Source organism: Eschrichtius robustus, chromosome 13 (assembly GCF_028021215.1).
Source record: "Eschrichtius robustus isolate mEscRob2 chromosome 13, mEscRob2.pri, whole genome shotgun sequence".
NCBI classification, from domain to species: domain Eukaryota; kingdom Metazoa; phylum Chordata; class Mammalia; order Artiodactyla; family Eschrichtiidae; genus Eschrichtius; species Eschrichtius robustus.
The window spans coordinates 99,476,232-99,590,272 of record NC_090836.1 but is presented as its reverse complement, the minus strand read 5'-3'; the positions used below and the strand labels follow the sequence as shown (position 1 = coordinate 99,590,272).

The following is a 114,041-nucleotide window of genomic DNA, read 5'->3' as shown; positions in this document are numbered from 1 at the left end:
GGGTAGAAGCAAAACTGGACGCCAGTACTGGGGCCAGGAGGAGTATGGAGATCGTTCACTTAACGTTCCTCCCAAGCCCCTTACAAAGGCGGCTACCGAGGCTCGCGAACTGCCCAAGTACGGAGCGTATTTTACAAACTCTGCGCCCTTGCACCTGTCGCGACCACGCGCTTACTCCAGCTGTCTCACCCCGGGTACCTCAATCTCCTGCAGTCCTTTAAAATAATGCCAGTGCCCGGAACCACCACAAGTATTCTGAGGTGGGTTCCGAGCACGACATCTTGACAAAGTTCCGCAGGGATTCTGAGGCGCAACCCACCCACGGCTTCCCACTCCTTCAGCCACCGCACTTCCAGTGTTGCAGCTGGTCACGATGTAAACAACTGTGCAGGTTTCTAGGAATTTATACTAAGGAATAAACGGTTATGAGTGCTCAGAGAAGTGCGCCCTCAAAGGAGCTCATCAGAGTCCGCTGTAACAGGGAAAAATTGGGAAGTCCAATCAGGACCTGATGAGTATACCTGTTGACAAAGACTTCCACGATGTATTGTTAAAAGGGAACACTATGTTTCCTGCTAGTCTGTGAGAGGTAGCAGTTGCTTTGTGGTCAAGACTTAAGAGTTCAAAGACTGGGTGGAAGCAGCCATGTGGATTCACTTACAAACCGTGTGACTTTGGGCTGGTTAAATAACTGTTCTTTTTTTTTCTCAGTTTTTTCATCTCTAAAACGGGAACAGTGCACCCTTGTAGTGGTGAAGATTAAGTGAGATCATCTGCACACTCATTTGACAATATTTATTGAACATTTCTGTGGCAGGCAAAGAGACAGTTCCTGCCCTCTGAGAGCTTCCAGTCTGGTGAAGAAAACAGACATTGATATTTAAGACAAAACCTAAAATTATGAGGAGAGAACTGCATCTGGCATAGCTAGGGGAACACACAACATGGACAAAGGCCCCGAGGCAGAAGGAGCTGATGCAAGCCAGCACTTGGAATAAGTCCTGACACACAGTGCCCATACAAGGTAGCTACTGTAACTTAAAAGTTACATGTGATCTGTGTGTCACATGAAGGACAGAAAGGATGGAAGGCCCGAGAGCTGAGTGTCAGTGATGGTTATGGGAATGGTGGGATTTAGGGTGAATTTTACTTTCTTCTTGGTATTTCAGTATTACTTAAATTACTTTTTATAATTAACATGTATAACATAATAAATAAAGTACCTTATTTGGGGGGAAAAAAGACAAGAAAGTTCTTTTGTTTACATGCAGGAGTGTTGGTATAGATTATACTAGTCTCACCCTGAAACAGAAAACCAAACCCTGCTGCCTTGCTCTGGACGAGGCACTGAGCTGGACAGTGCCACCTGCAACTCCACCATTCAGTGGCTCTCACAGGGCTCCCCACAGTGGGGGGTGACTGTCTGCTGGCATATCATATGACTCACTTTCACTTTGGTCCAATGCCTTCCCGTCCCAGAGCCTCAGTAACCCTCTGCAGAGGGCTACCTGAGTGCTAGGAGGTCAGGTAAATGGGCACAGTGCCTCCCACCCTGCAGCTGTTCCCATAGCTCCCAGCTGGAGCTGCCCAGGGAGGAGAGCAGAGTGGTTCTGTTTGTACCTTTGAAGGTGTCAGATGGGAAAACTTGGGCCCACTGGAGGGTGGAGAGGAAGGGATCAACCAAGATGGTGAGAAGTGAAGATGTAGAAGGAAGAACCCAGGAGGATAAAGATGCTAAATGGGACAGAGGTGAACACAAGTTAAGACTGGGCTCCTCTCTTTGGCTGTGCACACAGCGGGTGCTCAGCAAATCCACGGGACGACCGAAGAACCATCAGAGAAGGGCTCTTGTCACTGAGAAGCCAGGCCCAAACCTCAGAGAAGCAGTTTAGGGCTGGGCAGAGGGTTCAGACATCATCAAATTCATTACACCAATGAAGCCACAGCACAGGGAAGGGGTGGGCCAGGGTCACTCAGCAAGTCTGATGGGCTAAGACTCTGGGTCTCCCTTGGGCACTGTTAGTGGTAGAGGGTTGGGGATAGTTGTGTGTCTCTCCCCTGGCTTGGCAAAGTCAAAGAGACAGAGCTAGAATTCCCCCCAGAGCCCCTCCCTTCTCTACCTGGAAGGGATATGACAAGGGCGGCTGCCCACTCAGGGCCTAACTCCCTCTGCAGCTTCCCTGCTCCATGGCCCTGGGCTTTTCTTACACACCTCCTGACACAGGGAGCTTGCTGTCCGATCAATCCAGCTCGGAGCAGCCCTACCATTACAAAGCACTGCCTCCTGCAGAGCTGCAGCCTGTCCCCCAAGGGCCCCCACCCGCAGGCTACGGTCTCCCTGAGCTGCCAGGGAGGACAAGTTGATTCTTCCCCGAGCCTGCTCGATGACTGTCCCTGGATATCTGAGGACAGAGATCATGCTGCTCCAAGGCTGTCTTGGGCTAAACACCCTCCCAGGATACTTCTGGTCCCTTCTCAACACGGATCCCTTGTCCATGACAGTGCTGAGAAGGGAACTGGAGGTCAAAGCCAAGCCCCTGCTTTGCTGCCCCGCCAGGGCTTGAGGCTCCTCTGAGGAGGAGGAATATCCTCTAAGGTGGTCTCTACATCTGAGGGCCCCCTATCTCCCGACCCAGGCCCCTCTCACCTGCCCCATGGAGAGGCTCACAGCTCCCTGGGGCCCAAACCAACCTGTTAGCCCAGAGCATTTGCTGGCTTTTATTGTCTCTGCAGGGGATAACTGTTCCAGGCAACACAGTGACACAGTGGGGCCAGCAGCAGGCATGACACCTCCACACACGGCTCAGAGCCCAGTTCTGCTGCCTCCCCAGGAAGGGCAGCAGCCAGCTGGCCAGCGGTCCTAACCCAGCGGGAGAGTCCAGCCCAGGATCCCTCCTGCTCCCCACAGCGTCTCTACAGGGTTAGGTCTGCAGCATAGCACCCTCTGAAGGCTCCCTTGGCACCCCTCCAGGGAGGTCCCTGGGAAGAAATGCAGCCCTCTGCGGCCCAGTCCCTGCAGCTGGGGCTCAGAGCTGGCTCCAGGGGGCTGAGCAAACTCGGCCTCCCCTCTCACAGGGGCCAGCTCTCACCACCAGTCATACCGCTGCATTCTCCTCTTCCTCCCGACTGGCCTCCTCCTGGCCCCTTGAGCCCTGGGCTGCTCCAGGGCTATAACTCGGACTGGGATCTGGAGATCCGAGGGCCTTTTCGGATCTCTTTCCGCTTCTCCTCTTTCTTCCGGCGTTTCTCCTCTCCTCTCAGGGCCTTCTGGAAAGGGTCAGTGCTGGTGATGAACTGAGGGGAAGAGCAGAGTGGTCTGATTAAGTCTGCTGGCAGCAAAGAGTTGCCTCTGAGCTAGGCCGCTGTGGGGACAGGAAGGTCACTTAGACACAGGCCCTGCCCTCGGGAAGCCTGCAGACATGGAGATAGTTAAATGGGCTTGGGGAAACTGCTGAGCGGGTCTTGGAAGATAAGCAGGAGCTTGCCAAGCAAACAGGACGAGGGAAGAGGACATTCCAGGCAGAGGGACGGGTGCTGATCCTGCATGGTGCATCTGAGAAACAACAGAAAGACTCCACTCAGGGTGAAGGGGCTGAGTGCAGAAGACCACCGCAGACCCCCAGAACCCTGAGGAGGAGATGGCAGCCAGCAAGAGTAAGACAACAGGGGTCCTGCCGCTTGTGAACGAGTTGCAACATCTAGGCAAGGGAGTGTACGGGAAGCAGGTGGGCCAGGTTAAACTGGCAGACCCTGAAAGAGGTGGAAAGAAGATGACAGTGGTGCCCAGGCTCGTGGCTTCCACAGTGGATACACGGTGGTATCCAGGGAGGAGATGGAAACACAGGGCGAGCTGGGTAGGAGGAGGATGAGGACTTCAGCCGGGGTCATCCCCAGGCCCTCTGCTCATCTTCCCCCACTCTCCAGACCGGCTCATCTGAACCCAGGGCTTCCGTTCCACCTCTATGGTCAGCTACCACTCAAATGTGCATCTCCCTATCTAAATGCCTGTCTGACACCTCCACTAATGTGCAAACGTGCCCCAAGCCCAGCATGGCTCCATCTCCCCAAAACCCAGTCCCCTTCCAGAGTCTCTGTCCTCATTAACAGCAGTGCCCCACAACCCGGTTGAGGCAAGTAGGGCAGAGACCAAGCATTCCCCCCACCCCCACCCCTACCCCTCACAGTCCATTGCCAAGGCCTGGCCCATTTTACCCCCTAAGTCTCAAACCCGTCTACTTCTCTCTGTCTCGCCTATCCTACTGCTACCCCCATCACCTCCCCCACCACCCTCCTGATAAATCTGGGCATCTCCCAGGGTCTCTCCACACCCAATTTGGTTCCTCTTAAGCCATTCTCCTCACTGCAGTTAGCTATTTTCAAAATGTAAGTCTGACTCCTGCTTAAACCCTTCCACGACTCTCCATTACTCTCAGGACAAGGTTCCACACAGCTGCATCTGCAGGTCCACCCTGCCCCCCTCTCCTCCTCCCTCACTTCTGGTCCCTGGGTTCCTTGGCTCCCCCACTTCCAGGCCTCTGCACGTGCTGTGGCTCTTCCCAGCCCCCACCCCCTCTGCCACATTAGCTCCAGCTCAGCTGTCACCGTCCTTGGGGACCTGCCCTGGCTCCCGGCTGGGGCTGCCTCCTCTGCTTCCTTCTCAGTGCTTCTCCCCTGCCACCACCTGCCTCTGTGACCACCTGCTTCGTGCCTGTTGCCCCCACTGGACCACACTCTCCACGAGGGTAGGCGGATCGTGTCGGATGCTGCTCACTGAGCCACAAGCCCCCAGTGCAGGGCCTGCCGGGCTTATAGATGGTACTTAGCATGTATTTTTTAAATGAATGAATGAATCACGTTAGAATATGAGATACAATAGTACCCAAGACTCAGGTAACTTTGTTGTGAAATACACCCATTTTATTTGTTCATACGATAAATCTGATAAATGTTTGATCAAGGTAGACGTTAAAAACAAATTAGGGGCTCCACCTTGTGGAGTAATCCACCTACCATGTTAGACTGAACCACAAGTCTGGAAGATGGGGTGAAGTCAGAGAAGTGCAGCCGAGAGGGTAAGTGATCTGCTCAAGTCACACAGCTAGTCCCAACTGGGGCTAGCCCCCAGGCCTCCCACTTCCCTGACCAGTGCTTTCCCTATCACACTCTGCCTCCTATCCCTACAAGTTAATTCTGATCCTCTTGGGAGGAAGGAGGAGCTGGGAGACTCCTCAAGCCACAGAGGACTCCACACTCTTGGCTCTGGCTTGGGGAAGGACAAGTCAAGAGATCCTGGCCCCACCAGCTAGGTGGGTCAGAAGAGAAACAATGCCTATCCCTTTCCTGGATCTCCTCCCCGCTAGGCCTGGCTAATGCCTACTTTAAATTCTGATGCTAACCTCGAGTGGACCCTTCGTGCTGCCTGACAATCCAGAATGTTTCCCTGCTCTACTCACTCTCCTGCTCTCCTAGACACACCTTGTCCTCGAACCTCCATCACTCCTCCCCTCCTCACTCGCAGCCCATGACCTTGCTTCCTGTTCCAAAGAGGATGGAAACACTCAGAAGACAACTTCCGCAAGCTCCCACCACCATACCCACCAACCCACTTGCTGCTGTGCCCACACCGCTCTTCCAGGCTAGGCCACGCCTCCCCCCGGGCACCAGCTCTCCTCTCCCACCTCCCTTCCTCAGGGATGAGGCTCCAGCAACTCTCCTACCATCGGTTCTTCCTCCCTAATAGGTGGGGGGGGGGGGTGTCCCATCAACATGCAGACGTGCTGTAGTCTCTCCCATCCCACTAAAATTTCCCCTGGAAACCACACCCTCCTCCAGCTAGTCTCCCGTTGATCTGCTCCCCTTGAAAACAAAACCTTTATGATAAGCTACAAGGATATACTGTACAACATCGGGAATTATAGCCATCATCTTGTAATAACTTTTAATGGAGTATAGTCTGTAAAAATACTGAATCACAGGCTTCCCTGGTGGCACAGTGGTTAAGAATCCACCTGACAATGCAGGGGACGCAGGTTCGAGCCCTGGTCCGGGAAGATCCCACATGCCGTGGAACAACTAGGCCCGTGCGCCACAACTACTGAGCCTGTGCTCTAGAGCCCGCGTGCCACAACTACTGAAGCCTGCATGCCTAGAGCGCATGCTCTGCAACAAGAGAAGCTACCGTCGTGAGACGTCTGCGCACCGCAACCAAGCGTAGCCCCTGCTCGCCGCAACTACAGAAAGCCCGCATGCAGCAACAAAGACCCAGCACAGCCAAAAATAAAAGTAAATAAAATAAATTTTAAAAAAAAGTGAATCACTATGCTGTACACCTGAAACATTAAAAAAAAAGAAAAACTCTTCAAAAGCGTCACCTGTACTTGATAGGATGCATCCACTTCCTTTCCTCTCATTTTCTCCAAACTCAGTCTTTTGTCCCCACCACTCAACCAAAACAGCTTTTACTGAGATCTCTGATGGCACGTCTCCAGGCTGCTAAATCCAGTGGCTGATTCTCAGCCGCATCTTCCTTGACCCTCCAGCGGCATCTGACAGGAAGATCACTTCCTCCTTCCTCTCACTTTCCTCACATGGCCTCTGGGAAATGATTCCCTCTTGGGTTTGCTACATTAGCACTGACTGATCCGTCTTGGGGTGCTTTGCTAGTTCCTCCTCATTCTCCCATCTCTAAATGCAGGCACATCTCAGGCCTCAGGCCTCAGACCACTGCTCTATCTGCCCTGCCCTTCTGCTACTCTCACATCTGTAGCTCTAGCTTTAAGCTCTCCCCTGAAATCCAGTCATACACCCAGTCGCCTCCTTGACATCTTCATTCAGCTGCCCATCAGGTCCAGAAACGAGGTCTTGATCCCCGATCCAGCCCTCGGCCTTGTCCCACCAGTTTGCCCATTTTAGAAATGGCAGCCCCATTCTTCCACACACTCAGGTAAAAAATCGTCGAGTCATCCTTAATGCAGCTCTTTCACTCCAGATCTGCTTCCTTAGTGAATTTTATTGGCTCTGCCTTCAAAACAGAACCAAAATCTCACCATTCCTCGCCAGCGCCACTGCTGTCACCCTGGGTCAAGCCACCGTTAACTCCCAAATAGACAAGCGCAGCACCCTCCTTACCAGTATCCATCTCCTCCCTGGTCCCCCTCACTATTCTCCACACAGCAGCCAGGCTGATCCTTTTTAAAAGGTTAAGTCAGAGACCCTCACCCTGCTCCTATGTGTCTTGGAGCCAAAGCCCTTGAGAAGACATGCAAGGGTCCTGTGCTCTGGCCTACAACTCTGACCTCACCCCCTCTCACACTCCCCACCCTTCCAAATATGCTTCCAATTCAGGGCCTTTGCACTTGCTGCACCTTCAGCCTGGAATGTTCTTCCCCCAGAGACAGAGCTGGCTCCCTTGCTGTTTCACGTCTTTGCAGTAAGAATCTTCTGTGTCCAAGTCATGTGAAATAGCAACTGTATTCCCACGTTATCCCTGGAATTCCTTAACCATGTTCCTCTGCTTTTTTTCTCCGTAGCCCTTATCACCACCTATCATATATTTTTTATTGACTGTCTATCTCCTCCAACTAGAATGCCATTCCCAGGAGGGCAGAGCTAGAATGCTTCTCTAGTGGCTGGGATTCAGTAGATGCTCACTAAATGTTGAACAAATGCATGTGCTATGCCTCTGAGCCTTTATGCAAGCTGGTCCCTCTGCCTGGGAAGGTCTTCCCTGAGCTGGTCAACCCGGCACTTCTTACTTATCCCAGCGCCTCCGCCCCCTACTTCCATAGGCTCCCTCGCATGGGTCCTTCCCTCTTGCACTGGTACAGAGATCATGCTAGATTGGGACTGTGTTTCTCTGCTACCTTCCCCAACAGACGGTGAGCATCTTCAGAGCAGGGAGAGGGCCAGCTCCCTCTGGACTGGGACAGTAGCCAGCACGAAGCCTGATACAAGTTGGCTCTAGTGATGGGTATGTAGTAGGAGGGGACTCCCAGAACACCCACTGGTATGGAGAGAGTGCCCAAGGTGAGCGGAGCAAACCTGGGCTGTTGCTGGTGGACAGGTCCACACGGGATACCAAAAAGTGAGTAAAACCTTGGGACCGTCCCCAGCCAATAAAAGGAAAGTATGTTGCTTCTGCGGTATGCCCAAGCAGAGCACATTATGATGAAGCTAAATTACATCTATCCTGGAGCCCATTCTCTCTGTGCCCCATGCTCTCACCCTCCTCATGTATGAGAGGCATTCACGATCTGCAGGGCAAGGAGAGCCAGTGACACAGCAAAAAAAGCATCTCCATGGGAGCCCCCTCATTGGGAAAGGCAATCTGCCATGGCCTTGAGCATCCCTGCATGTTCTTGCCGCGTACACCAAGAACCCAGCCCTGACTGTTCTTACCCAGGCCATTTATCAGGGTTGTGACTGCAGCAAGCAACCTTGAAGGATGTGTCATCTTGGTTTTACATGAAGGGGAGGCAGCTACACTAGTGTGGAAAACCATATCCCCCACTCTGTCACCTGAAGCAAAGCCACTAGTTCAACAGGGCCCTCGAGTCAGAGGTTCCTCTGAAAACTCAGGCCTGTCCTCTGATTGTTCGCCTAAATTAAGAGCTAATGGTGCTGTGCAGAAGAGTTAACATAGCTGGCCTCACTGCTATCTTTTAGAAGGCCTGCTTCCAAGGCTGGTCCTTGGCTGGTGTCTGGGAACTTGGTTTCTGGGAGGGATTCCCATCACCCGAACTGATAAGAGTGGCTCACTGCACCTAAACTGTGCGAAAATGTGGTTTATGCTAAACACCCACTTTCCTTCTGGAGTCTGGAATTTTGGTACGTGCTCGGCAGAGGGTGCCTACGTGACCAGTTCCCAGTAAAAACTCTGGGCGCTGAGTCTTTAACAGGCTCTCCTGATAGACAACTTTTCACACATATTTTTATAACCTGTTGCTGGGGGAATAAATTGTGTCCTGTGTGACTTCACTGGGAGAGACTCTTGGAAGCTTGTGTCTGGTTTCCCTTAGACTTCACCCAAGGAGCATTCTCCCTTTGCTGATTTTACTGTGGATCCTTTCACTGTAATAAATCATAGCCTCGAGTACAAGTACTCACTGAGTCCTGTGAGTCCTCCTAGCGAATCATCAACCTTGGGGCGGCTTTGGGAACCCTCGGCACAGGTGACCATGGGCAGCAGCAGCCATCTAGCCCCAGGGATGACAATGGAAGACCAACTGCCATAAAGGCTAGTAAGACAACAACCTGAATTAAAAGCCGTCACTCTTGCCTAGACAATATTCCTAATGACCAGGCATGTTGTATTCTTACTGACTGTTGTCAGTGTCCGAGCCATCTGGTCTGCCAGATGAGCAGGCTACAAACTGGCAGATCAAAGGTGGCCATCCCTCTTGGGGGCCATGAACTGTGGAAACAAACTGTGGTTGGCAACGGGACAGCCTGGGTCACTCGCTTAGATGCTCATAGCCAATTCTCTGATGAGACCAACCAGAATCAAAAGGCTGATCAAGCCTACACAGCCCAGTTGACTGGTACTGCCACCTGCATGCATCATTGTACTAAATGTGGCAACACACTCACCACCATGGACTGACAAAAAGCAGAGGACTCTGTATTTCTGGTTCAGCTACTTAGAGTCCCTGGTTGGAATAGTATGGCCCAAGATCATTAGAATAATGACCACTTGGGGGACTTTCCCTGGCGGTCCAGTGGTTAAGACTCCACGCTTCCACTGCAGGGGGCACGGGTTCGATCTCTGGTTGGGGAACTAAGATCCTGCATGCTGCGTGGCACAGCCAAAAAAAAAAAAAAAAAAAGAAAGAATAATGACCACTTGGTTGAGTACGCTCCTTGCCAAGTCCCCCTGTGGGCCAAGATGGGAGATATGTGTCTGTGGAAATCTTGCAAAAATGCCCTTGTCCCACTCACATCTGACCCTTCTGAACAAAAAGTCTAGGTGAAAGTAGGGAATAATTAGAGAAAAGTGAAATTATAGGTCCTGGGATGTGACATGTTGATTTTGTACCAATAATCTGGGGAGGGAGTGCCTTAGATCCCAGGAGGTGTGTGGAACAATTAACCCTCTTTGTCCTTTAGATCCAGCACTGCCGCCTGGCAAAACAATCCTAGGGTCCACCCCAGCCAAGCGGCAGCTGCAGTTGAGAGTCAGACCAGCTGTCCAGTGTGTCATTCTCAACCATGTGACAGGAATATTCCCATCAACGCAGTCAGTCCTGAACTATTCTGCTGTGCCTGATACCATCAAAGGCAGCTCCCAAAGTAACCCCGTGCAGACACACAGACCAGTACAACCTTGCTTCAACCTGACACACACATCCACCTGCTTCTCCTGACCCCTGAGCGAGCCCGGTTGTGCCATGTAGGGCAACTGAGGCTGCAACTCAGCAGCAACACTGCCTCCAGGGCTCAGCCAAACAATGCAATGGTGACCCAAATCAAGTGGTCACATGTAGGAGACAGTGGGCCACAGAATGCCTCTCCACTGGGGATGAGCGTTGCTTCGGGTCTATCTATTGGCCCCTGTAATCACTGGCAATGACATCAAAGATGAGCAGCTCAGTCTAAACCCTTGTATGGGTGGTAACAGATGATAGATTGGTCTTAGACCGCACGCTGAGTTTCTAATGTAAGACCTACTGCCCCCGCCCCCCCAGGACTTACCAGAGCTGGCTAAGCCCAGGACCCTGGAGCACATGGCTGAGACCAACACTGCGCGTGGCCACATCCTGCTGCTGAGTCCTACTGACAGCAGTCTGAGACAAGCTGAACAAATGTGGTCCTAGTCTCCACTGATCAGATCAATCATGGAATAGGACATTCACGTAGAAATGTGAGTTAAGCCAAGACACGCAGGGCTGATGGATGGACTGTGGGGCGGCAATCTCCATCGCCCTGCACATTCTTGCTGGTACACCGGACCACTCTGTACCTGGGCCATTTCTCAGGTTGTGTTTGCAGAAAGCAACTATGAAGGATGAGGTGATACCTGCCTGCAAACAAAGACTTGGTTTGCTTCTGTTCATTATAAAGGTGGTGAATTTCCCAAGCTTGGTGCTCCTAGACTTGATGTAAACCCACTGCATGCGTGGCATTTGCCTGGGCCCCTCTGTGTCACCCTCCTGGGACTTGGGGAATAAGGGAAACCCACATGACCAGGCCAACAGCAACTGCTTTTGCTGCAATAAACTCTGATGTCTCTAACCTGTCAGCATCCATGAAACAGCAGCAAAATCCTAAACCTTCAGAGGTCCCTCCCTACACCTGAGGGGAGCTTGTGATTTGAGGAGTACAGTGCTCCGGCCCTTCCTCCCTGCTGCTCTGGCCCTGCCCTGCCACCTCTGATCTCTTCCTCCCCTCTACCGTGTGTCAGTATCTGTCGTGCTTCCCCTGCAGCCTCCAGCTCTCAGAGCCCACCTCAACCCCTAGGAGGAGAACATGTGCAGGAATGTGGGACAGAAGCCTGGCTGGGTGCTCAGAGGCTCAAGGGCAGAGAAGCATGGCCTGACCTCCCATGGCTTCCCTGACATTCGCCTGATGGGAACAGGGCCTACCGTGCACTGGGATGGATGTGTTCATAGCCTCTGACTGGCCCTCACAGCTGAGGTCCACACCGCACGGACAGACAGGGAGCTGAGGCTAAGACAGGGCCAGCAGCTTGCCCGAAGGTACCAGTGAGCGAGTGATACTCAGACCCAGACCCAGGCACTTCTGGCTCCAAGTCCAAAGCCTTCACACTCCACTCTAGGTGCCCCAGCCCCTGCAGGCCCTGGCCTCCCAGGGCTCAGCAGAGGCCAAGCAGACATGGCCGCAGGTCCCAGCAGCTCACCTGTGTGTGGTCTACTTTAAATGGGTTCTGGAAGTCAGAGTCTTTCTCGCTGATTCCCAGCTCCTGGGCCATCTGTGGATGAGGAAAAGCTAGTCATCCTCTGCCTTCTCCTGCCTCCTGCTCACCCGAGGGCCACTCCCTCCAAGGCCTGAACAGATGTGGGCCAGGTGGTGACCCCTAGGGACCCAGGTCAGCATAGAACCCCATGAAAGGGCACCTCAAGGTGGCCCAAGGCTTATCACAGAAAACACAACCAAGGGCTGACATTCAGGCCTCACTAAAGGCAGATGTGTGGCTCACAGCGTACCACCAGACAGAGGGCTCCCGGACCTCCTCCACCCCAGTCCTTACCAGGCTGAGGATGGGCGAGTGGGGGCCCTGGTCAAAGACGCCCGACTGGTTGCAGAAGCTGATGCCCCAGCGGATGAGGAGGTTCCAGTTGGAGTTGTGGTCAAAGCAGTGGTGCACGATTCTTGGGAAGCGCAGCACCACATCACCGAAGAAGGCCGTGTTCTCCACCACTTGGGAGAAAGCTGGTGAAAGGACCCTGATGAGCGGCCAGGGGAGATGCCCTTCTACAGCCCTCCTGGCCAGCCCTACGCACCCTCCAGAGAACAGAGGCAAGCCCACTAATCAGAGAAGGGGAATGGTGCCTGAGGCCCACAGGCTGCTGACCACATGTACAGTGCATGCTAAGGGCTTTATGTCTACCAGGTCACTGAATCATCAAAACCACCTTTAGAGGGAGATGTGTCTGCTATTCCCATTTCTCACATGGGAAACTGAAGCTGACGGCTCGTGAGTAGCAAACCTGGGCTGCAAACCCAGGGCTGTCTGACTCCAAAGGACATGCTCTTTCCCCTGTATCTCACAGCTCAGAAGACTCGTTTGCCATGGGGACCAGAGAGGTGGGTGTCATTTTGCAAAAGGAGGCATATGCATCCCATGAGGCTTCGCTGGGCCTAACCTCCCCAACTTGGTATCCTAATGTCCAGAGCTGGGCCCTGGTGTTAACACAACTACAGTGTCTGTGAGGGGTCAGTTCTGTTAGGATGGCCAGGGAACACATCAGGGTTTGTTTTCTTTTTAGTATATGCCTAATTTTATTTTATTTTAAATGCTTAAGTTCTTATTTTGAAATAATTTTAGACTTACATAATACACCACAAAATTCCTTCACTGGGCTTCCTCTAATGTTATCATCTTATATAACCATTGCACAACTATCTAAACCGGGAAATTAACATTGATACAATACTATTAATCAATCCATAGACCTAATTTGAATTTGGTCAGTTTTCCCACCAACATCTTTCCTCTAGTCAACAAATCAGTTTAGGCTGAGTTTAGTGTCCATTATGGTGTCAGGTCCCCTGACCCAGGCTAGCATGAAGAATAGTAACTATACACCCAGCCCTGGTGGTAGCCCCTGTTTGAGTGACCCCTATAGATATGGCCCAGGCAGCCCTCACCAGCACTGGCCAGGCCACACAGAGATAAGCGGACTCCTACAAAGATATGCCAGGTTGGGTCTGAGACAAGTGGGGCAGGGACCCCCGGACTTCAGAACACTCTTGAACCGCAAAGAACTCAGGAGTTCGCTTGGTTTACAGGTAAGAGCCAGGCAAACCACCTGTCCTCTTTCATGTGGAAACTGGAGGTAATAGTGCCTTCCTCAGTTATAGTGGAGATCAGAGATGATATTTGTAATGTGCCCAACATTCAATATGTAAAAGCTCCTTCTTCCTGTCTCAGACAGTGTGACCTAACAAACTCTGTTAGAATGTAACCGGTTAATGGGGAGAAATTACCACTGGAGAGAAATTCTTGGAAGAGGAGATGAAGGGATTCAAAATATTCTTTTATTTATCTATGTTGGTCTCACCTTGTCTCAAAAAGGATTTAAGGGGGTTGAGGCTTTTAGAACAGTAGTAAAGAGTGATGGTAACTGCTCCCATGGGCCAGTCACTTCAACAGGCCTCAGTTTTTTCTCCTATAAATGGGAACAACCCTTGCCATCTCTACCAGGAGGGTCAGGGTGGTGAAGGCAAGGATTTCTGGAGTGGAAGTGGGCAAAGGCTCCTCCCTAATTCCCCCGGCTCAAACACCTAACCACACGACAGAATATATCTGTGTCAGGGACACGGAAACTGGCTCTGAAACGAGCCGAGAAACACTCGGAGAATCATATACTAAGTGCCCAACCACCCAAAGAGACTCCTTGGAAGGTGCCACAAGAGGGTACTTCCAGAGAGAGAAAAAAGAGTGACAAGAACAAGAGGGAAGGAGCAGCTAGAGAAGATCAAGGATGTAGGGGGGAAGAGGAGAGGGCGAGATTGGGAAGACCATACCATCCTTCAGTTTCTCGTCCTGGGGGAAGGGCCCATCTGGGAGCACATCTGCAGCAGTGAGCACTGTCCGGGAGTCCTCCAGCACCTGAGGGAACCCCACCTGGGCTGAGTGGTTTTGAAAAGGTCTTCCCAGACGGGCCCCAGCTCCATTTACTTCAACCCTACTTCAAATCTTCTGAGGGGCTTCCCTGATGGCGCAGTGGTTAAGAATCCGCCTGCCAATGCAGGGGACATGGGTTCGAGCTCTGGTCCGGGAAGATCCCACATGCCACGGAGCAACTAAGCCCGTGCACCATAACTACTGAGCCTGCGCTCTAGAGCCCGCGAGCCACAGCTACTGAGCCCTCATGCCACAACTACTGAAGCCCACGCGCCTAGAGCCCGTGCTCCACAACAAGAGAAGCCACCGCAATGAGAAGCCCGCGCACCGCAATGAAGAGTAGCCCCCGCTCGCTGCAACTAGAGAAAGCCCGCGCATAGCAACGAAGACCCAACATACCCAAAAATAAATAAATAAATAATAAAAATAAATTAATTACAAAAAAAAATGTTTCTGTGCATGCGCTTCCGCCTCATTGAACACCATCCCCTTGGGGAACTCCTACGCATCCATCAGTGCCCAGATCAAAGACCAGGCCTGCCATGAGCTGCCCGCTGCCCGCATGCACCTTAAAGAGCCCCTTGAGCATGACATCAAGGATCTTGTACTGCTGGTGGACATCGTTCAGCTGTGCTAGGTTTTTCAGCGCCAACAGCTGCTCCCGCCGCTTCACCTCAAACATCTTCTTGTCTGAGCAGCATCAAGTTAAGGAACTGGCACCAGTTCTCCTGCCTGGATAATCCAGTGGTCCCGATCGAGAGGGTCCACCCTGGCCAGCAAGGCTCTGCCAGGGGCATAGATGTGCATGCCTGGGACTCCCCAGGGAACGAATAAACTCTCTGAGAAGCATATGAATCCTGCAACGTATCACTCATCCACTTCAGAGGATTCCACACCCGACAACCTGAATACAATCCTCAGGACCTCGCTCCTGCCCTCCCCTCCCCATGGTCTTTCCCCAATCTCCCACAGCCACTCACTGCTCCCAGAACCTCTGCCCCTCTGCTCACACTGTACACTCTGCCTGGGGTGCCCCCCACCCTTCTCTATGAGTTTCTATTCTTTCAAGACCCAGCCCTTGGGTAGGCAGCCCAGTATGCCAGGGCTTGGTCTCCGGCCAGGGTCTCACCCAAAAAGAACGAGGCACATGTACAATCCTCAGAGTCCTCATGGCTCTGAGATATATGCCTTGCCTTCTCAATTTAACATATGGGGAAACTGCGGTTCAGAACAGAACTGACTTGATCAAGGTCTGGTTAGAGCACCTTACTTTTTCTCTCCTGTTCCTATTAGGGGGGTCTGCTCCATCCCTGGAATCTCCCAAGGGGTTGTGGGTATAGAGAAACCTCATTTATAGACCCCTCAAAAACACCTCCAACCCCAAAGGATACAGATCTCCAGGCTCGGGTCCAGGGAGGTCCTCAGGGTGTCTGTGACTCCTGTCCCAGACAGTAGCAGGACAGAGAGGAAGGCCAGGAACTGAAGAAGGTCCATATCCAAGACTCTGGAGCTAGGGGAGTAACCCAGAGAAAGAAGGTGAGACCCAGAGCTTGGTGTTATATGAAACATAAAGTGAGTTGAACAGCAACTTCCCCTGACATGACACAGCCTCCAAATACCAAGAACCCAGCTTTGGGAAGCCCTGGAGCCCCAGTTCCCAGCCCAGGGCCAGTGACCAACAGACACAAAATAAAGACATGGGATGATAGGAGGGAGGGAGAAAGATAAAGTCAGCAAGGCAGGGATGCTTAGAGAACAGGGATCAACGCCTGGAACCCTGCACTGGAGCTCTGGCTCTGCCTGACTTCGGCACCTCGGGCAAATTGCTCAGCCTCTCTGAGCTTCATCTTCCTCACTGCAAAATGCGGATAAGGAAGTCATCTCCCGGTTGCAGAGACAGAAGGCTGGGTGAGGCACTGTGCCTGAGGAAGGGGGGCCTGGTCAATATTATTGCCTCTCAATTCCCCCATCCTGGCCTCTCAGGAGGCCCAGGCAGTTAGAGATGTGAAACTTCTGGGGTTTCCCACCTTTCCTGACTTCTGTCATCAGAAAGGAAGAAGGGGTGCAGGGTGGGAAGGGAGGCAAGACAGTCTTGGGATAAGACGGCTGTTATTCTCTTAGGAACCACAGGCACCACAAGCAACACCTGTTCCTATCTAGGCAACATTCTCCAATTGCCTACTGAGTACCTGTCAGGTTCTAAGCACTGTTCTAGAGCCGGGAATACGGCAGTGAAAAACAAAATTCCCTGCACACTGGTACTTTCATCTCTAGTAGGGTTAAGAGACAACCAATAAAGTTGTAAAACAAGCACAGAAAGATGAGAGGGAGTCAGCGAAGTGCAATATTAAATACAGTAGTCAGAAGCAGCCTCTACTCAGATGATAGCTGCCCAATTGTACCCACGTGGAGACCAAAGCACAGAAAAATGAGGTGACTGCCCAAAGTCACTCATGGATTCTCAGGCTAAACCAAGAGTCTTAATGAGCACAGGCTATCTCAGAGCTGGCCACTGTTCTACTAGGGCACCTAGGTATGTCCTAGAGATGCTCAGTTATTGACAGTGAGACCCCACACAGATCAACCAGAGAACCGCCCCCACCCCACGCTGATGAGACAACTGAATGGGAAGAAATAGTTCAAGCTCACCCAGAACCCTTACCTTCCACCGTCACGCTCCAGACTCAAGGGAACCAAACACTGGTTAAGGCAGAACTTGGGGTCAGGGGAAATCAGACAGCCGGTAATGACTGAAGCAGGAAGAAGTGGGAAAAGAAAGCCGAAAAAGCGGACTGCGTGGGGGCAGATCCTGCTGTCTCTACTGTTACTCCCACTTATCCGCCTCTCAATCCCGCTCCCTGCCCCATGAGTCCCCAGAGCTCTTCCCGGCTGGGCTTGCGACTGACTCCGAGGCCATTCTGCAGAGGTGGCTTGGTGGTGAATCCTGAGCCGGCAAACCGGGCTCGGAGACCAGGGTCGCTGCCCCTAGCGTTTAGAGCTCCGGGAAGAGAAAGTCTTTCTAACGAGGAGAGCCGTCCGGGTCCGCGAATCCCAACCCCCACCCTGTGCAGCCAGTTCTGGGCCCTCGGTCCCACCCCCGCCCCCCAACGGGAGCCTGCCTGCCCGGCACCCCCACCCCCACCTACCAGGCCGGGCGGGCGGGCGGACAGGAGTCAGCGTGCACCTCGCCTCGAGGGTCCGCAGACGACCGGCAGAGGCGCGGAACCTGAGTGTCCCAGAGAAGCCACGCAGGAACTGCCGAGCGCCGCCCCGCCCACCGCGCCGCCCCCGCCCAAAGATCGTGGGCCGCGACGCCAGCTCTTTGACCTAACTTCCGGCCCCGCCCAGTAGGGTCCGGCGCTAGCCCTGCCCGAGGTCCTTGGGAGTTCGGTCCCGCCCACCCTGCGTGGCGGCTTGCGCACTTGCCGCCTTAAGGTCGGGTTGGAGGAAATAGTCAGCCTGCGGTGTGTGTCTAAAGTGAAGGACGCGTCAGCAATAATGAGGCCCTAACCCCTGCCGGCCGGGCGGCCTCCCCAAAACTGTTTCGTTAGCTGAGTGTTTTTTTTTTTTTAATGTTTATTTGGCTGCACCGGGTTTTAGCTGCGGCGCGCGGGATCTTCCTTGCTGCATGCGGGATCTTTAGTTGCGGCATGTGAGAATCTACTTCCCTGACCAGGGATCAAACCCCGGCGCCCTGCATTGGGAGTGGGGAGTCTTAGACACTGGACCACTAGGGAGGTACCAGCTGAGTGTTTTTTAAACTGCAGTTGTCAAGATCAGTTTAGTGGGTCGTGGCTAACACTTTTTTGTTTTTAAGTAACGTGCAGTGCAGAGTTGGGGCATACCCTGCTCGCCCCTCGGATCCACCAAGTTCTAACCCAAGTTCGTGGGGTCCTTCCCTGTCCTATCATTAGGACGGAGTGCAGCCCAGTTTTGCGTAGGGTCAGTCCAGCCAGACCCAAGGGCTAGCCAGTTACAGGCATGGGGCCCTGGCAGACAGGCGGGAAGGGAGTTAAAGGCCCTGGTGAGCTGAGCTCAGAACACGCGCGGGCAGTTGTGGAGGGCAGACATTGAAAGAACTGCATACGTGTGTGCACAAATACACGCTCTGAGGAGGGCCGGCAGAGAAAGGCACACAGGGGACCTACTCTAGCCAGGGAAGAGCTGAGCTGGGGCAGTTTCCCTCAGCTAGGAAGGCTGAGAAGGTTTTGACCTGCTCACCTTCCTTGCCTGGAAATTGTACCTCTCTCCACTTTCACCTGAGGTGAAGCAGCAGGTAAAGTACTTCCCAGAGCACTTGGACCACAGCAGCACCAAACACATGGCCTTTCTCTGCCCCTTCTGCCCCAAGGATGGCCTGACTGACGTTTTCAACTGAGGTAACCAGCTGGCGTTAGCAGAACAAATCCCTCCCCGTCTCTCCCTGAGGAGGCCATCCGTCCTGAGGAACCAGCTGGAGGGAGCCAAGATAAGTCCAAAGTGAAATGTTTTTGGAGAGCCCACACAGGCATGTGAGTATATCACTATTTCCGGATTCTATTTCAACAGTGGAGTAAATGGCTCCAGATGAACGGCTGCAGTTGTCATCCATTTCCCCCAAACCACCGTGCCCTGACTTTGTCTTCTCCAGGTCTCAGTTCTGTTTCTGGGCCTTCAGGTCCTGAGGGTCAGTCTCTGATGTGGGACAGGGATACAGCCACTCCTCCCAGGCAGCTGGCAGCAAACATGAGAGGAGAACAGCAGAGAGGTGGGGCCAGCCATGGGAGAACCACACTTCCAGGGCCCAAAAAGGCAAAAACAGTCAGACAAGAGCAGAGGTGCACCTGAGAAGAGTGGGATGGATTCTAAAATTGAGACCTGAACACCTGGGCTACGTAGTTGCTATACATCAGGGAACGGTTCCATGGAAAGGGTTAGGAGGGGAGCCAGGGAGGCCACACACACACCTCCAGACCACAGTGTCTCTGGAGCACCACAACGACCCCTCAGAAGGCCGGTGAGCACTGCCCACAGCCCCAGGCTTTCTCAGGGACGTGCCAGTCACCCAGCACCCTCCCCCACCACGTTGTGCTTAGGGCAGCGTCTGTGCCAACCGGGCTTGGACAACTTTCTCCAAAGCTCCTGGGGAAGGACTAGCTCCCTTCTGAGTTTGGTGATATGACTTGGAGATGGTCATGTCTGGGGTCAAATCCTGATGCTATCACTGTGTGATTCTGGGCCTGTCATTGAACCTCTCTGAGCTACGGTACAACTGTGTTAACACTCCTAGCTACTGTGAGGATTAGATACAGTGCATGTAACATGACTGGCCCTGGGTAGGAACTTAATAAACAGAGCAAGTCATTGTCATTGCTACCACTGTTATTCTCACTGACCCCTGCTTGCCTTAGAAGACGGGGCTGTAGACAGTGCAACTCTCTGTCCTGAAGCATGACGCTATAGCTTCCCATTGCCTGGGTGACCTTGCCCAGGCCAAAGCTCCCAGATGCAAGAAAGGATACATCATGTCCTGTAGGGGCGGCTGGGCAGTGGAGGCCCTGGGGGAAAGACCCTCCAAGGAGGCCTGCAGGGTCTGGGCCATGCGATGATCAGCCAGGAGGCCCATGCTCTGGACCTGGGGGGAGAAGAGGGTGGGGAAGACAGGCTTTCTTAGTGCCCACTCCATAGAAGCCCTCTCTACCCTCCACCCCCTGCACTCCTGACCTCCCATTGGCTGCTATGGCTAGAGCTCCCCGCCTCTACAGGGAAGACGGTATGGAGGGTCTGGCCTCACAGTGGCTGAATAGCATCCCCTTCCCGCCCACCTGCAGGAAGAAGCCACGCAGAGCCTGGAGTGTGGTGCTGGAGAGGGTAGAGAGGTCAGCCAAAGCTGCGCCTTGCAGAACGTGGCCCACCTCTTCACGAGAGAGGATGCTGCTGCTCCGGAACCGCACAAACTGGCCCAGGGAGAGAAGCCCCAGACATGCAGTGACTCGGCATCTCCTCCATTCACAGATACTTGCTGTGCCCCGCCAGGCTCAGCACTGGGCTGGGGGCACGGATCTGAAGCCCACAGAACTCTGCCTTCAAGAGCCCAGTGTTGGTAGGCAGGGGTGGGGTTGTGTCACAGGAAAGTGAGGTAATGAGGACTGCAAGACCCTGAGGGTTTGCTCTGCTGACCGCTTCAGTCCCCCACTCCCACCCTGCCCCTCACACTAGACTGTGTGTGGTTACCCAGACACACCACCACATGCTCATATACTTGCTGCTCTCACTTCGATACTGTACCTGCAATACTTTTCCTTCTCTTTGCCCATTAATCCTTCAAGCCTCAGCTAAAATGTTACCTTCACTGCTGAGTGTTTTCATTTTATTAAAGAAATACAGGCATTAACTGGGTGCTTACTATATTCTTACTCACTTCTCCCTCCCAGCTCTGGCAGAAGCAATTACTCTTTTCTCTGGGTTCCTACACCAACCATTGATTTATTCATTGATCCACTTCACTATCATTCACAGGCTCGCTGCCTTGTTTATTCAGTGGGCACTTACCATGTTCTAGGCACTTAGCATTATCTTCTACTCTTCCATTAATAACATCATATTTTAACTATTAATTTCCTCGTCTACCTCCTTCTCTAGACTGAGGGACCTTTAAGGCAGAACATTTGGCTCACTGACATCTTTTGGTACCTAGCACAGGATCTGGCAGGTGGTGGGCAGGCCCTGGTCAATGTTTCATGAGTGAATGAGAAAGAATGTCTGGGTAGTCTGGGCAGAGGAGATGTGGGCATTCAGAGGAATTCTCTAGGCAGGCTTCTTGTAGGGTGAAGGCTCATCCAGCTCCTCTACCTTCTTGGAGGATGACATTCTTCAGACCACAGGACCATCCTTTCTGCACTTACCAGGGTCATGAGCCTCAGGAGCTCAGCTCTGAGGAAGGAATTCTCTCCAGCATCCAGGAGGGTAAATAGCAAAAACCGATTCCAGGGCTGGGAGGCCACATGGAGTGCTATGGGAAACACCAGTCAACCGTGCGTTGTTAATGCTGATTTTCCAAAGGCCTTGGAACATTGCTAAAGAAAACTTTCTCCTATTGGCTCAAAAAAGGGTTGCTCAGCAAAGGCAGGGCATTGGACAAGCTGACCCCAGGGGGTTTCTTTCTCCTCGGCTTCTATCCACCCATGCTGCCTGGCAGAGGGAGACCACATATCCCACTATTGTGGGAGGCAGGCAACAGGAAGAGCTCTGCCACTTAAGAGCTATGTGACCTTGGTTGGGGCAAGTTGCTTAACCTCCCTGAACCTCAGTGTCCTCATCTGTATGATGGGCATGGCAGTACCTTGCAGTATTGTTAAAAGAATTAGACAAAATGAGTGTGAATCAGGGAGCTCCCTGGTGGCCTAATGGTTAGGATTCTGGGCTTTCACTGCCATGGCCTGGGTTCAATTCCTGGTTGGGGAACTGAGATCCTGCAAGCCACGTGGCTCCGCCAAAAAAAATGAGTGTGAATCACAGAACAGAGGATGGGAGTCTGGGGTGGGAGGGTGGCAGGTGCTGGCCCCCTCCAGTCTCCCCCATGGGAACATCAGAGAATGGGGAGGGTTTCTACCGATGTCTGGACTCCGGGCATGCAGGTAGTCAAGCAAAGCCTCCAGGCAGCCGACACAGGCATGGGACAACAGAGGGTCCTTCTGCAAGAAAACAACAAAAACAAAAAACCCACAGAAGTTCACGTCAGGTTTTGCTACCAGTGGATTTTGGTGCCAACCAAGAAAAAAACATTTGGTTTTCAAAACAATTTAGATTTCAGAATTTCAGATTTGGGATTGTGGCTCTGTAGATAATCAAGAAATGTTTGTTGGTTTCATCTCTCACCCACACACAAAGCACAGTGCTTATACTGATGATTTACCTACATTTGAGAGACTGTTTTGCTTCAGAAAAGGATGGGCCCTGGGCCCCATTAAGAGATTCACAGATTACAGATTCTGTAAGAGCCACACAGTTTATCTAAGCCAGTGCATGTAAATCTTTTTTTAAAGCAGCAGAACCTTTCATCAAACAAAATTTTATGCTCTAATAAGCATAGGAAAAGAACTTAGGGTTAGAGAGATGCAAATTAAAACCACCTTGAGATACCACTACACACTCATCAACAGCTAAAACTGACTGACAGTACCAAGTGTTGGCAAGAATGTGAAGCAACTGGAACTCTCGTGCACTCCTGATGGGAAGGAAACGTGGTGCAGCCACTTTGGAAAACAGTCTGATGTTGTTTTGTTTTGTTTTGTTTCAATTATTTATTTATTTACTTTTTTGGCTACATTTGGTCATCGTTGCTGCACACGGGCTTTCTCCAGTTGCAACGAGCAGGGGCCACTCCTCATTGCAGTGCACAGGCTTCTCATTGTGGTGGCTTCTCTTTTTTTTTTTTTTTTTTTTTTAATTTATTTTTGCCTGTGTTGGGTCTTCGTTTTCTATGCTAGGGCTTTCTCTAGTTGCGGCGAGCGGGGGCCACTCTTCATCGCGGTGTGCAGGCCTCTCACTGTCGCAGCCTCGCGGCCTCTCTTGTGGCGGAGCACAAGCTCCAGACGCGCAGGCTCAGTAGCTGTGGCTCATGGGCCTAGTTGCTCCGCGGCATGTGGTATCTTCCCAGACCAGGGCTCAAACCCGTGTCCCCTGAATTGGCAGGCAGACTCTCAACCACTGCGCCACCAGGGAAGCCCCAAGGCTTCTCTTGTTACAGAGCACGGGCTCTAGGCACGCAGGCTTCAGTAGTTGTGGCACGCGGGCTCAGTAGTTGTGGCTCACAGGCTCTAGAGCTCAGCCTCAGCAGCTGTGGTGCACAGGCTCTGTTCTCCATGGCATGTTGTTCTTCCCGGACCAAGGATCGAACCCGTGTCCCCTGCATTGGCAGGAGGATTCCCAACCACTGTGCCACCAGGGAAGTCCCAGTCTGATGGTTTCTTATAAAGTTAAACATGCACTTACCATATGTGGTAGGCATTTAAGATGGTCCCATGACCTTTGCTTCCAGATGTGACTCCTGTGATTAGGTTACATTACATGGCAAAAGGGAGATTGTTTGGGTGGGTCCAATCTAATTACACCAGTCCTTTAAAAGCAGAATTTTCTCTGGCTGGTAGCAGAAGAAGAACCAGAGAGTCTGGAAGTGTGAGAAGGACTCAACATGCATTGCTGGTTTGAAGATGGAGGGGCTGTGTGAGAAAAAATGTGTGCAACCTTAAAGAGCTGAAAGAGCCACCCACCCCCAACAGGAGGAAGAAGTGGATTCTTTCCCAGCTCTCCCAAATAAGCACCCAGCCTGACCAATACCTTGATTTCAGCTTTGTGAGACCCTAAGCAAAGAACCTGGTCAAGCCCACCCAGACTTCCGACGTAGAGAATTGTCAGATAATAAATGGGTGTTGTGTTAAGCCATTACATTTGTGATATGTAGTTACACAGCAATAGAAAACTAATATGTCATTTGACCCAGCAATCCCACTCCTAGGTATTTATCCAAGAGAAATAAAAATGGATATTCACAAAGACTTGTACTTCAGTCTTTATTCATGATAGCCAAAAATCTGGAAGTCCCAAATATCTATCGGTAGGTTAGTGGATCAACAAATTGTGGAATAGCCACATAATGGGCTACTACTCACCAATAAAAAGAAATGAAGTACTGGGCTTCCCTGGTGGCGCAGTGGTTGAGAATCTGCCTGCCAATGCAGGGGACGCAGGTTCGAGCCCTGGTCTGGGAGGATCCCACATGCCGCAGAGCAACTCGGCCCGTGAGCCACAATTACTGAGCCTGCGCGTCTGGAGCCTGTGCTCGTCACCGAGAGACCATGATAGTGAGAGGCCCGCGCACCGCGATGAAGAGTGGCCCCAGCTTGCCACAACTAGAGAAAGCCCTCGCACAGAAACGAAGACCCAACACAGCCATACATACATACATACATACGTACATACATAAAAAGAATGTAAGCAGACAAGAATATCATTAAAAAAATTTAAAAAAGGGTTTTTAAAAAAAAAAAAAAGAAATGAAGTACTGATAACACACAACAATATAAATGAATCTCAAAAGCATTAAGCTAAGTGAAAGAAGACAGACACATAAGACCACATACTGTATGATTTCATTTATATGGAATTCTAGAAATGGTAAAACTGTAGTGCCAGAAAGCAGATCAGTGTTTGCCAAGGGTCAGGGATGAGGAGGGGACTGACTAAACAGGGGTCCAAGGGAACTTTTTGTGGTGATGGAAATCTATACCGGGATTGTGGTGGTGTTTACAAAACTGTATATGGGGCTTCCCTGGTGGTGCAGTGGTTGAGAATCTGCCTGCCAATGCAGGGAACACGGGTTCGAGCCCTGGTCTGGGAAGATCCCACATGCCGCGGAGCAACTAAGCCCGTGAGCCACAACTACTGAGCCTGCGCGTCTAGAGCCTGTGCTCCGCAACAAGAGAGGCCGCGATAGTGAGAGGCCCGCGCACCGCGATGAAGAGTGGCCCCAGCTTGCCGCAACTAGAGAAAGCCCTCACACAGAAACGAAGACCCAACACAGCCAAAAATAAATAAATACATTAAAAAAAAAAAAAAAACTGTATATGTTTGTCAAAACTCATCTAGTTGTACCCTTAAAATCAGTGAATTTTATTGCATGTAAGTTATATCTCAATAAAACTGATTTTTTAAAATGTAAAAACAAACTAACAACCACAAAAATCCTATGCTCTCCTCATGCTATTCTTTGGAAGGCAGCAACCTGGAGGTTAAGGTATGGGACAGACTTGGGTTTGAAGCCTTGCTTGGTCACTTACCATCTGTGTGATCCTGGCCAAGGTTACTTGATTTTGCTAAGTGGGGATAAAAAGATTACTTGGGCTGCCAAGAGGGTAAGATGAGCAATGCATACAGAGGGTTTAACCAGTGGTTGGCACAGAGTTAACACTCAAAAAATGGTGACTATACTGAAGGAAAAAAAAAAAAATCAGTTGGAAATTAATCCCAGGCAATGACTTGTTTATTTATGTATTTATACTATACAGGTAAATCATAGGATAAATATTCTTCCCATTGTTTAAGATTCTACTAAGATCCTATAATAAAGTAATTCTGTTATATTTTTTTAAAAAATGGTGAATATTTTAGTGAAATGTATAATAGGGGAAACACTCTCGCTCTTTAACAACCCCTAAGTCTCCTTCACAGGATCCCTAAGGTCTTTAAGACCTACAGTTTGAAGTGGTTGAGCTAACTCACTAACCTCATTTTGAAGCTGAGAAAACTGAGGCCCAGAGAGAAAATACTTGACCTGAGGACACCTGGGTGGTAGGTGGCAGGTCTAGAAACAAATCCTAGGCCTTGTGCCCTTTCTCCTTCTCCAATCTAAAATTAAATCTTAACCAGTGGGCACTTCCACCCTTTTCCCAGGTACCCAAGATTAGCCAGTTCAAATGCAGCCTCTCCTGTGGAGCCTTCCTTGATTCAAATAATAGGTCATTTTGCCATTAATTATAATTTCTTGTGTTTCCTACAATCTGTGAGTGCTTAAATGGCTGAAACGGCATCATATTCATTTCTGCGTCCTCATTCACTCATTCAACAAACATTACTGAATGCCAATTCTGTGGGAGGCTTTATGCTGGGTAGTGAGTGTAAGGGAATCATTTTCCCCCTCTCTATGTTCTGAATATTAAATCAGGAACTTCAGCCCTTTCAGAAACATTAAAGAGAAAGCATTTGCCCTTCCTCCCACCTCTAACTGGCTCCTCCTCACCCAACGAGAGATTTATCTAACAAGTGAGATGCTAGCTTAACACCTACTGAGCCATCAGGGCAGGACTAAGGTATTAAAGGTCATGCTCCCATGAACTCAAACTCTTAAGATCTTGGCCAGCTGGCTAAGTGTCCAACATGGACATTATGGAAATGCAAACACAATTTACCTGCCTATGGGCTCCTGGTCTGGCCCAGGGGAAGGAGAGTAGTTAAAAAATCCTTTTGGATAAGATATGATAAAGCAAGCATAGTAAAATGTTAATGGTAGAATGTACATGGTGGGTATATGAGTGTTCACTGTAAAATTCTTTCATCTTTGCTGTATGTTTGAAAAATCTCAGACTAAAAAAAAGCCCGTTCTGACCTTAAGTCCCGGCTACATTCTACTATGGTGTTTACCAGCAATAAAGCTGATGCTTTGGTTCTCATTTGATTCCTGATTTCCCAACTGGATTTGAACCCACAAGGGGAAGGAGACACAAAGATTAACCAGACACAGTCCCTACCTTTGAGGAGCTTACAGCCTGGGGAAGACCGATATGAAAATGGGAACTCACAACAGAGAGAGGTAAGTGCTATACGTGATAGAGGTTTGATCCATGAAGAGCACAGAGCCTTTGAATAGATGTGCTGGCAGGACAAGACTCGGCATCCACACAGCCCGCACAGGGCCCACTTCTGGAGCATTCTCTACATCCTCACATTTCCCCACTTCCCCCAACCTGTGCACAGGCCCAGTGGGGATCAATCCTTGAACATAATCTCCCACAGTCAACAGCCGTATCAAATATGTCTGTCATTATCTGGGCGGCCAGTGGAGACCATTCAAATCAAGGCCCCACCCCTCCCCCGAGGAAGTCTCTGCAACTCCTCTCACTCATTTGCTGGTTGCCCCCACCTCCCTCTTCTTGCCCACGATGCCTTGCCATCAGACCAGACCACGTGGATCTGTGACCGTCGGTTGTCGGCAAGCTTTAAGGAGCAGGAAAAGAGAGTCCAAGTCTAACTAAAACAGCATAAACACCTGGGGCCTTGGTCACCCTACAGTGACCAGCTCATATTTGAAAATAACAGACAATAAGCTCCTTGAAAGAGAAGAAAGTCTCAAGGAATCATGGGTGGGAACGGGCCAGAGGGCCAGGGACAGGGAATGAGTCCATATCAGAGAACAAAATTGTGCTGCCATCAAGATCAATCCGATCTCTGATGCCCCCTACCCTCGGGGACCTAGGACAAGTCACTTGATATTTCCAGCCCAGCTCAAGCACCTCCCCCAGAAAGCCTTCTCTGACAGCCACCCTCACAGTCACCCTACACCAGCCTGTAATGTACATCCTGTGCCCCCACTGTGCAGTGCCTCCCTTCAACCCAGCACTGCCCACTCTGTGTTAGCACCTCTTATCCACATAGCACCATCCACCGCCCCCTGAAACTGTTAACTTCTCGAAGGCGGGAATCTGATCGATCTCCTTGCCCCCACCACCCTTCACAGTATGTGATCGCTGGATAAACAATGATCTCCAAGAATCCTCTAAGCTGTAAAACACAAACCCCTCTGAGGTGGACATCTACTGTTTTTGCTTGTCCAGGATCCATTCCTCTTTCTTCTAAGAACAGTTTTCTCTTGCAGAACCATTCCTCTCTTATGTTTAGTCCATGTGAGTTAGGGAGAGCTGACCATATGCCCCAGCCTCCAGGAGAGGACACTCATCCAAGCCAGGTCAATCAGAGCATCCCATGTTTTGGGCATAGTGACTGCCACATTACCAAGCCAGGCTAATGAGACTCAATTCTGGGGACTACTACGAAAGAGAAACTTTCTTTCTGCTGGAAGGACATATGCCAGGAGCTGCTGCTGGTCATCCTACCATCCCATGAGAATAAAGCTGACAGAGAAATGCAGAGCCAAGAGATGGAGACAGTTCTGATGATACTGTCTGAGCCTCTGGGATCCCAGCTGTGCCTGAAGCCAGTTTTGACCCCTGGACTTCTCAGTTATGAGACAATTTGAGTTTCATTTCTGTCACTGTAACTTTAAAACCAGTCAATCCTCTCTCTAGGCCTTGGTGGGAATACCAGGATCTTGACAGGCAGCCACCCCTTCCTGCTGTCATCCTGGGAGAAGCAGGCTACACTGCCAGGGTCCCACTCCACAAAGGCCTTACCTGAACCAGGAGGTTCTGCAGTCCGATGACCAGGGACAGCACTTGTGATGTTCCCAGTGGAGCTAGGACAGTGTCCTCAGGGGCTGGCGGTGGCTGGGCCCCTGAGGGCAGCAGGGTAACCAGGGCAGAGGAAAAGCTTTGTTGCAGGGCTGTCCGCAGGAAGCGTAAGATGGCAGCTGAAAGTAGAAAACTCCTTACACCCAGTTCTTGCCTCATTCCCCAACTCCCCACCAGCTCTGTCACAGGGGGAGGACAATGGGGATAATAATGGGGTGACCACGGGCTGGTCTGGGTGGGGTGGTCTCATCTCAGAATCTAGGGGAAAGGTTTTTCTTCTCCTGCTAGAGGCCCTTGGTCCCACACCTGAGAGCAGTGCAGCCTTTTTCTTCGGAAAGCTGAGGGCCTTCAATACTTGGTCCAGTTCCACAGACAGTGTCTGATGAACCTGGCAGGGCAGAGGGTAAAGGGATAACCCCCACATTCTGGGAGCTTCGGCAGAAAACCACCTGCTACAATATCTCTTTTACGCCCCCCTACACATACCCGCTACATCCAGAAGGACAGAGGAGGCCACACAGAGTCTTGTGAGCCTCACCGATCCTGGATTCAGGAGCTTGAGGAGGAAAATCAAGCCCAGACCTGGAGAACCCTGCTTCTCCCAAATTTCCCCCATCCTCAGAGAGCTCCTGCACCAGGGAGTCTTTCCCAGCCTTAGCTGTGGGTCAGTCTCCTCTTCAGCCCACCAACCACCTAAGTCAGATCTGGAGTCCGATGGCCCGGAATCAAAATCCTGGCTCTGCCACTTGCCAGCTGTATGGCCGTGGGCAAGTCACCGCACTGCACCTCTCTCAGCCTGCCTTACTTCCTTCACCTACGAAATGGGAACAGTGCCACCAGCTTTCACTCCCTCCAGAGCGATCGTGAAGAACAGCTGAGGATCAGCATCGTGAATGTGCTCCTTAATGTCAAAGCAATGACCATACTGAGGGGTTAGTTTGGGTGACAGCTTCAAAGCTGTGAGTCTTCTCTGCTCTCCTTACCCAGAACATAAGCTGCCTGAAGGCAGCTTTTCCTCTACTTGGATCTACAAGTGCTTGACACAAAGCAATTCCTCAAAAATGCTTGTTAGGGCTTCCCTGTGGTGCAGTGGTTAAGAATCCGCCTACCAATGCAGGGGACACGGGTTCGAGCCCTAGTCTGGGAAGATCCCACATGCCACAGAGCAACTAAGCCCGTGCACCACAACTACTGAGCCTGCACCCTAGAGCCCGCGAGCCACAACTACTGAGCCCACGTGCCACAACTACTGAAGCCTGCGTGCCCTAGAGCCCGTGCTCCGCAACAAGAGAAGCCACCGCAATGAGAAGCCTGCACACCACAATGAAGAGTAGCCCCCACTAGCTGCAACTAGAGAAAGCCCACGCGCAGCAACGAAGACCCAACGCAGCCAAAAAAAAAAAAAAAAAAAATGCTTGTTAGCTGGTGGAATTGGCAGGTTCCAGGCAGAAGAACCGACTTGTATAAAGGTATGGAGATGCCATACTAATCTAAGATGTAAACAGAGGAAGCTGTGTGTGGAGGTTATATGGGAACTCTGTGCTATCTGCTCAATTTTTTTGTAAATCTAAAACTGTCCTAAAAATAACAGCTATTAAAAATCAACCAAAAACAAACAAAAGAAGTACTGAGATGTGAAAGAGCACAGTTGACTGGGAGAAGAGCAAACACTTGGTCAGAAGACAGGAAAGGAGGGTAGAATGGCAGAAAGTAAGGCTGCAGAGGGGCCTGGTAGGAAGGGTCTCAGCAGCCATAAGGAGAACAAAAAGGCTACTGAAGGAGAGTGAGCAGAGGGGAAGTGTGGACAGACCGTGGCCACAGGGATAGGAGAGGTGGAGCAAGGGAGAGGCTGGAGGCCAGAAGACTGTGAATAGGCCATATTAGTGGTGAGGATGAATGATCAGGCCTGAACTAGGGCAGAGGGGAGGACTTAAGAGTAGAGGTAGTTACGTAATTGGCTAGTTATGAGCTGAGGGCCAGGGCAGAACCAACGACAAGGTGCAGGCTTCCATCCAGGCAGGTGACTGCAGGGGTAGGGGTGGGCCCAATAGCCTCACATAGAAAAGTAGGAGAGGTTCCTGTCCCAAATCAACCCCATTGGCAACTACCTGAGGAGCTGCTATAGCGTAGATGTGCCACAGCTTACTGAAACCCTAGAGGCCAAACTTGAAAACTCACTTCACTTCTACACAAATGTGTGTGCCTGGCATTAGATTGGCACAGGGCTGGGCACAGTGCGAGGACACCTCAAAGGCTAGGAGATGGTTTCTGTCCACTAGGGGCAGCCAGCCTTAGGGAGGAAACACCTGAATGTGAAGCAGCCCACAGAGGAGCTCATGCAGGGCACTAGGATGACAAGGTCGTACAAGAGGGAGGGGCTGAGAGGAAACGGGGTGCTCTGTGGATATGTCCATGGCTCTCCTGTTCCCTGCATCACCTTCTCAAACAGTCACATGACAGCTTACACATGTATGGCACTCACAGCTTGCCACCCACAACTTCAAGGTCACCCGCTGGATTCTGCCTTCTTGTCCAGTCTGACAGTCCATTCCCTACACTCCAGCCACGCAGTACCTCACCACTCTTCAAATATATATACCAAGTCTTAAATTTGTGCAGCTTCAGGCCTGTGCTCATATCATTCTCTTTGCCTGGAGCGCCCTTCCCCCACTATTTTTGTCTGGTACAGTCTTGCTTACCTTTCAGGGCTTTGCTTAAAGATTACAACACAAGTTCCCCAAGTGTGGGGTATATACTGTATTCATTTTTTATTCCTCTGTGCCTCGAATACAGCCTGGCATGCAGGTGATCCATGTGTGCTAAATGGATTAATGTAAACCAACTTGACAACAGCCTTGAATGTTTTTTTTCCTGTTTTGTAGGCAAGGAAACTGAAGCTCAGAGAGTTAAATACCTTGCCAAGGTTACGCAACTAATAAGCCACAGATCTGGGATCAGAACTCAAGATCTTGTCACTCCTTGGAGTGCCACCCATGCGCCAAAGCTACAGGGGTTAGAAACTAACCTGCAGATTGCCATCGTGCTGCTGGGCAGAGAAGGAGGCAGTGAGCAGCCAGGCGGAGCAGAGGAGCTCGGTCCTGGGAGAGCCCTCCTCAGCCCAGGTGAGGGCCAGCGTCTTCTCTAGAAGCTCTATCAGGGCCGTGCTGCTCAGGAGCACTGCAGCAGCTGTAGAGGGTTGGGCAGGGCAGGTGGTGTTTAGTTAGCACCCGATGGGTGCTTCACACGCATGGTGAATGAACAAAAGGATCAGCTTAAGGCTCTAAGTTTCATTTCGGAACCACAGGTTACTGGAACCAGAAAGGACCTTAGGCCCATCCGATCCAGCCACACACCCCCTTTTTTATTTTTTTTAAGATGGAAAAACTGAGGGCAGCAAGGGCCATAGACACTGCCCAGCACCCTTCCTCTTCACTATGCCAGCCCGGGCCCCAGCACCTCTTTTCTGACTGCCCAGCGTGGTCTGATGAAGGCTCCAATACAGGAAGTTGAAGGAGGGCTGCAGGATGTCTGTGTCAGTGGGACTGCATTTCCCACACAGCTTGCTCACTGCAAGAGATGAGAGTGCCCTGGAGCCCCAGTGCTCAGAACTCCATGGCTTTAGCACACACCAGCACTCACACTTCTTACAGCTAGTGGCCCTCAATTGGCTAATTTCAGATGTCAGTCTTGGGGACCAAGCACAAACTAAGCACCCCTGATATTACGGCCAATGGAAAGAAACAGTGACAAACCCGAAGATATGTTCACACCCTCCATCTGAACAAACATCAGGCAAGCAGCCCACAGCTGCACATTAGAACAGACTTCACAAGTGTAAGTGGTCAAAAGGCATCCTATGACAGCGCTCATGCCAGCACAGACTCCAGGTTGGAGAGTCTGCAGAGGTCATATAGGCCAACCTGCCACCACCAGCAGAAAGAAGATCCAGTCTCTGAATTCTTCCAGCAACAGGGCACTCACCACCTTCACAGGGGAGCTCTGTAACCGTCAACGTGCTGTTCCCTAAACTTGCCGTATTCTCTCTCTCACACCACCTCCATCTGGCTAACTCCTTTCCTCCTATTCAGCAATCAAGATTCAGCTCAAAGTTCACCTTCCTCATGAAGCCTTAATCTCTCAAGGCAAGATTAAACGCCTCTTCATGCTCTGCCAGCCCTCAGCAGAGCAGTTACTACACTGTAGAGTAGACATCTACAGAGCACATCCCTTTCCTCCTGGGAATTACCACTCCTTGCTCCCCCGCCCCCCACCATCCTAGATATGAAACCTACCTAAGTCTCCATTCCCTTTTTTTTTTTTAATTCAAACAGAAAGTCACAAAAATTATAATCATCCTCATCAGTTCACTCAGTCCCATGTAATTAAAGTCCCAGTTTTTTTTACACACACTGTATTTTATTTTTACAAGAGATAAATAGACTGACACCAAGCATTGTACATGGATGACCACAACAAAAGCAACAATGATTGCAATTACCAAACATGAAACACACTCATACTATGTCATAATATTGACATTCAGTCCAGTAATCCTCCACTGTAACAGCTCCTTTACTTTGCAGTGAAAATTGATTTGTATGTTCTTTGCCTCTGAGTCCTTGTGGGATTTTTTTTTTTAATTCAGACAGAAAGTCACAAAAATTATACTCATCATCATCAGTTCACTCAGTCCCACGTAATTAATTTTTTTTTTCATCTTGATCTTTTGTTAGAACTTTTATGAGTTCATCAGTTTTTCATTAGAGTTCTAAAAATGCTTATTCATTCAGTTCAGCAGTACAGTCAGTTACCAGAAACCTGTACTTGTCAGTCTTTTCCATGAATTTCTTGAAGATGAAACCCTTTTATAGAAACATATTTGCAAAAGCATCAGAGTACACCCAGAACTGTCTGTAAATGACAAAAGACTTAAAAATGACCACAGTTAAAGATTTGATGAAAGTTCATAATAATGCAGTTGACAAGAAAATTAGTTATTTCTGAGATATACATTTTAAAGTAATAACTAGGATTATGACTTATAACATTATACCAGAACATATAAGATTTTTAGAAATTTCATGTAATGTCTGAAACATTTATATTAACATATTTCCATACAAATAACCCAATGAAAGTTTAGTATTAGTTATTTTGTTTGTTTGTTTTATACTGCATGTTCTTATTAGGCATCAATTTTATACACATCAGTGTATACATGTCAATCCCAATCGCCCAAATCAGCACACCACCATCCCCAGCTCACCGCAGTTTTCCCCCCTTGGTGTCCATATGTCCGTTCTCTACATCTGTGTCTCAACTTCTGCCCTGCAAACCGGCTCATCTGTACCATTTTTCTAGGTTCCACATATATGCGTTAATATACGATATTTGTTTTTCTCTTTCTGACTTACTTCACTCTGTATGACAGTCTCTAGATCCATCCACGTCTCTACAAATGACTCAATTTTGTTCCTTTTTATGGCTGAGTAATATTCCATTGTATATATGTACCACATCTTCTTTATCCATTCGTCTGTTGATGGGCATTTAGGTTGCTTCCATGACCTGGCTATTGTAAATAGTGCTGCAATGAACATTGGGGTGCATGTGTCTTTTTGAATTATGGTTTTCTCTAGGTAAATGCCCAGTAGTGGGATTGCTGGGTCATATGGTAATTCTATTTTTAGTTTTTTAAGGAACCTCCATATTGTTCTCCATAGTGGCTGTATCAATTTACATTCCCACCAACAGTGCAAGAGGGTTCCCTTTTCTCCACACCCTCTCCAGCATTTGTTGTTTGTAGATTTTCTGATGATGCCCATTCTAACTGGTGTGAGGTGATACCTCATTGTAGTTTTGATTTGCATTTCTCTAATAATTAGTGATGTTGAACATCTTTTCATGTGCTTCGTGGCCGTCTGTATGTCTTCTTTAGAGAAATGTCTATTTAGGTCTTCTGCCCATTTTTGGATTGGGGTGTTTATTTCTTTAATATTGAGCTGCATGAGCTGTTTATATATTTTGGAGATTAATCCTTTGTCCGTTGATTCGTTTGCAAATATTTTCTCCCATTCTGAGGGTTGTCTTTTCATCTTGTTTATGGTTTCCTTTGCTTTGCAAAAGCTTTTAAAGTTTCATTAGGTCCCATTTGTTTATTTTTGTTTTTATTTCCATTACTCTAGGAGGTGGATCAAAAAAGATCTTGCTGTGATTTATGTCAAAGAGTGTTCTTCCTATGTTTTCCTATAAGAGTTTTATAGTGTCTGGTCTTACATTTAGGTCTCTAATCCATTTTGAGTTTATTTTTGTGTACGGTGATAGGGAGTATTCTAATTTCATTCTTTTACATGTAGCTGTCCAGTTTTCCCAGCACCACTTATTGAAGAGACTGTCTTTTCTCCATTGTATATCTTTGCCTCCTTTGTCATAGATTAGTTGACCATAGGTGCGTGGGTTTATCTCTGGGCTTTCTATCTTGTTCCATTGATCTATGTTTCTGTTTTTGTGCCAGTACCATATTGTCTTGATTACTGTAGCTTTGTAGTATAGTCTGAAGTCAGGGAGTCTGATTCCTCCAGCTCCGTTTTTTTCCCTCAAGACTGCTTTGGCTATTCGGGGTCTTTTGTGTCTCCATACAAATTTTAAGATGATTTGTTCTAGCTCCATAAAAAATGCCATTGGTAATTTGATAGGGATTGCATTGAATCTGTAGATTGCTTTGGGTAGTACAGTCATTTTCACAATGTTGATTCTTCCAATCCAAGAACATGGTATATCTCTCCATCTGTTGGTATCATCTTTAATTTCTTTCATCAGTGTCTTATAGTTTTCTGCATACAGGTAGAATTTGTCTCCCTAGGTAGGTTTATTCCTAGGTATTTTATTCTTTTTGTTGCAATGGTAAATGGGAGTGTTTCCATAATTTCTCTTTCATATTTTTCATCATTAGTGTATAGGAATGCAAGAGATTTCTGTGCATTAATTTTGTATCCTGCAACTTTACCATATTCATTAATTAGCTCTAGCAGTTTTCTGGTGGCAGTTTTAGGATTCTCTATGTATGGTATCATGCCATCTGCAAACAGTGACAGTTTTACTTCTTCTTTTCCAATTTGTATTCCTTTTATTTCTTTTTCTTCTCTGATTGCCATGGCTAGGACTTCCAGAACTATGTTGAATAATAGTGGTGAGAGTGGACATCCTTGTCTCGTTCCTGATCTTACAGGAAATGCTTTCAGTTTTTCACCATTGAGAATGATGTTTGCTGTGGGTTTGTCATATATGGCCTTTATTATGTTGAGGTAGGTTCCCTCTATGCCCACTTTCTGGAGAGTTTTTAACATAAATGGGTGTTGAATTTTGTCAAAAGCTTTTTCTGCATCTATTGAGATGATCATATGGTTTTTATTCTTCAATTTGTGAATATGGTGTATCACATTGATCGATTTGCATATATTGAAGAATCCTTGCATCCCTGGGATAAATCCCACTTGATCGTGGTGTATGATCCTTTTAATGTGTTGTTGGATTCTGTTTGCTAGTATTTTGTTGAGGATTTTTGCATCTATATTCATCAGTGATATTGGTCTGTAGTTTTCTTTTCTTGTAGTGTCTTTGTCTGGTTTTGGTATCAGGGTGATGGTGGCCTCATAGAATGAGTTTGGGAGTGTTCCTTCCTCTGCAATTTTTTGGAAGAGTTTGAGAAGGATAGGTGTTAGCTCTTCTCTAAATGTTTGATAGAATTCACCTGTGAAGCCATCTGGTCCTGGACTTTTGTTTATTGGAAGATTTTTAATCACAGTTTCAATTTCATTACTTGTGATTGGTCTGTTCATACTTTCTGTTTCTTCCTGGTTCAGTCTTGGAAGGTTATACCTTTCTAAGAATTTGTCCATTTCTTCCAGGTTGTCCATTTTATTAGCATAAAGTTGCTTGTAGTAGTCTCTTAGGATGCCTTGTATTTCTGCGGTGTCTGTTGTAACTTCTCCTTTTTCATTTCTGATTTTATTGATTTGAGTCCTCTCCCTCTTTTTCTTGATGAGTCTGGCTAATGGCTTATCAATTTTGTTTATCTTCTCAAAGAACCAGCTTTTAGTTTTGTTGATCTTTGCTATTGTTTTCTTTGTTTCTATTTCATTTATTTCCGCTCTGATCTTTATGATTTCTTTCCTTCTGCTAACTTTGGGTTTTGTTTGTTCTTCTTTCTCTAGTTCCTTTAGGTGTAAGGTTAGATTGTTTATTTGAGATTTTTCTTGTTTCTTGAGGTAGGTTTGTATAGCTATAAACTTCCCTCTTAGAACTGCTTTTGCTGCATCCCATAGGTTTTGGATCGTCGTGTTTTCATTGTCATTTGTCTCTAGGTATTTTTTGATTTCCTCTTTGATTTCTTCAGTGATCTCTTGGTTATTTAGTAATGTATTGTCTAGCCTCCATGTGTTTGTGTTTTTTACTTTTTTTCCCCTGTAATTGATTTCTAATCTCATAGCGCTGTGGTCAGAAAAGATGCTTGATATGATTTCAATGTTCTTAAATTTACTGAGGCTTGATTTGTGACCCAAGATGTGATCTATCCTGGAGAATGTTTCGTGCGCACTTGAGAAGAAAGTGTAATCTGCTGTTTTTGGATGGAATGTCCTACATATATCAATTAAATCTATCTGGTCTATTGTGTCATTTAAAGCTTCTGTTTCCTTATTTATTTTCATTTTGGATGATCTGTCCATTGGTGTAAGTGAGGTGTTAAAGTCCCCCACTATTATTGTGTTACTGTCGATTTCCTCTTTTATAGCTGTTAGTAGTTGCCTTATGTATCGAAGTGCTCCTATGTTGGGTGCATATATAATCGTTATATCTTCTTCGTGGATTGATCCCTTGATCATTATGTAGTGTCCTTCCTTGTCTCTTGTAACATTCTTTATTTTAAAGTGTATTTTATCGGATATGAGTATTGCTACTCCAGCTTTCTTTTGATTTCCATTTGCATGGAATATCTTTTTCCATCCCCTCACTTTCAGTCTGTATGTGTCCCTAGGTCTGAAGTGGGTCTCTTGTAGACAGCATATATATGGGTCTTGTTTTTGTATCCATTCAGCAAGCCTGTGTCTTTTGGTTGGAGTATTTAATCCATTCACGTTTAAGGCAATTATCGATATGTATGTTCCTATGACCATTTTCTTAATTGTTTTGGGTTTGTTTTTGTAGGTCCTTTTCTTCTCTTGTGGTTCCCAGTTAGAGAAGTTCCTTTAGCATTTGTTGTAGAGCTGGTTTGGTGGTGCTGAATTCTCTTAGCTTTTGCTTGTCTGTAAAGCTTTTGATTTCTCCATCAAATCTGAATGAGATCCTTGCTGGGTAGAGTAATCTTGGTTTTAGGTTCTTCCCTTTCATCACTTTATTAAGTATATCATGCCACTCCCTTCTGGCTTGTAGAGTTTCTGCTGAGAAATCAGCTCTTAACCTTATGGGAGTTCCCTTGTATGCTATTTGTCATTTTTCCCTTGCTGCTTTCAATAATTTTTCTTTGTCTTTAATTTTTGCCAACTTGATTACTATGTGTCTCGGCTTGTTTCTCCTTGGGTTTATCCTGTATGGGACTCTCTGTGCCTCCTGGACTTGGGTGGCTATTTCCTTTCCCATGTTAGGGAAGTTTTCGACTATAATCTCTTCAAATATTTTCTCGGGTCCTTTCTCTCTCTCTTCTCCTTCTGGGACCCCTATAATGCGAATGTTGTGGCGTTTAATGTTGTCCTAGAGGTCTCTTAGGCTGTCTTCATTTCTTTTCATTCTTTTTTCTTTAGTCTGTTCTGCAGCAGTGAATTCCACCATTCTGTCTTCCAGGTCACTTATCCGTTCTTCTGCCTCAGTTATTCTGCTATTGATTTCTTCTAGTGTAGTTTTCATTTCAGTTATTGTATTGTTCATCTCTGTTTGTTTGTTCTTTAATTCTTCTAGGTCTTTGTTAAACATTTCTTGCATCTTCTCGATCTTTGCCTCCATTCTTATTCCAAGGTCCTGGATCATCTTCACTATCATTATTCTGAATTCTTTTTCTGGAAGGTTGCCTATCTCCACTTCATTTAGTTGTTTTTCTGGGGTTTTATCTTGTTCCTTCATCTGGTATATAGCCCTCTGCCTTTTCATCTTGTCTATCTTTCTGTGAATGTGGGTTTTGAGTCCTTCTTGCTTCTGCTGTCTGCCCCACCATTCACTTTTTTGGCAGCCACAGCACACTTGACTATACTTGGCTTGTGGTCAGCCAGAGAAGCAGGCCCCCCAACCGTACCCTCACCCGTGAACTACAGTCCTCTACCCTCAACGCTCTCAAATAAAAGTACTCAAGGGGGCTTCCCTGGTGGTGCAGTGGTTGAGAGTCTGCCTGCCAATGCAGGGGACACAGGTTCGAGCCCTGGTCTGGGGGGATCCCACATGCCGCGGAGCAACTGGTCCCGTGAGCCACAACTACTGAGCCTGCGCGTCTGGAGCCTGTGCTCCGCAACAAGAGAGGCCGCGACAGTGAAAGGCCCACGCACCGTGATGAAGAGGGGCCACCGCTCGCCGCAACTAGAGAAAGCCCTCGCACAGAAACGAAGACCCAACACAGCCAAAAATAAATAAATAAATAAAAAAAAAAAGTACTCAAGGGTTATGCGTAAATGTATATTCATTTCACGTGTATGTTTCATCCCGTTATTTCTCCCTGTTAGAGGCCCTTTCTATTTATTTATTTATTTATTTGGCCACACCGTATGGCTTGTGGGATCTTAGTTCCCCGACCAGGGATCAAACCCATGCCCCCTGCAGTGGAAGTGCGGAGCCCTAATCAATGGACAACCAGGGAATTCCCTAGAGGCCCTTTTTTTTTTTTTTTTTTTTTAAGATTACTGCTTTTTTTTTTTTAACATCTTTACTGGAGTATAATTCTTTACAATGGTGTGTTAGTTTCTGCTTTATAACAAAGTGAATCAGCTATACATATACATATATCCCCATATCTCTTCCCTCTTGCGTCTTCCTCCCACCCTCCCTACCCCTCCCCTCTAGGTGGTCACAAAGCACCAAGCTGATCTCCCTGTGCTATGTGGCTGCTTCCCACTAGCTATCTATTTTACATTTGGTGGTGTATATATGTCCATGCCACTCTCTCACTTCGTCCCAGCTTACCCTTCCCCCTCCCCGTGTCCTCAAGTCCATTCCCTAGAGGCCCTTTTGATGGCTGTTTTTGTCACACACAGACCTCCCTCCCAGCTGAGCATCACCCTTAACCTGATAAGATAGGCGGGGCGATGACCAGCTCCAGGTCAGGCCTGGAGGCTCTTTTTGAGCTGGACACTGATCTTCTCATGAGGAGCCTTGGGCTCCAGGCAGGAAAAAAAAACCATCCTCACCTGTGGCCAGAGGACCTGACAGTCCACAGGTACTGAAGACACACCATTTCTCCTATTAATTTCAACCTTGCCTCAACAAATCTTCCTGAGGGTACTGCCTATGAACTAGTGACCGCATTAATGAGCAATAAAAGGTCCTGAGAGGTTTGGAGTATGGGTAGAAAAGAGGCCTAGAGAACTGTGACTGTATCATCAGATCCTGAGTCAGCTGTGGGGTGAGGTGGAAAACTGAGCTTGTGCCAGGAAAAATGAAGATACATGGATTGTACCCAATGAAGGCCTACTCTGTGCCAAGCATCCTGTGGCATTCTACATCTACGGTTATTTTTGTATCAAACCTAAATCAGGTACGCACTATTATTTTACCTATGAGGAACCAAAGGCTCATAGAGGCTAGGTTACTGCCCAAGGTTGCATAATTAGTGACCAAGCTGAGAACAAACCCAGGCATTCCTGATTCTGGAGCTTGTCACAATGATTTTTTTTTTTTTTTGATTTTCCAAACATTCCCAGGGAATGAGCAGAGAAAGATCTGGAAGGTCCTTTATCAAGAAGCCCACTGGAGATCAACCAATCAGGGAACTGTGCACGAGCTGATTGCATACCCTGCAACCCTCCTCCCTCACCTTGCCTTCTTTGCTGAAACCCTTCGGGGAGTTCGGGGTTTGGGGGCATGAGTCCCCATTCTCCTTGCACAGCCCTGCAATAAACCTCTCTCTCCTCCAAAAAAAAAAAAAAAAAAAAAGAAGCCCACAGGAGTAGACTGACTCACTAGCTCCTTCCAAAAAGATGAAAGGGTGGAAGAAAGTAACAAGGCCAGCACTACTGAGAGCACACCCACAGCACGCCCAGCCCCAGGCCCTCAGGCACTGTCCCAAGCAGCCAGAGCACCTTGGTGAAGGAGCTTCATGGCCATGCTGTCCAGTTCTTGCTCTGACTCGTTCCTCAGCTGCACTAAGGAGAGGAGGCTCAGCAGCAAAGGCAGGTTCCCCGAGGCTGTGAGAAACAAGGAGAGCTGGTCAGGGGGACTGACCATCATATCACCCTAAGGTCGGACAGGCACCCACGACCCACCAGCAGTAAATAGTTTGTTGGGATTTACCCCTATTTCCTGTCTTTTTCCTTCTTCATTTAGAAGAGGGGCAACTGACATACTGAGTGCCAGCTCTGGGTTGGGTACCAGGAATTCATTATTTCACTTAATCATCTTAAAAATCATGTGAAGTAGGGATTGTTATTCCTATTTTGCAGTTAAGAAAACTGAGGCCCAGAGAGGCTGAGTGACACCTCCAAGACCCCACAGCCTCAAGGCCAGGGCCAGGACTTGAACCCAAATCTCAATCCAGTGCTCACAGTCATTCCACTATGTGTTTCCAAGAAATCTCATGGCTCTCAAACAGTATTATCAGTTAGTTGTGGCTTGTCCTTCCCTGAAAAAGAAGGACTCAGCTCTTCTAGATACCCTTAAACATACCTCCAAACCGCCATCCTCAATCAGAACTGGACCAAGTGAGCCACAGCTCTCTACCTACTTCCTCTTAATTGCTTTGAAATTTAATTTAAAAATTCAACTTTCTAAGAGTAAACAGACCAATCCCAGTCTTTCAGTGTCTTCATACTGTACCAAATATCAAGCTTTCTTGACTCCAGGGAGTCCCATTCCAGATTTAGAAACCATCCTTTTGGATCTCACCAGGAGCTTCCAATACATCAGAGATCCACCCCCTCCCCAGCCCCTGCTGGCTGCTGCTGCCTCCCTGACCTCCCCAATATTTACCCCTTTTTTCTTCCCAACTGGAGGCTGCCATTCCTGTGACAAACAGCTCTGAGCACATGCTGGGCAGGGTGGGGACATGCATGCATACATCAAATACTCTCACCCATGCAGACATTAAACATAAGCACACTCAAACCACACACACAAACCAAATATGTTGAGCACCCACTCTCCAATGAGAGGAAGGAGATAAAGTTTAGTTTGATGCCCCACTGGTCTGACTTTTCTTTTGCATGGAAAACTCTGATTCTCTCTCCTAGAGCAGACCTCATCAGGGCAGAGATGCCACTTCTGTCTGACCTTCAGGTCAATACATGCTCCCAGCAGCTGCAGACTGACCTCCTGATGGGGAGGACCCATGTTCCACCAGCAGATGCTGTAGGATCAGCAGGAAGTGGCCTCGGATGAGACCGCCCACTTGGACATCCTCATTCCTCCTCAAAAAGGTCCTCAGGACGATCAGTACCTTGTGGGCTGTGTCCACTGGACTGGAATAGATGAGGTCCTGAGCAGGAGAGAAGGAAGCCAGAGCTCAGAGGGCATTATGGTTAGAGACAGGTGGACAGTGAAAAAGAGAGGAGCTGGGGAAGGGCCCCAAACGATGGTGTCACAGAGCCTGGGGAAAGAAGCACTCACTCAGCACCTACCATGCATCATCCTGTCAAATAAGTCTATCCTAAGTAGGAGAAAATGGAGGCTCAGAGAGATTATGTGATGTGCCAAAGTTCATGTAAACTAGTAAGTGGCACAATTAGGATTTGAATACGGGTCTCCTAACTCCAAGCCCAAAGCTCTTTCTACTTTCTGGGATGCCTCTCTCTTGTAAATGGAATTACAGGGTCAAGAAGAGGTTATTTCAGAACAGGGGACCTGAGTGTGCCTTAAGGGAGAAGGGGGCGGGGGATGGAGATGTCACAGGGCAGGCAGAGGATGGGTTAGGACAGATTCAGGGCACAGGAAGGGAAGCAAGGACCAGATCAGGCCCTGTCTCCGCCATGGCATCTGGCTATTTCTGCCCCAAGGTGTAAAGGCCTTGGTTTCAGACGGTGGCAAAGAACATTGCTTTTTATTTGCTTTCAGAGTTATTTTAATGAGTATATGTTAAAGGCAAAGCCAGCAGAAGCCACACCAGAGGCTATCCTACTGATAGCTCCTGGCACCTTCCAGCTCAAACAAGCCAATTCCGTTGGACAGGCCAGTTAGGGCTGGGTGTCATGAAACCAAGGTTACACACAGACTCCCTTTCCAGGGAAGACAGCTTCTGACACACAGAGAGACATGATTACAGGGCAACTGGCCAGACAAATCCAGATGGGCTGATCACTGGGTAGCACAGGGGTGTCTGGGCTTGGCTCTTTAAAAACCTCCACAGCTGCCAGAGAAACAACTATAATATTGACGAAATAATTCATATTTTATAGCAAGATAAGAAAAATTAACAAAAATTTTTTTCTACTCGTTTGGGCCTCCTCCCTCCCCTTTGGCGTATACTGTGCATCTGCATTAACCAGACCTTCTTAGGAGACAACATTCTTTCTTAATCTCGTCAAGGGTCACAACACACAACTCCTTAGGGGATAATTTCCTTCTTAATCTTGTAAGGAGCCAAGTGACCTGTGACCCACTACTTGCTTTGTACATGTAGATCTGGATTGTGTAAACTGTCAATAACACGTCATTTAACGATGTGTCTCAAAAACTTGTATCACTGTGCTTTGACCTCTTACAGGCAGAACAGTCCTCAGAGCTTTCCTTTTTTTTTTTTGCCACAGCATGTGGCTTGCAGGACCTTAGTTCCCCAACTAGGGATCGAACCCTTTCCCCCTGCAGTGGAAGCACAGACTCCTAACCACTGGACCGCCAGGGAATTTCCTTCAGAGCTTTCTGAAAGACTGTCTCCTGGGTTATAATCCTCAGGTTGGCTCAAATAAAATTTTCCATTTCTTTCTTAGATTGACTATTGATTAATTTTTGTTGACATTATCAATAGCAATCGCTCAATTAGGGCCTGATAATGTCAGGTACTGTGCTGTGTTTAAACTGTAGTTATATGTTTGTTTATACATTATCTGTATCTTCATGATAACTCTTCCAGTTAGGTGCACCCTGATTTTTCAAATGAGCAAACTGGAACAGATTAAGTAGTTTGCCTATCAAGAAAGCAGTGGCATTGTAAATTCTACCACACTAAAGATTTAATGAAGGGCAGAGATGAGACTGGCTTCATTTTTGTTACCTTGTAGGGACTCAGAAAACATCTCTGGAAGAAGAGGATCTCAGAATGTGAGGGCTAGAGGTTCATTTCCACCAACCTTTTTTACTTTACAGAGTATGAGGCTAAAGCCCAGATGAGGTGTGATTTGCCCAAGGTCACAGGGCCCAAGGCCAAACCAGTTTCCCAGTCCTGCTCCTTCACTGGCACACGGCTGCCTGACTGCCAGAGCTGGTTCCTTAGAAACCTGAGTTAGTAAATGTTAACAGTGCAAAAGGAAGGGGGCTACTTAGCATTTGGCAGCCATGGTGAATGCCAGGGGAAGGAGTGCACCCCACCATATGGGTCAGTGGGAAGGCTCTGGGTGGAGCATGGCCCACTCCGAAGTCTCTCCTGTCCAGCACTGTCCAGAACTCTCTGGGACTGGACCGACCAGAGGGATGTGGCCAAGCAGGGAACAAACAGAGCTTCTGTTTTTTACATATAAACAACCTACATGAAAGACCACCCGTTGATAAGAGTGGCAATTAACAGCTTTGTTTTCAGCTGTTAATTACACATATCAAAAACAGAAATTGGTACCAACACATATTTTGTGTGGCTAGAAGCTGGGGAGAAATGGTAGGATTTATATATATATGAATAAACAACAAAGCTGTTCCTTGCTATTTTTTCTTACCACTGATGTTTCTAGGATCTAATTTAGTGAAAAACTCATTAATTTAGGCTCCAGTCATGGTCATCATCTTTATTAGCTATATGACCCTGGCAATTCAATAAGCCTCTGTGAGATTAACATTCTTTATCTGGTTCAGAGTCAGTCAATAATCAGTGAATGATAGTCTACCGTGTACAGCATATCACAAGTGTTCCTATATATTCTTTCATTTATCCCCATGTTATCTCCCTTATGCATGTGAGGAAATCGAAGCTCAGAGAAGCCTTCATCTTCCAGTTGTTAGTGGTTTGTTGTGTCTGAGTCCCTCACTGGCCCATGGGGCAGGGACTAGGTGAAATTCATCCCTATATCCCTAGTGCTCAAACAAACAGCTCTCCCATTAGATGAAACACTGAATTTAGCTGAGTTTACTGGAAAGAACATTAGGGAGTCAAAATCTGGGTTTTAATCTCAGCTCTTGTGACCTTGGACAAATCTCTCTAAACCTATTTCTTCATCTGTTTAAAAAGAAAAAAATAAGATACCATGATTAGTATCTTTCTCAGAAGATCTGAATTTTTCTTTTTTGAGAGACTTAGATCTGTTCAGACCCCTAACTCAACAGGTCAGCAAAGATTTATAAGTACCTGTTATGTGTGAGGAATTGACCCTGAATACATTACCTGGCAAAGAAAATCCAGTATCTTAGCTCTGTCCATTGCTACTCTGCCTGGCATCCCATCTTTTCTTCTTTCCCTATGCACTAATGGTTTATTTTTAACCCGTTCCTTCTTCTCTTTTCTTCCTCCTCCAAGGAAGAATTTGAGCCATAGCATGAATGTGGCCCCTATCAAGCCAACACGTGTGTGATCTCACAAGACGACAGATTTCAGGGAAGAAGGTGAAGATTTAAGTCTGAGTGGGGAGTGTGTACATGAGAACGTGAATACAGACAGATGTAGGTACCTAAGGATGTGAGATATATAATATGCAGGTGTCATTTCCACCACAGTCACTCCAATAAAGTCAGGGAATCATGTTTGTTGATGATAAGAATATCAAAGGAACACCCCCTCTTCTCAAAAGGGCTATGTCATTCTTCCAGGACTAAGGGGCGGGGGGCCAAGTAAGTGAACTGGCATTGAAGGCAGGGGTTCTAAAAAGAGTGTCTCATATGCTAGTGTGCTCAGTTTGGGACCTAAAACTAGTAACTGGTCACTAAATACAAACTGTCAAATGTGTAAATTATTTCCTTTTTAAAATATATATATAAATTATAGCAGTCATCTCTATAATAATGAGGAAAAAAAGATGGAATTAAAGTCAGTGTGTTAGAAACTGCAGACAGCAGGCAGCCTACTTATCTAACTGATGTACCTGATAGAAATTATAGGAATGTCTTACTTCATTAAAAAAGCATTGGAATATGCAATAAACTCATGACAAAAAAATTCTGGGTATGGCTAAGGGAGGGTGTTGCACATGTAACATTATCCTGAGAGTTATGGTAGAAAAGAGGCTGAGTCCCTCTGCTATCAGACATCTTCATCTACATGCCCCAGGGGTCCCCTATGACATCAAACCCTTGTTAACAGAATATGCTTAAGAGAAGACAGGGAGGAGAGAGGGAATGGTGACTGAGGTCAGCATTTCATAGGTATATCCCCTGGGGATTAGAGAGGCACATATCTCTCAGTGAGCAGACCTCCATCAGACTTAAGAAGGGGTACAGACTTACAGAAACCAGGCACCTGCCAGCTGAAAGGACCTCCTACTCACATGGAAACAGTGATAAGTCCAGAGGCAGGCAGAAGCAGCTGCGGGTGCCTCCTGACCTCAATAAACCAGCTCCCAGAGAGAGAGGGCCCACCATCTCTGAATGTAGAAATGAGCAAGTGGTCACCTACTAGCAAAATGAGCAGGGTGCTGGGGCTGCTTCTGAGCACATGAAACAGGGCTGCTAAGCTGGCGGGAAGGGTGGGCTGCCCAGCAGAGGCGACATTATCCAGCTCCTCACAGATGCTCTCTTCCCAGGAGAACCAAAGTTCCAGGACACGGTGCCCAAACCTACTCATCAGCTCTGGATACAACAGGAATAACCTGAGCACAAGGGGGTGGTGGGTGTAGACTAGGTGCAGGTCCAGGATGCCCTCTAGTAATTTTCTGATGGCGCCAACCACAGCCTGGAGGCAAAGAAGAAAGGGGCTAAATACACCCTGCAGAAGACTCAAGAGACCCCAATCCCCAACAAACATAGACAGCCAAGACATAACTGGGAAAAATGTACTGGCTTCTCGGTGCTCCAGGATATCTACACTGGCTCATTCCAGCACCCTCTAGTGAAAAGAAAACCTCACAGCGCTTACCTTATAACAGTGGTCCTCAACTGGGGGTGATTTTGCTCCTCAGAGGACATTTTAAAATGTTTACAGACATTTTTGATTGTCTTGATTTGGAGAGTGCTACTGGCTAGTAGGAGAGAGCAGGATCCCACTAAATATCCTACAATGCACAGGACAGCCTCCCACAGGAAAGAGTTATACTGTGCAAAATGTTAATAGTGCCATGGCTGAGAAACCCAGCTCTATAATGATACCACAGTGTATCATAATTGTCAGCGTGTACTTGTCTACCTCCCACACTAGACTTGAGATGCTTGAGGGCAGGGATTGCGGCAGATTAATCGGTGCACTTGGCATACGGCCTGGCACAGAGAAAGCAAATGGCAGGTGTTTGGAATCATTTATTAACCCTCAAAAACCTATCTCTTCCCATTGCACATATTACAAAGCTCAAATTCCTTAACATGTTATTCTAAGAATTTTATAGTTTATAGTTTTCACTCTTTATTTGGGTCTTTGATCTATTTTGATTTATTTTTTGTGTACGGTATGAGGTAAGGGTCTAACTTCATTCTGTTGCTTGTGGCTATCCAGCTGTCCCAACACCATTTATTAAAAAGGCTATTCTTTCCCCACTGAATTGTCTTGGCATCCTTTTAAAAATATATGGGTTTATTTTTGGACTCTTAGTTCTATTCCATTGATCTGGTTGTCTAACCTAGACATATACCAGAACCACACTGTCCTGATTACTCTATTTTTGTAGTAAGTTTAAATTAAGAAGTGTGAGTCCTCCAACCTTGTGTTTTTTTTAATTTATTAATTTTTTTGGCTGTGTTGGGTCTTCGTTGCTACACGCGGGCTTTCTCTAGTTGCGGCGAGTGGGAGCTACTCCTCATTGCGGTGTGCGGGCTTCTCACTGCAGTGGCTTCTCTTGTTCCAGAGCAAGGGCTCTAGGTGCGCGGGCTTCAGTAGTTGTGGCACGCTGGCTCAGTAGTTGTGGTACACGGGCTCTAGAGCGCAGGCTCAGTAGTTGTGGCGCAAGGGCTTAGTTGCTCTGAGGCATGTGGGATCTTCCCGGACCAGGGATCGAACCTGTGGTCCCCTGCATTGGCAGGCGGATTCTTAACCACTGCGCCACCAGGAAACCCCTTGTGCTTCTTTTTCAAGATTGTTTTGGCTATTTTGGGTCCCTTGCATTTCCATATAAATTTTAGGATCAACTTGTCCACTTCTGGACAAAAAAAGAGAAGTCAGGGACTCCCCTGGTGGCGCAGTGGATAAGAATCCGCCTGCCAATGCAAGGGACACGGGTTCGATCCCTGGTCCGGGAAGATCCCACATGCCACAGAGCAACTAAGCCTGTGCACCACAACTACTGAGCCTGCGTGCCAGAACTACTGAAGCCCGCATGCCGAGAGGCCGTGCTCCGCAACAAGAGAAGCCACTGCAATGAGAAGAGCCCCCGCGCACCGTAACAAAGAGTATGCCTGCTGCAACTAGAGAAATCCTGTGCGCAACAATGAAGACTCAATGCAGCCAAAAATTAATAAAATTAAATCTTAAAAAAAAAAAAAAGAGAAGGCAACAGGGATTTTGATCAAGATTATGTTGAATCTATAGATCAATTTGGGGAGTACTGCCATTTGAACACTATTGTCTTCTTTTTTCCTAATTTTATTGAGAAATAATTGATGTATAACATTGTATAAGTTTAAGGAGTACAACATAATGATCTGATAAATGTATATATTGTGAAATGATTACCACAATAAGTTTAGTCAACATCCATCACCTCACATAATTACAAAAGTTTTTTCCTTGTGATGAAAATTTTTAAGATCTACTTTCTTAGCAACTTTCAAATATACAAAACAACATTGTTAGCTGTAGTCATCATGCTGTACATTACATCCCCAGCACTTATTTATCTTATAACTGGCTATTAAGTCTTCTGATTCATGAACACAGGATGTCTTTCTATTTAGTTATGTATTCTTTAAATTCTTTCAATAATGTTTTGTGATTTTCAGTGATCAAGTCCTTGCACTTCTTTTGTTAAATATATTCCTATATATTTAATTTCTTAATGCTATTGTAAATGGAATTGTTTTCTTAATTTCTTTTTCGAGCATGTTGTTAAAGACTTAGGTCTACCTCCCAGCTTCTTTCCACTCTGTCTCCCACATGACCTAGCCAAGCCACACTAAACTAGGCTTCCTTCCTTGAATGGATAGACTGGGTAACTCCCCACTTCTGTATCTTAAATCTTGCTCTACTCTCAGCCTGAAAGTTCTCCCTTCACTACCACCATCTCCTCCACAAAGCCTCTCTGATGCCACAATCGGACACAACCTCTTGCTCCTTGTGCTTTCATAGCTCTCAATGGTCCTCCAGCTCCAGGAAGCACTGCAGCTGTTCCCTGCCTTGTAGGAGATTTTTTTGTCTCTCTTGTCAAGCTGGTGCTCCCTGAGGGCAGGGAGTTTGTTTGATTCACCTCAACCCTGACGGGGACCCACATGGCACCTGGCACCTGGCACATGATAAGTGGTCAATGCACATAGGGGAGTTATTGTTTAATGGGTACAGAGTTTCAGTTTTGCAAGATGAAAAGATTTCTGGAGATAGATGGTGGTGAGACAGTTGCACAACAATATTAATGTACATAATACCATTACTGTACACTAAAAATGGTTAAGATAGTAAATTTTATGTTTGCGTATTTTACCACAATTTTTAAAAACCTGGATAAATAAATAAAAATAGAAAAACAAAAATGAAGTAAAAAAAAACAAGTTGTGACTGTATATTGCCATTTATATATTTATATAAGAATTTTTAAAATGCAAAACAATGTTATATATCATTTATGGATTCACACCTAAGAGGGGAGATCTGGAGCTCCTCCATAAACTACCTTCTAAGTCTCCACACCCACTGGTAGATGGGAAGAGATGGCCCCCAAGAACCAGTCTTGCCACGATTATTAGTCTTGAAGCCATCAGGACTATTCCTATTGTGTCCTTTTCCCCCGTTTACATCAGTCACCTCAGAAAGCCCAGAAATTTCAGGTCACCCCCATATGGCTCAGGACATGCCCTCTTCAGATCCCATCTCCCACTCTTACACAGCTCCACAACCCTTCCACGTGCCCTCTAGAACTCGCTCACAGTTATCAGCAAATTCCCTATGTCCTGTACCTCTTTGAATATTCCCTTCACCTTGCTGCTTTGATTCTCTGCCAAAAATCTGTTTTGCCTACAGTCTCTCAAGGGAGGCTATTTTCACTCCCACTTCCTTAGTTCGAAAACCTTGGCCTCTAAATTCTCTTACTTCCTTCTTCTAATCTCCTCTACCTGCCTCAGCCATTCATTCCCACGGTCATGTATCTGGACCTTGTGATTACGAAGAACTGCACCCTCCCAAATAATCCCAATTTCAAGCATCCCATTTTACGACCATCCCTCCTATCTTTCCAGCTCACTCCCTCTAGTATTTCAATCCAACAATTCTTTGACCCTCATGAGAACCAAAATCTTTGAAAACATCCTTTTATTTTCTCTTATTCTCATACTTCACACTGGTACATCAAGAGATCCTATGGCACCAACTTCAAAATATATCCAGAAGCTGACGATTTTCACCACCTACTCCACTATCTCTTGCCTCTCTTGCCTACATTATTGCTGTAGCCTCCTAACTGGTTTCGGCACCCTCACCCTTGTACTCCTCTGTTATACTGTCCTAGTGGCCAGAGTGATCTTGTTTAATCCAGCCATGAATTAAACCATGAGACTGTATGAGATCATCAAAGCAGTAAGTTTAGAGAAAAAAGAAAAGCAGTCACAGACTGAGCCCTGGGGTACTACAACATTTAGAGGTCAATGCGATAAAAGAGAATCAGCAAAAGACACTGAGACATAACTGCCAGAGAAGTAGGAGGAAAACTAGGAATACCCAGTATTCTAGATGCCAAGTAAAAGCAGTGTTTCAAAGAAAAGAGATGTTGTTGATAGGTCAAGTAAGATGATGACTAAAATACTGACTATTGGCTTTAGCCATGTATCTGTTATTGGTGACTTTGACAAGTGCATTGTCACGGATATGGTAAGAGTGAAAGCCTAACTGGGTAGGATCAAGACAGGATGGGAGAGCAGGAACGCCTGAAGCATCTTGTGATACTAGAAAACTCAAACTCAGGCTTCCCTGGTGGTGCAGTGGTTAAGAATCCGCCTGCCAATGCAGGGGACACGGGTTCAAGCCCTGGTCTGGGAAGATTCCACATGCCGTGGAGCAACTAAGCCTGTGCACCACAACTACTGAGCCTGCACTCCAGAGCCCACGTGCCACAACTACTGAAGCCAGCGCACCTAGAGGCCATGCTCGGCAACAAGAGAAGCACCGCAACGAGAAGCCCGCACACCGCAAGGAAGAGTAGCCCCCGCTCGCCGCAACTAGAGAAAGTCCGCGTGCAGCAGCCAACAATAAAAATAATAAATAAATAAATTTATTTAAAAAAAAAGAAAATAAAACTCAAACTCTGTCAAAGATTACTAAGGTTGTGTCAAAAGGACTTAGGAGCAACCTTGAATAGGCTCCCACTGGCCAAAGATAGGACGATTTGATCCTCAAAAGGATAATATAGTGGATTGAAACCATCAAATATTTTTAAATCGATGAGTTCATCATGATACTAAAAAAATCTCTTTGGTCACTTTTAGAGAGTGCTAGGCAACCAACTCATTTTTTTTGAAAACTGGTAATTAAAGGGAAAGAATCAAACATTCACCCTATGCTTCCTATACAATCTACCATTCAGAGTAACTGAATAGTTGGTGAGAGAAGTTTCTTTTTATACAAATAGTCCAGTTAATAAACAAAGAGAGAATGACAGAATTAGGATATGATATTTTGCAATCCCTAATGAATTAAAGGATCTAGGGAATGATCACCAACGTCTGCTAATACCACAAAAAGAGAGACAATGGGACATTATATACCTACATCTGTCTTACTTGAGAACACTTGCACTTCTACTATACCTTCCTGATTCCATTCAAATTAAACCAGGTCTGCTCATGTCACATTTGCCCCAATAGTAATTTTAAAAAAGGCAAAATTAATAGTCACTGAAGGAAGAGAATCCTTAATTTGAGGTTGAAGAGTCCACATCTAAGGAATAAAAGCAATTTTCAGTGGAAAAGGTGAGAGATCCAGCGATGAATCAGACATAGTCCTCCACCCCTGAGAGTTTATAAAGAAGCTAGAGAGAGAAAACTTGTACCATATAACCACCTTCAAAGCAATCCAAGACCAGCCTGGTTAACAATGATCTGGGTGCCGGCAACACACTTTGCTCGATAAACTGTTACCTGGAGACACCTCACACCTCTTTCCTCCTGCATAAACCAGAGGTGGTACTAAGAAAAGAGCCTTGGGAGTTGGTCAAGTCTGAGCTGGAGTCCTGGTTATGCCATCAATTAACTGTGTGACCTAGCAAAAGTTATCAATACTTTAACCTAAGTCTTGATTTTCTTATCTATGAAATGGAAATAATAATCTCTGCCTCCCAGTACTGTTGAGAGAATTGGCTAAGTTACAAGGACTATGTATATATCAGCACTCTATCTTCCCCCACTCCCCCAACACACACTCTCTCTCTCTGCCACCCACCTTCTCTATATATACATCATCATAGTCTCCCAAGGAACCGTGATGTAAAGAGGTGCAGGAGGAGGAAGAAAAGCCCCAGGCACTTTGGTCCATACCTCATCTAGCGCACCGTCTTTGTCCTGGCAGATTGCAAGTAGATAGATGGAAGCTCTGAAGACCACCAGTGGAGGGCGTTCACCCTGGTCCTGCAGAGACAGGAGGAAGCTTCGCACAGCCATGAATAACTCCGCCTCTGAGACAAACCTGTCAACCAAGGAGAGTCTGAGTGAAAAAGGGAGAGATGGCTGTCCTGCCCTGCCACATCCTCCCTCAGCCACTGTCCTTCTGTCCCAGCATGTCCACAATCTAATGACACCTTGCACAAAGAGTGTGTTGTATATACTTAACAAAGCATCGTCACACATGCATAGCACATAGTTCTATGCTTTGTGCAAGGCTCTATTAGAGGCCAGAGACTCCTCACTCACACCTAGAAGGTAAAGCATCAGGCAGCTGGACCGGCAGTGTTAAAGAGAAGGATGCTGTTTCTGGGGTTCAGGAGGCCCTGCTTTGGGAGCCAGTCCACCCTTCTCGTATTTATCATTAAACATTTGTGTGTTCAATGGGTTACTTTCTGGGGGAGGGAGACGTCTATATTTGTACATGCCAGGGAGATGGCAATGAGGAGGAAACTGACTTCACTATATACCCTTTTATATCTTTTAAATTTTCTACCCTATGTCTCACCTATCAGATTAAAACCCCCCAAAATTAAACATTTTTAAATAGGTAATACTAAATGCAATGCAGTACCCTGGATTGTGTCCTAGAACAGAAAAGGGACAATAGAGGAAAAATGGGTAAAATCTGAATAAAGCTTAGTTAATAGTATTGTACCTTCACATATATCATCAAATGCTTTTCAACAAGGGTGCCAAGACCATTCAGTGGGGAAAGGACAGTCTTTTCAACAAATGGTGCTGGGAAAACCAGATTTCCACATGCAACAGAATGAAGTTAGACTCTTACCTAACCGATATTAAAAAAAATTAACCCCAAATGGATCCACACTTAAGACCTAAAACTATAAAATTTTTAGAAAAAAACATAAGGCAAAACTTTCTTGACATTGACTCTTGCAATGAATTCTTGGCTATGACACCAACGGCATAGGCAATAAAAGAAAAAATAAACAAACTGGACTTTATGAGTTTTAAAATTTTGTGCATCAAAAGACACTATCAACAGAGTAAAAAGGCAACCCACAGAATGGGAGAAATTATTTGCAAATCATATATCTAATAAGGAATTAATATCCAGAATACATAGAGAACTCCTAAAACTCAATAACAAAAAAGTTCAAACAATCTGATTAAAAAATGGGCAAAAGATTTGAATAGACATTTCTCCAAAGAAGATATACAAATGGCCAATAAGCACATGAAAAGATGCTCAACATCACTTATCATTAGGGAAACACGAATCAAAACTATGAGATAACAACCTCACATCCATTAGGATGGCTACTATCAAAACAAAAACAAAAACAAAAATAAGTATTGGAGAGGATGTGGAGAAATTGGAACCCTTGTGCACTGTTGGTGGGACTGTAAAATGGTATAGCCACTGTGGAAAACAGTATGACATCGCCTCAAAAAATTAAAAATAGAACGACCAGATGATCTAGCAATTCCATTTCTGGGTATATACTCAAAATAATCGAAAGCAGGGACTCAGGGAGATATTTGTATACCTATGTTCACAGCAGCATTATTGACAATAGATAAAAAAAGGAAGCAACCCAAGTGTCTATCGACAGATGAATAGATAAGCAAAATGTGGTATATACATACACAATGGAATATTACTCGGTGCAAAAAAGGAGGGAAATTATGACATATGCTACAGCTTGGATGAACCTTACATTATGCTAAGTGAAATAAGCCAGTCACAAAAAGACAAATACCGTATGATTCCACTATAATTAGTACTTAGCATAGTCAAAATCATAGGAACAGAGAGTAAAATGGTGGTTGCAGGGGTTGGGGGCAGGGGGGAATGGACTTACTGTTTAATGGGTATAGAGTCTCAGTTTTGCAAGATGAAAAGAGTGCTGGAGATGGATGGTGGTAATGGTAGCACAACATTATGAATGTATTTAATACTACTGAACTGTACAGTAAAAATAGTTAAGATGGTAAATTTTATGTGTGTGTATTTTACAATTTAAAAAATTGGAAAAAATAGTAATGTGCCAATGTTACTGTCTTAGTTTGATAAATGTACCACAGTTATGTATTAGGAGAAAATGGGTGAAGAGTATAAGGGAACTCTGTATTCCCTGTAACTTTTCTGTAAATCTAAAATTACTCCAAAATAAAATGTTTATTTAAAAACTAAAAAGAAAATGGATAACAGCCATAATATAAATATTATGCTACCAAAAGAATAAGGTAGACCTATTAATACATGTAGCAGCATGGAAAGATGTCCAAGATACATTGTTAAGTTAAAAAGCAAGTTGAAGACCTTGTATTATATCCCATTCTGTATATTAAAAAAAAAAAAAGTATATTTGTGTGGTTTTTTGTTTTTTGTTTTGTTTTGTTTTGATTTTTGGCTGTGTTGGGTCTTCGTTGCTTTCTCTAGCTGTGGCGAGCGGGGGCTACTCTTCGTTGCCGTGTGCGGGCTTTTCATTGCAGTGGCTTCTCTTGTTGCGGAGCACGGGCTCTAGGCGTGTGGGCTTCAGTAGTTGTGGCGCTCAGGCTCAGTAGTTGTGGCTCGCAGGCTCTAGAGCGCAGGCTCGGTAGCTGTGGTGCACGGGCTTGGTTGCTCCGCGGCACGTGGGATCTTCCCGGACCGGGGCTTGAACCTGCATCCCCCACCCTGGCAGGTGGATTCTTAACCACTGCGCCACCGGGGAAGCCCCTATATTTGTGTTAACACACAGAAGAGTTCATGGAGGGTACCTAATAGTAGTTAACTCTGGCAGGTGTATGGGGAAGTATTTTAACGTTATGGCCAATCATTTTTATTGAGTTTTTACAATAAGCACAAGGGGGTTTTTTTGTTTTTTAATTAATTTATTTATTTATTTATTTTTGGCTGTGTTGGGTCTTCGTCTCTGTGCAAGGGCTTTCCCCAGCTGCGGCAAGCGGGGGCCACCCCTCACTGCGGTGCGTGGGCCTCTCACTATCGCAGCCTCTCCTGCTGCGGAGCACAGGCTCCAGACGAGCAGGCTCAGCGGTTGTGGCTCATGGGCCCAGTCGCTCCGCGGCATGTGGGATCCTCCCAGACCAGGGCTCGAACCCGTTTCCCCTGCATTGGCAGGCAGACTCTCAACCACTGCGCCACCAGGGAAGCCCCAAGCACGAGTTTTAAAATAAGAAAAAAACTTTTTTATATATATTAATTAATTTATTTATTTATTTTTGGCTGTGTTGGGTCTTCGTTGCCGTGCACAGCCTTTCTCTAGTCATGGAGAGTGGGGACTACTCTTCGCCGCGGTGAGTGGGCTTCTCATTGTGGTGGCTTCTCTTGTTGTGGAGCAGGGGCTCTAGGTGTGCGGGTTTCAGTAGTTGAGGTGCGCAGACTCAGTAGTTGTGGTGCGCAGACTCAGTAGTTGTGGCGCATGGGTTTAGTTGCTCCGCGGCATGTGGGATCTTCCCGGACCAGGGCTCAAACCCACGTCCCCTGCATTGGCAGGCAGATTCTTAACCACTGTGCTACCAGGGAAGTCCAGAGAAAAACTTTTAAACTATCACATGGGTCAAGTGATGTTCAATGAGGGTGTCAAAACAATTCAAAGGGGGAAAAATAATCTTTTCAACAAGTGGCGCTGGAACATCTGTATAAGCCACATGCAAAAAAAAAGAAATTGGACACCTACCTCACACCATCATAAAAGTTAACTCAAAATGGATCACAAACCTATATGTAAGAGCTAAAATTGTGAAAGAAAATAACTATAGAAGAAAATAAAGGAGTAAATCTTCATGACTTTGGGTTAGAAAATGGTTTCTTAAAATCAACACCAAAAGCATAAATGACAACAGAAAAAACAGACATATTTCATCCCCACCCAGATTTTTAAAATTAGATTTAATAAAAATTTAAAACTCTGTGCTTCAAAGGATACCATCAAGAAAGTTAAAAGACAACTAAGAGAACGGGAGAAAAAAATTGCAAATCATATATCTTATAAGGGACCTGTATCTAGAACATATAAAGAGCTCTTACAACTCAGTTACAAAAATGGGCCAAAGATCTGAATTTCTCCAAAGAAGGCATAAAAATGCCCAAGAAGCACATGAAAAGATGTTCAAAATCATTAGTCATTAGGGAAATGCTAATCAAAACCACAGTGCAAAAACCACTTCATAACCGCTAGGATGGCTATAATCAAAAAGATGGACAACAGTGTTAACAAGGATATGGAGAAACTGGAACCCTCAAATATTGCTGGTAGGATTACAGCTACTCTGGAAAACAATTTGGAAGTTCCTCAAAACGTTAAACATTGTATTGCCATATGACTCCTCAATTCTACACCTGGTATATACAGAAAAGGAAGAGAAAAGCAAGTACTCAAACAAATACATGTATACACATATTCACAGCATTACTATTCACAATAGCCCAAAGGTGGAAACAGCCCAAATGTCCAGCCACGGATGAAGGAATAAACAAATTGTGGTGTATATATACAACGGTATATTATTCAGCCATAAAAAAAGAATAAAGTACCAATGCATGCTACAAACATTATGCTCACTGGACGAATCTTGAAAACACTATGATAAGTGGAAGAAGCCAGGTGCAAAAGGTCACATACTGTATGATCACATCTATAGGAAATGTTCAGAATAGATAAATCCATAGAGACAGAACACAGAGTGTTGGTTGCCAGGAGCTGAGGAGAAAAAGGAATGGGTAGTGACTGCTTAATGGATAAGAGGTTTTACTTTGGAGTGATGGAAATATTTTGGAACTAGATAGAGATGGTGGTTGCACAACACTGTGAATATATTAAACGCCACTGAATTGTTCACTTTAAAATGGTTAATTTAATTATGTAAATTTTACCTCAATAAATTATTTTTTTAAAAGCTTAACAGAAAATAGTCCTTTGATTTTAAATTTTAATAAATTGTATAGTAATTCTTAAAACCAAAGTAAGCCACTGACATTTTTTTTTGGTGCACGAACAACACCCTCAGGGATATCAAGGAATTCTCATTAGCATTTTAGGCCTCTGTCTCTAGACAGACTACCCACCTGTCTTAACCCCCTCTCCAAAACGTGAGCCCCTGAGGAATATAAGCCATTTCTCACTTATCTCTGTGTCCCCAGTGCCCAGCACCAGGCTTGGAGAGGATGCCTCTGTAAACATTTATTGAACTGAACTTGGCTGAAGATGTAGGTTCCAGAACCAACTGTCAGCCACCAGCTCTGAGCACTGACCTGTCCTCGTGAATGTAGGCCAGGTAGAAGAGGAGCAGGATGCAGTACTGTCTCTGGCGAGTGGCTCCCTCCACATACTGGCGATCCGACAGGAAAGCAAGGCTTTCAGGGCTCCTGCTGCTTATCTGGGGCAGCCCATGCTGCAGAAGCTCAGACACTGCAGAGAGTTCTGGGGAGGGAACAAGCAGGAGAAAAATCACACAAAGGACACAGGAGAGCAGGTAATGAGCACATGAGTGTCTACTACATATAGAGTACTGCACAGGGTAGCAAGGATACACGCCGGATAAAAGGAAATCAGTCTCTTCTTCCTCTCTACCAGGAGAGACTGAAGGTAGCATGTGGAAGGACATGGATACATTGGTTCACTTGACAATGTCCACTGATTGGCTACTCTAGGCCAGGCTGTGAGACATGGGCCCTACCTCCAGTAGCTGGCAGCTGGTGGGAAAAAACAGATAATGAGACAGATAATTACAGGACATGTGATCAGTGCCATGTTCAAGCGTGGAAGAGAGAGTGACTCACGCCACCTGCAACAGGGAGGGCAAGCTCAAAGAGGAGGGAACTGTGGAGGGTGAAGAGAAAACAGGCAGAGAAAGGAGGGAAGAGACTCCCTGAGCCAGGAAGCAAGGAGTTCAGCAGCCTGGAGGCATAAGAGGAAGTTGTGTATAAGGGGCAGCAAGGAGTTCAGTGTGACTGGCCCATCAGTGAATAGATGTGGAGTGCTAGGGATGTGGAACTGTGTGATGTAATTTGTAGCTAGATTGTGAAAGACCTTGAATGATGAGTAGAGAATTTGGATTTTATCCTGAGAGCAGATTCCTAAATTTCTTATGAAACTTCTGTTTCTTAAAAGAAAGAACATTTGAATACCAAAAGAATATGAAAGAAAAGGACCTCAGAGCTTAAATTTTGAATAAAGTCACCTTTATGGAAAATTCACTACATTACCCTTATTTTCCAAATTTCACCATAGACCAGAGAAAACTCCATCACTGTTGGACTATGCCCCACAGCCTGATGTTTGGAGACAATGGTTGAAGGCCAGGGTAGTTTAGATGTTAAGGCTTGATTTTCAGATAGATCCTCTAGCAGTTGGTGAAGACTGGTTGGAGGATGAGAGACTGAAAGCAGGGGTCCAAGTTAGAGGTCAAATGAAAGGGTCCATCCTGCCAGTGCAGTGGGCCTACGGCCAAGTGGAAGGTGAGATGGAGAATGTCCCACTGCGATGTGCTAGCAGAGTCAGGTTAGGTTTCCTAATTCTAAGCTTAGGGCTTTTTCCACCAAAGCACACTATGACCATTGCGATAATAACAAAACTAATATCCTTGAGCCTCGCACATCCATACATAAAAGAAAGAAGCAGTCTGCATGTAAGTAAGGTCGGCTGCTCTTCCTGGTGATCTGAGATATGACAAGATCTCAGGGTCTGAGGGGGCAGACATGTGGGGCCCCTCCTATTCCAACAAGAGAGGGAGCTGCCTGCAGCAGGGACTGGTGCTGGTGAACACTAGAGGCTGTTGTGATGCGGCTGCCACCATGGCAGAAGTCATCATGTCATTCTCTGTGCAGGCCAGACCACACCTGAATAGGAGGCAGAGAGCTGGACACCGAGCAGAGAGGAGTGGCTGGTACAGTGAGAGAACTAGGAGCCAAGCCGTGTTGGAAGGAATGAAAACGCTCACCTGTGCTTTTGTCTCTCTCAGCATAGTCTCTGAGAAAGACAAAGGAAAAAGAGCGGTTTGGGAAGTCGGTAGGGAGAAGACAACATCTTCATAAATGTAAAAAGAGGAAACACAGCCAGCAGCAAATGTCACCCACAAAGAAGGCACGATATTTGTTGAATGAATGAATAAAACAATGATTAAATTGTTTTATGTTATAGCAAGAGGGAGAGGTCTAGGATAGAGGAACTCCTTAGGGCAGAGAACATACCGTAATTATCACTGTATCCGCAGCTGCACTTAGGCCTCCCCTGACATGCTGCAGAAGCTCAACTAATACTCAGCAAAAGGGAAAACCTCCAGCTCTCAGCCCTGCATCTGCCGCTCCCCCTGCCTAGATGGTGCATGGGACTCCTTGACCTCACTCAGACCTCCGCCAACATGCCACCTCCTCACCACCTTATGAAAACCCTATCTAACGTGTACCTCCTCCTTCCATCACCCCCATCCCTTCACCTAGCTTTATTTTTTTCCATAGCACCCATCCACCCCTGACATTATATCTACGTGTTTATTGTCTGCCTCTCCCACTCCATTAGAACAGGACTTTGTATCCCTATTGCCAGCTCCTTGAATAGAGTCTGGCATAGTAGATGCTCAAGAAATATTTCTTGAATGAAGGAACGAAGAAATGAAACAGGCTGTTCAAGATATTTTGAGCAAAGGTCTCTGGAGATAACAGGCAGAGAGCAAGAGGCCTGGTGTGAGGGACGATGCAGAGAAGTTGGTCACGGGGAGGAACTGGACTTGTTGAGCTTTAGGGTCCTTCTCAACCCTTAAGGTCTAAAGGTCCCAGAGGCTTGGATTCCACTGTTTTCTGATTTATTATCTCACCTCCCTAGGAAGCAGCCTACAGTTCCATCATTCCATGATTCCATGGTTCCTCTGGGTAGCTTCAAGCAAAGGTTTCTTATTACTGTACTGACTCACTATCCAGTCAATCAGCAAGGCATCCAGACTCTAAAAGACCACCACAGACCTCAAGAGTGGTCAAACTACAGCATCTTACCTTCTTGGGAAGGTGGTCCTGTCTTCTCTGGAGCTGAGAGGAGGTTGATGCACATGTAGTAGAGGAAACTGGAACACACCTGGTTTAGGGCTGAGTGACTTAGTGGGAGAAGAGGAAGACAGAACAAGAGAGGACATTGCTACTTTGGCTGGGACAGCATTATCCCTGCCGTGTACTGGGGCACCACTGCTTTGTGCCAGAGCCCAATGAAATTCTAACCATGGCCCTGGTAGAGAAGGTCTGGAGGTAGCTGTGAAAAGTAAATATGGAACCTGCTGCCCACAGATGTAACTTAGGCACTTGGCCCATATAGGCATTCACTAAAACTTTCCTGAAAAAAATAAATCAAGGAGGGCTACTAAGCTCCAATTTAATAAAACATATCGGGCTTCCCTGGTGGCGCAGTGGTTAAGAATCCGCCTGCCAATGCAGGGGACACAGGTTTGAGTCCTGGTCCAGGAAGATCGCACATGCCATGGAGCAACTAAGCCCACGCGCCACAACTAGTGAAGCCCACGCACCTAGAGCCCATGCTCCGCAACAAGAGAAGCCACCGCATGAGAAGCCCGCGCACCGTAACGAAGAGTAGCCCCCACTCGCTGCAACTAGAGAAAGCCCGTGCGCAGCAACGAAGACCCAACGCAGCCAAACATAAAATAAATAAATTTATTTAAAAAATAAAATAAAATAAAATAAAACATATAAACAAAAAAGTCCTCCTGGGTCAGGAAAGGGCTGAGGAGTACTAGAAAAAGAGGAAGCTGTTGAATCCAAAATGGGTAGCTGAGGAGAACTACAAACATCTAAAATTGTGACTTTGAATCCAGGTGGATCCCTGTATTCCCTCCTGAATGTTGGTGTTCTATTCGGAGATATGGAAGGAGAGCTAGACACTGCACTGAGGTCACCTTGAGGACTGCAGGCAGTAACAAGTGGAATCTGCTGAGTAAATGCAGAGACAGGTGGCAAATCAAAAATGGGAAGGCATGGAAGGCTGTTCTAGAAACCTAAAGAGACAGACTGAGGCAGCAACCTCTCTACTTTGAACAAGAGAGTCTCTCCTCTGGAATTGCTGGGCTGGCAGCAACTAGAACATGACTCTCTCTTGATGGACACAGCATCGATTACCCTGTGAGGGCCTTGGTTTCCTTGTTTGTAAAATGAGGGGTTAGACAAATGATCTCTAAGAGCCCTTCCAGTTTTGATGTTACAGGTGCCCATCCAAGTATCACATGGAATGAAAGTCTCATCAGAACCAGACAAGTAAAAGCTACAGAAGCCCATCCAGCTCGTACCATCAGCTTCTGAGCAATTCCCACACTGTGTCAATCCCCCCCAAGGTCCTATGACTAAACCACACCAATCAGAAATTTCCACTTGTCCAGTCAAGAAGGACACTTGTCCCCTTGGGACCATACATACCTCAGGCCGCTGCAGAACCTGGCCTTCAGTTCCAGGGTCAGCTTTATGAAGGATGAGGCAGCTTGGGAGAATTGAGAAGAAAGCAGAGAGCAATTTAAACTAGACTTGTTACAGAAACTCCCAAGTCTGGGTGGTACTAGTTCTGGAGTCACACAGACCCGGGTTTGAAATGTGCTCCATCACTATCTAGAAATGTGACTCTGGAACACTTATTTAACTTCTCTGAGACTCAGTTTTGATATCTATACCTCGAAGGTTGTTGTGAAACTAAGTAAAATAAATGAATATAGAAGATCTAACAAATACTTAGCTCAGAGTAGGTACTGAATAAAAGTCCATCTTCCTTTCTGATGAACAGTCTGCATTAGCCGGTGACCCTGGCCCAGGTCCCTGCACTGCCTGACTCTCCTAGTCTCCCCGCTCCCACCCCGCCCTGCCATGCAGCTCTCTGTCAAAACTGACCTCTGTCCTGTCCATCCTTGGTCCCTGTAAAAGCAGGATTCTTGACAAGAGCTCCCACTACACCAGCTCCAGGGCTGGGGATAATCTTATTCTATCGCAGGGCTTCTGGTAGGGAATTAATCCCTCAGAGTTTCATAGCAACTTTCCAGGACAGCAGTTTAACCCATGGCTCCCTCAGCAGGGGAACGCCCAGTTTGCCTGCTGGAAGGGTTCCTCGTGGTGCAGACTCTCAGGGATCCAGAGTTTCTCCACCCCCGACTTCAGGTCTCTGCCCCATCTTGGCTGGCAGTGCCTGCTTCCCTCTTTTCTCTTGCTGTTTGGGTCCTGACCCTGTTCTACCTGGCTTCAGGCTACATAGATCTCCCTGTAATCACACTTTCTCTACATGCCTTGCTCTGTACCACTGCCCCGCCGGAGATCTACACTTCTGAAGCTGCACCCATTCAGCACCCCAAGACTGGATTCTCTTGGCTCTTCAAGTATGGCAAGCAGAAAGAGCAGATGAAGGGAAGGAAAGGAGTATATGTCAGTTGTCACAATGACTAAGAGGTACACTCATTCAGGAAATCTACATATGTTGTCTCATTTCACTCCCATTATTATCACCATGTTCTAGTTGAGGACATTGCAGATAAGAAAATTAATTTGCCCAATGTCAATAAACAAGGGATGGTTATTGCACAACCCATATGTGCTAATCACAAAGGTCCTACTTTTTCCCCTCTTCCACACAGCCTCCTACCCTCTCCTAGAAGTTCCTCCCACTTCCTACATGGAATAGCTTCCTAAGGGTTTCCTGTACTCTGTTCTTTTCCTAGAGAGAACAAAGATACCTCTGAAAAGCGACAAGGGACCTCTCCAGGATGACCCAGACCATCAATCAGAAACTCCCTCAAAATCCCACATCAAATATACAATAGACAACTGCAAAAGGTATGCCCCTCAACTCCCCAGCCCTGGATCCTGGCCCCTCTCCTTTCCAAGGACCTTGCTCTGCTGAGTACCCCTGGATCTCTCTACTGCTCCTTCGTATACGCTGCTAACAGAATAAGTGTTTCCAGTCTTAGGCGGTAGTAAAATCCTTCCTAACTCCATGTCCCCTTCCAATTACAGCCCCAGTTCTCACCTCCCCCCCTTACACCAAACTTACGGAAAGATATGCCTGTTTTGTCTTTACTGCCTCACCTTGCACTCACTCTTCAACTCATTACAGTCTGGCTTACACCCCAACCACTCACGGCAACTGCTCTGGTCACCAACAGCCTAAATGATGCCAAGTCCAATGTACATTTTTCAGTCCTTGTCTTACTTGACCTCTGGGATGCATCTGACACTCATGACCACTCCCTCATCTACAAAACTCTCTTCACTTGGCTTCCCTAATGTCATCCCCTTCTGGGTTTCTTCCTACCTCTCCAACCATTCCTTACCAGTGGACTTTGGAGTAATCTGTTGCTCCTGACCACTAAATATTATACTTTATTTTGTCTTGGTCCTTTGATCATCTCATTTTACACACTCACCATGAGGAATCTCACCTGCTCCCCACTAGAGACTCAGCCCCACAAGGACAGGGGTCTGTTTTGCTCACTGCTACATCCTCTGCCCTAGGACAGTGCCTTTCATGTAGTAGGTACCCAATAAATGTTTGTTGAATGATTGAAAGGCTGGATGCTGAAAACTTCTATATTTATTGTAAAGAAAAAATGCTGCCTGCTATTCCAATTCTACAAGGATCAAGCCATTAGCCAATGCAGTTGCTCAGCCCACCAACAGTGTGCCCTGAGAGGAAGTCAGGATGGGGAAAAACAGGAAACATTCTGTGCTTTGGATATACTGGCCCCTAGATAGTTAAGATGGCTATCTAAGGAAAAGTTTCAAATGACCCCAGATTCTTGCATCTTCCCATACACAAAAAAAGGCACTAAAATCATTAACTTGAGATGTCCGTTTTTTGTGACTAGCAGTAATCTTTTTATGATTGACTACATGTTTTCCAAGCAAAAAAGTTCATATATATTGTGGCTTCTCGCTTACCTCTTTGGAGCAGTTCCTCAGAGCTATCTGAGAGGCTGTCTCCCGGGCTATAGTCCTCAGCAAGGTCCCCAAATAAAACTTAACTTACAACTCTTACATTGTGCGTTTTTCTTTCAAGTGACACTATATTTAAGACCAGATGTTTCCCATGACCTCAGACATAGTCAATTACCTACCAAAAAGCTCCACTGGGACATCTCACAGGCATCTCAGAGGTACCCTGATCCAAACTGATCACACCCTCTACTGCCTTCCCAAACCAGATCCTCCTCTAGGGAGCCTCCACTCAATAAAAAACACCACCACCCACCTAGACGGCAGCCAGAAGCCAAGGCATTACCCTAAACTATTCCCTCTCCCTCATGCCCTACATCCAATCATTCCACCACAGCCCACCCCCCCACACACACACATACTACCTTAGTTCCTAACACCAACCTGAGTTAATGCAAGAGGCTGAACTTCTTGCCTCCAATCTTGCCTCCCTCTAACTCATGGTCCACACTGTTCCAAGAAGGATCTTTCTGAAACAGCAATCTGAGCCTGTCACTATCCTTCTTTAAGACTCAATGCTCCCAAGATAAAGTCCAAATTCCCAACATGGTCAACAAGGCCCTTCATGACTGAACCCTGGCTACCTCTCCATGGCAGACTTCCCACTGCATGCTATGTGACAGGAATAAAAGAAAAGACAGTAAATGATAATGATAAGGGGCAGGCATAGCATAAAGATTAAGAAAGCAGGCTCTAGAGCCAGATTAGATTCCCTGAGTTTGAATCCTGGGGGAATTCAAATCCTGCGGGAATCTGAGGGAATGTGGAGTATGAGAGTAATTAGCGGAAGGAGGTCTGTTGTGGGCTCTGAACTGGAACCTTCTTCACATTCTCAGAGAAGTATCAATTAATTTGAGAACTGCCTTTAAGGACTTTTGATTGATGGATGATATACCCTTCCACTCAACACTAGGCAGAGTGTGGATGTTGATTCTGAATGAATACATAAGCCTCCCATCCACAGGTTATGCACTCTTTAAGTACCCTGAGCAGCTGCCTAAGGTGCCTGCCTCCCTCCCAACTTCCACACTTGCCTGCTGCCTACCAAGCTTCTTGGAGAATTTCTCCTTCATGTGGGGGACGATGACAAAAAGGCTGTGCAGAACTGAGAGGAAAACCTCCATCAAGGCTGGATGCGTGGCCTGTTCCAAGTACCTCTGCAAAGAACCAAGAGGGAGAGCACAGTCCTCCAGGACTGAGCCTCTGAAGAAGAAAGAACGTCAGCAAAAATTGCATCATCTAGCAATGGGAGACTAAATTCTTTCATTTCAAGGGCACAAAAAACGCTAGGGGACCTGAAGTCACAAGCCTGCATCCAAGGCTTACATCTTCTGCCACTTAATAAATTGTTCAAGATTCGTTACCTCTCCGGGCCTCTACCAAAGAGTAAAACAGAAATAACAAGTCTTACTTCCCAGAAACAAATGATATCTCATGTGTAAAAGGCACTTTCTAAACTGTAATGCAGAGTGACGCTCACGCTTCTAACATATAATAATTTAGTTTACAAAATTCCTTCACGTTTATTTTTCATGTGATCATTGAACAGAATCATGAGGCAGCCTGATATGGTAGACAGAGCTCTGGATTAAGAGTAGAGAAACTTGAGTTCTATTTCAAGCTCTGTACGAAGTCGCTGTGTGCCCTTGGGTCAGTCACCCCCTCCCCTCTCGCTGTTTCAGTTCCCTGTGTGTAAATAGGCAGGGCCTCAGGGACATGGTTCTTACAGATACTTTTCATTTGGTTTTCAAACCAAGTTTTTTTCCGCTAGGAAAGTAATACAAGCGCATTAAAGAAAATGTGTAAAATACAGAAAAGTAGAAAGCAAGAATAATACAATAATTCTATGATCTAGTTCTAGATCTAGCTCTAACGCTTCATAAATCTCAGAGGAAGGCAGAGCAGATGAGGAAGGGTTACTGTTAGTGTGTGCCAATCAGGGCTGCAACCCCTGGCTCCTGAGAGTTACCCACCTGAAGACCCTGGCATGCTGCCTCAGAGGCTTCTTCAAGGAAAAGAGGCTCTCTCCTGTCAGAACCAGAGGATGCTCCCCTGCTGCCACCTACTGTTCCCAGTGGGTATTTTGGAGGTGTCCTTTCCCAACTAACAGTGGCTCCTCACAGGCTCACAGGATGTCCAAACCTCAAAGAGGACGAGACTCACCCAAGATCATCTGCACAGTCAATAGCTCTGGACCCCGCTCTTCCTACTATCTCCATCTCAAGTCAGCTCAAACCCAGGGATCTCTTCAGGTCTCTCACCTGTCATTTTACAGAACTCACATATGTGCTTCTTAGTGAAGCCTAGATCAGACACTGACTGCTACTCTTTGCTAAGCAGAAAAACACATAGGTTCAAACCTCAGCACTGTCATATACTTGCTTTACAACCATAGAAAAATGACAACCTCATCTTTAAATTGCGGGAAATGATAGGACCTATTTCACAGGGTCACTGGGAGGGTTAAATTATGAATATAAAGCATTTATCACTTCATAAACATTACCTATTTATTATTTTATTATTACTGCTTTCTACTTTTTAAGAGGCATCTATTAATCTATTATTTACAACAAAGCACTGTACTGTGATTTTAAAACCAAAGGAAAAGTGGCTGCAAGAACAACACTGCTACGACTCTCAGAAGGTCCAGTTGAGTAGTCGAGTCACTGTCTTGTGCCTCTCAGCCTGGCTTGCTCTCACATTCTTCTCCTCCCCAAGCTTCATGCTGTCCAAGGCTCAGAAAACCCACCATCACCATGGGGATACACAAGGAGTCACAGGCACTGAGAAGAAATTCTGAGAAGGCCTCCAAGGTGTCTTCTTTCTCAGCACTGGGAGCTGTGAATGGATTCTCCTGGGCCGAAGGCTCGTTCTGGAATTCCACAGCCAACCTGAGAAATCAATGTGTGGGTATATCTACAACTACCTATGCAACATAAAGGTTAGAAGCATCCTCCTAGAGGGATACCTGAGCTCAGGGCTCAGGGAAAGTATCCCTAAAAGCAGATCTGGAGAAAATTCCAGAGGCCTCAGTGAGGGAGAACCTGGTCTTTGGTCACCTCTTCAGCTTCGTGCTCCCTACCCTCTCTCCCATAACACATGACTCATCCACCCTACTACATGTATTTCCCTGAACATACCATGCTGTTTGCTGTTTCACATCTCTTTGCCTTTACACATGCTGCTCTCTCTACTTGGAATGCCTTCCCCAGATCTGTGACAATGTAATGAATGCCACACATATAAACAAAACTGTCTCTTCCCCAAGAGACTGAGCTCCTTGTGGGTAGAAGCTAATCTGACTTACCTTTCCACTCCCACTATCTAGCACCAGGCCTGGCACACAGTAGATACAACAAATATTTGTTAATGTGAACTGAATTAATCCAACAAGCATTCAGTGAACACCTATAGCACTAGGTTACTTGGGAAGAGGAACAAAGCTGAGTGAGATACAACCTCATTGCACAGTAACAAAAACTTCGCCAGGAGGGAATCTTTAGAAACCTCCTCCACATACCCATTCCACACCCCACACGCATCCCCAACCTCCATCCCAGCCAGTCCTCTCACTACACAGCAAAGCATCAGAAATCAAGTGTTGCTTCTAGAGCTTCATCCTTTGTCCGATTCCTTTCTACACCCACCCTCCATACTACTACTTCATCAGACCACAGAGGGCCCCTCACCTGCAGGCATTTCTAAATCCCTCCAGAGTGCTCAGGAGGAACCTTCCTCTTTGAAGAATGGCCTTCTCTGAATCTCTACTGGAGGCATGGCCCTGAGGTGAGAAGGAAAGAGGGTAACCTATTGGTCAAGTACCTACTCCGTGTTCTGGTCTTTGCTTAGAGGACTACAGACTTCTTCCTCTCACACTGGAGTCTGGCATTCCCATACACCTAACACTTTCCAGGGGATCTTAGGTACATCCTCACAAATCCAGCCATCTAATAGCTCCTTTAAAAAAGGTAGAAGAGGAAACCTTAACCACTTGTCTCCCTGTGAAGCACAGGACTGGTTCTTGTTCTATTATTTGCAGAAAACTGTCACAGGCTAGTGGACAATAGCCTAACTGGCTATAATGCCCATATTATTGCTCCAAAACACACAAAAATCCCCACCGCATCAGGCATGAAGAGCTTAGTTTCCAAAGTTAATCCTGAAAGACATAATCAGCACTCACGTTAATAGTATTTCTTCTGATATTTTAAGTCCATGGACCATTAAAAGCCAACAATTATGACACACTGCACATTGGTCAGATTCTTTCTAAGATTATAGCGAATCCAGCCTTAAATAATTTTGTGAGCATGTTTACCATACCTGCTTGGATGATATAAAAGACAAAGTGTGTAGGAGGCTTGGGTACAAACACCCTGGGATTTACTATCCAAACTCAGGTCCTTGCTAGTTTTGGACCTGAGAGAAAAACTATTTAACCCCTGCAACTTCAGTGTCATAATGAGGATAACAATTATTAAGCCCCACAGTTCTGCAGTTAGGAAAAAAAATAACATCTCACTGTAGGTGTGTGTGCATGAGAAAAACCTATAAAGTGGCATATAAAGGTAATGCAATGTACTAATTATCTTCCAAAAACACATTACAGCATGATCTCCAGAAGAAGCAGGCTGCAGTGCACTGACCAGGGGCCTCCAGTTCAGCGGGGTCTGGGAAGAATCTGCACACCGGCTCAGCATGGCTTTGAGCAAGGCCTGTAGCTCCTTGTACAGCACAGGTAGAGCACTCTGATGGTCCTTCCTGCACCCAGAGAGACAAAGGTAGGCCTATGGTGAGGTAAGGGTACTCCAAGGTACCCTCAGGTTCTCAGGCAATGGGGGACAGGTGGTAGATCAGAACACGGGTCCAGGATCTGATATGATAAAAACCCTTGCTCCAACACTTATCTGCTGCATGACTTCGTGCACATTCTTCATCCTCTCTAGCCCTCAGTTTCCTCATCTAGTCAATGAAAGTTAATAGTACTCTCCTCATAGAATTATTCTAAGGATCAAATTGGATAATGTATGCTAAGCACTCAGCACGATGTTTGCTAGATAGTAAGTCCTTATAAATGACAGCTAAGACTATTATTATTGTTATTAAAGATACAGAAGCTTTTCTCACTGAGAAGGGCCTCCCAGTTAAAAAAGTACTATCTAGAACAGAAGGTGGTCACTGTTCTCAAATAAGTGATAAGCTATCTTGGGGACGAGAGATCAAATTTGCTTTCTGTTTCCTTGATGAGGAAAATCAGGATCAATAGGTAAACGTTATCAAGGACCCAGATCTTATTTAAGGAATATAAGGAAGAACTTTCTAAGAGTCAAAACTCTATAAAGGGGGCTTCCCTGGTGGCACAGTGGTTAAGAATTCGCCTGCCAATGCAGGGGACACGGGTTCGAGCCCTGGTCCGGGAAGATCCCACATGCCGCGGAGCAACTAAGCCTGTGCGCCACAACTAGTGAGCCTGTGCTCTAGAGCCTGCGAGCCACAACTACTGAAGCCCGCACTCCTAGAGCCTGTGCTCCACAACAAGAGAAGCCACCGCAATGAGAAGCCCGCGCACTGCAACGAAGAGTAACCCCCACTTGTCGCAACTAGAGAAAGCCCACGCACAGCAACAAAGACCCAACGCAGCCAAAAATAAATAAAATAAATTTTTAAAAAAGAAGAATGGGGCTTCCCTGGTGGCGCAGTGGTTGAGAATCCGCCTGCCAATGCAGGGGACACGGGTTCGAGCCCTGGTCTGGGAAGATCCCACATGCCGCGGAGCAACTGGGCCCGTGAGCCACAACTACTGAACCTGCGCGTCTGGAGCCTGTGCTCTGCAACAAGAGAGGCCGCGATAACGAGAGGCCCGCGCACTGCGATGAAGAGTGGCCCCCGCTTGCCACAACTAGAGAAAGCCCTCGCACAGAAACGAAGACCCAACACAGCCATAAATAAATAAATAAATAAATAAATAAATAAATAAATAATAAAATTTAAAAAAAAAAAAGAAGAATGAAATAATGCCATTTGTAGCAGCATGGGTAGACCTGGAGATTATCATACTAAGTGAAGTAAGTCAGACAGAGAAAAACAAATATCATATGATATCGCTTATATGTGGAATCTAAAAAAAAAATGATACAAATGAACTTATTTACAAAACAGAAAAACAGACTCACAGAGAACAATCTTATGGTTACCAGGGGGAAGGGTGGGGGGAGGGATAGATTGGGAATTTGGGATTGACATGTGAACACTGAGAGCAATCTGCTGGGCCTTCTAACAGGCACTCCGTTAATTGTATATAATGAAGGCTTGATTTCCCCTTTCCCTCTTCATTTCTGGAAGCTCTAACTTTCTATCCTACATTGGTTGTCAAGCCCTGGTTCTGCCATCTTTAAATTCTTTCAACAGTTCTCACTCTTCATTCCTCCTTCTGGTTGTGCTTCCCAGAGATCCTCTGAACCACTCCACCTCAGAGGGACCACCTCAGTAAAAATTCTGAAAAATTAAAGTCAAAAGTAAAATTATCCCGCGATGAAGAGTGGCCCCCGCTTGCCACAACTAGAGAAAGCCCTCGCACAGAAACGAAGACCCAACACAGCCAAAAATAAATAATTAAATAATAAAGAAGTATTAAAAAAAAAACAAACTTTAAAAAAAAAAAAAAAAAGTAAAATTATCTAAGGATTAATAACCAGCCCCCTCTCCACAGCTCTCCACAATTCTGACCCAACCAGCTTTCTGGCTTCTTCATGTACTACTCCCCTTCACACAACCTGCTGGCCAGACTGGCTACCATACCCTCAGTAATCCCTAAATTGTCCTACCTACATGTTTTGGCCAACCCGGTCCTTCCACAAATCTAGATCTCTCTCATCCCTCAGAGCACAGCTCAAATACTACCTCCTGCCTGAAAGGTGCTAAAGGGGCTACCAGTCCCCCATAACACTGACCTCCTGGGAGATTTCCAGCTCTGCATGGGAACTTCTGACTGACTCTGGCTCTTACTCTATGCCTTTGTTACCCTGTTGGTTTACTCATCTCACCCTTGTTGGGATTCATGCCCCAGATTTAGAGATTCAAATCCAGGAAAGGACAAAAGGGGAAAAGAGACAAACTGATGCCATTATAATGTAAATGCTATTCTTTTCTTCAATTTTTAGAAGCAACCTAGAGTCAAGTGACAAAGACTTAAATATAGTTACAGAAGAGACTATAAATGTTAACAAACTTTACAATATAAAGTTAAAGGTATAGGGACTTCCCTGGTGGCGCAGTGGTTAAGAATCCACCTGCCAATGCAGGGGACACGGGGTTCGAGCCCTGGTCCGGGAAGATCCCACGTGCCGCAGAGCAACTAAGCCCGTGCACCACAACTACTGAGCCTGCGCTCTAGAGCCCGCAAGCCACAACTACTGAGTCCATGTGCCACAACTACTGAGCCCACATGCCACAACCACTGAAGCCCACGCACCTAAAGCCCATGCTCTGCAACAAGAGAAACCACCGCCACGAGAAGCCTGCGCACTGCAACTAGAGAAAGCCCGTGCGCAGCAACGAAGACCCAACGCAGCCAAAAATAAATAAATAAATTTATAAAATTTAAAAAACTTATAAAATAAAATAAAGTCCCCAGTGGACATTTCACTCCCCAGATCGTCCTTTTAAAATAAATAAATAAATAAAATTAAAGGTACAGCTGACATTGAGAAGTAGACGGTAAGGAGGAGAAGGCAAAGAAAGAGCTGGGGTGCTAATATACTCAGCTAACCAAGTAGGGCGTCAAGAGATACTGCTTCAAGTTGAGGGAACAAGAAACACAAGTTTTAAGTATATTATTTAAAAGTTTGAAAACATAACATAAATTAACATAAAACAGTAACTAGCAAAAATGCCAAGGAAGTGTAGAGAAGACAAAATAATGTGACCTAAGTCTTGTTTTTCTTATTGGCAAGTCAGTGAATAATGTTCTAAATTGACAATAAAGAAATAGCATTACAAGCATATTGTTTAGATTTAGGGAGATAAATCACCAGAACTAAAACCAAAATGAGTTAAAATTAGTCTCCTTTAGGAAGTGGGGACAGGGGGCTGTTCCTTTTCATTATAAACCTTGTGCGTATTTTATTTTTTATCGCTTAAATATATTATTTTGTTAGATTTTTAAAAGGGAGGATGTGGAAACAAAGTAAAATTTTCTATATAAATAAATATGGGTTTCCTCCATTAGTTTTTTCAAGATATCAAGCATCTTACTAAGGAATGATTTCCCATCATGACCCTAGGATCGCTTAGTCTCACCATCCATTTTAACATCATTCATATACTGAGTATCTATTAGGAGTGAGGCATACAGCAGTGAAAAAAATGATATGGTCCCTTATCTCTTGGAGATTATCTTATATAGTGGAGGAGACACAGAACAAATGAATAAATAAGAACTGTCAAGTGTCTGGTAGGTGCTGTAATAGCCAAATGGGTCAGTTAGGGAAGGACACTCTGAATGAGACCTGAATGATGGGAAGAGGCCAGTCATGCAAAGATTTAAGGGAAGAGTATTTTAGGCAGAAGGAAAAATTAGTAGAAAGGAAGTGGGGGCAAGGTCTGGACTAAAACAAATGACTGAGTTTTAAAAAGTTCCATCCACAAAATAAATACAGAATAAAATCCTATTTAAAAAAACATGCAGAGAATTGGAAAGAACTCTTCCAAATTAAAAATATGAAAGCAGAAATAAAACACTCAATAGTAGGGTTGAAGATAAAGTCAAGAAAATCTCCTGGAAACTACTACATAATGACAAAAAGATAAAAAACTGTCAGACAAAGAAAAGAAAGAAACAAAACAAAGAAAATCAGGTGACCAATCCAGGATGCCCAACATCCAAATGGCAGTCCCAGGAAGACAGAACAGAGTAAGTAGAGCAGCGGAAGAAATAATTCAATGAAATTTCCCTGACCTAAAGGACAAGTATCCCCTGGAAGCTGCTCTGGCCTTGACAGGCCCTCGGGTACATGCAGGGGTGGAAAGTTCAGCCTGTCTGGGTCTCTCACCTCAGAAAGGCAGAAATGGCCTTCACTGCCTCAGCAGCCACCTCCAGCACAGGGCTGTTCACTGCCTCTTGGAGGGCACGGCCAGCATCTCTGCACATGGCTGAGCTTGTGAACAGCCTGATCTCCTCTGGCTGCCTGAGAAATTGTAAATGAGAAATGAGTGTGTGAACTCCTATCACTGACCCCACCAGGAATAAATACCTCACTTCTTTCCTTCTCCAGTCTGGCCCCTACAGGCCTGATGCTCCACTACTTTGCTCACCGAGTCAGGATCTGAGCAAAGAGCAGCAGGCCCTGCTTGTGCAGCTCGGTGTTGTTCATCCTCAGGATTCCCTGTAGGCTCCTCACCACTGACTCGATCCCTACCACAAAATGACATGGCAGAGGCCAGGGATCAGGGCTTGCTGGTTTCTTTACTGCCTTCCAGGAGAGATGAGAGGCTCTGGACAGCACATATTTGCTAGCAGCCCTCATGGAGCAGTCCTGACAAGTTGAACTGATGGGACGGGACTGTGAGATCTTTGAAGGCAGGCCCTTATCTGATTCATCTCTATCTCCCCAAACCCAGCACAACCCATAGCACGACCCTGGCATTCAAGGTATTTAGTCAATACCTACTGGCTGAGCTTCACCTTCTCTACTACACACACTCCTATTTCTCCTCAAAGAATCAGGTAGGACATCCACTCCTCCAGGAAGCCTTCCCTGGTCCACTCAGGCAGAGCTATGGGCCTCCCCTGAGTTCCTACACGTCTTGTACTTCCCCTCTAGCACAGTCCTAATAAGCTTGTTTATATCTCCCTCCCCTTCCAGAGGACAGGGACCACATTATATGTATCTCTAAATCTCTAGGTCCCAGCCTGGTGCCTGGCATAGAATAAGAACACAGAATATAAAATGAATAACTAAATGTGCCCAGTCTAAAAATCTAGATGTGATATAAAAAGTCCCAGACAAGGAAGGTATCACCAGGAAAGAAGAAGGGACAGTTTCAAAAAACTTTGAAAGGATAAATCAGCAAAACTTTGGGACTAACTAGATGGACAGATATCTGGGGCGCAGGAAAAGACTGAATCCAAGGCTGAGTAAAGTTGCTCTGAAGGTGCAACAGGAATTCATTTAGTGGCCCTTCTCTTGCTAAACGTATATACTGCCAATCAATGAAGAGCAGAACTGTTTGGATATCACTGCTTGCATGTGGAATCTGGTAATGAGTTTGGGCTAATGGAAATGACCAGACCAGCACCCCCCTCCAAGGTGTAGGCCGGCCCCCCGTCACTGCTGTTGCCACCTAACTTAAAAGTGCTGTCCACCTGAGCCAGAGCTAGTACAGGACCCACAATACCAACCGTACACCGTGTGGCACTTGGAAAAGAAGAGTGGCTCTTCTGCCAGAAGTATCAAGCAGTTGTAGCTGGACCAGACAAGCACTTCACTGGAAGAGGAAAGATGCTCAAAGAGGAACTCTGGCCAGGGAGAGAGGGAGAAAACAATCAATGACAACTGTGTAATCATGATCCCTTAACTAATGCTAGGGCCTTGGATTTATTCAGCATCTCACACCTGTCACTTCATCTGTTCACACACCCTCTTGATGAGACATGATCATTCATTCACAGATAAACCTGGAAAATGCCCTCAGACTTATGGTCTAACCTTATCTTTTTAATAGATGGGGAAACTGAGACCTAGAGAGAAACAGTTGGTGGTAGAGGCGGGACTGGAGCTCAGGTCCCCTAATTCTCAGGATGGGTAGCAGCATGATACAGAGAAAAGAGGTTTTAGAGCCAGACAGCCTTGATTTTGTATCCCTTCTCTGCCAATGCCAAGTCTTGTTGATTTAAACCGGTTATTTCCCTTCCCTAGTTCAATTTCCTTATTCATAAAATAGCAAAGATGAGGACCTAAATGTGGCAACATTTGCAATGCACCTCAGGGCATATTTCCTGGCTCATAACAAACCTTCAAGACACATTAGTTCCTTTTGCCTCTCGGGTCCACAGATCTTTCCACCACCCCACACTAGGTGTTTATTCCTAGATGGTCAAATTAGTGACAAAGTTCAGTAACAAACTGCTCAAGGTCATATTTGAAATCTGTAGCAAGAGGATTCAGACTTCATGAGGCCTATTTCCTAGAGTCTGTCATACACAATGAACATGCCACCAACCATCCCTCCAGTATGCGTATCAAAGAACCCCCAACAAGACTGCTGCTGCTGCTACTCAAGGGTCTCCAGTCACAACTCTGGGGTCCTCAGAGGAGAAAGTTAGAAGGGGCCTCCTACCTGGGATGTCAGCATGGATGAAGGCTGGGGCGTGTTTCGCTGGTGAGTGCAGCAGTACTGCAGTTATACAGTGGGCACTGGCCACCTGCAGAGTCTCATCCCTGGAAAGAAGAAGCTGCAGAAACAGGCAGCAAAATGTGTCACAGTCACACCACTAACAGGACCAGAGGGAAGCAGCCTGAATGCCTCAGGGCAGGAGCCTGATTTGTCTCTGAATCCCTCACACACTACAGGTGCCAGGCATAAGGATGGTGCTCAGGGAGAGCAGTTATAGATTATGGAAAGGAGTCTCTGTCAACAGCAGCAGGAGAGAAACAGAACAAAAGAACACAATGGCACTCAAAGAACACTAACATCGTCCCCAAGAAGGGCTCAGGCCTTCACTGACAAAAGTACTTTCACATCCCTCATCTGGTTTTGATGTTTCAACAAGCCTGGGACATAACAAGGGAAGGTTCTACTATGAGCCTTGCTTCAAAGAATGTACAGAAAAGAGTTAACATTGCAGGCCTGAGACTGTTATCCTTAGAAAGTCCTGCCTGCATGGTTGGCCACTCACTCGGTTTGGGAAGTTGAATTTCAGGAGGGTTCCCAACCCTCCAAGAACTGGTAAAAGTGGCTCACTGTGACTAAACTATTTGCACAAGCAATGCAGTTTATGCTGAACCCACTCCTACTTTCTTTCTGGGAATCTAGAATTTTGATATGTGCTAGGCAGAGGGTGCCTCTATAACCAGCCAGCTCCCAATTAAAACCTTGGGCACAGGTTTTAACTTATCCTTTCATGACTGAAAGAAAACCAACTTTGAGACTTCTAATAGCATATTGTTTTGGCCAGTAAGAAAATACTTAGGAAATCCTGGATAGAAGGCGTGGTGGATAAGGAAAAAGGCCCAGGAAGCATTCAGGTTCTCTTGTTATTGAACCCAGAGACCACGAATCACAAGACAACTACCTTTTTGAGCACCAAAGGCAGTGAGGTCTCTCCTGGTGGCCCCTCAACACTCTCAGTACTTTCCACCAGCACAGATTTGTTCATGATCATGGACACAAAGAGGTCATACTTCAGCAGCTGCCTCAGCAAACCTAGAAAACAAAGGGGTTGGGAAGTGAGGCAAGAGGAGCATAGGCACCAGAATACACCCAAGGCAGCTCCTCCGACATCCCCTAGAAACTTCTTCATGTCTCCATAGATATTCCTAAGTATTTTATTCTTTTTAATGCTATTGTAAATGGGACTGTTTTCTTAGTTTCTTTTTCATATTGTTTGTTGCTAGTGTATAGAAACACAAGTGATTTTGTATCCTACAATTTTACTGAATTCATTTATTAAACAGTTTTTAGTGTAGTTTTTAGGGGTTTCTATATATAAGGTAATGTCATCTGAAAACAGAGGCAATTTTACTTCTTCCTTCCTTTACTTCTGCCTCTTATTTCTTTTTCTTGCCTAATTGTTCTGGCTAGGACTTCAAGTACTATGCTGAATAGAATCCCACCTTTTTCTTTGCAATCTCCATGAAAGCACGTACCACAATGGACTCTGTCCACATCTGTCCTCCACATTGGGCTATGAACTCCCACAGATCAGAGCCTGGGTTTGATCATCTTTATGACCCCAGAGCCCAGAACAGGGCCTGTCTCAGAATGAACACTCTCTTATGTGTGGCTGAACTAGTCATAACAGAGCTCTTGGCCCAAACTGTGAAAAGAGATCATTGTTACCCACAGACTATGCTTTTCCCTGTAGCTCCTGCTCTGAAACAGGTCCTCACCCAGTCACCAATCACAGAGCCCATTTGCTCTATCCAAAATAAGAAAGCTCCCTGCTCAAAAGCATTTGATAGATCTCGTTTATTTATGTAAGGAAGTAACAGGAGAGGCTGAAAGGGTACACTGAGCCTCAAATAACAAGCAGAGAAACTTGGACTTCACTCTGGAGGCCAGAGGGAGCCATAGATGATTTTCCAAATAGGAGACTGACAGGATGCAAGCTATGCAGTGTGAAGATTAATTTGGCAGCAAGTACAGGATGCACCAGGGCATGCAATAAAGACCAGAGGCAAAAAAATTGCTGTCCCACTTTTCTTCTTCTCCTTCCAAAGATGACATTCTTAGGATACCACACCAACATCAGGCATCTTTCACAGTCTGTGCCTCTTATCTACCAAACCCACAGCTTCCATGCTTTGCAAAGCAGCAAACCTCCCCACCACTAGTGAGCCAATATCTCAAATCCTCAAGCAAAACCTCAAAAGCTTTCTCTTTTCTCTCCAGTCCCATGTCTTACCCAAGCAGTTGATCTTTAGCTCCTTTGTCTGGGCACCATCCATGGTGGAAAGGAAGAGAGGACACAGTTTCTCCCGGAAATGGCCCAAAAGCATCTCGGCTGCAACTGGTGAGGAGTACAGCTTCCCATAAAGGTAGCAGACAGAAGCTTGCACCCCCTCACTGGGGTATACTAAACCTCTCAACAGATGTTCCATCAGGTCACCTATTCAGAAAACAACCAAGGGGCCAAGGGAACCTCACAATGTCAACTGCTAGATGACACTCCAAACTATTGCCCTGAATGGAATAGTGATGGTAATCCGCTACAATCCCCCACAATACATGATTTCTGGGAACTTAATCAAAAGGGAAAACCAAGGCTTAGAGAAGTTAAGTGATTTACCCTTGGATAAATACTTTGTGAGATATTTATTTGCTTTTACTGATAGAAAAAAAGTGCTTCTATATTCTAGAATTAATTCTTCCTCCCACCTGAAAGGAAGGCTCATAGAAGGTACTTAATTCTTTTGTGTTAAAAAAAAGAATTGAAGGAGCCCAAGACCAGAGTTGAGAAACACTTTTTTTCCAATTGGCCAACATAGAGCAGATTTTGCAGACGGGGAAACTAAAGCCTAGAGAAGCAAAGTAATGACTTCCCAGATGTACACAGTGGATGGACCACCCAGATGGAAGTGTGATCAAAACAGGTGAAAGGGTAGTGGTAGCTCTTCCCCAGAGGTCACTCACTGTGCTCCATCACAAGCTTGTCTGCCAGAGCAGGGATCGCATCCACCAACTTGCCGAGAAGGGTCAGGGTGGCCAGGCTGCCTCGCATGGAGGGCATGTTACACAGCTACAGAGAGTGAACATACTCTGCTCTATAAATTAGGATCAGGACAGATCTCCCACCAAAATTCATCTTGCCCTATCCACACCAAACCCTGTACTGCATGTGTCTCTCACCACAGTCAGTAATCAGCCTCTTTAGCTAAGTGTCTATATCCCCTATTGGACTGGGAAGCCCCAAAGGAAAGGGACTGAGTCAGATTCCTCTCAGTGTCCTCAGTACATGTTTGTTAAACTAAATTAGAATTAGCATATTTTGCCTCTTATGGAGCCAGAAACTGGGAGGTGAAATTTGGGAAAATCATAAAGATGGAATTCTAGTTCATTGCAAAAAAAATTGATTATCATCATCATTATTATAGCTACTATTACTGAACATTCTATTTGTCAGGTACTATGCTTGATGCTTTACAGGCAGAGTCAATAGTACATATTTCACCTTTTCTACTGACTAGCTGTAGTACCTTAAGTAAGATTCTTAACTCTTCTGTTGGGAATTAATAATAGGACCAACTTCATAGGGTTGTTGGGAGGACTAAATGAGATGGTGCATGTAAAGTACCAACATAGTGCCTAGCATACAGAAAGTGCTCAAAATGTTAAGTGGCATAATCATAATGATAAATGTTGATATATATAATTATAAATTCAATCATATATTAACCACATGCAAGTAATTATAATGACATGATTATTTAACATTATTTCTAATTAAATGTTGCTCTTGATGGTGTTAAATGAGCATTTGTCTTCCTTTTGCAAAAAAAAAAAAAAGTGACTCTGATATTATCCCTAAATCTTAAACACAATGCAGAAGCTGCTTGTTCAACTGATATCTGTGACTACACTGAAGAAAGCAGGTTAAATGTACCTTTTCAGTGTTTACCTTAGATGCTGATAAAACCAAATGCCTTCAGTACAAAATAAACCAAACAAAAATACGAAGACAAGACATAGTGAACATATTTCCTTAATAAATTCATCAAGGAAATCTGTATTATATTTAGGAGGATATAGAGAATGGCCATGGATGATTATGCCAGAAAATGGACTTCAGCACACGGAGGCAGCATTTGGGAGATTGAAAAGGGAAGGAAAGAAGCTACAAAGAGTACTGGAGCAGAAGACCCAGGCCCTAGCTCTGGCTCTGCCACTGACTCAGTGACCTCAGGCAAGTCCCTTTTCCTCTCCGGATTTCAATCTCCCCATCTATCCAAAGAAGGGTTGACCCAACTCTGACATCTGAGGATTCTGAGGGGTACTCAAGAACCAACAGCTACTTTACTGACCTCTTTGTGACACTCATCCAGCAGGCAATGAATGGTCTGCTCTAACTTCAGCTGAGTTGTAAGCTGGATAAGGACTGAGCAGACACAATAACATTACTAATCAGAAGACAACCCATGGCCCAGAGTTCACTCTTCATAGCCCTTCTAATCAAAGTCATTTGCTTGTGTTAATCGGCATTAGTCTTTTCTATCTCCCCCATTCTTCACTGTTTTTCATCAATGGTTGACAACTAGGCTATACATTAGAATCACCTAGGAAGCTTAAAAAAAGAAAAAAAAAAAAAACAACTAGCACCCAAGTCCCACCCCAGACCAATTAAATCAGAATCTCTAGATAAAGAGTCTAAGCATCTGGATACTTTTTTAGTTTCCCAGGTAAGTCTACTGTGAAGCCAAGGTTGAAAACTACTATATTATTTCTACCTTCTTCCTTCCTCAGAATTTGCTACTTCATATATGAAAAAAACAGAATTATGAGTTAGTTCCTGTGTCAATAATCGGCGATAATATTATCGCTCAACCCCAAACCTGACCTTCTATACAACTGTTTGTGATGCTTCTGCTGGTGTCTTTGAGGAGGAGTAGAGAAGAGGCTGGCTCTACAAGTGTGGGGAAAGCTGCAGACTAGATTTGGCTGCTGCTGAGGGGAGGCTCTGCCACCTCCAGGGTAAAGAAGCATTCTAGGACAACACTCACAGAAACAGTAAGGCAGGAAGCAAACAGGAAACAGTGAGGAAGGAGCAAGTCCTCTCCCTCTAGCTTTGCAATCTCCATCTAGTATCCACCACCTCAGTGAAGTTCTGGGATCTGATGAGGGTTCTGCAAGCTATGCTGGTACCAACCAGGAGCAGATGGCTTTAGAATTATAGCCCCACTCAAGAGTGGCCTTGAGGAAAATGGTGAAGGGAAATCTCCCCACCCCTGCCAGTTGTCAGACCTTCAAGGGGTACTCTGTCCACATTCTCTAGACTGAGAGATGGGCAAAAGTACATACAGGTCACATTGACTTATCTGTCACAGCTGCTAGCGGTTACAGCTGCTAACTGCGTGTCTGGATAGTGATGGACCCAGCAGCAGCCAAGCCGCATCCTCTCCTCAGAGGTCTGTGTTTCACGTATGGGGTCCTTCCTCCAAACTTGTAAGTCTTAATAATTCCAACCTCTCCCTTTGTTTCCCTATCCCTAGGGGTGGAAGCTGTTTTCAAAAATTGCCACCTCGGTGAAACTCGGTTCGCTTTTGCCTTCAGTTACCTAGTCAATAATTCTTTAAAGATTTTTTCTGTTCAAATAACTTGTGTGGTTTATGTTTCTTGACTATATCCTGATACCGTTCTTGCTCTTTTGGCAAGAATCCTCTCATCCCAGGGACTTCTCTAGTGGCGCAGTGGTTGGGAGTCCGCCTGCCAATGCAGGCGACATGGGTTTGAGCCCTGGTCCAGGAAGATCCCGCATGCTGTGGAGCAACTAAGCCCGTGAGCCACGGTTACTGAGCCTGCGCGCTAGAGCCCGCGTGCCACAACTGCTGATCCCGCGTGCCTCAACTGCTGAGGCCCGCGTGCCTGGAGCCCGTGCTCTGCAACGGGAGAGGCCACCACAATGAGAAGCCCGCGTGCAGTGGCGAAGACCCAATGCAGCCAAAAATAACATAAAATGAAATGGATAAGTTTATTAAAAAAAGGAAAAAAAAAAGAAAAGAATCCTCTCATTCCAATGCTCTTGTCTTCCTTCTTCTTGAGTCCTTTATAGGTAAACCCAGGCACTTCCACAGCTTTAACCACCACCTATGTGCAGACAACTTCCAACCAACCAATATGAATGTAATAAAAACAGAGTTTTGTACATGTCTCTGTAACAGCACTCATCAGCCCTTGTTATTTACCAGACAATCTCTCTTCCAGATTGTAAACTCTTAGAGGATAGGGACCATGTCAGATACAACCCTAGTGTCTGATACAGTACTTGGCACAAGTAGGTGCCCAAGAAAGAAATGCAGAATTAAGGATTGACAATTGAATTTTCTTTATCTGTCTCTAAAATGGAACATTTCGTCAAGGTCTCAAATAATCAAAGCTGCAATTCAGGCTAATATCCCCAGCTTCAAATGCTAGGTACACACAGTTTAATCTTACCTTCAATACAGAGGTCTGTTATACTCCCATCCTCTACATTGCATAACAGTCCTTGGAGCAGAAGGAGGTAAGAGGGGGATGGTTAACAGATAAAAGAGAAACAAATCCAGAAAGGCACACTGAATTCTAAGACTAACAGCAGCTTTAAGCAATGTCCCAGCTAAAGTCTATCCTCAGCACCCAACTCCAGATTTTCAGTAACCCACTCTGGCTTTAAAAGGATAAAAATAGTCAGTGCGGCACAGCACAAAAACTGTGTGTTCTGGAGTCTCTAACAGACCTGGGGTAAAATTCCAGTTCTGCCAGCTGTTAGCTAAGACCTCCCTGAGCCTTGGGGATCATCCTCTCTCCCTTAAAAGACTGTCCTGGCAGTTAAAAGCCTGAAAAGCCTCCAGCAGAGAAAAGCACCCAATTTGAATTAGCTCCCTTCCTCCCTAAAAGGGCTCATTCCATAGGACATTATAATTGTATTAAAAGAAGGGACCTTTTAATCCATCTCATTTTACACATGAAGAAACTAAGGTACAGAAGAGAAGAAGTAACTCAATCAGGGTCACACTCAGATCAGCAGACTCCAGATCTGACTTCTAATCCTGTTCAAAGACCACAGAGACTGGACTTTTTGAAAGATCACACATTTCCTACATTCATCTTCACACTTTTACTAACCTCTGAGCTGTGGTAAAGCCAGTTACCATACAATGCATCGTGTATCTTAGAAAGGGGACAATTTCTTCATTATTATGACAAAACAATTTACTAGTAAGTTAAACTGTTACATCGCAAAAAGTCTAAACTGTGGTTCCAAGACCATTTCTCCAAGACCCCAAAAGCAAATGTACAAGGTATACATGCAAAATTCATGCCAAGTTTTCCTTTCAATCTCACCGAAAAGCATGCTTATGAAGTGGATACAGACTCTCTGATCCTGAGCCACCAGCTGCATGACCAGGGAGGCATGCCTCATGAGAGCATCTCGGAAGCCGGACAGCACGTGCTTCTTGCGCACCAACTTGGAGCAGAGGAAGAAAAATATTCAATAGCAACCAAGTCTCAGCCATTCTGAACCCAAACAAGTGTAATTTCCAAATATAATTACAAGATAATACTGGTAGGATCATCTAAACTATGGAGTATGAAAAAGGGCATCATTTACACACAGGAATCCATGTGTTCAAACAAAGGATTATACAAGAGCGAAGGTTTCTAATAAAGTATATTTACATAGCACTTTACTGTTCACAAATCACTCTTTTGTCGAATAGCTCATTTAAGCCTAATGAGTTGGTAAAGCAAGCAAAAACAGATATTATTATCGCCATTTTGGAGATGAGAAAACTGAGGCTCAGACACCTTCCCAAGGACTCAAATCTAAGTGTCCAACCAGGTGTTGTCCAAGGTCAGTGCTCTTTCCACAGTCTGTGAGAGTGATACTGGGGACCATTCATGAGCCTCACTGAGGTAGGTACAGAAAAATTCATTCTTCCATTCAATGTAGATATAAATCTTCACACTCAATTCACCTCCCTATACAGGGAACTGGGTAGCAGCTGTGCAAAGTACTCAAGACAATAGCAAAACTTAGGTCAAAAAAGGGGTGTGCACCGAGGATAGAACTGGAGCATGGGTACAACTGACTACATCACCCCTTCAACTGGTGAAAACTGAAGCTAAGAAAAGTGTGTTCAAAAAAAGGTGGAGAAGTTGCATCTCTTATTGCCTCTAAACTGTGTAAGTCTCCTGTTCTCCTTCACCAATTCCTCCCACATAATGCATTAAGCTAGTGATCTAAATGAGTTACTCAAAAAATTTCCATGACGTTCCTTCACCTGGCAGATTAAATCCAAGCTCCTTAGCTTGGATTCAGACTCTTAAAGGAACTGATCTCAACCCTGGCTCTCCAATCTCACCTCCCTCAACTGCCCTTCAAACACATTCTGATTACCTCCCCAAACTCATCCTTGCTAATCCTTGCCTCCTAGAAAAAGCTCCCTCATTTCCTCTAACCCAAATCTTACCCATCTTCTCAAGCGTAATTCAAATGCTTCCTCCTCTAAAAAACCTTTCCTAATTTCACTCCTTATCCCACACAGCACTTGACCACAAATATGTCCACCTTCTAAATTCCCAGGAATGTGTTCTCTTATTTTCTTCCCTACCTCATTGTCTTATTCATCTCTATCTCTCACTGTCCAACAATGGCAGCCTCAGAACTCTAGCCTCAGTGATATTGCAGACGTTACCAGCTAGCCCAGCGGTTCTCAGAGTATAGTCTTCGGATCCCTGAGGGTGCCCAAAACACTTTCAGGGGATCCACAAGATCAAAATTATTTCCGTATAATACTAAGATGCTATTTGCCTTTTCCACTTATTCTCTTACAAGGGTACAGTATTTTTCAAAGGGGGCATGTCACAACAGATAAAATGCAGAAATACATGAGAACCCGGCTGTCCTCTATTAAGCCAGACATTAAAAAGATTTGCAAAAATGTAAAACAAAGACATTCCTTGCACTCTTTTTTGTTCTGAAAATAGTTATTTTTATTTTTTAAATCATTTATGCCACAGAACTGTACACTAAAAATAGTAAATTGTATGTTATCAATACCTATATTTTGCCAAAATAAAAAGAATTATATTAATATGTAATGGACTATTATTTTTATAAATTTATTTATTTATTTATGGCTGTGTTGGGTCTTCGTTGCGGTGCACGGGCTTCTCATTGCGGTGGCTTCTCTTGTTGTGGAGCACAGGCTCTAGGCACGCGGGCTTCAGTAGTTGTGACACGGGGGCTCACTAGTTGTGGCGCACGGGCTTAGTTACTTCACGGCATGTGGGATCTTCCCGGACCAGGGATCGAACCCGTATTCCCTGCATTGGCAGGTGGATTCTCAACCACTGCACCACCAGGGAAGCCCTACTATTATTTTTAAATGAATACTTTAAACTTTTGTTATTTTTAATACAGTAAATAAACAAAAGCTCTTTGGGGGTCCTCAACTCTTTTAAAAAGTGTAAAGCCGGACTTCCCTGGTGGCACAATGGCTGAGAGTCTGCCTGCCAATGCAGGGGACACGGGTTTGATCCCTGGTCGGGGAAGATCCCACATGCCGTGGAGCAACTAAGCCCGTGTGCCACAACGACTGAGCCCGCGTGCCACAACTACTGAGCCTGCACTCTAGAGCCCGCGAGCCACAACTACTGAGCCCGAGTGCCACAACTACTGAAGCCCGCTCGCCTAGAGCCCATGCTCCCAACAAGAGAAACCACCGCAATGAGAAGCCCGCGCACTGCAACGAAGAGTAGCCCCCGCTGGCCAGAACTAGAGAAAGCCCGGTAGCAACGAAGACCCAACACAGCCAAAAATAAATAAATAATTTTAAAAAAAAAAAGTGTAAAGCCATCCCTAGAGCAAAAATTTGAGAACCGCTGATCTAACTCATCCCCCACCCACCCACGGCAACAATTCCAGCCCTGTGACTCTGAGAGAACAGTCATCTCCCAAACTCTTCTTGGAGGTCTCCACGGACAAAAAACTCACTGCGAAGGTGGGTAGGCATTGAAGGAACACGCAGCCCACGCTTCAGCCAGCTCTGCCTCTCAGAAAGCTCTTCCCCTCACCCCACTCCTGCTCGGCCGTAACTTCCACTCGTCCTGCCGCCACGGAGCCCAAGGAGCCCCCTCCTCCCATTCGCACAATCAGAAAGCGAAGGAATAAGCCCCCAGGGTGCGCGCGCCTTGCCCTCAGGCTGAGCGGGGACTCAAATGGGAGGGAGCCTGAGCGAAGGCTAAACCCTGGAGAAGTGGAGAGAGGGTCAGCAAAGGGCAGGGCAGCTGAGAGAAGGGCTTACGGGAAGGTGCGAACGCGTGCCAGTGAGTCTAGGCTGGGGGCCCTGGGAGCCCCGGGTTTAGTGCGGACAGGGTAGGCCCACTTGAGGCGCAGAGCCGGGGTCTGGGCCTCCTTTGTAAAGGGGATGCTGAGCGGTCTGCGGGGTAGGCCGCCGTGGCCGGTAAGGGGGTGGGCCTGCTTAGGGGCTAGATTTAACGAGGCGGGTGGGCCCGGCTTAGTTTCGGGGAAGGTGCGTCCGGTTGAAGGGAGTTGCTCCCGCCCGGTTGGTGAGGGAAATGCCAGCTCGCACCGATACGCTAGGCTCCGGCAGCAGCTCCAGCGCGCAGGCCAGGCAGAGGCGTGGGGACATGGGCAGCAGCCACCGCGGGTCGTGCCGGTAATGGGCCCTCTCGAAGAGCAATGCCGCCTCTTCGTCCCTCCCGGGCCCGGGAAGGCCTGCCGCCGGCTCCCTCACAGACATCTCTCCGCTTGCGTTCTACCACGGCAGCACCTTTTCCCGCGTAGTTTATGCGCAAGCGCACTTGGCAGAGCTCGACGCGGGCGCGTGGGGAGAAGGGTAATGCGCCTGCGCGAACCGAATACCAGCCAGTCTCAGGAGAGCAGGGGCCCCTGCGGGCGGGTGACGCGCCGCAGGAGTCGGAAGAGCGTGCCTCTAAGCCCCAAGCTGCTCTTGGAGCCTGCAGGAATTCGTCTTTACCACGCCGAAGGTTGAAAAGCATTTCTAAAGACGCTGTTATTAGCCTTGAAAAAGGAAACAATCTATTTGTGGTATTAAAAAAGTAAACGATCTCAGGGATTCTTATCGAAAAACTATCAGCACTATTATTTTAAATTTACGTGGCACCTTTCTCTCAAACAATCTAAGGTGACACCTTTCTTTCAGAGATTCTAAGATGGTCCCCTTAAAATATCGTCTCACAGAGGGCTGCACAGTACTTGCGATTTTGTGAGCGCAGAAGGAACACTGAAGAAGAAAAAATAGTTTGTTGTTAAGTATATTAACAAAACCCGTCAATCTACAAGGATTTAATTAGCGCCAAAGTGCCCAGCAACCGGTTAGTATTAAAGGAGATAGGTTCAAGAGATGTTTTCTACATTCAGAAGCAGTGTGACGGAGTAGAAAAAGTGCTTTCCATGGCAAAATAATTTGGAAAACAATGGTTTATTTTTAATGGAGTATTATGAACTGATTCTTGAGAAAAGTAGATATTAACATGGAAAAATCCTCGTTAAAATGCTGTGTACAAAAGATGCAGAATTATGTACATAAGTATGTAAAATAAATAAGCAAACATTTATTCAACACCATTAAATTATATTATAGCAGTAATATATGTTCAGTGAAGAAAATAGAAGAAAAAATAATATTTTGATATATTTTCTTCTAGTCTTTTTCTACACCTTTTTACAACAGCAACATACAAAGGTGTGTAAACTTTTCTCAGAAGAATATCATGTACATCTTCCATATAATTAAACATTATTCTATGTTTATTTTTTTAATGTCAACAAGTTATGTATTCTTTTTGACAAAATTTGGAGCCAGGAACTCTGCTAGGATCTAGAGGATTCAAAAGTGAGCAAGAGACAGTCCCTGTCCTCAAGGAACTAGAACTAGTCAAGGAGAAAGAGAAGCAAATTATTACAATAGGGTACATTTGTATTAGTTATCTGTTGCTGCATAACAATCCATGTAATGGATTGAATGGTGACCCTCAAAAAGACATCTCCACGTCTGCTGTGGACTGAATTGCGTCCCCCAGATTCAGATGTTGAAGTCCTAACCCCTAATATGACTGTATTTGGAGATAGGGCCTTTAAGGGGGTAATTAAGTTTAAATGAAGTCATAAGGGTGACGCCCTAATCCAATAGGATTGGAGGCCTTATAAAAAGAGGAAGAGAGAAAGATCTATCTCTCTCTTTATGTACAGGCATTGAGGAAAGGCCATGTGAGGACACAGTGAAAAGGTGACCATCTCTAAGCCAGGAAGAGAGCTCTCACCAGAAGCCAAATTAGCCAAAACCTTGATCTTGAACTTCTAGCCTATAGAACTGTGAGAAAATTAATTTCTGTTGTTTAAGCCACCCATTCTGTATTATTTTGTTATAGCAGCTGGAGCAAACTAATGTAACGTCCAAAATCCCCACAACCTGTAAATTACCTTTTTTCCAAAGGATCTTTGCAGTTGTAATTAAGGATCTTGAAATGAAGATATCATCCAGAGTATCCAGTGGGCCCTAAATCCAATGATAACTGTCTTGAGAAGAGACACACAGAGTAAAGGAGGAGGCACTGTAACCACGGAGGCAGAGATTGGAGTGATGGTGCCGCAAGCCAACAAATGCCTGCAGCCACCAGAAGCTGGAAGAGGCAAGGAACGGATTGCCCTCTAGAGCCTTTGGTAGCAGTGTAGACCTGCTGACATCTTGATTTCATTCAGACTTCTGGCCTCCAGAACAGAGAGAATAAATTTCAGTTGTTTTAAGCCACCAAGTTTGTGGTAATTTGTTACAGTAGCCATAGAAAACTAACACACCCCAATAGCCGCTTAAAACAACAAACATTTATTACCTCATAGTTTCTGTGGATCAGGAATCCAGGCACGGCTTAGCAAGGTGACCCTGGCTCAAAGTCTCTCATGAGGTTGTACTCATCTCAAGGCTCACTAGGGCCAAAGGATCTGCTTCGAAGTTCACTCAAATGATTGGTGGCGGGATTCATTTCCTCAAAGGCTGCCAGACTGAGGGCCTCACTTTCCTGAGGGCTGTTATCCATTGGCCGCCTCAGTTCCTTGCCACATGTGCCTTTCCATAAGGCAGTGCACAAAATGGAGGACAGCTTCCCTCAGGGAACAAGCAAGAGAATTGAGAGAAGGTGCCCAAGATGGAAGCTACAGCCTTTGTAACCTGTTCTCAGAAGTGACATTCCATCATTTCTGCTGTATCCTATTCGTTGGAAGTGAGTCACTGGATCCAATCCACACTCGAGGAGAGGAGAATACACAGGGCATGAATACCAGAAGGTAGGGAGCATTGGGAGCCTTCTTAGAGCCTGCCAACCCCAGTATAAGTGCCGTAGTAGTGGTAGGCAACACATAGAAGAAAAACATCAAAACATTAACTGGGTGATGGGATTATGGATTGTTTTTCCCTCTTTTGAATTTTCTAAACTTTCTTTAATGAGCGTGTATGGGTTTGAAAATGAATTTAAAAATAGGAAAGCTAAATGAAAGGGAAGAAAGGAAAGAAGTGAGGGAGGATAAAGGAGAGAGGAGGAGAAAACCTGAATTGAATTTTCTGAATTAAATTTGAGTTCTGTGAATCTGCTTCAACCTGCTGAAGCTGTCTACAGAAGTATCACAAGACATAATGCCTTTTAGCTAAGAAGTTTCAGACTTTATTGAAAAAAACAATTAGCTCCAGGATGTCCTGGAGGGTGAGGTGAGGGAAAACAACAAGGATTTAGGGTTGCCAGTGCTTGAGAATTGAAGAGGTAGAAATGGTTTTTCCGTGAAATCTGTTCACGGGCAGCAGAATCCCAGCAGGGCAGATACTCAGTGATCAGCTCCCTTCCTTGTGACCAAAAGCACCTGAATAATAGTGTCCGGTGCAGAGCACCACCCCTCCCACAAGCAGCTGAGGCTATTTGAGCATCCTACCTCAATCAGAATTAGCTTGGAATAGGACAGGACTGAACTACGATAGAAACTTCAGTAAACCCTCCTCTGAGGAACTGGAGAGGGGAGGTGTTAGGAGATGGCATTGGGCTGACCCACATTCCCTGAACCTTCAAAACCATAGAGTAGAAGTAGCTTCTATCCCACCCACAAAGTATCCCAAACCCCAAAAGCAGGGCACTCATAAAACGTGTACCAAAGAAATCAGAACCCCACAGGGCCCAAATAACCAATTTTATTAGAGGTTATTTTATCATCCGCTTTGGGAGTGAGCAGACCACTCTCCTGCCTTCTCTGACGTGTTTTGAGGATTCTGGACCCATCGCCTACTTCCTAAAGCCATGCTGGAGCAGGAAACCCCTCAAATGCTTCGTAAGACCAAACTTTTTGGGGGCTGGTGGATTCCTTGGGGCCCCATGTGGGTTCTCAATTTCCTCAAGTTCTTCTGTTTTGGGAAGAGCAACCCCAGCACCGCAGTGACCTGGTGGCTGAAGGTCCCTCTTCAAAGAAGCGTGGACTCTGATGCTGTCCTCCCTTGCATGTGAGTCACCCACTCTGGGAAGCAGGATAGGCTCAGGATCCCTCACACTCAGGTTGGGGGCTAAGTGCTGGGGCTTGGCCGAGTGTGGGCACCAGGAAATCCTGTTCAAAAAGCTCATGCTCAGCCTTGCTGCAGCAGAGTGCAGACTCCTATTGGAGGTGAAGGTGTCTGTGGAACAGGAGGAAGGCTGCTGCCCGGCCCCTCTGCCTTCCTCCGGCTCCAGGCTTCCTCTTCTCCTGTGTGTGGGCGGCTGACATTTGAATCTGGGGGGCTCCTGAGATGCGTGCTCCTTCCTCCAGTGGTCTGCCCCAGAGTATGAGATCCTCACTATGCCAGGAGCCCTCTCTGCCATCTGGGAGACCCCTGGCCTGACCATTTGCCTGCCCCCGCTGTTCTCACTGGAGAGTTCTTGGACCCTTTCTTGGCCACACCAGTTACTAGATTCTGCTGCAGGCCTGGGGTTCCTGGGAGCAGTGAGCTGGGCCCTAGGAGGAGACTCTTTCTGGACATCCTGTCGTTCTCTGAGGCCCCCTGGTGGTCTGACTCTCTTAGGCTTTTCAGGATGGATAGAAATGCCCATTGGCTCTGTCTGGTGTGCTCTACGATTCTCCAGAGCTCTGGCCTGCGTAGGAGGTTTTGAGCTTTTCCTTTCTAGGGGCCGAACGCTCTGGGACCTCTCTGGGGACTTAAGGCCTGGACTGGGGTCCTGGGCCCCACAATGCCTTTCCTGCTGCCCCTGCAGCTCACAGGCCTTGTGTAACCCAGGGAGCCTCACCCCCGCAAGGGGCAGTGGGCATGGTGCTAAGAAGCTGAAACGCAAGTAGGACTCTAGGATCTGCTGGGGGAGGCCCCACTTCAGGTGTGCAATCTTCCGCTGCATAAGGGACTCCAGGAGCAGCAGCTGGCTCTTCTCGAGGACTGGCCACTTCGGCAGGATGGTGAGGGCAGTGGGAAAATCCACCAGAGCTGTGGCAGCTTGCGGGGCTTGGCCACATGAGACAGAGGGGCAGGCAGAGGGCAGGCCCAGGGGAGCAGCCAAAGACTGTGGGTTCCTGAGCTGTCGAGTCAGGCCAGAGGTCTTCCCTGGAACCACTCCTTTGTCCCTTTGTCGGCTTCTCTGGAGTTTAGGTTGGGCCTGCCAGGAGGCTGGAATGACACTGTGCTTCCTGGCAGTGGCCGTGCTCTGGCTGGCCAAATCCTCTCCCTCCCCACTGGCAAGCAGGAAGAGTTCATTCTGGTGGGGGAGAGGCTTCATCTCAGGACAGGGAGCAGAGGCCACAGCCTGTTCCTGGTCCATGGCCCCATATCCAGAGCCAGTGAGGGCTGGGGGCCCCTCACCCCCAGAACAGTCAACTCGGAGATTGCCTTTAGCAGCATCCTTTCCTCTGACTTGGCCCTTGTTTCTTCCCCTTAGTACTCGAAGACTTCCAGCATCCTCAGCTCTGCACTTTCTCTGGCTCCCTACATCCTGGATTTCTGCAGCATCCTCATCTTCACCCTTATTCTGGCTTCCTTGCCCTTGTATCTGGATCTCTCCATCGATTTCACTCCTTAACTCTCCCTGAAAATCTCCCCCAGGAGCCTGGGTCTCTTTATCATCATCACCTGTGGTCCCTCTCAGGTTTCTCTTCTCTTGGATTTGAAATTCTGCGCCATTCTCACCTCCAATCTGTTCCTGGTTCTTCCACTCTGATGTACAGACATTTCCATTAATCTTACTTTTTAACAGTCTTTGCTTCCCTCCCCTAAGTCTCTGGATCTTTCTACCATCCTCACTTCCAAACTCTCTCTGGCTTTTCTTCTCCAGTGTTGGATTTTCTGCATCATTCATTCCTCTAGTCTGCTCCCAGTTCCTTCTCCCTGGTGAGTGGCTCTCTCCAATTTCACCATCTAACTGTCCCTCATTCTGTCTCTCAGGTCTCTGGGTCTCTGTACCATCCTCACCTCCAGCTTCTCTCTGGGGTCTCTTCTCTGGTGCCTGAATTTCTGTTTCATTCTCACCTCCCATCTGCTCCTGGTTCTTCCCATCTGACAAATGAGTCTTTTCATCAGTGTCACCTCTTAACTGACTCTGGTTTTCTTCCCCAGGTGCCCAGGTCTCTGTACCATTCTCAGCTCCAGCTTCTCTCTGGTTTCTCTTCTCTGGAGCTGGAATTTCTGCACCATTCTCACCTCCCATCTGCTCCTCTTTCTTCCATTCTGCTGAATGAGTTTCTACATCAATTTTAATAGCTAATTCTCCCCAATTCTCTGCCTCAGATGCCTGGGTATTTGCACCGTCCTTGCCTCTAATGTGTTCCTGATTTTTCCACTTCGGTATGTGAATCCTTCCATTAATTTCACTATTTAACTGATGCTGGTTTTCTTCCACAAGTTCCTGAGTCTCTTTACCATGTTCACCTTTAACGCCTCTCAGGTTTCTCTTCCCTGTTGCCTGGATGTCTGTACTATTCTCACCAACAAACTGCTCCTGCTTCCTCCTTCCTGGTAGATGGGTCTCTACATGAGTTACACCTCTTAAGTGTCTCTGGTTCTCTGCCTTGGGTGCCAGGATATTTGTACCGTCTTCATCTCCGTTCTTTCTCTGGTCTCTCTTCTCCAGTGCCTGAATTTCTGCTCTGTGTTCACCTCCAATCTGGTCCTGATTCCCCCAACATGGTATCTTGAATTCTCTGCCAATTGCACTTGCTACTGGTTTCTGGTCTCCCCAAAATCGTGCCTGGATCACCACCCAATCCTCCTCTCTTATCTCCCTGAGGTTCTTCCTTCTAGATATCTGGCTTTCCCCAGCATCCTCACCTGTTTTCAGGCCTTGATTTCCCCACCCCACTTGAAGTTCATGTCTTAGTTGTTTCTGGATCTCTACCCTAAATACTTGGACCTTCCCAGCTTTCTCACTTCCGTTTTGATCCTGCATCTCCCACCCTGGTGTCTGGATCTCTGTAACATTCTCACTTTGAACGCATTCCTGTTTTCCCCACCCCAGGGCTTGGGTCTCTAGGCCATCCTCTTTTTTCACTTCCCCCAAGTTCTCCCTCCCAGATATCTGGATTTGCACAGCATTCTCACCTCCAACCTGGCCCTTTCTTCTCCTCTCTTCTGCCTGAATTTCTATACTAGTATCACCTTTAATCTGGTCTTGTTTTCCCCACCCTGGCAGCTGGGTGTCCCCACCATTCTCAGTTCCAGTCTGGCCCTGCTTCCTCAACCCTTGGGCCTGGGTCTCTCCTTCATCCTCTCCTCTGGCTTCTTTCTTATTCTTCTCAAAAGACTGGGTCTCTATAGCATCCTTATTCCTACTCCTATCCTGGGTCTCCCACGTTGGCGTTTGGGTCTCTGCATCAGTTTTACATCTTAACTGTTCCTGTTTCTCTCCTCTTCGTGCCTGGGTTTCAGGAAGATTCTCACCTCCAGCATCCCTCTGATTTCTCTTCTGTAGTTTCTGACTTTCAGCTCTATTCTCAACTCCCACCTGGTCTTGATTCTCCCACCATGGTGTCAAGATCTCTCCAACAGCTTTACTTATTACTAGTCTCTGTCTTCCCCACTCCAGGACCTTAGGCTCTGCCTTGTCCTCCATCCCAAAGTTTATTGGGAGTTGCCTTCCAGATGCCTGAATTTCCCAAGCATCCTCTCCTCTGCTCTCTCTCTGGTTCACCCACCCTGGAGCCTGGGTCTCTCTACTATCCTCTCTGCCTAGTGTCCGGTTTTCCCTCCCTGGTGCCCAGGCCTCTCGTGGGCAGCGCCAGGACTTCCAGATGGGCATTCCCACTTGTTGGTTGGAAGGAACAGGTAGGAACTCTCTGGAACAGAACTGCAACCTCTGGGCTGATGGGAGGTTTGGGAGAGAGGCCATGGAGGTGGGGTGGCATCTCATGCTGACAATATGCTCCAGTGGTACCAGTTCTTCCGGGGAGTGGACCAACAGCTGCTCCATCCTTTGGCACATGTCCAGGGCAGGGGGCAGTGGCTTGCAAATCAGGTGAGTCTGGTCATCACTACGACACCAGGGTACCTGCCACGCTTCCCAAGAACTGTCCTGAGGTAGCATACAGGTGCTTGAAAAGGAGGTGGTGCAAAAGATGTGTTCCAAAGGTGTGGAGGCATCCCAAGGTAAACCTTGACCTGGGTGCTGACAAGAAAGCAGAGACTGGGTCCATGAATCCTGGAGGCTCCTCCAGTGTTCCCCTCTCTTATTTTGGGCCCGTTGTTGGGCATCCAGGCCCCTGAACTTGCCAGGACTGAAGAAGAATTCAGGGGTCAGCCCGAAACAAGTGTCATGTCTCATGGAGGGCACTGCCCACTCCTGCGGTGGCACCTGTAGGTGAGAACAGAGAAGCAAAATCTTTGCATTCACATTATCTCATCTAATCCTCAGATCAGGATTGTAATCCCCATTATCCAGGTGAGGATGCTGGGGCTCAGGAATGGGGAGTCAGTTCTCTTAGGGAAAACAGTATTCATTCAAGAAAGAAAGATAAAGAGTTTACTCCAGGCCAGGCACTGTTCTAGGTGCTGGCGGTACCAGCATGAACAAAACAGACAAAGTCTTTGTTGGGAGCTGTCTTTTAGACATGGAAGACACAATAACTAAGTATACAACATAATGTTAGGTGTTGAAAAGTGTTTTGTTGGGGTTTTTTTGTTTTTTTTTTTTTTGGCCACGCTGCATGGCATGAGGGATCTTAGTTCCCCGACCAGGGATCAGACCCATGCCCCCTGCAGTGGAAGTGTGGAGTCTTAATCACTGGACTGTCAGGGAAGTGCCCTTGAAAAGTGTTCTAATGGAAATAAAAGCAGAGTGGGAATGGGGTTAGCTCCTTTAGACATATTGGTCAGAGGAGGCCTCTCAGAGGAGGTGACATTTGAATGGAGACGTGAATGAAGCAAGGGACAAACCAAGTGACATCTGAGGAAAGAGCATTGTAGGCAGAGGAGACATTAGTGCAAAGGCCCTGAGGATGGAACTGGGTTATTTGTATAAGAACAGCTAGGAGGCCTGTGTGGCCAGAATGGAATGAGTGAGTGATGAAGAGAGAGCTAGGAGATGAGGTCAGAGAGGAATGCAGGGCAGATTATTCTGAGCCTCGGAGCTGTGGTTAGGAGTTGGATTTTATTCTGAGTTTGACTAGAAGTGTATCCATCAGAGCCATTGCAGAGTCTTGAGTGGCAAAGTCCTGTGATCTGTTTTTTTTTTAAAGTTTGTTCTTCCTCATGAGCATAATGTTAGGCTTAAGCCAGGTGCAAAAAAAAACTTACTGTATGATCCCATACAGACAAAACTAGTCTATGCTATTAGAAATCAGCACAGTTGTGTCTGCAAGCTTCTGGGCTGCTGGTAGTGGTCTGTTTCTTTTTTTTTTTTAAAGATTTTCTTATTTTTTTTAAATTTTTATTGTTATTTATTTATTTTTGGCTGTGTTGGGTCTTTGTTGCTGCGTGCAGGCTTTCTCTAGTTGCGGCGAGCGGGGGCTATTCTTCATTGCAGTGGCTTCTCTTGTCGTGGAGCACAGGATCTAGGCGTGCGGGCTTCAGTAGTTGTGGCATGTGGGCTCAGTAGTTGTGGCTCGCAGGCTCTAGAGCGCAGGCTCCGTAGTTGTGGCGCACGGGCTTCATTGCTCCGTGGCATGTGGGATCTTCCCGGACCAGGGCTCGAACCCGTGTCCCCTGCCTTGGCAGGCAGATTCTTTTTTTTTTTTTTTTTTAATAAATTTATTTATTTATTTATTTATTTTTGGCTGTGTTGGGTCTTCGTTTCTGTGCGAGGGTTTTCTCCAGTTGCGGCGAGCGGGGGCCACTCTTCACCGCAGTGCACAGGCCTCTCACTGTCGCGGCCTCTCGTGTTGCGGAGCACAGGCTCCAGATGCGCAGGCTCAGTAGTTGTGGCTCACGGGCTTAGTTGCTCCGCGGCATGTGGGATCTTCCCAGACCAGGGCTCGAACCCGTGTCCCCTGCATTGGCAGGCAGATTCTCAACCACTGCGCCACCAGGGAAGCCCTGGCAGGCAGATTCTTAACCACTGCGCCACCAGGGAAGTCCAGTGGTCTGTTTCTTAATCAAGTGCTGCACCTGGATGTGTTCAGTTTGCAAAAATTCATTGATCTATACACTTATAATCTGTGTATGTATATTCCCTTGGATTAACATTTTTTTAAATATAAATTTATTTATTTATTTTTGGCTGCGTTGGGTCTTCGTTGCTGCATGCAGGCTTTCTCTAGTTGCATCGAGTGGGGGCTACTCTTTGTTGCAGTGTGTGGGCTTCTCATTGTCATGGCTTCTCTTGTTGCGGACCACGGGCTCTAGGCGCACAGGCTTCAGTGGTTGCAGCACGCGGGCTCAGTAGTTGTGGCTCGCGGGCTCTGGAGTGCAGGCTCAGTAGTTGTGGTGCATAGGCTCAGTTGCTCCACGGCATGTGGGATCTTCCCGGACCAGGGTTCGAACCCGTGTCCCCTGCATTGGCAGGCAGATTCTTAACGACTGTGCCACCAGGGAAGTCTGGATTAACATTTTTAAAAAGAGAAAGAAGAAGTTCATTCTGTTGGCTGCGTGGAGCACTGACGATGGTTGGGTGAGAGAGAAGGCAGGAACCAGGCAGAAGGCAGTACCTACAGTCCAGGTGAGCCCTGAGGGTGGCTTTGCCCAGGAGGGTGAGGTGAAGTTTTAAGAAGTGATCAGATTCGAGATATGGGTTGCAAGTAGAGCCCATAGGACTTGCAGGTGGATTGATCATGAGGAGTGAGGGAGAGAGAAGTCCAGGGTGACCGCTGGGTTTGGGGCAAGATAATGCTCTTCCTGACCAGTCTGAGTTCATCTCTGATACACAGGGCATAGAACAGGGTCCTTATAACAAATAACTGAGACAATCATGGTGTTGAGGGAAAGAGGTGTGTGGGATCCCCTCACCTTGATGACCTTCCTCATGCTGGAGTGGGTCCTGGTGACCTGGTGTCACTAGTGCTGGACCTGCCGGATCAGAAGGAGGCAGAGGACAAGCAGGTTGCCGCAGTACCAAGGGTCCCTGCAGCTGCGATCCTCGGAGAGCAGGCCCCGCACTGGCTCCCACTCAGGGCCCTGGAATGGCCCCACCACGGCACAGGTGCCCAGGAGGGGCAGCAGCATGACACAGCTTAGGTCAGGCAGGTGGTGTTCAGGAGTTGTAGGGCAGGACTGGTGTGGCCGACCCAGCCACTTCAGGGCGGGGTAGCCCCTGCCTCATAGCACCCTCGTCACTAAGGCCACCTCACAAAGGCTCCTGATGCTGCAGCCTCAGCTCCAGCTGCTGCACCTGGCACCAGAGCTGGATAACAGGCCCTCAGTACAGGTGAGGACAACATCAGGGAACTGCCCAAAAGGAACTAAGAGGAAGAAGAATTTGTTTTAAACATCCTGACCTCTGGAATGGAGAGATTAAGTTCCCCCGTGTATGATGGAGGGATGGAAACTGCAGTCTGCTTGATTTCTTTCTTCCTGTTCGATACTTTCATCCATTTGTCCATCAGCCTATCCAATATCAAACATTTAATGAACACTGTATTGAATGTGTGTTCTTGTTTAACCACCCAGCATATCCTGATTTTTTGTTGGGGGATTACTTTCCCATCCCAGGATCACTGTTTGTAGGAGTATAAATCCTACCCTGGAGACTTTCACCCAAAGGTTATATTCAAAATATTGAATTACAGAGCAGGCAGTGTCATCAGCCAATCAGAATGGGCCACGCCTTAACCCTTTAATACCTGGGTTGTAAGTGGCCCCTGGGGTCCCGGTAGAAGGGCATCACCTATTTACCAACCAGTTGGGAAGTATTTCTCTATTTTAAGAACCCAGGGACTTCCCTGGTGGCGTAGTGGTTAAGAATCTGACTGCCAGTGCAGGGCACACAGGTTCGAGCCCTGGGCCGGGAAGATCCACATGCCGCGGAGCAAATAAGCCTGCGTGCCACAACTACTGAGCCCGCATGCCACAACTACTGAAGCCCGCGTGCCTAGAGCCCGTGCTCTGCAACAAGAGAAACCACCACAGGGAGCAGCATGTCCACTGCAACGAACAGTAGCCCCCGCTCACCGCAACTAGAGAAAGCCCATGCGCAGCAACAAAGACCCAGTGCAGCCAAAAATAAATAAATAAAATAAATAAATTTTTTTAAAAAAGAACCCAATATACCACACAATGTATCTTGGTTAAATGTTACCCCAGCTTATACCTGATACTCTTTCACAGGCCCAGAACAGCCAAGGAGTGGAGGTGTGACCTAAGTTTGGCTAATTGGGCTTTCTCTTCCACGGCTCTATCAAGGTAGGGATAGGAAGCTGGTAAAAAAAAAAAAAAAAAGCAGCCCATGGCAGCTAGAAACTGGCCCAGCTCTATCAGTTAGGCCTGATGTTGCTAGGAGCTGGCCTGACACTCATAGCTGAGCCTTGGTGTTCTCCTGTTGAACATAAAATACTTCATAGAGTGTCAGCATCAGACAAAACCACTCTAACTGTGATAATCGAGACAAAAACAAGACCACTCTTTAGTCATGTATGAACACAGACAAAAGCATGAACATTGTCAAAACCACAAAAATAACCAAACATCTCACTATCCTGGCTAATATCTATTTTGTTACCAATTATAGCTTTAGCCTCACTTCATTCCTTCCACCTTGTAGATAAGATTTATTAGGATGCCCAATCATAGAATTACTCACACTTTCTGATAGTGCGTAATCCAGAGCAAACCCCATTTCCTTGAACCCTCCTGAAATCATTTGACACAAGCCCAAATCCTATAGTAAATCCAAACACCCTCTTACTGAGAAGTGCCACAGTTCCCCATGGTATGTGTTCTCCCTTGTTGCAATGAGTAATAACACTGTAGAGGTGTGTTCCTGGTGGTCTTTAACTAAATTTAGGACAGTGGCGTAAGATTTTATGTCTGGTCTTGCTCTCACAACCAGCTCCCCTTGAACCTCCAGGCTCCACTGCAGAGTCTTTTCCCAGATTCCTTTTTGCTTGCTTGCCACCAAAGATCCCTAAGTGAAAGAAGAACTTCCTTTGGATCAGGCACAGTGCCAAAAGATAGATATCCAAAGTGTCCAAGGCATCTACCAGCCCTGCTCTCATAAAGCTCTCAGTATGGTTGGAAAGGCAAACATTGAATAAAGACAGAGTTGACGAGGGCTACAAAGGGCAAGTACAGGGGGCTTGTGGGTGCATCCAGCAGGGGTAATTACTTGGTCTGGATGATCAGGGAGGCTTCACTGAAGAGGTGATGAACACTAAGCAGAACAGTGGAGCACATCACATCACTCCCAAAAGAGGGTGATGGATGGGCTTGGGGAGATTGGGGTGAGCTCAGGGTAGAAAAAGAAGGTGGGTGGGGCTGTAACATGCGGGTGGGGGTGGGTACTGGTGGGGAGAAGCCTAGTAAGTCATGGCAAGGATTTAGCATTTTAAGCACAGAACTGTGGTAAAAGACAAATTTCTAAGACAAATTGATTCTGAGCATATGTTAACATTTATCAACTAACTAGCAAGGGAAATAGCAAGATACAAGAGGGTGGGCTAGTTCTGTGAGAACATGGAAACTGAGTTATTATATAGTTGGGAAACAATTAATTAGGTAGAGTGTACAGTCTCATTACTCATGGTCATAAAAACATCAAGCCCCTATCAGTCATTACTAGGAGATCTGGGATATAATGGTCCAAGATGCCAGGTAGGCCAAATAACAACCAGACATTATTATAAAGGATATCAAAAAAGCAAATGATAATGACACATCTATGACTGTAAACTGGAATAATAAGGTTTCATTCTCCCACAGTGGTAGCTGATAGGTCCAATTAATATGGAAATATGAAACAGGATCTGAGAAAGATGAGGAGCAGGGTTCTACTCTTTTTCTAAAATATCTATTTATTTATGTATTTGGCTGTGCCAGGTCTTAGTTGCGGCATGCAGGATCTTCGTTGTGGCATGCAGGACTGTAGTTGCAGCTTAGTTGCTGCACGCGGGATGTGGGATCTTTTTTTAGTTGCGGCATGCCAACTCTTAATTGCAGCAGGTGGGATCTAGTTCCCTGACTAGGGATCGAACCCGGGCCCCCTGCATTGGGAGTGTGGAGTCTTAGCCACTGGACCACCAGGGAAGTCCCCACAGGTTCTACTCTTAAACAGGAGCCATAGTGGGAATTTCTTAATTTGGAGACAAAATTTATTTTTTGACAAGTTATAGATATGCATGGATGAAGTTTGATGGGGGAATTTTTCATGTAATAAATGTTCAGTCCTGGAGCCACTTCAAACCTATCTGGCTGGGTTTTCAAGCAGAGCAACCAGATGTGGTGGAAGTAACCCAAGCCGATAGCCAAAAATCCCAGGGTCCAGTTCTGGCTCTGCCACTGCCTCATTCTGTGACTGTGGACAAGCAGCTTCCCCTCTCTGGGCCTCAGTATCTGTAAAATGAAGGGGTTGCACTGCGTGATTCCTAAGGGTCCTGCTAGGTCTCTACTTCTAGGTTTCCAAAGGAAATAACTGGAACTGGCCCACTATGGTCTAGTTTTAGCTAGATCCAAATGGTCCCAAGAGGGAATTCCCAGGCAGTCCAGTGCTTAGGACTCTGCACTTTCACTGCCGAGGCAATCCCTGGTTGGGGAACTAAGATCCTGTAAGCCGAGCGGCGTGGCCAAAACAACAACAGCAACAACAACAAAATGGTCCCAAGATATGCCTGGCATCATGCGAAGAGAGATGAGTAAGGGCCATAAGAATCCAGGAGGACCTCTTGGAAGTGGTGAGGCATGAGCCTAGCCTTAAAAAATGGAGATTTGGAGCAGCATAGGGAAAAAAGCACCATGCTAAGCCAGAAGAAATTGGGTGTCCTAGACATCTCCAAACTCAACCTGACAAACTCAACCCCCATCCTCAAACCTGCTGTTCTTCTTGAATTCCCTACTCAATGGATTCCATTTCTGGTGGACTCCACCCGCACCAGAAAATTTAACAAAGACATCTGAATATGAAGGAAAACATTTAGGATTACCTATCATTATCTCCATACCATTCCTTTACCAGTGTAGAGTCAAAAAGATGATTTTAAAAGCACAAAAATGTGCTAAAAGATAAACTAGCAATGGAATGAAGACACCCTTGAAAATCTTTGTTTTGGTGTGTTATTTTTTGAATGTTTAACTCACTGTTTCGGCCAATAATTTATGGTAGTATAACAGCAAAAACAGCAAAATACGGTCCCTCGCCCAAAACTGGCGTCATTCCCCGCTGGTGCCTTTAAGGGGCGTGACCCCTCTGGTGACGCCACTTCCGCTTCCTGCCGCACGCTGCCCTTTCCGCTTCTACCCTGCGACTTGCCTCGTCGGTGCGTGCTGCAGCTCTGACGTCGTCTGTGCTCTTTGAAGAGTGACGATACCACGGAACCGGAGCCATGGTGAGTGCGTGCTCCTGGCTGAAGGGCTGGGAAGTGGGAGACGGGGTTCCGTTCTCTCACTAGCTTGTCGGGGGCTTAGAACGGGCGCCGTCTCGTCCGCCCGGCTCGGGCGGCCGCGTAGCGCCAAGCACTGTCTTCTCTCCCGGCCCGAGGTTAGAAGTCTAGAGGCCTCAGGGTCTCAGGTGCTGTGCTGGGGCTTCTTTCCGCATTTTGTGCTCCTGGCCGAAAGCCTCCCGTGAGCAGAGGGGGCATGGCCCAACCTGGGAGAAAGAGACAAACCCACGTAGGAGAGAGTCGAAAGCTGGATGGATGGGGAAACTTGGCTCCATCGGTTTTCTTTTTCTTTTGGGGGGATCGCTAGAGTATGGGGTGGAGCCCTGGATTTGGATCAGCCCTCCCCTACCCCGCTTTCCCCATTGCTGATGTTCAGGAGAGGGAGCTCTCCATGGGTCTGCGCGCCTAGTGCCTGCCGCGAGTTACACGTGCCAGGGATTAAAGTGGCCTTTGGCGTTTGGGGGCTGTGCGGAACGTGGAGTGAACCCCAGCCTGGAATGCAGGAAAGACTCTTCCTGCGAGGCGGTAGCCTCTGAAATCAGAAGTGCTGGTAGCAGCACGTGCGGCTCCTCTAAAACTCTTCTTGGTGGTCTCCAACTTTTTAGTCAGATCTTGTGGCCTGGTAGCTAGTTTTGGTTGGCACTTAGTAAGGAGGGAAGAGTTTACAAAACACTGATTTCCGTAATGAGGTTTAATCCTTTTAACGGATTTTGGATCCCAGCGGGTTATCTCCCCGACTGCCCGCCCCGCCCCCATTTTGAAGCTAGTACGTGGCTGAGCCTAGAATTTCAATCTTCTAAACCAGTGCTCATCTTTCGCAGTGCCGTGGAAAGTTTTGGAATCGGTTGGTATCAGTTTAAATGCATTTAATAGACCTAACGCTTGGTATGGAGAGAGTGAGCATGCATTATTTGTTGTTAAATCAAAACCTTGCAGGATTTGGCTGTCTGGTGTATGGGGAAATCAAACGCATCAAGCTACGGGTTACAGTTGCCTAGCAGTAAGATTTCATTCATTCATTCATTCAGTTAGCCCTTGGAAAAAATAAAAGGTGAATAAATACACACTAAGCAAATTTCAGTTGCTATTTATAAGGTGGTTTGGTTTTAAAGTTGAGTGGAATTTTTGTTGTTGACTTTTATTAAACCAATAAAGTGACTCTTCTTTGATCGTCTTGGATCTCCTGAAGTCTCCCCTTTTGTGCATTTTATGTTTATTAAGAGTTGAGAATCCTAATGTCCAGAGATGGGCTATTGGAAACTGCAATAAAAATATCTGGCATTTTAAAAAGTATATTTATGAGGAGTGATAGGAATAAAAGTGTTGCTGGAACATTTATTGTTTAAGAGGAGGGTGAAATTATTGATGAGCATTAGATTTTGACAGACATAGGTTGTGATTTCTCAGATAGCCACCAAAAGAATACAGATAAATAACTCCAAATCACTAGAGGGGAAAATAGTGGGGAGAAAAAACTCAAAGGAAGGAAAGAGGGAAAAGGAAACCGAACAGGTGGGACAAATAGAAGGCACAAAAGAAGGGAGATTTGGACCTAATATATCAATACATAAATAAATATAGGAAGGGACTAAATGCTTCAGTTAAAAGACAGGTTGAAGTAAAAAGAATGGGAAAAAAAATCAGTAAGATAGTGTCTAAAAAATAAGGTACAAGTAAAGTGAAAATGACATAATTACAAGAAGAAATAGACAAATATGCAATTATATAGCATTTAATTGATCGTGAAGCCAAAACATCAGTGCGGAAATAGAAGATTTGAACAGCACTATGAATAAACTTGATCTAGTGGTCGTAGTGAAACCAGTGAATACTTTACCCATCAATTATAGAAGACACTTCTCAAGCAGAGAACATTTATGAAAATTGGCCACCTACTGGGTCATAAAGCAAGTTAAACAAATCTTAAAAGACTGATAATAATATAGACCATGGTCTCCCAACCAAAATACAAATGACTTAGAAACAAAGTGTTTGGAAAGAAGATATAAAGAACTCGTGGGTCAAATTGAAAATATATAAGGGAAATTTGAAAACAACTGAACAATAATGAAAATACCAAATATGAGAGTATGTAGGGTACAAATGAAGAACTGGAACCTAAAATGCTGGGTGAGGGAGAAATAACATGAAAAGTCCCTTCTGGTGAGATTAATCAAGAAAATAGCAAAAAGTTATAAATAAGGAGTAACAAACTTGCAGGAGACATAATTTGCAAACATTGAAAAGAAAGGATATTATGAACAATATGATATCTATATAGAAATTTAGATGAAATGAACAAATACCTGAAAAAATAGAATCAAAACCAATTCAAGTAGAAATAGGACGGCTGAATAATAGTAAAGAAACTAAGTTAATATACTGTATGTTAATTATAACTCAAGAAAAACTAAAGTTTGACATGAAAAAACTTTACACCTACTTTAAAAAATAGCTTTATTGAGATAATTTGCATACCATAAAGTTCCACTCTAAAAGTGTATAACTCAATGGTGATCATTTTTATAATGTACAGAAATATCAAATAATGGTGTTGTGTTTTGCACCTGGAACTAACACAGTATTGTGGTCAATTATACATTAATTTTAAAAAACAAAACCAAAACAAGGTGGTAGTAGAAAAAAAGTGTATAACTCAGTGGGTTTTCTTATATTTACAGAATTGTGCAACCATCATAAGAAAATCTTAAAATTGGTTTTATCTCAGGAGTGTAAAAGTGGTTTACCATTAGAAAAACTTTAAAAATAAAGGAGAAAAGTCTAATTCATCCAACTCAGTACAAAAAACATGACAGAATTCAACATCAACTTATTTATAACAGAAGAAATTCTTAGTATACTACTAAGAGTGAATTTTCTTAAGCTGAATAGAGTGAATTTTCTTAAGCTGAAATATCTTAAGAGTAAGTCTAAAAGATATTAAAACTTTTGGAGAAATTACACAGCTTTATTTAAAAGCACTAAAGGTAGATATATATGTTTAAATGGGTTGACAGAGTCTGTATCCTAAAGGTGTCTTACCCTAATCGGGATTACTTCAAATCTACAAATCAGTCCCAGCAGGCTTTTTTTGTACACCTTGAAAAAGCTGATTCTAGAATGTATGAAGAGAGCAAATAATTAGAGGTCTCCTCCAGCCCTTGCCTAATTCCTCACCACCCTGGGACCATGACAAATTCACCCAGTGCGATGTGTTGGTATCAGGGAACAGGCATCTTCGTGCAATCAGGTTATTGACGCCACTTCCCCTGACGTCACTTCCTGCTCTTCTGGGGGTGGGTCATTTCTTTGTCCTTGCGGCATCAGGCTGGAGACCGCCGAGGCGGACTCAATGGTGAGTGTTCCCACTGGGCCATCACCCATGGGTCACCACCTAGAACCGCGGTGCCGCGGCTACGTGCCGCGGTCCAGCCTCCAAACCCAGGGTTAGACGGCACCGCTGCGGGCGAACTGCTCGGTGCTCAGGAATGGTAACGTGGGCTGCACCCGGGTTGTGTCTATAATAAAATATATGCTTGTAAAAAGAATCACAGGGAAAACAAATGAGAAATTAATAAAAATGGTTAAAGTCGAGAGGTGAAGATGGGGTAGAAGGAATGGAATAGGGCAGGCACCACCCAGTTTGTTCCCTACGTGTGTTATTTTGAAACGGATCCATTGAGGTAGCATTTTATCCATAGGTATTTCAGTATGTGACTATAAAATAAGGATTTTCAACAACTGCAATGCCACTACAATACCCCAAAATTTAATAATTCTTTAATATCAAATATCTAGTATTAGAATCAAAGGCTGGGACTTCCCTGGTGATCCAGTGGTTAAGACTCCACAGCTTCCACTGCAGGGGGCGTGGGTTCGATCCCTGGTCGGGGAACTAAGATCCCGAATGCCCTGCGGTGCGGCCAAAAAAAAAAAGAATCAAAGGCTGGATCAGATTTTTTCTTAGCTCTCCGCCCTTCCCCGCCCACCCCAGGACGGCTTGATCACAGATGTTTTGTTAAGAGGGGCAGTGGTCACATGGTATTTTTTGTGATGTTGGTAGCTATTAAAATCAATGTCTGTATCCATTAATTTGGATTAAATTAGTATGGATTGCAAGTTGGCGCTATTTAATTGTATCATTCTTTCTTTATTAGGTGGAATACAGGAGAAACTTATCCTCTGCTATTTGGTTACCTAGTAACACAGTCTGTATAGGAAAGGCAGGATAAATGCTCCACAGTTTACCTTTACCAGTTTTCAAAACTGACTGTAGAACCATGTAGATGTTTTATATATTTTGAAGAATTTTTTAAAAAAGCAAACTAAATACGAAGGAGCCCTAATTGTATATCAAATTGATAACCACAGGAAAAAAATAATTTGAGTAACTTTTGAATATAATACTCTGGACGGCTTAGGCAGATATATTCTAAGAATAAAAAGAAATGTTGACCTTGGTGGGTTTATAGTTGGTGGAGGTAGTATTGCTATAGCAATTCTGAAACAATTTTATATGTATTGTAGGGTAGAATAAATGAAAAAATATTTTGATGTTTTAGAAACCGGGATTCTTACTGAAAACAGAAGAAGATTCAAATATTGAAGGGAATAGAGGGAACTTTGTGCTAGTTTCTATAAATTATACCTTAGTTTAGATTTAGTAAATTCAGGGTGGAATATTGAAATCCAAATTTAGAGATTACCCCATGTGACTGAAATGGGTACTGAGCCATGGAAGCCTGTAATAATCCATTTGCAATAATTTTAGCAAGCATTAGGCTAAAGAGGCAAAAATACATAAGCTTTAGTATATATTATTGGATTATGTAATTACTATTTTTTTTTCTTGAGCCTAATATTTTCATTTTTCTAAGTTGAGAGTGGGCAGGGCAGTGTCAAATTAAATGTGTGTGTTTGGGGGAGGGCGGAGCAGGGAAGCTGACCACTGTCTCTCTCAATTGTTGATTGAAGTATTTTGTGACTTGTCTGGAACAACTTCTAGTTCAGTTTGACTCATGCTTTGATTCCCCCCCCATAGACTGAGGCTGATGTAAATCCGAAGGCCTACCCTCTTGCAGATGCCCACCTCACCAAGAAACTATTGGACCTCGTTCAGCAGTCATGTAACTACAAGCAGCTTCGAAAAGGAGCCAATGAGGGTAAGGCAACCAGAGAGTGCTCCAGGAGGAGTGCTAAAGGCACTGTCCCTGTGTGGGGTCTCTGGACTAGATTTCCAGTATGGAAAGAGGGCTGGATGCTCTTGATTAGGCCCAACATGAGGACCTAAGAGCAGCAGAGTGTGGTCCGTGGGCTAGCACTGGGTCACAGAGATAAGCAATCAGGAATAAGCATTTGAACAATGCTGTGGTGCATTGAACTTGCTCGGTGAGTTGCATGTGGTATGAGCTTTCCAGAAGTATAGATCGTGGCAGATTGGGATGGTAAGACCCTGATCCTTGATCACAGAGTTTGAGAAGTGCTGCATTGCACTGCTTCGTGCTGGTGGAGGTTGTGTGAAAGCTTTTCGAGTCAACCAGGCAAGGGGTGGTGGTGACTTGGATGAGTGTGGTAGCAGAGGACAGGAAAGAAGGGCTCTGATTTAGGATGTGTTTGGACAGAATTGATGGGTTTGATGTAGGGTTTGAGAAAGGCATTGGGGATAAGTAATTGGTGCTTGGCTCCCTATCACTTCCCAAGGCCACTATGGGGCACAGAATTGCTTAGTCCTGGAAGTTTTGCCCAGTTTTCTTGCACCTGTTTCTTTTCCTTGGAAATTGCTTTGTTGTTGCTTCCCTGCCCCAACCCCACATCACCTATTGGCCTCATGTTCTTCCCTCTACAGCCACCAAAACCCTCAACAGAGGCATCTCTGAGTTCATTGTGATGGCTGCAGACGCCGAGCCCCTGGAGATCATCCTGCACCTCCCACTGCTGTGTGAGGACAAGAATGTGCCCTACGTGTTTGTGCGCTCCAAGCAGGCCCTGGGGCGAGCCTGTGGGGTCTCCAGGCCTGTCATCGCCTGTTCTGTCACCATCAAAGAAGGCTCACAACTGAAGCAGCAGATCCAATCCATCCAACAGTCCATTGAAAGGCTCTTAGTCTAAACAGGTGGCCTCTGCCACACTCCCTGCTGCTAACTCCTACCCCAGGGGTTATGTATCGTTTGTCTGTTAGCATATAGTATTTCCAGCTACCTTCTATTGTTATAAAATATTGTAGTGCTTAATTTGGTTTTTGTATTTTTGTATTGTTTTTGTCTTGTTTTTAGGTTGTCATTTCCTCCCCAGCCTCTCCTGTAATCTCCACTTCCACTCTCTCTCTGCCATCTTATCCTCCCTTTTGGAAAATGCATGTCCAGAACAGGTGGAAGCAGGGTGGTTGACACCATTCAAAGGCAGGGAAGAGCCAAGGTAGAGATTTGGTTCCAGCTTTCAGGTGCCAACTTCCTACTGTGCGGGGCATGATGGAAGTAAACACTGTCCACTTTGTATCCCTTGTGCCCAGCATACAGGATTGTGTTTGAATAATCAAGGGGTTTCCTTTGCTCTCTAGGGCATTATGTATCATTTGGGGAGGAAGCATGTATTCTGTGAGGTTGTTGGGTGTATGTCCCAAGAGTCAGTTTCTGATGTACCCCTGCTGTTTGCTTTTGGTAATATATTTCCCCCCAACTCCCACCTATGCCTCTGAGGGTGGCAGGGCAGCAACATACCAAAGAGATATGCTGCAAAATTCCAGAGGCGCCTTGGTGAGTGAGACATGGGACAGTTGACCTAGGTCTTGAAGGTGTGGCAAGAGGTTCTGGAATGGAGGATTCTGGGCCAGTCATGGAGAACTGGGAGCTACAGCAGAGATGATGGAATTCAAGGGAACATCCTTGCTTTGGTGAATGGAGATTTCTTCAGTAGACACTTGGTACCAGCTCTGAGAGCCCTTACCCCTGCCTGTTTCCTGCCATGATGTGGGTCAGATGTATGTATTCTCTGTCACAGCAGAAGGACAGTGCTAATGTGTCATTCTTGTGAGCATCCTAATAAAGAACACATATATTCGTACTCCAGTTTAAAGAAAGTGTGATTCTTGTTAGGAGTCCAGCTAATACTTGAATGAAGCATTAGAATGGTTACTAGTTTCTTGAACTTTTCACCAAGAAGGTGTGGAAAAGCCATTACCTCCACCAGATGGTTTCTGGTAGTTCAGAATGTCTTGTTCGTTCATTGCGGTGTTGCTGTCACTCTAGAGCAGTATTTCTCAACCTCAGCTGCCCTGTATGTTGTAGTGTTTAACAGCCTCCCTGGCCTTTACCCACTAGATGTCACTAGCAACCTTCCCCCTCTCCCCAGACATTGCCAAATGTTCCCTGGTGGCAAAGTCACACCTGGTTGAGAATCATTGTTGCAGGACTAGGGCTCCTAGTAGTCCTCCACACATGCTAGAGGGTGGGGGAGATTGGTATTGCTGACTGAAGCTGCTGCCACCTCACCTGCCTCATTACTTTCTATCTTAAAGTACCACGAGAGCCTGATACCTCCTCCACCTTGAGAAATTGTCTTCCAAAGTACAAACAGCTGGATACCATAATGGTCATATTAATGAGAATGGATTACATTTAGTTTACTCTTGGCCAGCTTGGGCCAGTGTGACCACTCCAGCAGTGGGTTCCTAGGGAACCTAAAATCACCCTGTCATGCTAAGGCCTGTTCTGTACCTACTGAGCTGGTCATTTCCCCCAGCTCACTCCAGTGTTTATATACCCCCCCAACTCCCACCCCAAGCAGTTTTCTATCTGTGGATGGTGGAGTCTGACGTAGTACTTACTTTCTTTTGTTGTATATGTATCTTTACAATCATACTCTAAAAGACTGAAGTAATTTGGGGGTGGAGAGAGATCAAGTAACCCAACCTCAGGAATTCCCTGGTGGTCCAGTGGTTAGGACTCTGAGCTTTCACTGCCAAGGGCCCAGGTTCGATCCCTGGTCAGGGAACTAGGATCCCACAAGCCATGGGGCATGGCCAGAAGAAAATAAAGAAGGTAATCCAACCTCCACTTAGATGGAAACTAGGGCATACCCACCAGAACCCTGAGAAATGGGGTGGGGCAGGGCTCCTGGGCTCTTCATCTCTAGGGTCCATCTGGAGTGTTAACTTAGTTGCCACAGCTTCATCGTAAGCCTTCAAAGGACAGGGCATCGATTTGTGATCACCCGAAAAAACTATGGCTCTTTTCCCTGTTCCTAACGGCTCTGCTACGTGTCTTGTGTCTGCCTCTCTGCCATGTTCTATCTTTGCTCAGTGTTTCATATTTGGTTTCTTGAACACTTCAAATCTGTTTCTCAGATTCTTTGTACTTGGTATTCCTTTACTGCACTAGTGGCTTTCTCCTCATGCTAGTCGTAATTCAAGTACCACTTTTTAAGGGCCTTTCCTAGCTACCTCGTCTCATGTTTCCTTTACCCCTAGCACTGTAACATTGTTTTTTAACTTGTCCTTAGCTAATATCTGAGGTTGTTTTCTGATTATTGCCCTCGTTAGGAACTTGTGTGACTGTGATCCCCTAGCACCTGCAGCAGTGCCCTAACACTGATGTTCCAAAAGTGTAGAATGAATAATTCCTAAAGCCTAGACATGCAAGCAAGAAGGAAATCTAGTAATTTCCATTCAGCCACCTATGAAGTAGGTTGCAAATTTTTGTGTGTAAACATTTAATTTTGGAGAGAGAATCCATTAGGCCTCAAAGGGTCCTCTGACCTCAAACACTGGTTAGGAATTTCTGTTTTAGAATAAGTTTCCTGAAACCGTTTTCTCAAGAGGACCTATGATTAAGGAATATTTTTACATTAACAGTAATGGTCGTGTTAAAGAGATTATTCATTCGTGGTATTCTTAAGTACTAAACAATGCATTTCCATTATCTTTAATCCCAAACTGATGTGATGAGGAAGGGAGGGAGAGGAGCTTGTTCTAGGCACTTAGTATCCCTGGGTCCCTCTTCTCAGTGTCAGCTAAGTTACATTTTGAAAAGTCAAGAATGTGCTTTAGCAGATATATCTGCTTGAGGGAGGGGGGGGTATAATTGCTTGTTTCCTGAAGGAAAAAAAATTTTAAGTAGCAAGTCAGTATTTTCCATGATACCCTGTGGCAGCCAGCCTCCAAAATGGTCCCCAGTGAGACACACAGCCACCCTGCAGAATTCATGCCTTTCTGTGTGAATGCTCTGAGACCAGCCTACACCAACTCAGAGCTGGTCTAGCTGCAGGACCAAGTATTATGGAATGACATGTGACTTTCAAGTTTCTATAAAAGACATTGCAGCTTCTGCCTTCATGTCTTTGGATCACTGACTATGACAGAAATCATGCCATGTTATAAAGACTTCTAAGCAGCCTGTGGAAAGTGCCTTGAGGCCTCTAGCCAAAAGTCAGCACCAACTGCCAGCTGTAGGAAGTGAGTCTATCTCATTTGTACTTGAGGGATTTTAATTTATAGAGGTGACTGAGTGATGACATGGAGAAGTTGGTACTACTGAAAGAAGAATTTATTACTTTTCCCAAGAGAAGGGTGCTGGTGTGCCACGCAGGACCACAGGGAAAACACCAGCTTTTGGTCAGGCAGCAGAAGCAGGAGCAAGGGGAAAGCTTAGGCCACAGCCTGTATTGGAGTTTCTTTGGCAAAGGCAAGGCAGGGCAGAGTAAACAGCTTAGGATTGGCTAGTTTGAACAATTCTGGTGGGCTTTGGGCTATAAGGGTGGTCTCTAGTTGCCTGGTACCCTGCCCTGATAATTTAAGGCAAGGGCAATACTGGCTTGGTGTGTGACGTAGATAAAGGAGGTGCTTGGCTTGCATGAGAGGTATGCTCCCAAGTAAGTTGTTAACTGTCTTTAGTAACTAGCTAGCCCTGGGAGGAGCAGTCTCTCCATCCGTTTGTAAGGCCCCCCAGCTTATGTCAAAACATAAGATACAGAAAATAAAAAACGTGTTTAATACAGCCTCCCTGCAAGTGGATCCTCCAGCCTCAGTCAAGCTTTCAGATGACAGCAGCCCTGGGCAACATCTTGAATGTAGCCTCATGATTGACTTCAAGTCAGAACCACCCAGCCTCTTCTTTCCCAAATTCCTTATCTACAAAAATGGTGAGAGATAATATGTGGTCATTGTTGTTTTCAAGCCAATAGTTTTGGGGGTAATTTGTTACACAGCAATAGACAACTAAGGTTGGGAGGCAGATGTTGAAAAGGTGAGGAGGTCTTGTCAAAACAGCAGCAATAAATATGACCATGTCAAAATTGCTCTGGTGACAGAGAATGCCGGAAGTGCTAGCAGGGCCCACAGGTGAGAGGGTCCCAGCTGCTTGAGTGCCCAGAAGTAAACTCTGGGGAGGACTGGCTTTCATATATGAGGCAGTTAGTTACGATGAAGATTACACATTCAGGGATAGTTTGGGCTCAAACCAGAAAGGCTGGATAGTCATCATAGCTCCTGGTCGAGAATGACAGGTGTGTGCTTTCCCTCCAAAACGCATTTGAGGTTGGAATTTCTGTTTGAGGGGGAGGGAGAGGAAGTGGATGACTAATCTCTCCCAGATTTCATGGTCCTGCTTTACTTTTCTTCTAATTTTTTAATAAGACATTAAATCTAAACATTACAGGACTTCCCTGGTGGCACAGTAGTTAAGAATCCGCCTGCCAATGCAGGGGACATGGGTTCGAGCCCTGGTCCGGGAAGATCCCACATGCTGCAGAGCAACGAAGCCCGTGCGCCACAACTACTGAGCCTGCGCTCTAGAGCCCGCGAACCACAACTACTGAGCCCACGAGCCACAACTACTGAGTGCCACAATTACTGAGCCTGCGTGCCGCAACTATTGAAGCCCGCGTGCCCAGAGCCCGTCCTCCACAACGAGAAGCCACTGCAATGAGAAGCCTGCACACCACAGTGAAGAGTAGACCCTGCTTGCTGTAACTAGAGAAAGCCTGCGTGCAGTAAGGAAGACCCAATGCAGCCAAAAAATAAAAATTTAAAAAACAAAACAAAAACAACTAAACATTACAGGGACACCCCTGGTGGCACAGTGGTTAAGACTCTGTGCTCCCAGTGCAGGGGACTGGGGTTCGATCCCTGGTCAGGGAACTAGATCCCACATGCATGCCGCAACTAAGAGTTCACATGCCACAACTAAGGAGCCGGTGAGCTGCAACTAAGGAGCCCCCAAGCTGCAACTAAGACCCAGCGCAACCAAATAAATATTAAAAAAAAAATTACAGGAGATGTTCCCTCTGCATTCAGACCGGAGGCATATGCACCTATGCACATATGCTTGTTTGGTGCAGTTTTGGCCAAACACCCGTCCGTGCTCTCCAGCTCTTGCCCCCACACCCCGGCCCCCACCCCACCCCCCGCTCCGCCCCCCCCCCGGCTCCCCACGGCCCGGCCGCTCGGAGGCGGATGCAACTCCCTGTCCTTCCCTACCCGCGCCGCTCCTAGCTGCCAGGTCTGCGGCGCGCATGCGCAGGCCGTTTCGTCCAATCATTGGCCGCGCGTCACCAGCACCTGCAGGAGCGAAGCATGTTCGCAGCCGGAGAAGTTAAGAGTTAGTGCTTATTGAGCACCGTGCCCATTTACATGTTTTCTCATTTATTTTCCCCATTCCACGTTATTATTCTTATTATAAATATGATGAAACTGAGGCTTGAAAATGCCAGGTAAATTGCCGGTGGTCACTTGTACGTATGTGATGGAGCCAAGATGCAAATTTACTAAACCTGACTTGTGAGCTTACAAAAGCCCAACCAGATTATGTCTGGACATGATGTTTCTCTCCTGGGGAGCTCAAGAGCAGAGAAGGCAAGCATCATTAATTTACAGAGAAACTGAGATCACACAGTTGCTCTTTATCACAGACCTCGGTGGTTATTTTTCTAACATCATTCACATTACTGGTGTTTTGTTGGACCCTTGAACTCTTTTCTTCTCTCCATTTTGTAAATAGGAGAACAGAGGAGAAGGAGCCTAGACTTGGGTAAGGTCCTGCAGGAGTGCACAGAAAAGCCTGGGACTCACTAGGTTTCCTCCTCACTAGCCAAGAAATCCAGGCTTGAAAACAAAGG

The 114,041-nt window shown here is 46.1% G+C and overlaps 6 protein-coding genes and 1 long non-coding RNA gene across 9 annotated transcripts; 2 read left to right on the top strand and 5 right to left on the bottom strand.

Moving 5' to 3' along the window:
- Positions 1-780: 780 nt before the first annotated feature.
- CCDC134 (coiled-coil domain containing 134) lies at positions 781-17,589 on the bottom strand. Of its 2 annotated transcripts, XM_068560068.1 has the most exons (8): positions 17,452-17,589; positions 16,968-17,055; positions 15,697-15,815; positions 14,874-14,995; positions 14,206-14,290; positions 12,206-12,387; positions 11,855-11,926; positions 781-3,294 (listed from the first exon to the last, which is right to left on the bottom strand). In XM_068560068.1, exons 3-8 carry the CDS (start codon positions 15,797-15,799, stop codon positions 3,169-3,171), a joined length of 690 nt encoding a protein of 229 aa, XP_068416169.1. In that variant the 5' UTR covers positions 15,800-15,815; positions 16,968-17,055; positions 17,452-17,589; the 3' UTR covers positions 781-3,168. The 2 variants fall into 2 exon arrangements, with proteins under 2 accessions (XP_068416169.1, XP_068416168.1); XM_068560067.1 differs by lacking the exon at positions 16,968-17,055.
- Positions 17,590-17,715: 126 nt separating this feature from the next.
- Positions 17,716-24,845, top strand: LOC137775415 (uncharacterized). Its single transcript, XR_011076019.1, has 3 exons — positions 17,716-18,043; positions 18,657-18,816; positions 20,116-24,845. It is a non-coding gene; the product is annotated as an uncharacterized lncRNA (long non-coding RNA).
- Positions 18,894-86,721, bottom strand: MEI1 (meiotic double-stranded break formation protein 1). The gene is made up of 31 exons (XM_068561251.1): positions 86,518-86,721; positions 83,264-83,387; positions 82,376-82,426; positions 80,248-80,321; positions 78,860-78,965; positions 78,132-78,335; positions 76,800-76,930; positions 75,845-75,959; positions 74,907-75,023; positions 73,820-73,919; positions 73,558-73,692; positions 69,154-69,268; positions 68,197-68,288; positions 67,257-67,398; positions 65,550-65,661; positions 61,952-62,012; positions 60,530-60,627; positions 57,794-57,962; positions 52,447-52,594; positions 46,244-46,519; positions 41,806-41,971; positions 40,581-40,685; positions 31,762-31,872; positions 31,331-31,491; positions 28,612-28,693; positions 28,249-28,424; positions 21,897-21,978; positions 21,190-21,296; positions 20,110-20,241; positions 19,807-19,919; positions 18,894-19,018 (listed from the first exon to the last, which is right to left on the bottom strand). Exons 1-31 carry the CDS (start codon positions 86,686-86,688, stop codon positions 18,973-18,975), a joined length of 3,822 nt encoding a protein of 1,273 aa, XP_068417352.1. The 5' UTR covers positions 86,689-86,721; the 3' UTR covers positions 18,894-18,972.
- A 12-nt stretch (positions 86,722-86,733) lies between these two features.
- LOC137775867 (uncharacterized) lies at positions 86,734-91,702 on the bottom strand. The gene is made up of 3 exons (XM_068561985.1): positions 90,992-91,702; positions 90,494-90,596; positions 86,734-86,837 (listed from the first exon to the last, which is right to left on the bottom strand). Exons 1-3 carry the CDS (start codon positions 91,700-91,702, stop codon positions 86,734-86,736), a joined length of 918 nt encoding a protein of 305 aa, XP_068418086.1.
- A 1-nt stretch (position 91,703) lies between these two features.
- Positions 91,704-94,027, bottom strand: LOC137775866 (retinitis pigmentosa 1-like 1 protein). Its single transcript, XM_068561984.1, has 2 exons — positions 92,110-94,027; positions 91,704-91,735 (listed from the first exon to the last, which is right to left on the bottom strand). The coding sequence occupies exons 1-2, from the start codon at positions 94,025-94,027 to the stop codon at positions 91,704-91,706; spliced, it is 1,950 nt and encodes a 649-aa protein (XP_068418085.1).
- Positions 94,028-94,143: 116 nt separating this feature from the next.
- LOC137775864 (uncharacterized protein C22orf46-like) lies at positions 94,144-97,569 on the bottom strand. Its single transcript, XM_068561982.1, is given in 3 exon segments — positions 94,144-94,164; positions 94,220-94,765; positions 97,354-97,569. Coding segments are annotated over 3 exon segments (783 nt in total).
- A 4,195-nt stretch (positions 97,570-101,764) lies between these two features.
- SNU13 (small nuclear ribonucleoprotein 13) lies at positions 101,765-108,992 on the top strand. Of its 2 annotated transcripts, none has more exons than XM_068561052.1 (3): positions 101,765-101,879; positions 106,975-107,095; positions 107,779-108,992. In XM_068561052.1, exons 1-3 carry the CDS (start codon positions 101,877-101,879, stop codon positions 108,039-108,041), a joined length of 387 nt encoding a protein of 128 aa, XP_068417153.1. In that variant the 5' UTR covers positions 101,765-101,876; the 3' UTR covers positions 108,042-108,992. The 2 variants fall into 2 exon arrangements, with proteins under 2 accessions (XP_068417153.1, XP_068417154.1); XM_068561053.1 differs by lacking the exon at positions 101,765-101,879 and adding an exon at positions 105,200-105,288.
- Positions 108,993-114,041: the final 5,049 nt, after the last annotated feature.

Excerpts from the sequence above, each read along its gene's own strand:
- LOC137775866 (XM_068561984.1), bottom strand. The coding sequence starts at position 94,027 with ATGGAGGACAAGGCAGAGCCTAAGGTCCTGGAGTGGGGAAGACAGAGA. Across the intron at positions 91,736-92,109 it reads GAACCAGGAACAGATTGGAG|GAACAGGCTGTGGCCTCTGC; the intron begins GTGAGAATGGCG and ends GCCATGGACCAG.
- MEI1 (XM_068561251.1), bottom strand. The coding sequence starts at position 86,688 with ATGTCTGTGAGGGAGCCGGCGGCAGGCCTTCCCGGGCCCGGGAGGGAC. Across the intron at positions 78,966-80,247 it reads TGGATGAGTGTCACAAAGAG|CTGTGTAACATGCCCTCCAT; the intron begins GTCAGTAAAGTA and ends CACTCTCTGTAG. Across the intron at positions 67,399-68,196 it reads GGATTTAGAAATGCCTGCAG|GTTGGCTGTGGAATTCCAGA; the intron begins GTGAGGGGCCCT and ends TTGATTTCTCAG.
- LOC137775867 (XM_068561985.1), bottom strand. The coding sequence starts at position 91,702 with ATGAAGCCTCTCCCCCACCAGAATGAACTCTTCCTGCTTGCCAGTGGG. Across the intron at positions 90,597-90,991 it reads ATCCTGAAAAGCCTAAGAGA|GAGTCTGCACTCTGCTGCAG; the intron begins GTCAGACCACCA and ends CACCTCCAATAG. Across the intron at positions 86,838-90,493 it reads ACTTAGCCCCCAACCTGAGT|GGGCCCCTGCTCTCCTGAGA; the intron begins GTGAGGGATCCT and ends ACCCGCCCGCAG.
- CCDC134 (XM_068560068.1), bottom strand. The coding sequence starts at position 15,799 with ATGGACCTTCTTCAGTTCCTGGCCTTCCTCTCTGTCCTGCTACTGTCT. Across the intron at positions 11,927-12,205 it reads ACTCGCCCATCCTCAGCCTG|ATGGCCCAGGAGCTGGGAAT; the intron begins GTAAGGACTGGG and ends CCTCATCCACAG. Across the intron at positions 3,295-11,854 it reads TTAAAGTAGACCACACACAG|TTCATCACCAGCACTGACCC; the intron begins GTGAGCTGCTGG and ends TCTTCCCCTCAG.
- SNU13 (XM_068561052.1), top strand. Across the intron at positions 107,096-107,778 it reads TCGAAAAGGAGCCAATGAGG|CCACCAAAACCCTCAACAGA; the intron begins GTAAGGCAACCA and ends TTCCCTCTACAG.